The sequence below is a fragment of the Papilio xuthus genome, unplaced genomic scaffold (genome assembly GCF_000836235.2).
Source record: "Papilio xuthus unplaced genomic scaffold, Pxut_1.1 DF827679.1, whole genome shotgun sequence".
NCBI lineage: Eukaryota > Metazoa > Arthropoda > Insecta > Lepidoptera > Papilionidae > Papilio > Papilio xuthus.
Window position 1 is genome coordinate 4,422,371 of NW_013530970.1, and position 144,179 is coordinate 4,566,549.

A 144,179-nucleotide genomic window follows, 5' to 3' on the forward strand; every position below is an offset into this window, starting at 1 on the left:
AAAATGAATTCGTGCCCTTTTCATTTGCTGCTTTTGCAGGCTCGTGTTTCACTCACGGTCTCTTTGTGCTAATTCAAACGTATGTATATGTTGTAGGACCTTTATAACTCTATATAAATCTTAATGCAGCATATGTTAACATCAATTTGATGTTATGACAAATCACGATTCGGTGTGCAGTCATCCGTCATGACGTATCGTGTTTTTGACGATCCGAAAATGACGGATGTCGTGTGAATGTGCACTATGTAGCTGGGTTTATTTTTAAATTGTTTTTTTGAATTTCGAAAAGGTTAAGACAATTGATTATTTAGCGTCTTCATTAAAATGGACGTTAATTACACTAAACATGTACATTTAAAAATAATATGTTTACTAATAAAGGTTATTTTTATTTAGAAATGATTCGACTAAGGTGGATATAGAAAGTCAAAAAGGCTAATTTACAACAATAAAAGACGATTCGTTGAAATGACTAAAAAGCGGTGGTTACTCACGACATTCCGACTTTTATTATAAAACCCACCCTCATTGTAATTTTGCAAATCGCATGTCTATGATAGAGCCAGGGTACGCATGCGCGCGTTACACGCAGATTTTTTTACGCCAGTCAGCTGTCAAACGCGCAGGGTGGTCCTGTGTCTTTTATAATAAAAAAATCACGGTTTTTTAGTTACCAGTGATTTTAAATGTTATTAAAACTCTTTTTAATATTTAGTTGTTAATTTAGCGTAGGATAGTTAAGGATTCACGAAGTGTTTGTTATCCAATTTGTGGTTATAATTATATTAAGACATTGTTATCGAAAATGTGTATGTGTTGGTGATAGCAGATTGTTGATTCTTACTATTAAGGTGAGTTTTTTATATCTTTTTTTCGTAAATACTTGAGCCTGCATTTTTGGAATATTCCACGAGATATGATGTTTGAAATTCTCGCCTTTGTAAAGTTCTAGACAGTGTTATCACATTAACGTTTTTAAATATAGAGATAATTCAACTGTATTTTTTAATTCTAGTTTAACCATAAATGATCAAGTATTAAGCAACAATACTCTATTCTTTAATACAGGATTTATTGAGACATGAAGCCAAATAAATATGTGTTTGTTATAATAAAAATTAGCAAGGATTAAAAGCACCCTCTTTCTTTGTGGTTATAGTCATATAAAAAGACGGTCTTAGTGATTTTTATCGAAGTGTGTATGGATTTTTGATACATCTTACTAATATTATAAATGCGAATGTTTAGATGGATGTTTGTTTCAAGATATCTCCAGAACGGCAAAACTTTTCTTGATGAAATTTGGCATACATTTAGAGTATAGTCTGGAAGAACATATAGGTAGCTAATTATGTTTTTTAATACCGCGCGGACGGAGACTCGGGCGGCCGCTAGTGTGATATAAGTTGAACTGTTGTTTTTTCACCAGTCAGGTAGTTTTTATCCACACAGGGATCGTATTCATAATGAAAGGTGTTTTCAACGCGTCCTGTCTATTTTAAGACATTTTGTGGCCACAGCGGCACGCTTCTGAATGCGAAAAAACATTTATTTTCTTTAAAAGGGATTCCGTATAATTTTTAATATTATAATTATTTCGTATGAGTTAGTAATAATAGTAAAAAAATATTGTCAGGTTTAGATAATTTTAGTTATGTGTGATGATTAGAATGGCATAGAAAGACATTGTAATAGTACTTAATTGAGGACTCCGAGTTGGAATTTAGGAGTTTACAACGAAAAGTTTGCATTTTGTCTATGGTAAAAATACTTCAAGTTTGGAATGGTGTAGAGCAGAGATGAACCAATGGCAGGTTACAATATTTTAGTCAAATTACTGGTGACAAAATTGATTATTGCTGCACAAAAAAATTGCGAAGTAGGTACATATATGAAGAGTGAACGCGAGTGATACCTACGCTACGGAATGTACCAATAATCAAAATTATTTTTAATGGCACGTCTAAAACCTGATCAAACCTTTGTTTTAGAAACTGACACGTTCACTATCCCAATAGTAAAGGATAAAATTAGATTTTTAGTTCGCAAAGAACCCTAGTTCTTAAAAACATTATACATATTAAAAAGTTAAGCAGGTAGCTGCAGCAAGGGTCCCGCTGTGATCTCTTGACCTTCATAATACCATTATTAAAGGAACAATAGGACCCCGCGGCTTGTTTTGGCTGCGTTTCTGGCGCCTTCGATGAGTTTTATAAGATTTACTGCTACATTAAAATGGTTATGGTAGTACAAAACGGTTAAATAAGACTCGCATGAATCTAATTCCCGTCAAAATAGGGCTAGTAATTTCGGAGATTATCCGGAACAAACGCGGATTTGCGGACAGACGTATAGATTTTAAAACTGGTTTTTCATTATAATCAATGTTAATATATGTTGTTCGCGAAATATGGTTTTTCAATATTATATTGACGCTGCAATTTTAATGATATGCATAGAAAGTCAATGAGTAAATCAAGTTTCGTAAGACCAAGCTTATTAAGAACAGATAAGATAAGCTTAATGCTAAAATAGGGGTGACTACTATGGTTTAAACATATTTTAAGGCTTAAACGTTGTTCGAGCCTTACTAAGCAAACCCTCAAATTTCTCTCCTTATCATACTTCATACTGACATTATAAATGTAAAGATGGATGGATGGACGAATGTTTATTTGATAAGATACCTTATCTCCAGAACGGCTGAGCGGATCGGTCTGAACTTTGGCGTAGATGTAGAGCATATTAAAACTCGATTGTTATACAAATACGAATTTATCGCTATAATGTGTATACCGTATTACAAAAGCTTATAGCTAACAAAGCCCTGTACTGTTTGAATATTTTACTGAGGATTTCCGCAGCTGTGCATTGTTACCGCACGTGATGGCTTTGTTCACTAAAGTAGCAAGTTTGTCACAGGAATATAAAATATGTCATCTTCATCATCAGCTCACTATACGTCCCCACAGAGGGGCTCGGAGCCTACCCTAAGTAATTTGCTAGTAAATAATTATATCAGATAAAAAGATTATGGGTAGTCGTTAATCTTACTAATATCTTATTAATATTGTAAATGCGAAAGTTTAGATGGATGGATGGATATGTGTTTGTATTTATCTCCGGAACGGCTCAACAGATCTTGATAAAAATGGACACAGATGTAGAACATAGTCTGGAAGAACACATAGGATACTTAAGTTATTCTTAATTACGCGCGGACGGAGTTGCAGGCGACAGCTAGTTTATATATAATACAAAGTCATAGTACTGTATACACTGCCATCTAGTGGCCGTATGCAGTAATAATAAAAAGATTAGTGAACATATGTTTTTGATAATAGTACGAGTTTATAATTTTGATAGGATTTTAATATTAGACAAAAAATATATTTTATTTAAATTGTGATTTGAAAAAAAAAGACAAATTGCGCGACCCTGCCAGGATTCGAACCTGGAATCTTCTGATCCGTAGTCAGACGCGTTATCCGTTGCGCCACAGGGCCATTGAGTGGCTTGTCTAATTTATGAGATAGAATGCTACAAATTTATTTTAAGTTATTTCAAGTGTCGAACATAAAAAAATATTTTTTGTTGTGTAATAAAACAAATAGAGCTAATATATGTTTGTATTTAATGTTAATTTTCAGTAAGTTGAGAATTTTCTCTCATATAATAATAGATGGCGCTAGTAGTCTAATACAACATTTTAGCCAGTCTACATCCGTCATCGATTTTTTTCAATTAAAATAAGTAATAACGTGACTTGATTTCATTCAGAGGTCAAATATACCAAGTTTCTTTTATTACTGTAGTATAAAGTCATTTAAAATTTATATGGGGGTTGGGAAAATACGTAATTGAAATGAATTTCCATTCCAAGCGTTAGTCATGGTTATACCTAAATATTGTAATGGGGTAGACGGCTAGACGGGGCGTGTCAACATGCATCGCTATAGAAAATATTTCTTTGTACAACTTAATTAAAATATTTTAATTGCATACGATATTAATTGACGTCTGTGTTACAGAATGTAAGTATTTACGCTTGCCTGAAAACGTTTTTACATTTTCTTCTTCAATATTAATTTCTTAATTTAAAATGTAAGTTATTGAAAAATAAATAAATATTTATATAGTCTTTATAACCTTATATGGTTTCTAATTGGATTTAGGTCACATCCAATTATTTTATTTTGGCAATCGAATAGCGTTGTATAATCCAATGGGTTTCTCAGACGTCCGGACACGTATGTTAGGGACGTCCTGAATGTCCTTGAAGATGAAATGTTTGTTCAAGGTTAAATTAAATTCAAGTTTATTTTACTTTATAAGCAATAGCTTTTTATTAGTATCAGTTAAAAGTGAATTTGTTTGTTCAACATCGAAGTGTAATTATTTAAGTGTCGATTTATCATACAAGACCAAATGGGCACAAAATAACACAGCTTACAGCCTGTCCATTTATAGAGGTTAGTGACAATAATTGTTTCCTTAAGGGACTTTTAAACGTATCTCAGTAAGTGTTGTATAGGCATACTACGGACTAAATACAAAATAAAATGATATAAAAATCAAACACTATTTTTACAGTTTCATCTCGCAAAATCTAGATCTGACCCATTGATTGCTGATGGCTGGCTTTATTTAAATATGTATAAATTTTCCGTCTGTAGGTGGCCTAAGGTTCGTAAATCTACGTATCCAACGTAAACGTTAGTCACCCTCCCATGGCGTTACCGATCAATATCATCGGAACGTCGATTTTACGCAGACGCACAGAACAGATTTTGAGAAGTATATAATTTGATAAGTTACTCGTAAGTTACGCTAAGTTAGTACTACGCCTTTTTATATTTACAACCTTTTATAGGGTTCTGTACCTCATAGGAAAAAAATGGAACCCTTCTGGATCACTTTGTTGTCCGTCCGTCTGTCTGTCGAGATCTTTTTTGTTTATAGCCTTTATAGTGGCACAAACTTAACTGGTAACAGGGACGAGAAGCTATAGTCCAATAGGGATCTACTGGCAATTTTTTGTTAGGTTTTTTTTATATCATAAGGCGGCAAACGAGCGAGCGGCCACCTGAAATCGCGAAGTGACCGTTGAAGGTGTTGTAATTTAGTATTTATGCTCAGGTCAAATAATTTTGTCGGACATGATATGGGGCGTCTGCGGACAGGTCGAAGCGACGTGGTTACGCCTCAAGATGGACTGATGACTTGGTCAATGTTGCGGGATTACCCTGGATGCGGGCGGCACAGGACTAGAATGGGGTAGGCCTACGTTCAGCAGTGAACGAATTCAGGCTGACAATAATGATGGTGGATTTATGATATGTATATAAGTCTGATAAGTTGTATGCAAAATTTTACTGGATGCTTCGTCTTAAATTAAATCTAATAAGGCCCCCATCCGTCCAGTCTTCGTTAAGCTGCATGATGCATTCATAAACGCATTTCCGCCACGCCCTGATTAGTGATGTGCACTCGTTATCGATATATCGATAAACTTTATTGTCGTGTCGATAAACTCTCAAATTATTTAAGGTGACCTTGGCACTGACTTTTGTGTTATGACGCAACTATTGTACTTTAATTCGATTACAATAATCCGAAATTTGTTTCTAAAAGATAAATTGTTTTGTGAATGACTTATGAATTAATGATAAATTCATTTTTAATTGTATTAAGTTTTTGTGTAGTAATTTACTAAGTTGGGTAATAATTTTATTTAACTTTATCGTTTACGTTAAATTATGAAATGTGTTGTTATTTCAGTATTAACATTATTTACGTCTACAATATGTTTTAATTTCCTTCTTCAACACTAATCCCTAAGTCCATGGGTGTCGTTGATCACCTCGATATTCCCGTCGCTCGTTTGCCCGTTTCTCTTATAAAAACTTAGTGATGAACCATTCCCATAAATGTTAGGGATAAAAAGTTGTCTATCGATAGATATCTGTACCATCCCTATCGGAAATAAAAGATTGACTGTAAGGGTCCCGGGGTCGATGCAGTACTTACTTTGTCGCTATGCAGTATACGGGCGAGAGGGGAAATCGACAATTTATTTGTAGCTTTATTGTCTTCAATGAAGTACTCCGTTGACCGCTTCAACGGGGGACTTCAAGTGGATTCGTTTAAAGCGTTCAAATTTAATTTGATGTCTTTGTTAAGTGAACCTATTTAAATATAAGAGTAAAATATTTGTATTATTAATATTATTTGATATAATGGGTACTTTGTATTGTAAAGAATTGTAAGGATATCAAAAATCAGAATTGGCTTTATTATAGAAGAATGCTTATTGTTTTTATGTATTTTGTATGATTGATAAGAAATCAAAGGGTCTATCACGCATTGCGATATTCGTTTTTCGTGACGTCATTGACAAAATCTGTCAAAAATAGTTAGAGATTTGTCGTAATTTACGCACGATAGACACACTGTATAAATTCAATTTATCGATGACGTTATCAGAGGGCCTAGCGTGAATATTCGTGAGTACGTTTTCATAACGTCAACGACCAAATTTGTAAAAGTTTGTGCAGCGCCCCTACCGGTAAGTACACTAACAAATCTTATATAAATTTTGATATATTTTGTCGATTAAGTTACAAAGGCGTATTACACAAATATTCGTAATAGGCTCTCAGTACTTTCTCGCACATTTTCTTGCTAGGTCCTCAGATATAGGTATATGTCGTTAGTAGTAGAACATACTATGCCTCAGGATAAAGAGCAGAGAGATGACAATGAATAATTAATTACGAAGAATAAATGTCTCCTCATATTCGCTGATAATTCGTACCAATCAATGTGTCACGTGTAACCACACCTGCGTCCGAGTTACTTCCTCGTACCTTATCAAGATAACGTCATCAATTAGTACTATTGGATACAATTTGATTATTGCTTATCTGTTGACTACGTGCATCGAGTCACATACGTTAACCGCAGTCGTGGAGTTAGAGGTTTTATTAACAGCCGCGGAATTTCTGCGGAATTGAAAACTGTCGAACTGTTTTACTTACCTGTGATTTGTGTTTACTAAAACTCTTATTTTACTTCTATTGAATTGAATCTACGTATGTTATGTGTTATTAAATTATCCAAACTTTCGTGAGACATTATAATAAACTTATATAAAACGGTTAAACACTCACGTATATTCGTCTGGAGGCGGCACCGACTGGTCCTGATTAAGGGCCCTCGATGGGCTCGAAACTAGTCGGTGCCACCACCGGACGAATATAAGTGAGTGTTTAGCCGTTTTTATATAAGTTTATGTTATGTGTTATTTATTGAAGAGATGATTTTGTAAGAATGATTTCTTTTAGATATTTAAATGGTGATAAATAAAGTAATTTAATTAATCCTAGATATATGACTGCTATTAATATTTAAAGGTTTACAGTTTTCTTAGGTTCAGTATTTTTATAAGTAGTTGTCGCACCCGACTCCGTCTGCGCGGAATAAAAAAAGTAGCCTATGTGTTCTTCCAGATAATGCACTACATGTATGCCAAATTACATCGAGAGTCATTGAGCTGTTCTGGAGATACCTTCAAACAAACATCCATCTATCCATCTAAACATTCGCATTTATAATATTAGTAAGATTATAGTAGTACTTATTTCAGACTGTGTTCATTAAATTTTTCACAAAAATCAGTATCGAGTAAAGCAAGAGAATGTTATTCTTCGGGATTCTTTTGTTTCGAACGTCCTTCGTTTTAATTCCTTTTTGTTGTCGTCCCTATAGAAAGCTATGGGCATAACGCCAACCGGCCAGACCATGAAAATATTAATTGCACCTCTTTCCTATTGTTTTCGATTGCATTTGAATTTATAGTTGTATTATACATAATTCTCTTTATCTCAACAAATATGCGAAGATAAAACATTTTTTATTATACGATGAATCGTTCATCTTGAATTTTGTATAATCTTGTATAGAAAATTCTCGTGTCACAATTTTCGTTCCCATACTCCTCCGAAACGGCTTGACCGATTCTCATGAAATTTTGTGAGCATATTGAGTAGGTCTGAGAATCGGCCAACATCTATTTTAAATCCCGCGCGGACGGAGTCGCGGGCGACAGCTAGATATTTTATAAATGTTATAATACTAATGTACGTATACTCACGCCAGTATCCCAGAGGGGTAGGCAGAGTCTACGGAGCATTTAGCGTGGTTCTGACTCACCTCTCTCGCTTTTTCTACATTCAAACATCTACGCAAACATAACAGTTCGGTCTCTGGTGCTCTATGTGTGTGGTGACTTATTCGCTAAAATAGCGAACACTCATAGACATCATTTACCTATACTATTTGCCATCTTTCTTCTATTATCAATTAACACGATTTTAATGATTTTACAATCATTAGCTGTTGCCAGCGACTCCGTCTGCGCGGAACCAAAAAAAAATACTTAATTAGTAATAGCCTATGTAACATACGCTTTTATGCCAAATTTCGACGAGAACCGTTGAGCAGTACTGGAGATACGTTCAAACAAACATCTATCCATTCATCTAGACATTCGCATTTATAATATTAGTAAGATTTGTAACAAAACTAGTAGCTCGTATTAAGAATTTAACGCGGGCGTGGGCCCAGTTTGGTACAATGTTATTTCCTAATCCGGAGCGGCATACTTATGCTAAATACACCGAACTCTGTCTGTATGTCTGTCGTGTAACCGGCTGAACTAATTAATTCAATATTAATAGATAATGAGAAATATTCTAGTTCTGTGCATTGTGAAATGTTCGCGGCAAATTCCTGTATAGAACCTGAAAAGTATATACCTTTTTGGAGATTTGTAAATAGACTGCAAGTATAGATCTTACTTAATATAATATTATAAATGCGAATTTTAGATGGATAGATGGATGTTTGTTTGAAGGTATCTCCGTAACGGCTCAAACAATTAGTCGGTGAATGGACTGATAGCGAAGAGCTTCGACCATCATCCCAAAAACTTCTCGCTTAACAGTTGGATTAAGGGCCCGATACAAAAGGCAGTTATCTTAGAAACCGCGTGCATCGTGAGAAGGTTCCTGTCTCTGCAGTCCTGACCACTGGTTGTTTGAGTCATGGGATTCCGCAGCCGGTAGTTCTCTATTTTTATTATAATATCATCATCAGCTCACTATACGTCCCCACCGAGGGAGGAAGTGCTCGGAGCCTACCCTAAATTAAGGGTTATTATAATATATTTTGTATATTTTTTTAATTTTATACATGAAATGTACTTACTATATTAAGTAATCTATCATTTTTAACACATACGCATTGAATATATAATTTATCATAGAATTTATTAGGAATTGCGTGTAGTGCGTGCGGGCGTGTTGGCGCGTGCGGTCTATTTCGGTACCGGCAAGTTCATTAACGTCGCCCCTATAACTAGTGATGTTCTCATACTATCGATATATCGATAAATGAAACAATATATCGAAATTTTTAATTATTGTTGGCTGTAATTAAGTAAAAAAAAAACACAAAATTAAAAAGAAATTACTGCATATGTTTATTGTGATTTGGGGCGTGAATTAGCTGACCGCTTTTAAAATGTTAGGTTCCACTCCTTTTTATACATTCTTCTCTCTAGTAATATAGTACAGTTGGTCGACTTACTTGATTTTAATCGAGTCGCGGGCGACAGCTTGTTTTATTATAATAATAGCTGACGCCCGCGACTCCGTCTTCGCAATTAAAAAAAAACTTATTACTAGTCTATGTCTTCTACCAGACTGAATTAAAAAAAAACTTATTAGTAGCCTATCTGTTCTTCCAGACTATATTCTACATCTATGCCAAATTTCAGCATAATCTATGCAGCTGTTCTGGAGATACCTTCAAACATCCATCCATCTAAACATTCGCATTTATAATATTGGTAACAGTCTACGGCGACAGCTGGTAATTCTACAGTTATTCATGAAAGTTTAAATAAATTAATGATTAGCTATATTTATAGTTTAAGTATACTAATAGGGGGTTATTCTTAATTGATTGCATCCACTTTAATACAAGTATAAACGTATTTTGTACGCATTCGTAACTACTAACCATTATGGTTATTTCAAGATCAAAGAAATCGTAATCGGTTATCAAATATCTTAACGAACGTTCTTTAAACATTTGTAAGTAGTAGATTAATTAAAAACATAATATAATTTTAATTGATGTGGTTTTAGAATTAAATTACCGTAGCTAAAAGTAAAATATACTAAGTAGAGCGGTAGCTCAGGGGTTAAGCACTTGACTTGCCATCTGCAGATCTTGAGTTCGAATGTGTCTTTCGATTTACATATGTATATTTATCCGACGTTTCTTTTTGTAAAGGAAAACATCGTGATGTAATTTGCACATATCTGATAAGAAATTCAAAGATATGTGTGAAGTCAACCCGTACTGGGCCAGCGTTGTTGATTGTGGCCTAGTCACCTCTAACGTAGGGTAAGCTCAAAGCACCTCAGTGGGGTCATATAGTGTGCTGATGATGATGATAAGTAAACTAGTGTAATTTTATTGTACAAATTTGAGTTTCCATTGATGAAACACGTCTACAAAAACATAGAGAGAGCGATATGTTTTGTAATATCATGTGACCGACTTCTTCAAAAACCCATATGAATCACATGTTCCTTACAAAAGAGTCTTTGTAAAAATTAACAAAACATTTCAGTGATTTAAGACTTTAAAGCAATAGGATAAAGTTCAAAATCGAATGTACCAGGGTAGGTACTAAAAGGGGGACTTTTATGACGCTAAAGCACGACAAAGGAAACGGGGTAAACGCTTTGAGGTCCCTGTCATTAAATCTTTAAGCACATTAGTTTACTGCCCAGCTGTGTCCTATATGGTTGACATGAATGAACGTGGTTTTTAGGAAATGCTCATTAACTTTGTCCAATCCGGTAACAATAACGAAGTAACAGCCCGAGCCGAGGCGCCTGAGGGAGCCTTCGAGTCATGTTACTCTTAAACGAGGTTCAGGTTAATCGCCATCTGCGCACGGCCACCTCAAGCCCGGTGAAGCTGTAAATGCCTCTTCAAGGAAAACAGTGACTAATCAGTCACAAAAAAAAATCATTAACTTTGGTCACATTTTTACTATCTCGTAAAGTGGCAGTTAAAGCCAAAGACATAGGATTGTTTTTGTTAAATTGGAAGTTCTAAGTCAAATTTTTAAAAGCAACAGGTGTAAATAAATTATATCTTTTTTGGGTTTTGATAAGATTGGGCATAAGAGCGTCGGTAACACCGAGGTCGTCATGATTTCTATGACAACCGCAATATTGGAAGAACTGCAGATGCATCGGTCTTTGGTCACTCACTAATATCTTTGTCTCCAATATAAATAATTGCATCAATTAGTTGGAAGTATTCTTAATAAAATAATATTATTATTATTCGAGAGCGTCGAGAGCGTTGGTGGCTCAGGGGTTAAGCACATGACTTGCAATCTGCAGGTCCTCAGTTCGAATCCCGACATATACCAATGTGTTTTTCGATTTTCGATTTACATATGTACCTACATTTATCCGACGATCTTACGGTGAAGGAAAACATCGTGATGCAATATTCACATATATAAGAAGAAATTCAAAGATATGTGTGAAGGCAACCAACCCGCACTGGGCCAGCGTGGTTGAATATGGCCTAATCACCCTTAACTTACGATAGACTCCGAGCCCCTCAGTGGGGATTTATAGTTAGCTGTTGATGATCAGTATTATTATTACAGGATTATTATTATTATAGTAATTCTCAAGAGACAGTACGTAGTGCGGACAGTAAGCTCAGCCGACATGCTTTACATTTGCCCTCTATTTGCAGCTGCAATCAACCAAGTAGGGTGACCATGTTTAAAAAAAAATTACCATTTAATTATAGCTATTTAATTAATCGTAGCTTTCCAAGAACAAAATCTACGGTTAAGATATATTGTTATCTCTGTTTTGTTAAAGAACAAGGATGAAAATATATTTTATACAGAGATTATGGTCTTGGAATCCCACGGTAAGGAAGTTTTAAAACATTTTTATACCTACAAAGTAAGCGAACATGGTTTTATAATTCTGAAGTCCTTAGATTAGTGTTAGTGCCGAGCGGTGTAATAAGCCGTAGTAATCTTCTTAAAGAAGACCTAAGCCAGTCACTACTTACTAATAAGTAAATACTTCGTCCCGGAGCCTATTTATCTTAATTCTTCACGGCACTATTTCATTAAAATAAAAAATAAATTTAAAACAAACTTTTAATAAATTTTTTTTGAACCTTTTCATGGTTCATTCTAAAATACACTAAATTCAAATTTAATGTATTCTTTAAACAGTTTTTTTTGTTTAAATATAAATTAAATTTGTTCCTGTCTCGTAAAATTAATCAGCTTGGTAACCCTGTTGGGAGCAATATAGTACAGCTCAGTGATACGATAAATAAAGTCGACGCGCCTCGACGCGACGCGATGCCCGCATCCTCAAGTAAACATAGATTAGAAGATGCATACTGTTCATAGTGATGTATCATGTTTATATCGATTAATTCATTATACGTACGAGCATACATGGAGAAAGACGGTAGTAACATCTTTACACAGGGTAGACACAGTATGTAATCATTATCATCGACTAATACGTCCCCACTGAGCTCGTAGCCAACCTTAAGTCAGGGGTGACTAGACCACAGTCCATACTGGCCCATAAGGTTCACTTGACACTTATCCCTAAATATGTGCAGGTTACATAACGATGTTTTCTTTCACCGTAAGAATCTCGGATAAATGTGTGTGAAACGAAAATCGTAAAACACCTGCCTGGATCTGCACATTACAAGTCAAGTGCTTAACCTATCACCGACGCTCTATATCTCTATAGCATAAAATACTCTTCCATAAATCTTTATCAGCCATATCTGAATATTCCTTAGTCTTCTTTCACAATGTTATATATATAAAAGAACCTTGAAAGCGTTATTTCGTGTATTGATAGTTCACAATCGAACGTGTTCGAGCCTCGAGCGATCGCACGCGTTGCAAAAGCAATTATTCGAATACGAGATTCAAATTAATTCAGCACTCGTTTGATCGATTGCTTGCTCTTATCTGTGGTGACGAAACTCATCTTGTAATAGTTGAGTTCTAATCATCACATCAGAAACACGTCGCTCCAAGGCGTTCATTGCTTCATTACTGCTAATTGGAATACCGTTTTCCTTTCCTTAACTAGGATAATATGATATGGTTTAAATTATTCACGTCTTGTCTTTAAATTGTGTTTGTGTACTTTTAAGCATACCATTGCAGCTATAGTCAGCTTTTCATAATTAATTTACTATGCAAAGTGCCTCTAATTTATATCATCATCAGTTCATTATAAGTCTCCAGTGAGGTGCTCGGAGCTTACTTCAAGTAAGTGACTAGGCCATAGTTAACGCTGCGCACATATTTTTGAATATATACATGTTGCATCGTATTGTTTTCCTAACTAGAATTTATCAAATTTATCGTAATACCGATGTTATAAAGAGTGAGAAAGAACCATTTGAGTTTGATTGAGGCAGTATAGACATTTGTAACTAATATATCAGATTTCGTAACATCTGTATGTCTGTAGGTATGGTCAGCATACTTGACCGGACATCCCACACGGCTTTAAATTCATATGATACATGCCACACCCTGTATGTGGTTATGAAATTGTATTTGCATCTTTAAAATCATCCTATATATTATGTGGTGTAGGATTGGATGTTAGCTACTAGTTATAGGACGATAATTTAAAGTAACAAATATCGTATAAAGCTAAACTTAGCTAGATATAAAGCTAAGCGTAGATTAGATTAGATTTGAACCCCGCCATTTAGCAACGTGTTTTTCGATTTTCGAATTTGATATGCACATTTATCCGATGGTCTTATCATTGTGATGTAACCTGCATGTGCAGATATGTATCTGCGATGAAATTCAAAGATTTATGTAAAGTCTAACCGAACTGGGCTAGCGTGATTGAGGCATAGTCCCATCTAACTTGATTAGGCTCCAAGCTACTCGGGGCTCATATGGTATGGCGACAATCATTGTATCCTTTACTTCCTTTAATATTTCAAGAAATAAAAGTAATATATTGCATATGAAAATAATAAACATTAAATATTAAATGCCCTCCAAGCACTTGAAGGTAGCTTCCTTAAAAATGACTACAATTTTTTTGAATTATTTAACGACACTGGCGCCACTTTAATATCCGTCATCGTACAAATTATTTATAGCCTTGTTTAAAATGCAATTTGTAAAGATTTTATGAGTCGGATTCACAACACGAATGAATCTGTATAAAACATTTGCGCCAGCGATCTTAGTAAAATGTCATAGTCGTAAAATTAACTGGTCTGAAGCGAGTAGTGGTTTAAACTTAATATCTAAATATTTAAGCGCCAATTTGTAAACTAAAAAAAAAAACTACACGACAGACCGCCAGGTTCCATCCACACCACCTGGATGGCTGGTGTTCCACAACAGTGCGATTCTCCGCAATTTCTTGCCTCGCACAGTCGCGTTGTGGAACGGCCTGTCCTCGGCGGTATTTCCAAACCAATACGACTTAGGGACCTTCAAGAAGCGAGCATACCATTTCCTTAAAGGCCGGCAACGTATCTACAGTTCCTCTGGTGTTGCAGGTGTCCATGGGTGTCGTTGATCACCTCGGTGTTCCCGCCGCTCGTTTGCACCCTTCTCTTATAAAAAAAAACTTAAAAAAAATAACATGGCCGTTTGTATTACTTAGTTAGTAATCTTTAAAAAAATAACTTGATAATGTAGGTAGATCATCAACTCCTTGTCCTGATCCCATTTACGTTAGGTTGGCGCACCAGGTTTCCGTGTTAGGAAATTCGACACTGTGCCGGTGTATCGGCGCAATACTAGCCTTATTAAAATATCAACGTTTATGTCCCCTTATTAATCGATGTGACACTTGAATTGGTAACGAAAGCGCGCCATTCGCGCCACACGATTCAAACTAATAATGTCTAAAATTATCACTATTTCAGTCGTCATCCCCTTTCTCAGTCATGACAGCTTTCACGCAATCCATCTCTTGCTAGTCCTACCTCTACAGTAGGAAATTCTGGTATAGCGAGAGCTATTCAACCTGCTAAATGCTTGCGAAATATGAAGCATAAATATTACTCTAGTATTAAATGAGATCGGGTTATAGACAACAATTGCTTACGATTTACTATTATATGAATTGCAGAAGACAAAAGAAGGTCGTATAATTTAGGTGCAAATTTTCTTTTGTTTTTGTAACAGAAAAAACGTCCTTCTAAACAACTCTGTATAGCAAGGGCAAGGTTAAACGGACAATACGAGATATTTTATGACATCTAATTGGTGCCGGAGACTCGTCGGTGTCAATGACACGGACAGAGAAAGGGCGGTCTCTGCTAATGTTTAGTTTTAACAAGGGAATTTGTCTTTGATTGTCTTTTATGTGATGGGCGGTACTCGAAGCTTTTTTTGGAAGATGACAATATGAATTTATGTTGCTAGAGACCTTGACTGTAGATTAATATATATAAGAGTATATCTGATAACAACAATATTCGTATAATGTTGAAAAGATACAATATTATGAGTACTTAAAACGGAATGAAGTAGTATAAATATTCATGGTCGTTAATTAAAAAGTCGTTTAGTATAGATTTCTCATACTTAATCGACACTAAGGTGCTCCATTAGCGGCCATTTGTTTCTGAATGCAGTAGAATGTGCAAATCATGACAAACTATTAGTGAATCAAAAAGACATAATAATAACCTTGAAACGCCAATAGCCTAATAGTTGAGGGTACGTATTTCCGATTAAAAGATCGGGGTTTGTATCTCGCAATTCGACTATTGTCGTAAACCATATCCTAGCACAAGCATAGAGCTTAGTTGGAATGGTACAAGAAATATTAGTAAATTTACAAAAAGTATATTACTATTAAAAAAACACCGTGTGAAACCGGCTGTGATCCTAGTATTATAATATTGATTTCTTTATGTTTACGAAATGATAGAAACATAAAAGTCATTGCGTTAAGGTCAATATGGTCAACTTTACTAACAAGACTGGTTGCAACCATTTCATTTGATTGACGGATAAACGCGTGGGTGTACATGACTCTACTGGCACCTGCAAATTATAGACATTTGTAATAACTTAAGTGTTTCTCAGTCACATTTGATGTATAGTGGTTAAAGTAAAGACTTAAATCAGTCAAGTTACGCTTTTATAAGGAATGATTGTCTGCCACGATTCATTCCACGCGGAATTAAAAGAACTTAATAAGTAGCCAATGTGTTCTTTCAGACTATCTTCTATATATATGACAAGTTTCAACGAGATCCGTTCCTCCGTTCCATAGGTACCTTTAAACAAACATTCGCATTCGTAGTAGAGTAAAGATTAATATTCAAAGCAATTGAAATTGGCCCCGGTGCTATATTAAAATACGTTTTTCTATATAATAGAGAGAAAGAGAAAGAAAGAGAGGGAAAGAGAGAGAGAGAGAGAGTGTTTCGGTTGTCTAAACTGGCTGTAACTGTAGAAATCTGCTTTATTTTAATTTGCTGGAATGCATTTGGAACACTAATAACTTCAATTTTAATCGTGGCTGAATGTCGTGATGCCTTTGTCTTTTATACGAATGATAACAAAATCGTTCGTTTAAAGATTAAAAATAAATGTAAGCCTTAAACGTTCCTGTCATGGGTTTTATTGATCTACGACTCAGTTCCATGGGGTGAGTTTAGTATAGAGTTAGCGCGGCTTGAAACTGTCTCGAGTGCCTGAAGAGCTTTACCTTCTTACGCTCTTAACATGTAAAAAAAAGGTTTGGTGCATCCAAAGTTGAACATTATGTTGAATTGCCGCACCATAAATTGCGAAGCAAAAATTACGTCAGATATTATTTTTAAAACAAAGATTTTTAACAAAAGACAGTGCACAAGTCTACAGTCTCCAACAGACTTGGGATTGATTTTAATATTCTTACGACCCAAGAAAATATTTATAACTAATTTCTAAACGAAAAACAATGGGGGTTCATAAAATTTGAGATATTTTTGCGTATTTCTGTGTTCTAAGAATGTCGTATCAAAATTTTACCAAATATTGTGGCTTACGAATAGATATAAAAGCATAATTTTTTATTATAATTTTTATAAATCTAGATAATTACTCGTTGGTATTAAAAATTCAACAGACTTGAAGATTTTAGAAATTTTTTCTTGCTTTTTTTTTGTTTTCCTATCTGTTTATAGTATACGCGGAGGGTGAACTGACCCCGGGAGTGTCTAATGCAACCCCGAAATATACCACCGACATCTGCAGCTATAAGTTTCGTAAGACGATACGGTTCACATCAGGGTTGTCACAAATTATTTTATTAAACTTCATTTTAAAACAACAAAGTTCCAATGAGATTTCTTCATTCTATAAAAATATGTAATTTAAAATATCAGTTGCCAGACTTCGTTTACGCCGAATCAAAAATAAATCGAGTAATAAATATAGCCTATGTTACCCGGGGATAGTGTATCTTCCAATCAGTGAAATTTTCAAATCGGTTCAGTAATTTCGGAGATACGAGTAATTCAATGCAAAGAAACAATCAAATGTTCCCTGTTTATATAAGCATAAATGTTATAATTATTGATTAAAGTTAATCTAGGGGTCGCCCGCGACTCGGAATTAAAAAAAAACTTAACTAGTAGCCTATGTATTATTTCTTACATCTATGCCAAATTTCAGCAAGATCTATTCGGTCGTTCAGTAGATGCTTTCTAACAAATCTATACATTCAAACATTAGCATTTATAATATTAATAAGATTTAATACCAACTTTTTTTTTTATATCATAAGGTGGCAAACGAGCGAGCGATACCTGAAATTGCTGAAATAACGAAGTGACCGTTGCCCATAGACATACGCAATTGCATATGCGTTGCCTACCTTTAATCGACGGAGGAGTGGATGCACAGAAAGAAAATATTTTTCTTTTCCATATATGCTCTCATCCGGAAAGTCCGCTTCCACTTCCCATCCTTTCCTTTTATGAAAAAGGGTGGGAAGGGAAAGAGGAATAAATTCGGTCTCAGGGACGCACACTCATCAGACGAAACGCGGAATTGCTTCCACTTCACGCCTGTTTTCTGTGTGGTCGTGGTATTTCATCGGGCGAGCCGGGCCAATTCGTGCGCAGATGTTAAAGCGGGCTCTACCACTGTTAAAAACTTCCACTTTCTATTTCCTATATGTCTTGTTGAAATATTCAATCGTTCGTTACTAAAGTCCTATACATCTTGTTGAGTAATTTATTCCATAACAATGTGATACTTGATTAGGAATATGGTGATATATGTTCACCATATATGTCAATATGTTAACTGAAAGATATATCGTTGGTATGCACTGCTTACATCATAGTAATTCCGGTACTAAGAGGAATGTCCATTCATTAGAGTCCGGTTGATGTGTGCAATGTTCCTTTGTCAAGGTGTTAATGTGATAGATTTATTTTTATTGTAACTACTAGCGATCGCCTGCGATTTCGTCGAGTCTCGTCATCTATAATTAGTAGCCTATGCGTTCTTTCAGACTATGTTTTATAGTCATATTTTGTCAAAATCTGTTACGCTGTTCTGGAGATATCTTTTAACAAACATCCATCCATCTATACATAAAATGGCATTTCTAATATTAGTATAACACACATAAAAAAGAACATATAGACGAATTGATAACCTACTTTTTGAAGTCGGTTAGAAATCGCATTTTAACTCTATCTCTGAACTGCTAGACTAAACACAAATTACAATTTTATCGATCTGAGATACCTCCAAACATCCATCTCAACATTCGCATTTATAATATAAGTAAGATAGATTTATGTATGGTCAACAATAAATTAATGTAACTTAGTACTTAAAAAGGGGCAAGCATTAAAAATATAAATAAATAAAAAACCCTATATCCAATTGAAGCGTCAATAGCCTAATGGTTAAGGGTACGGATTTCCGACCATGAGGTCGAGGGTTCGAATCCCGCCATTCGACTATTGTAAACCATATCCTAGCACAAGCCTAGAGCTTAGTTGGAATGGTTAAAGAAATATTAGTAAATTTACAAAAAAATCTGCTAATATTTTAAATTAAAAAAAAAAAATTAGGTTGGTCTATTGACGTAGATTCTTACTAATTTATTAAGTGAGTTCTGACAATGTATTACTTATATGGTTTTAATTGACACTTGTGTTATAATAAGGTATGTAATTAATTATTATAAAACACTAGCTGTTGCCCGCGACTCTGTCCGCGCGGTATTAAAAAATAGATGTTGGCCGATTCTCAGACCTACTCGGTCAAGCCGTATCGGAGGAGTATGGGAACGAAAATTGTGACACGAGAATTTTATATATAAGATAATATAAGTAAGATAATTCTCAGCATTTTTATATATACACATTATATACTAGCTGTCACCGCGACTCCGTTTGCGCTGTAAAAACTTGATTTAGTAACCTATGTGTTCTTACAAACGATGTTCAATTCAATGCTAAATTTCAGCGAGATTCATGCCTACGTTCTGGAGGTATCTTCTAATAAACATCCATCCATCCATACATCCAAATATTTTAATTTATAATATTAGTAAAGAATTTTGACAACCATAATACAACTTTTGCCAGACGACGACCCCATAAGCGGCAAAGATTCAGCTTGTATGCTGCAACGCGGTAAAATGCATACGATTTTAAATCCTATACCATTGATATAAAGCTCATTATCCTTATAAGGGTTAATCGTCATTAACGGACATACGAAAAGAAACGGGCATATGCATTTTATATTGGGATTTTATGATCGACGTCCTGTTTACTGTTTTATAAGATTTGTCAAACTTACGCCATCTTTGTTAATGAAAATAAAATGTACTGGGCCTTATTATAATTTAAAAAAACGATGTTTAAAATACATTTTAGTTTAAACATACGTCAACGTTGTTATACCGTGACTATTATAGCCCGGCGCGGTTTTTTGACTATTTTCTAACAGTATAATCTTACTATCTTACTAATGTTATAAATACGAATGTTTGGATGGATGGATGTTTGTTTGAAGGTATCATCAGAATGCATAGATCTCGCTGAAATTTGGCATACATATAAAACATAATCTGGAAGAAAACAGGCTACTAATTATGTTTTTTTTCCGCGCGGACGGAGTCGCGGTCTACTAGTACTCTATGAATCTGAATTACGTGTACCTGAATTCATAGAAAGTTAAAGAAATGATAACTACACTTTACATATTTAATTTATGTTGATATTCGCGATTAAAATACTGATTAAATCGTGTTATATAATTTTTTTTTTAAAGATGTATGTTCATAAGTTTCTCTTCCATACCTAAACATTATTGTAACGTAAAAATGTTTCCTGTTACCTACATACTTCGGCATCTTTGCAGCTGCAATCTTCAAAGAAAATTAATATTTAAAACTGCAAAACACGATCCTTCCATCCGGTTGCAAATAAGATGGAATAGAATAAACAACTGTTATGTAATTTTAACTTAAATGTAAATCTAAACATTTATGTAAAATTATTTACGTCATATAGATACGAGAGGCTTCTATTAAAAATACTGTTATAAGCTTTAACAACTGTAAAACAAACCAAATAATAATCTTACTAATATTATAAATGAATGTTTAGATGAATGGATGTGATGATGCGGAATTAAAAAAAAACATAATAAGTAGCCTATGTGTGCTTCCAGATTATGTTCTACATTTATGCCAAACTTCAGCGAGCTTTCCCTTGCCGCCCTTTTTCACGTTACGAAAGGATGGGAAGTGGAAGTGGACTTTCCGGATGAGAGGATGCATTGAAAGGGAAAATATTTTCTTTCTGTGCATCCTCTCCTCCGTCAATTAAAGGTAGGCAAGGCGTATGCAATTGCGATGTCTGTGGGCATCGGTCACTTCGCTATTTCAGTGATTTCAAGTGGCCGCTCGCTCGTTTGCCAACTTATGATATAAAAAAACGTTCTGAAGATCCCTTCTAACAAATATTCATCCATCTAAACATTCTTATTAACAATATTAGTAAGATAGTAAGTTTGTGCTACACCGATTTAAAAGCTTAATCCGATATTCTTTTGTTTTAACGTCATATAACTGTACAAGGAAGAATATTCGCAATGAACGGGAACATTCTGCAAACTAATTGCAAGTTTAATTGCTAATTAGAAGCGATTGCGTCATGATAGTTGTATGTAAAGTAGCATAGTAACCTGAGAGGAATACTAAATGTTTGTTATCAGTGGATAATTGCGCAGCCGGGTTGTATGCGGTTGGAGAATTGAGCTATAATGTAGGCGCCGTCTAACCTTGCTATGACTTGCGGTTGCTCTTAATTCTTAGTTATTAGATTTCTATGAGTTGAAATATATATCTTACTAATATTATTATATAAATGCGAATCCTTCAATGTATGTGTGTTTGTTCGAATCTCCAGAACAGCTGCCCATGCAGAGATACATATCTCGCTGAAATTTGCCATAGTTGTAAAATATAGTCTATAAGAAGTTTCTTTCTAAGAGGGAGTCGCGGGCAGTCAGTTAGTTTACCTAAATAAATACCATAAACTCCGCTCCCTTGCTTTGAGAAAATGTGCAAATTGAAACATGTAGAAAGTAAGTTATAGCAGTATTTTTTAATTTGTTAGTAAGTACAAATATTTTCAAATCATAGTCTAACTAGTCTTCACTACAACAAGCTTTTGGGAAATAGAATAAATATAGGGTGTATTTTCTTTTAAACTCATTGTCGTAGTTTATATTATATTAATAACACGCTCTATAGCAAATACTCGAGCATTTATAAGTATTTTAGTTATGGAACTCTTGTTAAAATACCTTTTAAAAATAATCCGTAGGGTAATTACTCCATGTATTGGCGTGTGTAACATACATCTGCACATTCCGCATTTAAAAATGGAATGTTATCCTTGACATTCGGTGACTAGTTATTCATGCTATTTTGTAGCAAGGACCTTATCTATGGCTTTCGCCTGGTATTTACTCATATTGTCGTCTCTTACATTCTCTTAGAAAAAACAGAGACAACAATGTTTTAATTTAAGTGTCACGTCAGTGGAATTAAACCTTATAATACCAGAGTATAAATTTAAGGGCAGGTGGTTTTGCGGAATTTATAACATGCGGTAACTATTTTTTAAAATTCTCCTGTTTAAAAATGTTACAATAAATATTTTTACATATTTCTTTCTGTGTTTTAATTTATTAAACTTTTTGCATTGTATGGAATTAAAAAACTTAATTAATAGCCTATGTGTTCTTCCAGGCTATGCTCTACATTTGTGCCAAAGTTCATCAAGATCTATTCAGCCGTTCCCGAAATACCTTGCAACAAACATCCATCCATCCAAACTTTTTTATTAGTAAAGTAATATCCATTAATGTAAGAGGAATTTAAATGAAAAAAAACGATATCGCAAGATACAGTATGATGTTTTATTTTTATTAAGATAACGAGATAAAATTCTTGAAATACATTCACAACTGTAAAGTCGATCATTCATCGTTCTTTTGCCGTATCGTTGACATTGCATTCATCGTTCATCGTTCTCCGGTAATGAATGATATCAGTAGACATTAACACCGAGGGTACAGGTCAAGTCACCGCAATTGAGATGTATGCGCATACTTGATATTATCAATTATAAGATTTATTAGTATTATGTAACTACATGATTGCATGATACATGAGAAACGCATAGTGAAGATTTTACATAAATCGATGTAATTTTGATGGTCATCACATAAAAAGTAATGATATTGAATGTGAATGACTCTACCTAGAGTTCTCACTACATTTGTAGCCCAAAGAAAGTATGGATGGATTGTGTGAGGATATGTGTAAGAAGGAGGTGAATTCAGATATGACGGCTGATAGAGATGTATGGAAGAAGGCAGGTTAGTATAGTTAAGGCTATGATGTTTAAGTTTTCAAGCAAATTATTATTTTGAAACCACATTAAAGACAATTATCAACTCCCTATGCTTAACATAAGAAGGGTAAGTGCTCCAGTTTTCGTCGTCCAGATTTTTATATCTGTCAACTTAGTTATAATTGCTTCTTGATTATATCACCTTTCACAATAAAACATATCGGCATCCCTTTCATTGCCTTTGGCACAACAGAGATAACAATAAAAGGAGATTCTCGGAAGCTCACGGCCTAAGACAAAGTATCCAGAACATTCGGAATGTTCCTTGTAAAAACATTGTACAATATAATGGTCCGTTAGATAAATATCCAATAAACGTCATGTGATGGAAACATCGGCTATTAGAGCGTGGATTGATTGCTTTCAGCAATTAAGGGCAATATAAGTTCCCACGTGGAACATCGTCACATCGTATTGCGTTTCCATCAATTGAGTGCATGACTGCACAAATTAGGATATATGGCGCCGCACCATGCCTCAAGCGATATCTTAAGTGTTAATGATAATTTAAAATTATGTGCACTGTTTCAAGAATAAATTATATTTATAACAGACTTACGTAAGGGTTACTAATGGAATAAAAATTCAAATATAAATTGAATTCAAGTATATTTATGTATATTTTTGGGCATGTATTTGGAGTACCGAGTAACAGTGGTAGAGTCCGCTTTAACATCTTCGCACAAATTGTCCCGGCTCGCCCGGTGAAATACCACGACCACACAGAAGACAGGCGTGAAGTGGAAGCAATTCCGCGTTTCGTCTGATGAGTGTGCGTCCCGGAGGCCTAATTTAGTCCTCTTTCCCTTCCCACCTTTTTTCTTATAAGGAAAGGATGGGAAATGGAAGTGGACTTTCCGGATGAGAGGATGCATGGAAAGAGAATATATATTTCTTTCTGTGCAACCTCTCCTCCGTCGGTTAAAAGTAGGCAACGCATATGCAATTGCGTATGTCTATGGGCAACGTTCACTTCGCTGTTTCAGCGATTTCAGGTGGCCGCTCGCTCGTTTGCCACCTTATGATATAAAAAAAAAGTAACAAACCGCACTTGGCCAGCGTGGTTGACTATGGCCTAATCACCCTTAACTAGGCTCCGAGCCCCTCGGTGGGGACGTATAGTGAGCTGATGATGATGATGATGATTTGGAGTACATTCCAATCTCATGTACTTACATACGAAAGTGTTTAGGTACGTGGAGTGAGATATCATTTGATTTAGTTTGGGCAAATTGTCTATCTTACATCTTACATCATACGAATGTTTAGATGGATGGATGTTTGTTAGGAGGTATCGCTGGAACGGCTCTACGGATCATGATGAAAGGAAAGTAGAACATAGTCTGGTAGAACACATATGCTACCATCTTTTTTTATTGCAACGCAAATGTAGAGGCGACAGCTAGTATTATAATAATTAACCTATCTATTATATATTCTATTTATATAGATATCAAAAAGTAGAAATCTGTATTTGTTTATAGGTTTTATAAGAATTAAATATGTTGTTACTGGTACGTTTATTAGTGTAACCATTAATTACATCGTAAACGATTTTATACGCCACCATTTTGATCTAAAACCAAATAAAGAGAACGGCCCACATCAATGTTTTTACACCGACCTCCCACACGGAGCTTAGAGTTTTTGTAACAGACAGACGGACAGAGATTTATGTTAACATTTTGATGTATATCATTAATTCCTTTGGAGTGCAATATCGATACAATTGCGGTTTTTATTTGAAGTGTAATTATTAAATGATGTGTAGGTTTTATGGTTTGATATATTTTTTGTTTAAAGAGTTTTTTTTAAAATAAGTATTCCTTTTTGCATATGTGGGAGTGGATATTCAAGGCACTATGGGCAAGGCGAAGGAAATTGGGATTTGATTAGTAAAGAATGATGTAAATGCGTAGTTACAGTGGAAAGCATAAAAGGAGCGTTTACGCGTGGAATACAAGCGGATGCCCCGTCGATACCGCGGCGATGTAATGTCAAAAAACTCATATTTCGTTACACATAAGCTGATAACAAAAAAACAATTATTAAAATATTTGTCTGTCCGTAAGGCCGCGATTGTTTCGGGTAAGCTATAGAACAGTTGGACCGATTCTGACGAGGCTTGGTATCTGGTGAAGGTAACTGGTGTCCACGGGCATATTATGGGATAAAATTAATAATCAGTGCTGACGAGGTCGCGGACGACCTCTACTGTACTATAATAAACAAAATGTCAAAAGGCGTTGAAGACAGAGTTTGAAATATTTTGACATAAATAGTTATTAGGCTGGTGACACATTGAATTGAACATTGATCAAAATCTGAGAACTGTTTTAGTACAACACATGAATGTGTTAACACCTTTACAAGTACAAAGCTCGTATGTGCATTTATAATAAAATTTTATTAGAAAAACAAGAAAATAAATATTTATAAACATTAAAGCGCGTAGTCGGCTAAATGATTTATACAATAACAAATCTGTTATGTAGATAAAGCGCTTAGTATGCGGGACGCGATATCGGAGCAATGTGTTCTTGTCTTGTTCCTTTCAATTTAATTTACACGTTTTTATAAAATACTAGCTGTGTGAAAATTAATTAAAGGATTAATTAATTAAAGGATGAAAAAAATTAATTAGTAGCCTATATGTTTTTTTTTTCATTTTTTTGAAATTTCATCAAGATTCGTTGGGCCGTTCCGGAGATAACATCAAATAAACATCCATCCAACTGTATCTGTATTTATAATATTAGTAAGATAATAAGATAATCTTTAGGTCCTGGGTTCGAATCCCTCCATGTACCGATGTGTTTTTCGATTTACATATGTACATTTATCTGACGTTCTTAAGGTGAAGGATAACATCGTGATGCACTGCACATATCTGTAAAAAAAATTCAAAGATATTTGTGAAGTCAACCAACCCGCAATGAGCTAGTGTGGTTAACTATAGCCTAGTCATCCCTAGCTCAGAGCAGGCTCCGAGCCCCTTTGTGGGGAAGGATAGTGAGCTGATGATGATGTTTCGAAATGACTGATTTGCTAAATCTCCTTTTTAATCTATCTGTAAGATGTATATGTTGAGAATTTAAAAAGTAAAATGATTAAATTTCTTTTCTATTAATAGACGAATTACGAAAGTAAAGGTTTGTGCAGAATAATTCTTATTGCGTTTAGGTCATGGTTAGTTTCCATTTTTTAACCTGTAAACGTCATATTCTTCTCTCTCACTCTCTCTTTTCTCAGACATGAGAGGGATGACACATACTTTTGTATACATGTTTCACCAGTGGAAACCTAGACTTTGGACCTCCAGATGTAAACAAGTGTCATCTAAATCAGACTTGAAGAAACTGCGTGTGTTATTTCGCAACACACTTATGTATACGGCGTCCTTTATTGTACAGCGTAGGCGTTTGTTTATCCAACAATACGTGGGATATAACATATAGAGAATTGCAATCGAAATGATATTGAAATCTTATTGCGAATTTTTCCATACGATTACAAGGATTTTTTAACCTCTTATTCGATACTAGCGGCCGCGCGCGACTTCGTCAGCACGGACTTATAAGGTCTATGTTACTCCTGAACACGTAAGCTACTTTCCTGTAAAGGTCCTGTAAAAAATCAGTACAGCCGTTCTGGAGATTAAAATCACGGATCACAAACACGGATTTGTTGTCGAATTTAGCCAGATAAATATTTTGAAAATTTGACTTTTCCTTATAAGCAACGCAAAAAGACTTAATTAGTGGCTTATTTTCTGGCTATATTCTGCTTGTACCCCAAATGCATTAGTTCTGGAGATACGTTCAAACAAACATCCATACATCCAAAAATTCGCATTTATAATATTTGTAAGATTAACAAATTTTCAGAAACTTGTATACGCTTTCGATTTCTAAATACGTACGCAAGTAGTCAAGCGTCAATAGCCTAATGGTTAAGGGTACGGATTTCCGATCACGAGGGTTCAAATCCCGCCATTCGACTATTGTAAACCATATTCTAGCACAAGCCTAGAGCTTAGTTAGAATGGTAAAAGAAATATTAGTAAATTTACAAAAAAAAACTGCTAATATTTAATATATAAATCCAGAGTCAGCAAATAAACATTCCTAACCGCTTGAATGCTGTCTTGGATTTGCGATAACAGCTTTAAATACAAGTTAACGTAGTAGCCTTGTTAAGAAATTGGCAAATACTGTGCTAAACACACAAGTAGGAGTGGTTATTTGCGTAGCCTAAAGAAACATACGTAAATTGGTTAGTTTTGACGAAATCTACATACTGGAATGGAAATTAATTTCTCTTTTGTTCTACACATTTGTAGTACTGTATTTAATTGTGCTATGCCATTTTTGAATGTTTCTTAACTAGGTTAAACATGCGTAGTTATCCTTAGATGGTGTAGTATAGAAATCTCTGTGTTTAGTTTGTAGTTTTTTTTTATATTATAAGGCGGCAAACAAAGTGACCGTTGCCCAAAGATATACGCAGTTGCATATGCGTTGCCTACCTTTAATCGATGGAGAAGAGGACGCACTGAAAGAAACTATCTTCCCTATCCATGCATCCTCTCATCCGGAAAGTCCACTTCACTTCCCATCCTTTCCTTATAAGAAAGAGGACTTTCCCTTCCCTAACTTTATCTGTTATAAAAATTATAAAACTAACAAAATCATTTTACATTCAACAATTTATTGCTTAGAGTTCTCATAAACAAGCGCTTTTTGCACCGTTTTGGGTAATTGCGAAATGAGGGCGGTGATAAGCAGATCGTACGTCATTTGCTTTGATAAGATTCGATTCCTAGAATCAACTGTAAATATACTATGATTCATCTAGCTCGTTTGAATGTAGAATTCTTATGTTTTTCATATTAAAAGAAAAAGAATTTCTTCTGACAAATCTGTTTTAATTATGTTTATAAAACTACTTGTAGACAGAACATAGATTAGAAATATTATTGCTTCTCTTTCCCTTCTCACCCTTTACTTATAAGGAAAGAATGGGAAGTGCATGTGGATTTTCTGGAACAGAGATGGGAAAGGAAATATTCTCTTTTTGTGCATCCTATCCTCCGTCGATTAAAGGTAGGCAACGTATATGCAATTGAGTATGTTTAAGGGCAACGGTCGCTTAGCTATTTTAAGCGAATTCAGGTGGCCGCTCGCACTAGCCTGGGAGCAAAATCTCGCACTGGGATTGGCTCCCGCGTTTTCTCGCGACGCAGACAGGGCGCGAACACAATTTGTCAAATATAAAAATACTGACGAGATTGAATTAATTGTAATACTGTGTCCTTTTTATTTAATATATTTCGTGCATAGTAAGATTTTGTTTTATTATCGTTGCTGATATCAACGCAGTCAACTTAGTGACATTACGTTCATGGTTATCCGTTTACCGAACTAAGAAAACCCATAGCCTTATTAACTATTAATTTTGTAAAGTAAAATAAATATAGTTGTCAGAAAGACTTTGTAAATGTCATACAGAACAATTCAGATTATCTTAATTTGATCAAAGGAATTAGGCGCCTTGTTTTTTGCGTAGCTTTTTGTTATGTTCGCAAATCGAGACATGGGCGGCACAAGATCCTTATATGTAACTAGAATGTCGTTAACCTAATATGATTGACTAGTTAGTACACCAGGATCCAATTGTGTTTGTAAAAATATATTTCGTTATAGCTATTGTTAACTAATAATATTTACTATTACGATATTATTTTAAAGTATGAGAAAGATGATAAAGATGGCAATTGTTTTTTTTATTTAGTATTGTTCTGAAAATCCAAGAGTAAGAGGTAACACCACAATTGCCTTCAAGGTTGGTCACCGAGGGGGGTCAAACCCCACAAAGACAGGCACTTCCCTTTAAAAGGCAGGGTATCTTATCGTTTTCCACCGCTATCAAAAAAGTATTCCATCCGAGCTCTAAGATTCTCATTATTAAATTAGTATAGAAATAATCCTAGACCTAATGGTCTAATTGTGGGTTTCTAAAACCAAAATCTCTATATAAAATTTATCATCCCTGTCATTATCATTGATAAAACAAGTATGATAATATGTTTAAAACGGATATTTTGGTCTCAGAAACTTACGGTTAGTCAGTGATGTTATTTTTTTTAATAATAGAGTATTAATAACAAACTGGCTGTTTATTTGACCTTTAAACAAACGGTATATCCTTATCGTATGTGGTAAGAATTTGTTTCCTCCGTCTGCAGACCATAATAGGAGATATATACGAGACTTGATTCAGGAAAGGACCTCAAAGGACGATAGTATGTTTTTATGATATGACATATTTTTATACATTGTCATTTCCTTAGTTTAGTTATCTGTTTAACTGTTGGTTTCTGAAACCAAAACCTTACTGATATAAATGCAAAATTTTAAACGGTTTATCTCGATGAACCAATGCATGGTAGAGTATAGTCTGGAAGAACACACAGACTACTATTTAAGTTTTTTTTTTGTAATAAGTCGCGGCAGAGTCGGGTGCGATAGCTGACATCAACCTGCCCTTATCCCTATTGAGGGTCGGCACAGTATGTACTACTCCTCCATACATCGCTATCAGCCGTCATATCCGAATCTACCCCTATCCTCTTTCACACAGTCATTCCATACTTTTGTCGGGTGCGACAGCTCTCTCTGTGTAAAACGTATCGTCATTCTTGTCTACCTTTCACAAAACAGGCTTAACAATATGTTTTAAACGGGGGTTTTGGTCATAAAACCCACGGTACTTGTTGCTTAATGTGTCGATTTACAGTCAAAAAGCAAGGGAATGGTAGAAGGTAAGGGGTAGTAAAATCCAAGGGGTTGGTAAGGTTAGGGAGTATCAAAATTGGAGGATTAATAAAATATAAATAGTAGGAACAGCCGGTGGTCTGGTAAAAATGGATAAGTGGTTAAAGGTTATAAATAAAAAGAATATTGAGTTTATGGGTTATTTAACCCTTATTAGGGCAAGATTTTTTTTTTGAAGAAAAGCAAAAAACAAAGTTTAAAAAAACTAAGTTAAAAATTATTTTACAGTGATCGTATATTTTTATAAAGTTGTATGTACGGTATACTGTACAAAATGAAATGGGTTAATTCGTTCTCTACCTAGACCAAGTCGCGGACGTCAGCTAGTCAAACACAATGACATGTGCGTTGTACAGATGTCGACGTTTCTCATATATCAATTAAATGTGATAAATGTGAACGCTAATGTATTTAAAAATAGTTAAGCGTTCACAGGAACACTTGTAAGAAGATTTCTCACTGACTGATTCACATAAAAACTTATAGTTTTATTAACTTACTAGTCGCCCGCGACTCCGCCCGCAAGGAATTCGAAATTACAATTAGTAGCTTATGTGTTCTTCCAGAAAAAGTTCTACATCTGTGCCAAATTTTACGGAGATCTGTTAGATAACTTCTAAGAAATGTCCATCCATCAAAACTTTCGTATTTATAATATTAGTAGCAGTCGCCCGTGACTCCGTCTGCGCGGAATTAAAAGACTTAGTAATAGCCTATGTGTTCTTCCTGACTATGTTCTATATTTGTCCCAAATTTTAACGAGATTAGTTAGTCCTTCCGGAAAATAACTTCTAAAATCCACCCATCCATCCAAACATTCGCATTTATAATATTAGTAAATTTAACTTATTTCTCAATTTAAAAAAAGCTGTGATGTGATTTATTAGATATTTAAAAACCTTTTTGAAGTCGGGCTAAAAAATACCGTTTAAAATGTGACGATTTAATTCGTTATCTTTTACCAGCATAAAAACTTTTTCCACTGTTTCTTGCCATCTCTTTCATTCCCTTTGAAAAAGTTGAGATACCAACATGTTGTATTGATGTTACGTCAATGGAAACTCACATTAACTTGTACATTTCCTAGGAATCTGTTTCACAATCATGATATCTATTAGGCGGTATTTCATTTAATCCAGTTATGTTCTTGGTAATCGTTATAATTAACTAGTTTTATTAGATGTTTTGATAAGAATATACATAGACATTATTTAACTAGCTGTCGCCTGCGATACGGCCCGTACGGATTTAAAAAATAACTTAATAAATAGCCTATGTGTTCTTCCAGACTATGTTCTACGTCTTAGTTAAATTTCATCAATTACTTTGAGCCGTTCCGTAGATACCTCGTAACAAACATCCATCCATTCATCTACACATTTTCATTAACAATAATTCTCATAAACAAAGATTTATTTGGTTACTAATTGTCGCCCTCGACTCCGTCCGCGCGGAATAAAAAAAACATAATTAGTAGTCTATGTGCTCTTCCAGATCTTCTATACTTCTTCAATCTATACGTATGGCAAATTTCATCAATATCCGTTGAGCCGTTCTGGAGATACCTTCAAACAAACATGCATCCATCCATTAAACCATTAACTATTTCCACCTATGAAATGAGGTATATTTCTTATGACATTAAGAGATGTAAATCATCAGACGGGATAATTTTTTTCGAAAAAAATATTTATATGATAAAAGTAGCTGTCGCCCGCGACTCCGTCCGCACGGAATTAAAAACTATTGGTCACATCTTAATGTTATATAGCCTGAAGCCTTCCTCCATAAATGGACTATCCAAATAAACAAAGAATTTGTCCAGACCAGTAGTTCCTGAGATTAGCGCGTTTAAACAAAAAAAAAAAATCTTCCGCTTTATAATAATAGTATAGATAATATTTAACAAAGAAGGGGATGGAATGGATGAGGAACAGCTTTCTTTGTCTATCTCTTCTGCCGTCTGCATCTGCAACTTTAGTATGCTACTCTTGTCTTCTGACGCAAAAAGTGACATCTGCTAAGAATGACTTTTTTCGTCATATGTCTCTTTTCCTCGGATCTTTATGTATAGAGGTTACTCACTAGTTCGGTTGCCATCTTTTATTAAATAATGACATTGAATTTTGCGGACGATAGGTCATGTACGAGGCCCATGGCATTGGAAAAAAACCGTTTCCATCAACGGCGCCAGTTTACGTAGGAGTGGACCAATACGTGCGCACCTAAAAGAGTTATCACTGATCTAAAACGCACTGTTTTAGTACAGGAAGACAATCAAGTTGCCATTAAATAGAATTGATTTTTATTATGAACCTTAAACTTGTACAATAAGGTATAAAATTCCTTGACATTTTATAGTTAATGGAATCTTTGTTGTGTGTACCTCTGAATAGGTACGCCAAGTTCATAATAATGAATGGAATAGCGGAGTTTGTTAAATTTTTATAATGGACCACGTCTGGTACTTAACCTATTAATGAGCTCTGTTTCTTTTAGTACTTTTGTAGTGATAACCGTCTAATTTCTAGGGTTCCGTATTAAATATTTACTGAATATGAATACATATTTCATAAAAATCTTTCTAGCCGTTTCGGAGGAGTATATACTCGTATATATATATATATATATATATATATATAGCTAAGTAACATTGTGACATGAGAATTTTATATTGTATCTTATTTCTTATTAATATTATAAATGCGAATGTTTGGATGGATGGATGTTTATGTAAAGGTATCTCCAGAACGGCTGATCAGATCAATAAAATTTGATATACATATAGAACATAGTCTTTTAGAATAAATAGGTTAAATATAAAGTTTTTTTTAATTCCGCGCGGACGGAGTCGCAGGCGACAGCTAGTATAAGGTAAATTAAACAAACATCTCTACATCTTATGATAAGAGTTAATTCTTAAATAACCTATTCATGTGAACAAGACCAGCTTGTATCAGAATAAGTTGATCTGTCATTTCGTAGTCAGAATTCCTGTGAGACGCGTCATCAGGTCAAGGCATAGCCTTGTTTGTACGTCATTCGGTATTCCCAATACCCAGGCTTTACTCGGTAATTACCTAAATGCTTCATATTTAGTCCTTTTTAGGAATTCTTTTGTGTTACTATGTATTGCTGTTTACTTTGTCGAGTACACTGATACAGCTTTAGCGATATGAAATTTCTTTTTAACTGCTGTTTCGTTTTATGTAAATTTTTTACGGATCAAAACTATTTAATCCATTGAAATTATTCATTTAAGATAATTATTAGTAAAATTATAATTATACGTACACTTATGTTACAAACCATTTTTTTTAAATTATGTGGTGGCAAGCGAACAAGCGACCGCCTGAATTCGCCGAAATAGCGAACCGAACGCAGCTCTTAGATCAAAGACAGACATCCGCAAAAGCAGATGCCTATCTTTAATCGATGGAGGACCGGACAGAGAAAGATAATATTTCCCCTTCCTAAGCGTGCTTCATACACCAAATTACCATCCACTTTCCATCTTTTTCTCATAAGAAAAGGAAATGATTAAATTGGAATAATTTTGCACTAAAAATAACGAAAGTTTTTTTCATTATATATTTTTGTTGTACCACAATGTTAATTCTAATACCGTTGTTTTCTGATGCCATATCCTTGTTATTAGCACAAAACTGAGATGACAATATATTTTAAAAGGAGATTTTGTTTTCAGAAACCCACGGTTACACATTCATTTACTTTATTCTCGGTATCAACAAAGGACATTCTATAAATAGTACTTGGTTCCCAATTCTCTGGAATTACGAGTCGCGATATTTTACCTTATTAAGTTACATATGAAGTTTAAAAACAAATGATGTGTTTATTATTCATTCATGTGGTGTTATGAAAAGTGATGTTAATTGTTAATAAATTCTAGCTTGATACCTTTACGATTTTTGAGAAAAAGCTTCTTGACAGACAGATGGACGGACAACAATGTGATCCTATAGGCAGTCTTTCCCAAAGTGGACGATAACGCCCCCTTGTGGGTGCTGCAGGTTTCAAGTTGCGGGTTAAAGTAAAAGTTTCGCTAGGAAATTAATTTAATTTGAAGTTATAGTGGTTTTTTAAATATGTGAAAATATGGGAGCGCTAAAAAACATTTATTCTCAAAGTGGGCAGTAGACAAAATAAGTTTGAGAACCACTGCTATAAGGGTTCCGTTTTTTCCTATGAGGTACAGAACCCTAAAAATCTCGATAATTTCCATTTCATAGCAATGTGTTTTATGCATCCTTGTATAGTCAATATTAAAATGAACGATCAAAAGGTACAATTAAACAGGCAATTATTTAAAAAATGCAGCTTACAAGAATGTCAAAAAGACTTGATTTAAGCCAGGAAATAAAGTTATCTTTAAACAACAAATAGTACGACGAACTTATCTGTCCTTTGGTCGCCCGTTACTTTGTTAATTTTGGCAAAAATATATAAAAGCTTGTTAGGAACAGAAAAATCCGAAAGACAAGACTTTTGTCTAGTCCAAACTACAGTCCTGGTAAGTTGTTTTTTTATTTTTTTTTATATCATAAAGTGGCTAACGAGCGAGCGGCCACCTGAAATCGCTGAAATAGCGAAGTGACCGTTGCCCATAGACATACGCAATTGCATATGCGTTGCCTACCTTTAATTGAGGAGGAGAGGATGCACAGAAAGAAAATTTCATGCATCCTCTCATCCGGAAAGTGCACTTCCACTTCCCATCCTTTCCTTTTAAGAAAAAGGGTAGGAAGGGAAATAGGACTAAATAAGGCCTCCGGGACGCACACTAATAAACGAAACGCGGAATTGCTTCCACTTCACGCCTGTCTTCTGTGTGGTCGTGGTATTTCACCGGTCGAGCTGGGCCAATTCGTGCGAAGATGTTAAAGCGGGCTCTACCACTGTTAAAACAGTTAGTTAATAACAGGGGTCGTTAAAAAGCCATAATTAAGTTACACATATGCCCACCGGGTCAAATAAGTTTGTCGCACAAAGAGTTGATGTGAGACATTGAACCGACGGCCGACCTAATATATTTTATTATAACAAGATATGATTTGCATGACAAATCAAATGTGTTGCCATATCAATTGGGGACAATTGAAGAGTTGGCAGCCAGTAAATGCAGCCGTGATGTAACTGGCTACACTCCATTGTGTAGCTGTGCCCGCGACTTTGTCCGCGAGGAATACCGTCTTTCGTTAGCATTTTAATTATTTAGGATACTTATTTTATTAACACTTATTCCATGCATTTTCTAAAACTAAATGACCATACTTCTGTACAAATTTCCAACCCCCTTTTCAACCCCTTATAAATCCTTCCTCGCGGTAAATTTTTATATACAACATAGTGTGGAAGCACACATAGGTTACTAATTAGGTTTTATAAATTCCGTACGAATGGAGTCGCGCGCAGCTTGTTTTATATAACCATAACTTACAATGATTCCTTTCTTATCAAGTGTGGGTTTCCACTGCCAAAACAATAATAATAATAATATCGCTTCTGGTCTTTGTTATCTAACATTACCACAGCTGTATTCAACCCACCATATATCCATCTATACACAAACATATATACGCTTTAACGCGACCACCCAAACGCAATAGAAACTACTCCCATACGCCGCGCTTTAGACTTTTAAAGGGCAGGATCTGTTAAGCGCGCTCTCCCCCTTTTCAAATAGAAACAAACAATAGGTTCTGTGTCAGTAAGTTATTGAGTAAGTATGAATTTATAAAGACTAGTGTAAGTATAAGTTCTTCTGCGATTGTCTTGTTTATTTTACTATAATACTATCGAAAAGTGACAGAATTTAATTTATAACCGCACCTCCGTATAGTCCATTTCTTTATAGTCAACGTGAAGCCGTCGAGTGTTAAGCCCGAGAATAAAATTGGCGACATGCTTAGGGGAGATCTTTCAAACATGTGTGCTCTATCACTTCTCTACTTAATACAATCGAATTTATAACTTAAGTACTAAGAAATAAAAATCAAAATGCAATAACAGAATCTTTTATGACCAATTAAGTATACAAATAGTTCGTATTGTATACATTTATATTAGTTTTTATTCGTTTCTGTAACACTATTGAAATTGCTTCATTAATACTTCGACATTGAACTTTAAGAGTAGTGTATTAAAAAAGGAAATTGATTGTTATTTAAACGAGATCATGGCCATATGGATGAGATATGAAGGGTTGAGCGGACTTGTAATGTACGTAATGTAAACGAAATCACAATTTAACGGTGACAATATTAAAAAGTCACACTTTACAGTGAAGTTGGAATCACTTTTGAAATTTACTGAGACAAAACAAAATTGTTCAGACATTTTTTTTTTGTTTTTCAATCTCTAATAAACGATATATTCCTCAAACTAGCTATTGCCCTCGACTAAGTCCGCGCTGGACTAAAAAAACTTAAGTATCCTATGTGTTCTTCCAGATGTTCTACATCTATTCCAAATTTCAGCAGCATGCAGCCATTCTGGCGATACCTTCTAACATCCATCGATCCATACATTTAAACATTCGCATATAAAGTATTACTAGTTGTCGCCCGCGACTCCGTCCGCGCAAAATTAAAAATCATACTTAGTAACCTATGTGTTCTTCCAAACGTTCAGCCGTTCTGGAGATACGTTCAAATAAACATCTATCCATCTAAATATTCGCGTTTATAATATTACTAAAACTAGATTAAGATTAATAGTGAAGCTTATTTCCAAACATGAAATTACAAATGATATAAGGTCCTAGCTTAGTAATACTTCTGTTATAAGCGTTTACAAAAATGACTTGCCTGAAACATCGCATTGTTAGGAGTCGTCGAAATACATATTACTTTCAAATTCAAGTGAATCGGTTCCCGTTCCCTTATAAATCTCATGTGTATGTGCCATTGACCCCGACGATTAGATAAACGGACACATGCTCCCTCTGTGACCCACTTCGACACCAATTGTCGGATTGTATACCGGATGTACGTCGGTTAGTAATGGAATACTGTACAAAACTATTTGGGTCGTTGGATCGAATAGCCTAATCACTGAGTCCTTGTTAGGTGAATAAAAATTTCTTTGTTCAGTTATTTTCTCGACGGGGATAAATATAAAGGTTTTATTGTACACATTGATATATATACTTTTTGCCGAATTAAAAAAAAATATTAAGTTTCCTATGTGTCCTTCCACACTATATTCTACATCTATGCCAAATTTCATCGAGATCTGTTGAACCATTTTGGAGATACCTTCTAATATCCATCCATCTAAACATTCGCATTTATAATGTAAGTAATGTTAGGAAGAAAATCCGACATTGTGTCTGTGTATCGGCGCAACACTAGCCTTACTAAAATGTCGACGTTTATGTCCCCTCACTAATCATTCTGACACTTGACTTAGTAACAAAAGCACGCCATTCGCGACAAAGGATTCTAACTAATAATGTCTAAAAGTAAGAAGATATACAATTGATTAATACAATGTTTATAAGAATTCATTCAGAAAGCTTACGTAATGTTATTTTTGACTGTGAACATTTAAAGGTCATGATGAGCCGATGACATCATTGAACTCTAAGCGACAGAGGTGTTATTGATAAATGTGTCAATTAATAACTGTGACATATGATAACAGACATAATAATCGGCGAGCTATGTTTAGATCACTCTTATAGACAGACAAATTTATCTGACCCGGTAGGTGTTTGCCGCCGGGCCGATTGGGACACCGATCGTTTTTCATTGAGCCGATTGAATTGATGTGAAGAGCGATTGGCTCAACAGGAAACACCAGTGTCGTGGTCGTAAGTGTAATCAAATCATCATCATCAGCTCACTATACGTCCCCACCGAGGGGCTCGGAGCCTACCCTAAGTTAAGGGTGATTAGGCCATAGTCAACCACACTGGCCAAGTGCGGGTTGGTTGACTTCACACATATCTTTGAATTTCTTCTCAGATATGTGCAGGTTGCATCACGATGTTTTCCTTCACCGTAAGAACGTCGGATAAATGTGCATATGTAAATCGAAAAACACATTGGTACATGGCGGGATTCGAACCCAGGACCTGCAGATTGCAAGTCAAGTGCTTGACCACTGAGCCACCGACGCTCAGTGTAATCAAATAATGATATTATAGTTTATTAGCTCTTGGTGATATTAAAAAAGTTAAGTCTTGTATTGTTTTTTAGTTTCTATGACTAAATACGTTTTACATATTTACTGAAAGAACTGACCGCGTCTCCCTCACCGGGTCAAATAAGTGTATCGTGTTATACCAGTGAATTAAAGTAATAGGCGTTTTCGAGCGCATAAATGTTTTTTTTCGTAGTCATAATTATTTCCGGGATTTTTTGACAGTATTTTTTTATATTACTGTAATTACCATATAAGAAATTTCCTTCCGCATTACAAAATATTTCAATTATAACAAGTTTATTGAAGTTCGGACGCAAAAAAGCAACAGTTTTATGCTTGTGTTTGATAAGGTTTTTTTTTCTGTTATGTATTTTAATCATTCCACATTATATACTGTAATATTAAAAAAAATACTTTTATATTCATGTGACTTATTTTTACCTTCTAGCTTCTATCATGCATAGGCAGTGACTAAATTAGCAATTACCATCTTTGAACCACGTTACAATACCCTAGGTGTGATTTTTTTTTAATTTTTAAATATATTTTTCTTCAATTTGTAAACTGTCGCCCTCGTCTCTGTCCGCGCGGAATTAAAGAAACTTAATAGCCCGTGTGTTACTCCAGACTATGTTCTTTATCTGCGCCAAAGTTCAGTGAGATCCATGTAGTCGTTCTAACATTTTAACAAACAGCCATCCATCCAAACATTCGCATTTTTTTTTCTATAGTACGAAAATTGATTTATTTTTCAGGTCAAAGTTCAAAGTACTTGTGAGCACACATATCTATGTTTGTATAATCTAGATAAAGGCCGCGTTCTTTATGTCCAGACGTGCAAAAAACGCGCGAAAGATAAATGATATCTCGTAACTTGAAACTTAGTTCAAGTGAGGCTTTATCATTTATCTGTGTTATGTTTGTGATAACATATACGGAAATCGGACACCGGTTGTCTGTTTGTTTGTTTTGAGAACGTGATTGATTTATTTTTGATATTGTGGATCAGGACTTCCTCTGTCGTTTAACCCAAGTTGGTGCAAAAAAGTAATGTCGATATGGTACTATAGCAACTTAAATCTTTGTTTCAGTTAAGTACTTAATGACTTACAGTGTGCTTCCAAGACAAAATCTCCGTTTCAAACTTATTGTTATCGCTGTTTGGTAAAATATGAAAGACAGGAATGACGACATATTTTTTTTCTGAGATTTTAGTTTCGGAAATCCACGGTAAGAATTAGATTTTGTGCATCTTAAATCTTTAATGAGTTGCATAAGATTATGAATATTATTTTGTTAGTTCCTGGCCGTTTAAAACATATTAAACTCTTTTGTCAAAGATGAAAGACAAGGATGACGATTTGCTTTATACTGAGTTTTTGGCATGAGAAACCCACCTTAAGTAATCAATTATGTAACGTAATGTTCCTTATAGCAATAAAATTAGTTCGAAAGTCCTTTGTCCTAGACCTACTTGGATAAGTTGTAAAAGACATAACAGTATAAGACGTGGGTTTTGATGACCTATTTAGCACAAATATTGTAAAAAAAATGTACTATAACTACTACACTTAAATTGCTTAATTAGTCACTAAGAGAGTAAACATAACGTCTATGAGTGCGATAGAAAGACATATATGTTAACCCAATATTTTACTCGTAGAGTTCGCCTTGCAATTTTTTACTCGAATTTTCTGTTCTCCAAACTTCCCTCAACCCCTCGTTCACCGATGACTGAAGTAGACTCTGAGCCCTTCTGTGGGGACGTATAGTGAGCTCATGATGATGATTTCACTGTTTCGTGATAATAAATATAATTGGAGTCGTCGGTGGCTCAGCGGTCAAGCACTTGACTTGCAATCTGCAGGTCCTGGGTTCGAATCCCGCCATGTTCCAATGTGTTTTTCGATTTCCGATTTACATATGTACATTTATCCGACGTTCTTACGGTGAAGGAAAACATCGTGATGCAGCCTGCACAATATCTTAGAAGAAATTCAAAGATATGTGTGAAGTCAACCAACCCGCACTTGGCCAGCGTGGTTGACTATGGCCTAGTCACCCGTAACTTAGGGTAGGCTCCGAGCCCCTCGGTGCGGACGTATAGTGAGCTGATAATGATAATAAATACCAAACATAGAAATGGAATATTCAGTATCAGTTATATAACTTAGAAAATCGTTTGTTACTTAAACATTACTTAGGTGTGACATAGTGCATGCTAACGGGTTTGCTTATTGTCACGTTCGTAAGTAAATATCATAGTGTGTAGTGTGGGGTGTCAGCGGAGTCATTTGTGAAGGAGCGTCGATTGCTTTGTGAGTTTTGACTTTCACTCAACACTTTACGTTAATATTGTTGGAACCTTTCGTGATATCGTTTTCGAAGAAATCTATATATGTTATTCCAGATTACTACTAGGAATTTAAATAATATCCTAAATAAAAAAAATTAAAAACTAAAGACGCTAAGACCCGAAGTGATCTTTGGCCTCTGCAAACAATAGACAAACAAGATCTTTTTTCTAACTTATATTATAAATGCGAATGTTTAGATGGATGGTTGTTTGTTTGATGGTATCTCCAGAACGGCTGATCGCATCTCGATGAAATTTGGCATACATATAGAACATAGTCTGGAAGAACACGTAGGTTGCCAATTATGTTTTTTAATTCCGCGCGGACGGAGTCGCGGGCGACAGTTAATAGACAAATAAGATTAGAAATAAACTATAGAACTTTGCTATTTAGTCAACACACTAAATGCTATGAGGATTTTACCGTACTAAAGTCAACTAGAATTGCGAGTCAGTGGCACTGAAAGTGTTATTCGTATTAGCATTATAAAGACATAACAGCTTTGTTCACCAAAGAAATGGCTACATTAGCCACACGACTCGACTCACGCAAGTTCCCATGAAGCGAGGCTGATTTCAAAGTCGTAAGTTAATACTCGTTAGCTTTCCCGTTGTTCTAGGAACGATAATGCACAAAGACAATAGACATTATAGTTGTTCGATTCGGGTCGGTTTCTATTGCACATGACCGTGTGCCGATTGGAACACGATGATCGGTTGAACGAGCAGAATATTAGAGATTTTTTTTAAACTTGACCACTGAATGTCCGATTTGTTTGCATTTGTTATTGCTAAACTAGAAGTCGCTCGCGACTTCGTCAGCACAGAAAGTAGCCTATAATATGCCCGCAACAATCAGCTACTTTCCTGCCTAAAACCCGTCAAAATCGGTCTAACCGTTCCGGAGATTACCGCATTTGTTATGCGGCCTTGCAGACAAACATACAGCATAACAATATTTCAAAAATTAGTTTTCCGTTATCGGTAGCGAAAATTCATCCTGTGTACGAAATATGATTTTTTTCTCTATCTCACATACAGACACTCCAATTTTACTAATACGTATAGATAATCAGGTAAACAGTTATGTCGAGGTTATCGTATACTTCAGTCTTCACAACACTACGAAATGTGAAATTTTGATCGCTTGATGTATTCCAATCCACCCATTTACTAATAAAGAAATTACTTAAAATACATTCTTCCAGCATCAGTATGCACCGCATTGTGCGCACGTGGTCTTGAACTAGCGGTCTATTCGTGGAGTTATGCCAAAGCAGGACTATTCTCGGCCCTAAACCCCGCACACAGGGGTCAAGACCCTCGGTACAGAAACATAGTAAATATGACAGGCTATGAACTGAGGTATTTTGTACCTATTTGATTGTCACCATTTTCGCGCTGAGGGTTGGAAGCGGTGATGAGGAAACGAATTAATAATATAGATAAAATTAACTTCCCGGAACCTCAACAGGCGCGCTCAAGCAATAACATATCCAGTTATAGAGACCAGTGTCCGTACCCCTTAGTAGTAGATTTAACATTAATTTGTTATTTGCAAAGGTATTTTAACCGTCTAAATAAATATTGCCGTCTCCAATTTTTCTAAGCGAATGACAGGGATGAGTATATTTTTCTATAAAATTATTTCGTCAGTGGGAACACAATTACATGGCTAATGATGTAGAATTAGTCCGTAGTAATTATTACTGTGTCGACATGCAGGGGGCAATGCGGTACGGTGACTTTTGGAGTTGCGCCAAAATCGATACTCACCGCATACTAGTGAATGAACTCGGATTTACCTATACTTATGTAATATAATGGTGCACGAATTTTTAGGTATTCCTAAAATAATATAATAGGGTCTAGTATGTATCTGACAACAAAATACGGTTTTGTTTGACCTTTGTATATTATTAAAAATAATTATGTCTTATAATTAATGTTATAATCGCAATTAATCTAACTAATATTATAAATAAAAGTTTGGATGGATGGATGTTTGAAGGTATCTCCGGAACGGTTGAACAGATCTCGATCAAACTTGGCATACATATAGAACATAGTCTGGAAGAAGATAGGTTACTTAAGTTTTTTTAATTCCGCGCGGACGGAGTCGTGTGCGACAGCTAGTTATTGTAATAAATTACTATTAATTATATGCAATTAATCTTGGGCAATAATGGAAAAATAATTTCCTCGAGGAAAAATAAATTATCTGTTTGTTAACACTTTTTTTTACTTCTTTCATATACTTAAAATTATTAATAATATGAACATATACATTATTTTAATATATCAATACATACTTGGTTTAAATTTACCAGGCGCCGCACAGAATTTCTTGACATAATATCATTAGCTGTCTGCGATTCATCTCGCGACACATTTACTAAGAGTCAGTCCATTGCCGAAGCATGCGTGCAAAACATATTTTTATCCTTTTCATTCTCTTTGAAGAAAGTGAAATAACAATATTTTTTTGTACGGATTATTACGAGTAAAAACTCGTGGAATGCTTCGGTTATTGTCTTTAATAAAAGGATATTTATCCATCTTCAATTGGACTTATTAATTGGCAAAGAATTTAAATAGGTTGCTTTCTTTATAAGCTTTGGAATACTAGGAAACTAATTTAGTTAAAGATTGAGTTTCGTATCTTTAAATAGAGTGTAATCAATGTCTTCAACATTATCATATCATGCATAACAGTCACACATTATAATATGGTTTGCGATAAATTTGTCTCTTTTCCTCAACCCGCTTTGTATATGTTTCATCTCACTCTTGTAACGAAATGTGTTTCAAGGTGACGCTTCCGTTTATTGTGATTAATAAATATTTCAACTAATGAACTATAAAAAAGACTTTGTCATTGACACTGTGTATTAGGAATACGCTTTTGCAATAAACTGATATAAAAACGGTTAAACACTACGTAATTCGTCCGGTGGCGGCAACGACTAGTTTCGAGCCCATCGGGGGCCCTTCATCAGGATGAGTGGTACTGGTATTATTTAGCGGACGCGGCCCGTCGCTCACTCTGGTGTACAGTGTATGTATTGAGTATTGTTTAATCCGATTTTTAAAATCATAAAACACAAATGTTACGTTAAGAATCGACTCATGAATCGTAGTATAAAAACCAGGTACTTTCCTCACTAGCATGTTGTTATTTAATTTACAATTATCAAAAAATGGTACAAGGATTGGTGAATAAGTTTTTAATTTTCAGTAATATTCATACTCGGCGACGACCTCCATACATCACCTGACCCTTCGTTTTAAAATATAAAACATTCCTTAACAAGTCAATAAAATGTTTCCTCGATCTGACACCTGGTAACATGTAATTAACCGCTACTATTTGTTCTCGTAATCAGCACACGAATATATTTTTTTATAACAACGGTGTGTAACGGAGGCTAATTGTTAAATGAAATAAGGAAATAAATTCGAAGAATTATTTTAATTTAAAAATACATGCGATGCGTTTGAACTTTACCTGGCTTACTTTGCTCTCTTGTTGCGCAACTTTCCTGAAACGTCTTTGAAAATAAACCTGAGTAAAGCTTTCAGTGAAGGCGACACGTCACCACTCGTCTCTACGCCCACTACTATTTACAACTAGGAGTAGGTGAGCTTAGTCATATTATTACCGTGGGTTTTCATCGAAAATCATATTAAAACTAATTTCTGTTTTTTTCAAAGGGAATAAGAGATACGACAGCATATTTTCGTATACGAATTGTAATTCACTATATAATTTAAAATATTTACTTTACCAGTTTAATGTCGTTAGTTGAATCTTAAAGGTTTAAAATAATAATATAACTGTCGCACACGACTCGACCCGGTGGTATTAAAAAACATAATTAGTAAGCCTATGTGGTCTTCCACAATATGTTCTATGTGTATACCAAATTTCATCTAGATCCGTTTCGTCGTTCGGGAGTTACCTTCAAACAAACATCCATCCATCTAATCTTTCGCATTTATAATATTAGTAGGGTATTGTATGCTTTTAAAAACTACCGACAAGTGTCACATAATTGTTTTGCGAAACATTTTGCGATAGTTTTTAAATTAATAAAATCGTTGTAACAAATAAAATGTCAATCAAATGCAACAAAATAATTACAGCACCGATCGAATATAATTATATTTGTATTATACAAAGCGAAACTTTGTTCCGCAATTCTTTTTATTCAAATTTGTCTTGAACAAACAATTCATTTATTGATTCGATTTAAATCAATTACTTTTGTTTCACGAGTCGATTTTTATAAAGAAACAATGTTTACTTGTTATCCAAATTAAATACATAAGAAATGTATTCAAGGTCATCGGTATACTAAGTTAAATCAATTTTTTTAAAGAATATTGTGTAAAAGATTTTTTTATCTCTAAAAAAAACAAGTAATTAAATTAGTAATATACTAGCATACTAGCTGCTAAGTATACTAGCTGTGCCCGCTTCTTTGTCCGCGTGAAATACTGTCTTTTAACTGCGCGCGGTACTTTGCGGTTTTTTTTCTAAAATGAACGTAGCCTAAGTTACTCCTTATTACATTAGCTACCTGTCAATAAAAGTACCGTCGAAATCGGTCCAGCCATTTCAGAGATTAGCCGGAACAAACAGACAGACAATAATAGTAAAAAATGTTATTTTGTTGTATGTATCGTGTTATATGTTCATTTGCATGTAGTAAAAAACGGTTACTTCAATATTACAAACAGACACTCTAATTGTATTTATATATTTTTAAAATTTAATTTACATTATAGTTGCTATTTTTATTTTTTTCAGATTTTTCGAATTTCGAGTTTTTTTCTGGTGAGTTCCGTTCGAGTAAATTGTCCAGTAGTAGGTGCTCAGTTGGGCCTGTGATTGAGACGGCGCCTGGTCGCTTCCGCAAAGCTTACTCACATCGTCTGGACACTTGCTCTTAATGATATTCTGGCTTTTATGAACACTTGAAATAACTATGCTTATGTCTTTTTATGGACTTGCAAACGGAATGGTTCTGTTTGCGGTTAAACGCGATTTGCGTTGCGGAAGTCGTCCAGATGTTTTATGTTTTTGCGTAATTTTGTACATTTGTTAAGTTACGTGTGAACTAGGGAATCAGTTTGTGTTTAAACTGACGAATCGTAAGAACAAAAATGTGATTTTAAAGTTAAATAGATAGCAAAAATGCTTATACGCTTTTTTCAATTGTTGGCTTTTTTAATTTATATTGTATAATATTTAACATATGTTATTTACCGTGGGTTTCTGAGACAAAAATATCCGTCTAAAATTGTTATCTTTGTTTTCTCAAAGATAATGACAGGGATGACGATATATTTTATCCATAGACTTTGGTCTCAGAAACCAATGGTCAGATGTCTCAAACATTCATCGGTCTATAATTAAAATGATCGATTTATAATAGCCGTTTTACTTTTAGTATAAATATAATTTATCATATAATTATCAGAGGTAAATTTAATTGAAATATTCGATAGAAAATCCTTTCAGCGTAGTTTTATAAATAGCTCCACGCTATGATATCGTGTCGCTATCAAGTGTTACATATCCCTTATCTTAGATATCATATCGAAAGTGCATCACAACATAAAGTGACAAAATCTTTAATGCAATAGTACTGAAGGCAAGTTACGGAAATATTAGATATATAACAAGCAGTAGACTTATTAGAGAGAGCCATTTAGCTGACAGCACAAAACGAATCTACTGTTGAGAGAACTCTGCATTGCATTCACTTTGTTTTCTTTATTTTTAAATTATTTTTTTCTTTACCAAAAATTTGATTACAAGCCGTATTTCACTACGAACTATTACGTTCAAGTTTATAATACAATATTAAAGCAACGGTAAACTAAGCCTGAAGTTTACAGACTGACTTCAAAGACACGCCATGAATATGTAAAGTTTGACACTTTTTGTTTTTAAATTCTCAGCCGTGGGTAGCGTTCTTTTTAGTAGGTTCGCTAGCGCAATGTAGGTTACTATGCACTTTTTTAAATAAGAATGGAAAAAATGGCTTTGTACCAAGAAAACAAGGGTCCTTTTAAACGCGAAATTAGTTATTATGTTAATAACTGCTTTACGTGAAAATGTTAAAGGGGAGAATTAAAAATGATTTTTTAGTACTTTGGTTTAGAAATTTTATTTAACTATTTAATTGAGTTAAATTCTGCTTAAGATTATAAGCGTAGATTCCCACTGACGCAAACACAGCATGTCCTTTACATTGTTTCTTCGAAGAGCAAATATCTTATTATAAATGCGAATGTTTAGATGGATGGATATGTATGTGAAAGTGTCTCCGCAACGGCTCCATGTATCTAGCTGAAATTTGCCATAGATGTAGAACATAGTGTAGAAGAACACATAGGCTACTTATTAAGTTTGTTTTTAATTCCGTGCGGAAGAGTTGCGGGCGATAGCTAGTAGTTAATAAATATACAAACGTTGGTGAGAATATTCTGAAAAGTTTTAAAAAGTAATAAAAAAATGAGCATCAAACTTCGATATTCAGATGTTTATCATAATTAACAAAACAGGTAAAGACGATCAAGAAACGAAAGCCGCGTAATATTTGAACAAAAAAGCATAACAATGTATACCTAGTATAGAAGTTTCCATGCCTTTCCCATGTTAATCAAGTTTTCTAATCGACAATGGGTAAGAGCGGTGACTCTGCGACATAACTAAAGTAATTGTACTCTTATTTCACACGAATTGTTTTAGTGATGTGACATCTTTTTCATATTTTATCGACTAAATCTATCAAATTAATAAATTTTTATTGTCTGTATGAAATATCGTTTCATTCAATTTCTTGACCGTCATGTCATACTTTACCTATAACGAAAAATTGTTGTCTGTCTATCTGTCCGGAAACCGCGTTTGTTTTGTTTAATCTCCCCAACGATTTGACCGATTTTGATAAGACTTTGACCGGAAGATAGCTGATGTGTACGGTTTCCACTGGTATTGCTGATGTCCATGGGCGTCGTTGAACACCTCGGTGTTCCCGCTGCTCGTTTATAAAAAAAACTAACCTTAATGTAATTCCCATTTTCCACGTGGGAGGTTACAGATCTACATTTTTTTTTTAAATAAAAAGGTAATTCTAGAAAACATATAATCTCTATAAGTATATTAGTAGAACAGGAAGCATTAAATGTTATAATTGCGTAGTTAACTACACAAAAGTCTTTTTATACGTCTAATTATATTATTATAATATAATGTGGGCATATCACGTACTTTATTGTTGATCTCTCGTTCACCATTTATAGTGCGTCGTAGGAAGTTGGATTGTGTTTTTCATTTGTTATTGCGTCGTTTCCATTGCTGAAACATGTACTAAAACACTAGTAATTTAGGCCAGGGGGGACCAACCAACAAATATAATACGTAAAACATATCGTAACGGTTACTCAGACGCAATATTCAAACTAATATAAATAGGTATTACTTAAGCATAATTATTTTATGATTTTCCTTTTAACAAAATATAATCATTTATTATGTAGTATATCATTTAAGATTTCAATAATTTTGTAATTGGTAGATCGCACAGAATATCGTCAGCAAGCAGTAAATATCTCTTCTTATCAAGTTGGACACCCCTGGATTAGGATATAGAAACACAACGTACGTATGTTCTTTCCATTGTGACATGAACTAAACAGCTTTATTGGTTTTAAATGTCATGTTATTAGTTTTTTTTTTATTGTACCTGATTTAAATTAATTGTTAAAGGTGTGTTTATAATTAGTCCAACACTAGTCAAATACAATGATGGGAAAATTATATTAAATAAGTTATGGTTCTTCTTAGCTTCGTTACGATTGAATCATCAGTGGTGAGAATTTTTATCATTAACTAAAGATTTTATATAACCAATATTTTGTTAGCTACTTATAAGTAACTTTCGTATGCCTATAAGACCCGTATTACGTCTTATATACTTCACCAAAAAATTTAAGAAACACGTAAAAAATCATAAAAAATTAAAAACAATCTAATTACCGGAAGTGACTGTCACTAGAAAATATAAGGCTTATTTCAAAAGTAGATTACAAAAATTAATTAAAATTCATTTAAATAACTAACTCTGGGTATCTGAGAATCCCAATTCCCCGTTTAAAATATATTGCTGTTTTTTGGCAAGATAACGATATGTTTCATATAGAGATTTTGGTCTCAGAAACCAACGGTAAGTTACTCAATTTAAACTTATTCTTAAAACCTTACAATAAAAATAAAATTCATATTTATTTTATTACATTTGTAACCAATTAATAAGACGAGACCTCAAAGTCCTGTGGCCCTTGGCATTAAAGGTCTTTGTAAACCGACGCCTTACCAAGTTGAGTGCGACAGCGCAAAAAGACACAATTAAGATAAATCTCGAAATTGCATTCCGTCAAGGCCACCTGCTTCTGTTGACGGTACTAGTTGCGCCCGCGCATCGCACGCGCCGCAAACTTCAGTCGATCGCTGACGCTCATTCGGTATACACGTCTGCTCGATCGTAGTGGTGTAGCTATCGCGATTTTTATCGATAAAAGTTGTGTTGTGTTTATTTTTTCAACGAAAAAAAAAACAGATTTCTTAGTGCTGTGATTTTGGGCTGGCCAGTTTCTTTTTCTGTAAAGGTAAATTTATTTATTAATTAGTTTTTTTAATTTAATGATTAATTAATTTGTGCATAATATAGGTTATTTTTTAACACAGTCGTCTTTGAATAATTCGTACAATGAGTTACAATCAATAGTGTTATCAAAAAGTGAAGTGTTTGCGTCAATGTTTAATCTAAATAATCCTTGGCCGAAGTACCAATCGCTAACAATTGAATAATCTACATGTTCGTTTAATTTGTTTATAGCAATATGATTTATGTCTTTGGTTTTATCTTTTTTTTACTTACTTTTATGGCGTTGATAGCTGTTTCGTTGTAATTCCATTTTATACAAAATGATTTTGAATTCACGTTGAATAAAAAAAAACAATTCCTTGTAACTTACATACATAGAAAAATAGATGGGAGACTGCGATAGTTATAAAATTTTTGCAATGATTTTTTACAAATTAAAAATACACAAACCTGTTAAAATAATGACATTTCGAAATATATCATTTGATTTTGTATTATTATTCATACGTTATAAAGCTATAATAGCCATATTATGTTAAGTGTTTCAAAGGAATTGTTAAAATATTCGGTCTCTATTCCATGGAACTGTGCGCCATTTCAACCGTCTGGGGGATATTTATTTTTAGACGTTTCGTTACCATCTTTGGGCGAAAGCATTCATTTAGTTTGCTTTTATTCTTATTGTCGCATTAGTGATATATTTACAATCATTCGAAATCGGAATTTGCAAATAAATAATTTCGAAACATTTTCAATTATCTTTGGATGCATATTTTTGTTTAAAATCCATATGACCATGATTACATAGGAATTTAGGTTTTATAAATATATAGACAAAAGTGTCTTATTAAGTAAGGTATTTTAAAAAATTGTACGAACCTACAACACTAAAAATTTCGCTTTGACAACCCAAACTGCTGTTTTAGATAAAAGGAAATGGGAAGCCGTCGTCAAATTAATCTGTCTACGTTAAAGGGAACTTCCTCTTTTCAGTTGCATTTTTAGCCTTTTTCTTTTAAAGTTATTTCTTTTGACTTTCAGTTAAACTTATAGATGACTAATCAATCTTATTCATACCATTTGAAGTTTATGATTGCATTATTTTAGTAGTAATCTAATTTTCTGCTTGAGTCTTGTTTTTTTCTATATACGAATTTAAAAAGAAATGCAGTTAAATTGTAATAATATCTGTTATTTGATAGTATATATAGGTAGAGATAAAAAAAAAATTGGAACAGTCCTGGCTTTTGTCTTCCAAGTAACATAGGTGTGATAAATATGTGGGTGTTAATCTTATTGGTCAACATATTAATTAAAATGACACATCTACGTAGGATGCTTCGTACACCTTATTCATATCGTGGTTCGATTGTACACAAAAAATATGATTGCTTATCGCATTTTAAAAATGAATATGACAGGATTAATCTACGATAAATATTTTATAAATGTTAACTAGCAACAAAGAAAGTGTAATTTTACTAATATAAATGCGATTGTTTAGATGGATGTTTATTTGAAGGTATCTCCGGAACGGTTCAACGGATCTCGATGAAATTTGGCATACATATAAAACATGGTCTGGAAGAAAACATAGGCTACTAATTATGTTTTTTTTTATTTCGCGCGGAGTCTCGGGCGACAGCTAGCTCTATATATATTTAAACACTCATTTCGCCTGTGAAAGGATATAAAAATGGATATACTAGACTTGAACAGATTATGACCTTAAACTCAGTTTAACCTTTGGATTATTGTGCCTAGGTAAAACCGTAAGAAAATTCCTTTTGGAGATTTCGGCTTTATCGTGTTCGCACAAGGGTAATCAATGTGGTCTTTGTCCAGCGGCATTTCCAAATTGATAGCATAAATTCCTTGCAGATATAAACGTATTTTTTCAACAGCGGGGAAACAATTTGAAATTTCTTGGATATGACTGTTACGCTTAATATTAAATTAGCGACTTCAATTTTACACTGATGGAATTTAAAAATATTTATCAAAAATCGGGATAAAACCCTGATCGAAGTGTTTTATGCAAAAAGCCTGTTTCTAACATACATAAAAATACAAAACTTAAATATTGCTTTATGTTTATTTACGCAAGGACAGCGGCAAAATAGAGACGTTCGTAAGTTTATCGATAACGTATGTTATCTTACCAAGATGGCGGATTGCAAGCGTTGTTTATCGACCGATATGTTATTGTTTTATTTCCTTTCATGCGATTCTCATATCGTATTGCATGTCAGGAATTTAATTTATTGCATCAATAAATTGTTTGTACACAAATGCAAATAAACTTCAAATTACCAATGACTTTAGTATAATTTGGTTGATATTTAAAATATGCATAGTCTGGTTGTTCTTCAAACTGTATTTACCTTTTTACTTTAGTTTGCATACTACTTAAGTGTGAAGAAAAAGAAATCCGTCCGTGCAACTTTTTTTAAAATTCAATATACAACAAACAGAATCTCTCCAATCAATATATACATAATGTATGTATGTACTTTCTAATTGGAAGTGCGAAATGTAGTTGTCGTATCGTATTTGCGAAATAATGAATACCGTTTAAATAATGAGTATGTGCTAGAAATTTAATGTGGCTTTACGATAACATTGTAATTACTTCGCATTGGGTTTTGAGAAAATGTATCACATTTCTGTTATGGGGTATTAAGGGTTCAATTTAAGCAAATGATCCATCTTAACCTATCCAAAGGTTCTTTTTTCACGCGTATAAGTAAGTACAATTAAGTGCTCAATTGAAAGTTATACAATGTAACTTTGAATCAGGTGATAAATTGAGCAAATCATTAGATATTCCGTTTACGTTTCAGAACGCATTTTCGCAAACTTTAATAAAATGTTCACACAATCGATATATGGTTTATTATGTAATGTTTTTATTCTTTTATTAAGTATTCGTCTTGTAGCTATATGTAAATATATTTATTTATGTGAATTATTTTGTAGAATTACTTCAATTGTTTTTTTATCTTTTACCGAATCTATCGATATTTTTTATAATATGTCAGTGACCTCGTTACATCACTGTTTGCTACTAAAAGGTCGTATTTGGCTTGAAGTTACATTTGTTCGTATTTCACGCTCATCTGCCAATAGACGCAAATTCGATATGATGACAAACACGACCGTGTTCGATGAGAAAACTATTGCCTATTGTATGTAAATATTAGTAACTACAGTGGACACTTCAGTTTTGTTTTGTCAGCAATTGAACGCGTAAAAGACAAGGCAAAGACCAAGAGTGTATAGATATAATTTTAAAGAGGTATAATCTATGTTTATATTAATTTATTCTAAAAGGATGTAATTTAGAAAAGGACAGTCTTCCAACATAGACTCTTACTTTCAAGAGGGTTTGTCGTCACTAGTTTATTCAATAAAAAAATTATTTGCTGTGCTTACTTCTCACAACCATAAAAACTATCGAATCATCTTTGTAAGGAATTTTCTTTACTTCAAGTAATTCTTAGATAATTTATGATTCATAGCAGCGAGGAATAACACCAAAAGTTGTCACTGGCAATGATTCTCAAAGTTCATTGTGATATTTAGATAATAAAAAAAAAACATTTTATCAGATTTTATCAAATTTTTTTATCTAAATTAAAGGGGCATATGTTATTGGATAACGATTAAAATTTTTGCATTACTATATGAATTTACAAAATAGAACCTCTGAGTCATATTTAAATTTTGTACGAAATTAAAACGTAACATCGATTACTATCTTCGTACCCATCACTAGCGAAACACGCATAGAATAAAATAAGCGCAAGAACGGGCTACGCGCTGTAAACAGATTAGCCTAGTAACTGGTACCGTCAGCATATTTAAAAACAAAATGAGAACGTTTGAGTTGTTATTTTGTTACTAGATTTCGACTGCCACTCCGTCCGCGTAAAAAAAATCTTAATTAGTAGCCTATGTGTTCTTCCAGGCTAAATCTGGAGATACTTTCTAACATACATCCATCCATGCATTCACATTTATAATAATTAGTGAGATTTTCTATATAAACAACAAGTAAAAAGTTCAATTATCTTATTTTCTTTTTAATTAGTGACATCGAATTTTTAAACTAACAAACCATAGATGGATTGCATGAGAATTAAAAATATTTACTTAACAAATGAATATGTCAAATGAAATAATAATTAATTATAACAGTTTCAAATCAAACATAACTAGCTGAAAATTAATTTGTTTTTGTTCTACAATCTTCTTTTGCTTACTCTACACGCGAGGCGACAACGGAAGTTAGCGGAGCGCGTCGTTACGCAACCGGATCCCGGAGCCATTGTTTCTGCCGACCCTACCGGCAACGTGTTACGACCCAACCTGCCTTACTCGCGGAGTTTCCGAACCCGTGTTGAGGTCATTCTGCTTTGTTCTAATTAATATCCACACTACTTGAATTATTTGATCTGATAAGGTTTAGTTAGTAATATTTGTAAAATCGGTATAGTATTTATATCTCAATCGCTTCGCTGAGCAAACAGCGTCAAATGGGCAGGATAAACCAAGGGAGCTGGGAATCCTTTAACAGCTCCACCATGGCTGCTAGTCCCGGAGTAATACTAACCCTTCTCTTCCTTCACATCTCCAAAGGCGAGGAGGAATGAAGGCAGGCTCTATATCCCACTGATCTTAGATAGCTTTACCACGAAAATATTTAATACTTCAATTTACGATTATGTGAATATTTTTCAATATTTAATCGTGATAATTTTACTATGTGATGAATTAAGTTTATCCTTAACGAATACCTTTACTTTAGGATTAAATTAATTCCATTTGATTTTGTTATGTGTTCAGAATTATTTATAAACATATGAAACGCATCGTAACCACTAATTTCAACGTTAGACCGCGTCATTGTTACATAGAAAATATCTTTAGGGACATATCTCACGTCACATACAGCAAAACAATCTGTTTATTCATATAATAATTTCTTATACGTAGTCAAGGAAAAATTGGGTTTAACTTAAATAAGTAAATTGCGTAAAACCTCAGCGCAAATCCAATAAATTGTGACGCATAATGGAATTTTAGTCATGCGTTTTAATTAACTAAATAACATTGACAAATTCACAATAATGTCATATAAAAAGAAAACAAAAGGAGTTTCTTTACAAAAAAGTTTTATACCTGGAGTAGTCTACTTACAAATAGAATTATGTTTATAAACGACAAGCTGTCACCCGTGATTTCGTCCGCGTGGAATTAATAATAAACTTAATAAGTAGCCTGTGTTTTCTTCTAGACTATGTTCTACATCTATTCCAAAATTTTAGCAAGATCCATGCAGCCGTTCCGGAGATAGCTATAAACAAACATCCATCCATATAAACATTCGCATTTTTAATATTAGTATATAATATAAACGTTATTAATAAAAAATGATTGCTAAAACATAAACAATATAACCGTGACTTTCCATTGCCGAACACATATATAAAACATATTCTTTATTTTTTTTTTTTATATCATAAGGTGGCAAACGAGCGAGCGGCCACCTGAAATCGCTGATATAGCGAAATGACCGTTGCCCAAAGACATACGCAGTTGCATATGCGTTGCCTACCTTTAATCGACGGAGGAGAGGATGCACAGACAGAAAATATATTCCCTTTCCATGCATCCTCTCATCCGGAAAGTCCACTTCCACCTCCCATCCTTTCCTTATAAGAAAAAGGTGGGAAGGGAAAGAGGACTAAATTAGGCCTCCGGGACGCACACTCATCAGACGAAACGCGGAATTGCTTCCACTTCACGCCTGTCTTCTGTGTGGTCGTGGTATTTCACCGGGCGAGCTGGGCCAATTCGTGCGAAGATGTTTAAGCGGGCTCTACCACTGTTATATATTCTTATTACTCTCATTTTATTTGAAATAAATTCTAGCTTGATACCTTCACGCGTTTTTGAGAAAAAGGGTCTTGACAGACGGACGGACTACAAAGTGATCCTATAAGGGTTCCGTTGTTTTCCTATGAGGTACGGAACCCTAAAAACAAAGATAACAATATGTTTTTTGTATATTTCGGCAATGAAAACTCACGGTTAAATGCGTAGAACATTCCAATCATGAAATCACTAAAGGAAGTAAAGTAAACAAAGATTAGACCCGGCACAATTATGTCCAATTCCTTGATAAACTCGTCAGTAACTGGTCGTGAGGTTGTTGACCTTAAGCGGTTTTTATTTGAACTAAAATTGCACGCATTATAAGATTAACCAAAACATTAGAATGTATTTATAGTTACATTGGAATAACACTGAGTCATATTATGCTTCATAATAATTTTGTCTTCTTCTTTTAGTGGCAAGTTTAAATAATTAATAAGTACAATAAATTCACAGATTCAATTTATAATATTATGATTCATCATTCTGTCTCTATGTAGGGTTGGCACAATAAGTTTTATCTTCCTAATAACTCTATGAATAGAAAAAAAATTGTTCGTTAAAAACATTACTATTAAATTAATTGGATTCGAAGTTGGTACATCCTTATTGTCTACCATTCAACAGAAACAATGATCAATAATAGAAAATTAATGCATCATAGAGAACATATATAACCCATTAATATTGACAAACTTTGAAAGTAATAAATTTTATAAGGTCACCGATAGATGGAGTAAACTTTTACTTAACTTTAAATATTTTATTTAATTTTACTCATCACCATCTCACTATACCCAACGAGGGGCACGTAGCCTACCCTAAGTCGGTGACCTTGGCCCAATGCGGGTTGGTTGACTTCACATATATTTTTAAATTTCTTCGCAGATATGTGCAGATTACAACACGAGGTTTCCCTTTACCGTAAGAACGTCGGATAAATGTACATATGAAAAACACATTTGTACATGGGGGGATTCGAACTCGGGAGTTGCGGATTACAAGTCAAGTGCATTAACTCCTGAGCCTACCGGCCACCTACCGTGAAATAGAATAACTTTAAATTCTTTGGATAGCGACCATAATACTATTTTTAAGTTCTTTGTGAAAACTGCTATGTAACTTGAAGTGATATTATATAATAGGCTATCCATGTTTAATAGTAATTGCGGAAAATTCTTTTACTTTAGGAATTTCTTTATTAATATTAATTCACGCATATGTTACGCTTCGTGTGGTAGGATAGCGTGACGTTGACCACTATCTATGAGAGAGTAAAATTATTCTATTCTCGAGTTACACTGTTTGATAGGTAAATCAAACTCTTTCCTCTTAGTTACTACTTGTTTAAAAAAATGTCACAAGACGAAAATGTCCTCTTGAATATAATATAGATCTCTTGAAGCTGGTATAGATTTGGCAGCCTAGTCTAGTCTGAATTTAAACTGCTTCTTGGTAAAAATATACTAGTATTTTGGGAGAATTTTTAATAGAAAGTTCTTGATATAGTAGAAATTGATTTTTTTTTAAATCCCTTCCGAATTTATTTAAAAAAAAACTACTGGCATGCAAAGTTGTTATTCTTTTGTTTCTTTTATGCAGAGGATATAATAAAATGGAGGCTATGAAGTGGCATGCGTTGAAACGACGGAAGTATCCTATGTCCGTTTTTGCGTTTCAAAGATAAGATCGAAGGAAGCGTTGTGTACACAAAGAGTATTGAACCAAAGTGAAAGACCATGAGCCACTTAAATATCAGTTGACGGTACATCAATTAATGTGAATTGTAATTTTAAGGTTGAAGTGTTTGAGGAAACAACGATCTTGACACTATCGTAAGTGAACAAAACAATTTGGAATCGATTTTCATTTCACTTAACTGAAGCAGCACTTATACTTTTAGGAGTTATTAGTTAGAATCCCTTGGCGTGAATGGCGTGCATTCGTTACCAAGTCCAGTGTGAGAATGATTTTTGAGGGGACACAAACGTTGACATTTTAATAAGGCTATAGTGTTGCGCCGATACACCGGCACAGTGTCGGATTTTCTTTCTAACAATGCATATATTAAATGTCAAATTAACAATATCTAGTAGCTTAGTATACAGTTCTGAACCTGTGGGCAAAATTATTGTGAAATTTCTGAGTGGCATTGTTGCGGGATTTGGTCGTCTCTACCAATAAAGTACCAGGATCCCATAAAAGAAATGGAGGTTTCCGCTAATTTATAACACTCTGTATATACATATTTTTTTAAATAGTCATGACATAGTTTTAAAACGCGTAAATTTGGATGCGCCGGACCAACCCGTTTCGTAATAACGGAATTATGTAATCATTTCGATTATTCAAACGATTTATAATCAATCATTCATGAAATTGAAAATTATACAGATGATAAACGCATAACCACAACTTCCTTTCAAAGCTGTGACTTAAAGGATGCTAAAATTCATTTTAAAATAAAAGATGCGCAATTAAAACAGACAATAGAAAACCTGATAACAATCAAAAGTATACTTAAATCGGTTAAAATAGGGCTCAAATTGTAATCTAAATAAATATCGTGACAAATTTATCGGTTATTAGATCAAGGACTTATTGATGACAATGCTATGTTAATTAAGTTGTCTGTATCTACGATTACAATTAATGTAAATCTGCTAGAAGAGGCAAAGAATCAAAAAATTATATGTACCAAACACATTTAGGATATTTTGAAGGTCCCAATGTTCCCCGAAATGTTAAGACCACACAAATCGCCATGACAAAGTTAAGTTTAAAAACTTTTAGAGATGTATAGGCAATTGACCGATTACCTACACTAAATGCTCAATCACAGTTCCTCGTTGGGTTTTTTATTCAGTCTAGACATTACGAAATCTTGCCAATTTTAATTGATCAAACACGAAATAATGAATGATGAGTTCAACTGAATGATATGAAATTCCATTCAATTTGTGTGTTAAAAATTATGACATTTTATTCCTGCCAAGGTTGCTCTACTAATGTTCTAGGAATACGATTTGCTTTAATTACTTGACTTTAACCTGTTCTGGTTTTTTAGTGCCTAGGCACTTGGCATTTTATTATGAAACATTACTTTATTTAACCACTGAGTACATTGATTGTTATTCATAAAAAGATATGTATCCAACTTTTCTCCATTTTTAGTGTCAGTTATCTGTCGTAACAAAGAGTTTTATTAATTCACTAGCTGTCGCTCGCAACTCCTTCAGTGAGGAATTAAATAAAACTTAATAAGTAGTCCATGTATTCTTCCAGACTATGTTCTACATACATGCCAAACATCGTGATCTGTTTAGCCATTCTGGATATACCTTCAAACAAACATCCATCCATAAACATTCTCATTTATAATATTAGTAATAACACAATCTGTAGCTTAACGTTATCCCTCTTTTGTTTCAGAACCCGTTATGTCCAATTGAAGACCTATTAAAGAGTCACAACGATGGCGGCCGCAGGCGCTTTGCTTCTGGAGACGAGGCCTTTTAGGCCGTTCAAGTCCTCCGAGGAGTACTTGTATGCTATGAAAGAGGATCTTGCAGAATGGTTGACATTGTTGTACCCAGAACTGAGGATTACTGCTGAGAATTTCCTCGACAGACTTGACACAGGTGTCGCGCTATGTCGGGTAAGTGTTTGCCTTATACTTCTAATTTTCTTAAGAACATAATATTGGGGTTGTGAACTCATGTTTCCTTGTTTCCGCCCCTATATTTTGATGTGATTAGATCTTAGTAAAACATGACGTTGTTGGATTTACTGTTTTAAAGGTAAAAGAAGAGTTTCTGAGCAAAAGAAGTGTCTACAGATAAGCTACTGATAATTTTAAAGCCCCTTAAATTCTTAATGCAATAGAAGATTTCCAATGACAATATAACAACTTCTTATACCAAGCTGACTATTTAAATGATCGTCATTTGTTTTATAGTCGTTTGTATTTTGTTTACGTCTTCATACAATATAATTTATTGATAAAAATCCAATCCTCGATTAGCAATGTTGAAGAAAATTATTTAGAAATGAGGAATGTTAGATAATTTCTCGCTATTCTAGTATATGTACTAGTATAGTTATCGATTTGTACTTTTATGCGGCACCTTTTATCATAGATAATATTTTCTTGGCCTCTTTTCGTACGATTATATACATGTTATTCACATTAAGAATCGAGTCTAGTACTTCAATATCAACGATGCTTCATACAATCGATTGAACAAAAAGTATTTTATTAATCATAACGTCGTGGTAAAATCACTAAAGATACGTTCGAATTTCATTATAAATAAGTCATTTCAAGGTGATTGATTCTAAGCCTTTGAGCAAATTAAATATAAAAGACGAAAAAAAAATGTGAATGTACAATGTCTACATAATACAGTGCTAATATTTGCAAATATACTATTAAATGTGGCAACTATTTAATACTGATTCATCATATTTTGTGGACAACGTCGTCCTTGTCTGTGAAGCAACTACCAATTTTCTTTTCATACTGCTATTGTTTTGTCCTCCCTCTTTTTTTGATACCGTACGACCTGTACTTTCTCTTTTAACGGTCTTCACCTATGTTTCCACCTTACCTTTCCTTCTTTCAATCTTATTAATATTATAAATGCGAATATTTTGATGTATGTTAACATGGATAGATGTTGGTTAGAATGTATCTCCTGAATGAATGTGTGGATCTCCTTGAAATATGGCATAGATGTAAAACATAGTCTGGAAGAACTCATGAGCTACAATTTTTTATTCCGCGCTGACGGTGTTGCGGGCGACATGTAAATTTCTTATAAGACTTTTTTCTGTTATGAATAGTTACGTCTGGAAAAGAAAATGCATGTAACATTGTGATGCAACTGCAACAACGATATGAAACATAGCTTAGCTTTTTGCTGCTATTTCTTATACACGAATCAATATTACAATTAAGGAAATCGTGTGCAAGTCGGGTATGTTTTATTATCCAGTATCGTTTTAGTCTCGCTTCATAAGTAATGGTTATATTCTGATGTTTAGTTTTTGTTGTTACGATATTGTACTATGTAAGTTTTTACGTCAAGTATTGTGGTAGATTTTAATCTATAATTATAAGGCCATTCTTCTTCTTCTTCTTGAGGTGCCTCTCCGACTAGCGAAGGTTGGCGATCAGTTCTCCATATTAGAATAGCTAGCTTAGAATATTAAACCCCAAAAACTAAATAAATATCTTTTTAATATTATAATGCGAATGTTTAAACCAGTCTTTCCCAAAGTGGGCGATAACGCCCCCTTGTCGCTGCAGGTCTCAAGTTGCGGTTTATAGTAAAAGTTTCGTTTAGAATTCTCCGTTAACATACATATATAGGTCACAATAATTTTATTTGAAGTTATAGTGGTTATTAAATATGTGAAAATATGGGGGGCGCTAGAAAATATTTATTCTCAAAGTGGGCAGTAGACAAAATAAGTTTGGGAACCACTGGTTTAAACGCCTGCATAGATCTTGTTCAAATTTGGCATAGATGTAGGCTACTTCTACATAATTAAGATTTTTAAATTTCGCGCAGTCGGAGTATCGGGCTTTAGCTAGTCTATTTATATATTTTAGTACAGTTTTCTTTCACAAACATGGATTTAATAATGTATGTATTTACTTGTTATTACGAATATTATTTCTTTGTCTTCTTTTTTTATAATAGTTTCTTTTTACTCCTACGAGTTCAAGAAATGAATACTTTTAAAGCTTTTTGATGGGTTTAAATTTACATTAACTTACTAAAATATTTAAGCAATGGTGTCTCTCAAGGCGCGTCATTAAGACCGGTGCTTCTTTATGTTCTGTTACGACATTTTTAATTACTACAAGCCGATGAAGTATTTAAAGATGATTATAATTTATGCGAATGAATTTTTAACTTTCGATAAAAAGTAATACGTCGGAAAATTTAAAGATACGCAATTGGATATCATGAAATTTCATTAAACATTAAGATGTTTACTTTTAAAGTATTCGGGATATTTTCAGTTAAGAAATCGATATCGATACATCTTACGAAAAGGGTTACATCTCTTAAAAGGTCGTGTAGAAGTAAATCTTTTCGTTAAGATGTTTTTAGTTATAAAAATACGTTTAACTTGTTTACGTTCGATTATTTACAACTGAAGAAAGTATATATTAAACGATGTATTGATCATCGGTTCTCTGATTATATTTTGTCTATTATTTAAAATTGATTACATAAGCAGTTTGTTGATTGTTTATTGTAGTGTTAGTTTTTAATTTACATAAATAAACGTTACACGAAAACGACCAGACAAGCTGTCGAGGATAGAACAAAGTGGAAGAGACTGATTAGGCCGACCCACCATCTTGTGGGACAAGAGCTAGGCAGAGAGTGAGACAGCAAGAGGGAGAGAGAGATAGATAGACAAAACACAAACGTTAGTTTCGACTGTCGTCGCACTTTACCCTTTTCATTCTTTTTTTAAAGAATATATTTTTGATCTTTGTTAGTGAAAGCTTACGCTTATGTTACAAAACATAACTTTGTTACATTATCGTATGTTGTTTTTTTTCAGTCATACCCATCGGCAACGGACCTAAGCCTTGGGCTGTGTAAAATACGTTTAGTATATCGCAATGTATGTACAAAAATGTAACTACATTTCTAATGCCACGTTTTACAAAACAACTGTCAGATTATAGTTACTAGTAGCACGTGCTAATTACGAAAGAGTTTGGTTTTCTTTATCGAAGTTACTAAAGAATTACTTTTTTCAACCTTTATGAATACGTTAATGTGATTTCTTCTTGTTGCTCAATCGATGGAGGTTGAATGTAGATATGTTTCGATTTAAATATTAAAATTGAATTTATTAATTTCTTAAATTTTAAGATGTTTTATAAAGATTTCATGGCCAACTATACGTACCGATTGAGAAGCGGAGCTTACCCTAAGTTAAAGATAATTAGGCCATAGTCAACTTTGCTGGCTCAGTGCAGGTTGACTTCACACATATATTTGAATTTCTTCGCAGATTGAAGGTTGCATCACGATGTTCTTTTCACCGTAAGAACGTCGGATAAATGTACATATGTATATCTAACTCGAAAAACTAAATGGTACATGGCGGGATTTGAATCGAGGACTTGTAGACAAGTGCTCAAACCCTGAACCACCGACGTTCTAGTAAGATTACTTAAAATGAATTAATATTGCCAATGCTGTATCCAAATGTTAAAATTCTGTCTTCATTTATTAACGTTGACTGAAATAATCATTATAGTGGAAACAATTGTGTTTACGAAATACGTTTGAATTGCGACAAAACACTCGCTAATTCATTACAACATACCGAGGTCGTTGAAAGACATGTAGATACTTCAAACGCACATTATTTTACACTTCTCTATAATTTATCACGATATACCTATTGGCCCTTAATAATAGAGAATTATATAAGTAAACTATACACCGCTTAATACTTTGGTTATGGTCTTATACAGGGCCCGATAGCATTTTTGTCGCTCTGTGCGAGATTTTTAAGGCTCTCCCTTTTTTGATATCGAGGGAAATCTTCCAAGGATAGGGCGCCTGATTTTGGTGCCCTGGGCGGTCGCCCCACCTCGCCCTACCCTAACGCCACTACTGGCTTTATAGGCAAACATTATAATTAATATGACTGAATATTGCCGGTCCCTTCTCTTTACCAGTATAACAAATATCCTAGCGGCTCAGAACTTCGCACTAGTCTGGTAGAACATAATTTTAGATGTGTAGTAAAAGAATGCAGATGGGCATTGTAATGCAAATGTCCTTGAGCCGCCAAGATATTTGAATAGATGTATACCTAGTATGTAACATGTGTTCAAATTTTTGACTAATGCCGTACATTGTTAATTCACGGAATAGAAAATGAGTGTGTAAAGTTGCGGGGAATAAATAGTATGGTACCATATTACTAAAGAATTTAGTATGTCACTTATCAGCACTGTAGTATAAACAATAGTTGTAAGTTAAACGTATTAACGCAAATAAATTTTATCATACTTTTGTAACGCTGATTCATATATTCAGAGAAATTCCTGATTCATCAGACAGTCGTGCTATCTGGTCGGGAAGTATAACATTTGTTTTTGCGATCCACTTTCGTTGTGATACTGACTCAGTGTTTAATTGTAGAAGCAATACTGAAACAAGAGACTGCTCTGTGACAGATTTAAACAAATATTCCTGTCCACTAAGAAAAGTATTATTTGAAATAAAATAAAATAAAATTGTTTTTTTTTTAATATCAGATTTTTATAATTTTACTAATATTTCTTGTATCATTCCGACTAAGCTCTAGGCTTGTGCTAGAATATGTTTTACGATAATAGTCGAATGGCGGGATTCGAACCTCCGATATCCGTACGCTTAACCATTATGCTATTAGCGCTTTAAGAAAAAAAATGCTATTTGTTTTTTGTCTAGCAGTTAAGAATCTATGTCCAAAATAACAATCTTACTCATATTGCAAATGGAAGGATAAAGTATGTTTGTTAGAAGACATCTCCATGTGCACATCAGATTTTGATGAAATTTGGCAAAGATGTAGAACATAGTCTGGAAGAACACATAGGCTACTAAGTTTTTTTTAATATGCGTTCGAGACGCCGTTGACATTTAGTTTCATAATATTAATAAATGTTCATATATACGTGATAACATTATTAAATGTATATCTAAGTACGCCCTGGGCGATGTAGTTAAAATGCGTGAAATATGTCGATACTTTCAAACAATATTTTATATGATAATCATACGGTTACATTCCGCCTAAGGTCAGTCGTGACAGACTGAGGACACGTGGACGTCTGGACCCTATAATTAGTGTTGCTAGTCTTGCCTCGGTGGCGATTCGTGCGTGAAATTCACCCGATTGAAAACATCGTATATGTTTGAAAATAATTTGAAGCGTCAATAGCCTAATGGTTAAGGGTACGGATTACCGATTAAGAAGTCGGGGCTTCGAATCATGTTATTCAACTATTGTCGTAAACCATATCCTAGCACAAGCCTAGTTAGTAACAAAAATCTGCTAATGTTTTAGAAAAAAGAACACAATTATTTCCTTTGTAATGCACTAAGATAATTTATTTATTCATAGTCTAATGTATGGATTAAAAAATGTAGGTGTTAGTTTTAGAAATTATTGTAAAATAAACAGAATAGATTGAATAATGGTACGTATTGTGAACCTATATCTTAGCTTAGTCCAATCATTTTATCTTTTACAAAATGGTTGTAAAAAATCCTAAAATAGGTTCGTTAGTCAGCGTCATCGCAAAATGTTTAATAAAGTCAATATTTACGTAACCAATAATCAGTATTGATTAATGTTTAGTTACAATCCATTAGTAAATTGATATCGTTTAAAATTAATACTTAATAAAGAGAATTATTTCATTACTCAATTCTCTTATGTTGGCGCCACTGTGAGTACGTAGGGTTGCCACATCCGACATGACAACTATTTATTTAGTCGAAAATAAAATAGTATCTGTGATTTTGCAGAAATGTATCCTAACATATCCTAACTTTCCATCTATTTCTTTTTAATTTATACTTTTAATGCAGTAAAAATTGATACTTTTAGTATGAAAAATCAAGATGTTTGTTATAAGATATCACCGAAATGGCTCAACGGATCTCGCTGAAATTTGGCATAGATGTAGAACATAGTCTGGAAGAACGTAGATTACTAATAGATTTTTTATTGGGGGGAGTAGCGGGTGTTACGTAGTTTGTACTTATGTATTATAAAAACTTTTGTCAACCCTATTGCAAATGCGCCTCCGCCCTCGCGCCTCCAATGCGTCCATAATTGCCGTCTAACGATTGATAACGATCAGTACGGCAACACAAGGCCACGATTCGGCCTTACATCGATTGATTCTTTCACTCCTCTGTTACCGATACTGCTAATTAGATGTCAAATGACGTGGTAATATCGGATTATTGAAAAACTAGCTGCCGCCTGTGACTCCAACCGCGCGGAATAAAAACTTAATTAGTAGCCTATGTCTCCTTCCAAGCTATGTTCTACATCAGTGGTTCCCAAACTTATTTTGTCTACTGCCCACTTAGAGAATAAATATTTTTTTAGCGCCCCCACATTTTCACATATTTAAAACCACTATAACTTCAAATTAAATTAATTAATTATTGTGACCTATATATGTATGTTAACGGAGAATTCTAAACGAAACTTTTACTATAATCCGCAACTTGTGACCTGCAGCGCCTACAAGGGGGCGTTATCGCCCACTTTGGGAAAGACTGTTCTATATCTTTTTTTCACAGGAAATTCTTTATGCATGCTCGATTCCCGGGGGGGGGGGTCAGGGTAGTTTTGTGGGATTCTCTTCCAGATGGGAAGCATAGTGGGTACTCAACCGCTCTGTACATCCTACGCATGATGGCGAGGTCACGGGTACGAATGTTCTACATCTATGTTAATTTTCAGCCAGATACGTTCTGCCATTCTGGAGAAAAATTTTAACAAACATCCATCCATCTAAAATTTATATTAGTAACCTATGCGATTAATCGTTGGTTTCCGAGACCAAAAATTCCTGTTTCAAATATATTGTTTTATCTATAATATTATTTAAAGACAATGACGATATTTTTTATGCAGGTATTGTGGTATCAGAAACCTACGATAAAGAACATTATATAATAATACATAAACAATATAATAAATAGCATTTAATATTGCCATTTATGATTTTAGTTAACAATTTAAGTCAATTATAATATAATAAAAAGGCATTAAGAGTACGTCCTCTTACGAACTTCTGTATATTTAAGCTTCTTACTTTACACGTATCCGAGGTGAATGAAAACTTGTGAAATAGTAAGTTTTCAATAATACGATGTAACAAGTATGTTTAACTTACGTTCAATGAAATTAAATCGCTATGATTCACACATAGAAAATGACATACCAAAATCAACATTCGCTTTGCAAATCCAATGGGTATCTTATTCTCACGCCTCCCGCAGTGCGACATCGAATACGGAATGTTGACCGTTAGTGATTGTTTACTTTGATATAGAGGATGGATCACGATATTACAATTTTGATATATAGGTATTGTTTTTGACTACAGGATGTTTTTATTTTACGATGTTTATATTTATGAATTATGAGATGTTACGCATTTTATAAGACTCATACTCTACCATGTTTATTACACTAATATTCAAAGAGAATCACAATAAGGGGTGTGCTAATATTTGATTTTGGAATTCGAATTTAATATTCAAAGTTTAGAATTATTCCTAATTCTACGAATAATTCGAAAAAATAGAATAGTTTGGGAATTCCTAAAGCCTATACCAAAACGTTGTGATAAAAGACTTCGAATGCTACTAGGGGTGTGCGAATATCGATGGAATATTCATATTCGGTCCGAAACGATATAAATTAGAATTATTCGACACCCCTAATGACCAACATTTTTGTACAACAGTACAAACCTATGTTACCATAATCGTTATATTAAAACTAGTTCTATTTACAAATCACGTTTTCAATTGTTTTTTTTATTGTATTGGCAGATCATTTTATGCCTGTAACATTTTTGCACATATTGTTGTCTCAGTTATGTCAAAGCGAATAAAAGGGATGACAATATGCAATAATAAAAGTGTAGACAGTGATGTTCTACGGTTATTTTGTTATGCAGCTCATGATCGAAGTGAATTTATGTTTGTTATGTTGGTATTTTATTGCGGACGATAAGCGTTTGTTAGTTATTGTTTATTTCTCATATTGATTTGATACACTCAATTCCTAACCTCTAGTCTTTATCGGTCTCTATAAATACATTTCTGTAAATAGGTTGTTTTGACAAGTCATTTTCGTATTTTGCATTTTACATTATCGGAGCATATTTTTCAAACACGATTATTTTTTAATGTGTCGATAAAATGTGACAGCTATATTGTAAACATATTTGAAATTTAAGAAATAGTATATAAAATCAATGGTAAAGACACTATGAGTCTTGACAAAAAATAGGGTAAACGTACCAGTAGTCGACCTATCCACAAAGATTAAAAACAATTGAATATCGTCCAATTCGACTAACGTAAGACCAATCTTATGTTACTAATATTAAAAATGCTTGGATCTATGGATAGGAGGAGGGATGGATGGGATGTTTGTTTGAAGATATCTCCAGAAAGGCTGCATAGATCTCGCTCATATTTGGCATAGATGTAGAACATAGTCTGGAACAACACATAGGCTACTAATAAAGTCTTTTTTCAATCCGCGCGGATGGTATCGCTGGTTACATCTTATCATTTTATAAAATATTTAACACGTTTATAACACTTATTCCCCGAAAGTAACCATGGATCACGCCATTTAAGGTATCTGCTAAAATTGCCTACAAAAAGATTCAAGAACAAGAGAATAAAAGGTTAAGGCAAGATTCAGTGAAATTATTGTTAATTAATATTTTATTCGAATAACGTAATTTTCTGAGTATAGACCAATTTTTAACACGATAACTGACATTTCGTTGGTCATTTTCAAACCGGAAATGTTTGTTAAAAATGTCAAGTATTACCATACTACTGAATTATATATTATTCCGTGATTCATATTACTAATCTTACTAATATTATAAATACGAATGTTTAGATGGATATTTGTTGGAAGGTATCTCCAGAACGGCTGTATGGATCTCGCTTAAATTTGGCATAGATGTAGAACGTAGTCTGGAAGAACACATAGGCTACTTATTAGTTTTTTTTAATACCACGCGGACGGACTCGCGGGCGACAACTAGTTATATGAATGATTCGTATATTCTTTAAATGTCACTCCATCAATCAAGCAATTCAGGAAATAATTAGGCCTACACGTTTCATTTTATGGTAATTCTTTTTTGGCAAGCGACAACTTTTTGCTACATTTTTGACATCTGTCAACTGTCAAAGTTCTTCGAACATCTCGTTGAATTGTCTGACAATATGATTAATAATGCTGCTCCAGGTGGAAGGGTGTTGTTCAGAATGACAGTGCTTTTGATATTGTTTTTTTTATTACTTATAAAACCTTGAGGCTATTATAAAATAGATTGTCGAAAATTGTAGCTAGGTGTCTTGCATCGAATTACTAACTTCATCAGTGACTTGTAATCTGCTGGTCCAGGGTTCGAATCCCAACATGTATCAATGTGTTTTTTAATTTACATATGTACATTTATGCGATGTTCTTACAGTGAAGGACAGCATCATTATGCAACCTGTAAATATCTGCGAAGAAATTCAAAGATATGTGTGAAGTCAAGCCACATTGGGCCAGCGTGGTTAATGACCTAGTCACCCATGACGTAGATTAGGGCTCCGAGCCCCTCAGAGAGGACGTGGCAAAATGAGCTGATGATGTTGATTCACTAACTTATAGTCTTGTCTGAGTGTCAGTTAGTCAGGTTTTTTATATACAATTTTTTATCGTAGTTATACTCTAAGTTGTAATAAGATTTTACGAAAAACAGTGGCATCGTTGTAAATCGTAATGCCCTTAACCAACTTAAACTCAACGTGCGAATGCGCTATTTTTGACATCATGACACTCGTAATGGCTGCACCGGTGCAGTTTTTCGCGCCTTTAATGGTTATTATTAAGCGTGCTCGGGACAGCATCTGTCATTGTCAAAACTCATTGTCATCGTGAGCCGTCCATAGAGATGAGTCCGCATTGAATTGAGTGAAGGCCCTGTATTTATGAATGTTAAGGGATGTCTGCTTGTCTATTTTTAGAACACTATTCATTGGTTTCTGATACAAAAATCTCTGTATAAATATATCGTCATCCCTGTCATTATCTTCGAAAGAAACAGAGATAACGATATTATTTGGAACAGAGATTTTGGTCTCAGAAACTCACGTTATGAGAGTTACATTTTTAAGTTAGAGTTTGAACAATGCTGAAATAAGTTATAACTTAACTTAAGCCAGTAACTTTTGAAGCGGAATTTTAATAAACTTAATTTCATTGGAATTATTAAACAATATTTCATGCAGTTATCCTTACAAATAATTACGTACATGAGCACTAATTAAAAAGAGCTTAAATCACTTTAATTGTTATTGAAAATTTTGATCGGTTCATTTCCTGCAAATTCTTAATCGCCTTTGACCTCTACTGGTTGTCCTTTAATTGACTTTTTCGAGCTAAATGGAAACCTTTGAGGCGTTTCCGTGGCAATAAGACATGTTTATTACCGTTGAAAATTATATATATGATATAAAAGGCATGAACGGAACGTAGATGATTGATAGTTGAGGATTATGGCCGTGAAGTGCGATTTATCGACGTTTATATAATTTATAAGATTAATCTCATGTCCGCGTGTTTAAGCACGTTTTAAAGTTCTTTACTATTTAAGGCTTAAATACAAAACCGATTTTAGTGTTAAATTTTATTACGTTTCAGTAATAAAACTTGATTGCTTTTTCGTAGAGAAGTAGTAAGTAGAATAAGGGATTTGAAATAAGATTAAAAAATGAAATATTTAGGTGGATATTTAAGCAAATTTTATTTATGAGGATGATGTTATTCTTATACAAGATGTAGCCCGCGAATCCGTTCGCACGAAATTTAAAAAAAAATACTTACAGACTATGTTCTACATCTATGCCAAATTTCAGTGGGATCAGTTCAGCCGTTTCGGAGACACCTTCAAACAAACATTTATCCATCTAAATTCGCATTTATATTAGTAAGATATGCACAGGGAGATACTACTTTCCCTTCCCATGCATCCCTTTATCCGGAAAATCCCCTTCCACTTCTTATTAGAAAAGGGTGGGTAGGGAAAGAGGACTAAAAGTAGACGACTGTTCGAATTGCTTCCACTTGACGCCTGTCTCTGGTTGTGGTATTGCACCGGGCGAATCGAATCCAATTCGTGCGAATATGTTAAAGCGTGCTCTACCACTGTTTAAAATATATATTATCTCATTAAGATATATTATCTCATTAAGATATATTCTCTCATTATTTTTATGACCAATTATAATCAGATAGAGTTCATATGTATTTGTCTGTATGCTTAAATCAAGAGAAAACCGATGTCAACTGAGACCTTACTATCTTTGACACACAATTAGCGCTATAATTAAATGCGTCATATAATGTAATTTTATTAAAGCCAAAACAATCCTCTCGTTAAGATGAATATAAAAATGCTATAAATCAAAAGGGAGCTTCGTACAATTCGGGTTCAAGAATATGGAACTCCAAAATACGTAACTACGCCTTATAAATGTAAAATTGACAATTTCTCTGAAATAACGACCTTATAGTGTAGTTTTTAGGGTTGATAATTGTAATTAAGGTCGATGGAGGCGAGAGAGACTTTTACGTAGTTGCAAGGTCTTTGCTACATATCACGATAAATTATTATTCGTCATTAAATTCTTTTTACAGTTTATATAACGACGGTGTCATATTTTATGTCTCTTTAATAAAAATATGAGTGTTTTTTTATCGATTATTAAGTGGGTGAATCGATTAATTATATTTATCGAGTCAATGTATCGATGAAGATCCTATTTATTGGCAGAGGTTGTCCAAGACCTATATTGTTTCCGATGATTAATTTAATCGGATAACAATTATTTAATATTTATTTGTTTACTGTTTTATTTATGGCCAGTATTTATCTTAGTATTGATATTTTAATGATACTCTGTTTAATATTATTTTAATTTCTTAATCTTTAATTCTACTAACAGTCAAACAAATATCTTACTAATGTTATAAATATGAATGTTTATATCTGCAGAATGGCTGTATAGGTCTCGATGAAATTTGCCATAGATGTAGAACTTAGTCTAGAAGAACCCATAGACTATTAATTTTTTTTTAAACGCCCGAGCGGTGTCTAGGGTGACAGCCAGTTTAAATGAAGTTATCAAAACTTTTGTTAGAAATAGTTGACGATTGTTTGTACTCAATTAAACCTTCTTGAACGTATTAAATATTGCTGAAATTAATCCCTAGTATTGATGTAATAATCAATTTCCAGTTTTAACTTATTGCAATAAAGTTCAAATTAGTATATCAAGCTAATGCAGTGACAAACGGTTCCCTTCTAAACTGTGTCTGGTATAAAATGACCTGTTACTACTTTGACAACTTCAGCAAATAATTGACGGACGGGAGTCTAGGTTAACTGGACACTAAACATCAGCATACGCAAACAGGATGTGCCGGCGACGTGAGCGCGGTCATAGATCAAGATATATAAATAAACAGACATGTCATTAATTTTTGAAAGGAACCATACATCAGTAAATATTGACATGACTGTTGACCATTTTTAATATTTTATGACAACAATTTTTTTATTAAAAGTTATCGTAAAATGTCGCTTTTTACGGATGTTCACTTCAATAGTTCTTCTACAACTATTTGCTATACAGGTTGTTCTCAAAATAAAATAATTTTACTTACCAACTTTTTTTACAAACTTGCCTTGCAATCTTTTAAAATGTGCGAAAGCGTAACTGTAAAGTCCGGAAACTCTACATATTATGTTTAATCTCTATGAACCATCTTAAAACTTTTATTAAACCAAAGAGTAGTTTTCAAGACTTCTACTATAAAATTGCGAATAATATGACGCGTATCACCTACGCGCGGACGCAACATAAGTCAACGCATCCCGTATCTACGCCGGATGACTGATGCAAGATTAGAGGAAGACCTCATTAGTCAGAGACAATATCTAGAAGTGTATTGACTTCGGCTTTGTTTATTATTATTCAATTTAATAAAAGCGAGCATATAATTTCCTTAAAGGCCGGCAACGTATCTGCAGTTACTCTGGTTTTGCAGATGCAGGTGTTGTTGATCATCTCGCTGTTCCCGCCACGCGTTTGCCCCTTCAGAGTTCTTTGAACAGGACTTTGATAATTCTGAGGATTGACAGTGCATTTGTTTTTCTTAAAATTTTCTTAGGGCTCAAAAGTAAACTGGCAATACGCTATGCGAGACAATATTACTAAGAAAATTCAACAAATACTGAAGTTCAATTTACGTGCTTAAGAAATAGCAAATTTGAATAATTATCAACATTTTATAACAGACTAGCTAACGACTCCATCGGCGCGGTATTAAAAAAATGTAACAACTAGCCTACGTGTTCTTCCACGCTATGTTCTACATCTATGCCAAAATTCAGCGAGATCCATGCAGCTGTTCTGGAGATATCTTCAAAAAAATCCATCCTTCCAATCATTCGAATTTATAATATTAGTAAGATTATATTAAGCTATGTAATTAATTGCGCGCGTCATAACGCCGTTTATGTTGTGTCAAGTATGGGCAGTGTTTGACGCTTGTATGTTTTGGCGAAGTAAAGTTTTGCAGTGATCAGAATTTATAATGAGATGCTATTAAAATTATGATGCAATGTTTTATTGATGTATATGTGATATATATTGTAATGACTAGCTGTCACCCGCGGCTCTGTCCGATTAAAAAAATAATTAGTAGCCTATAAGAACTTATGTTCTTCCAGACTATGTTCTATGTGTATGCCAAATTTCATCGAGATCCGTTTAGTCGTTCTGGAGATATCTTCAAACAAATATCCATCCAAACATTCGCATTTATAATATTAGTAACATTATTTTGCTCCAGGATGTTTAGGGGTCATATCAAAGATATGAGAGGAATAATACGTAGTACGATGGATTATAACTATCCATATGTGCAGAATTTTTTTAATCGTTCGTAAGTTGTATAAGGTTTTGTTTAACTACCGTATCTTTGTTGTAACTTCCACCAAGGGGGTCGGAGCCTACCCTAAGGGGTGACTAGGCCATGGTCAACCACGCTGGACTACTGCGGGTTGGTTAACTTCACACATACCTTTGAATTTCTTTTCAGATGTGTGTAGGTTGCATCACGATGTTTTCCTTCACCGTAAGAACGTCAGTTAAATGTACATATGTAAATCGTAAATCGAAAAACACATTGGTGGCAAGTCAAGTGCTTAACTCCTGAGCCATCGACGATCTCTCCACTATTTTAATATTATACCCAACATAGTATAGATTTGTTTACTTAATTGTGATTAATAACACAAATAAATAAATCTATGTTCATAACAATAGGAAAAATATAAATAGATATCAAGTGCACGAATTTTTTTTAAATGTCTGTATAACTCGTTTCACGTTTTAGCTTATGTGTTGTTAAAATCTAGTCTTTAATATAACTATAATGTACAGCAGTGAATCATGTTTGTGGAAACGTATTACTTTAGTCCAATGTCCAATCTGTTCTAGTCAATTATTACCTCTTTACTATTATATTTGTCACGATTTTATAATTAAAAAAATATTAATTAATATTCATCTATACTTTATTCATTCGAGAATTATAGTTTTATAGAATAGCTGTCACCCGCGACTCCATCCGTGCGGACTTAGAAAACAACTCAATTAGTAGCCTATATGTTCCTCCATTTTATGTTCTGCATTTATGCTAAATTTCAGCGAGATCCATGCACGTGTTCTGGAGGTACTTTGTAACAAACATACATCTAAATATTCGCTTTTATAATATTAGAAAGAAGTAAGATTATGTAAGTTTCGAAAAACGCAATAACAAATTAAATTTATCTATAATCAGAGAACAATCAATTCGATAAAGGCGAAAGAATAGTTCGAGCAAAAAGTATTGAATATCGAGAATTGCAGAAATTTACCTCCAAATCTGGCGAAGAAAGCACGAACTGACCATTGTGAGCAAACAATACCCGATAACCTGTACAAGGGTATAGAAATGTTCTACGCCCCCGGCATATCCGTATGAAGTTTTATAAAAGTATTATAAGATTCATACTTCATAACGGCTCGGGGTTAGCGCCGAGCGTGCCAAGCCAACCTGTACAAAATTCATAAGGCACCAATACCTTTTGAATGTAGTACAGATTAAGAAAACCTTGCCGAAGGTTGAGCCTTGTCTCTACATGCCTTTACTGTGTATTTCAACTGTAATAACACTTGCATTGACATATTGGCTGTTGTCCTTTCTATATTATATTTCTATAATATTTTATATACAAAATGTATCAATATAATTTTTAATACAATCGAAACCACAGTTATGTCCGATACCGAAAATTATATTATGCATTTCATGCAGCTTTTCGAATGAATTGGCGAGCGGCAATAAAGTTTGAATAGCGTTATACTGTAAACACTTTCTTTATATTGCTCTACAATTCGAAAGTAAGCTTAATTGTCGCAACCCGTTTTTGGCTTGTCATGCGCATCAAACTAATGCGATCGATATAAAAAACCTTGTCCAAACACTTGTCTAATAAAAGTAACCATTGAAGACGTCTGACGGCTCGCATGATTGAAACGTTCGATTAAACATGTTTGTTATTTTTTTTTTAAACGAATATGGTTTTCACTTGATACTAAATGGTCTTTGAAGATAGCCTATTAGAAGTACTAAAGACCTATGATGTGTTATTAAAAATGAGTCTACGATTAGTCTAGGAATTCTAAAAGGGAATGTCTACTCCCTCGTCTCATTTATAAATCAGATTGAACCTAATTGTTCTTATCAAAACTATAGCAAAATCACTTAAGCTGTAGAAAATAATCTCTTAATTCTTATACTATTTTGGAAAGTATAATTTAAATGATATTTCAAAGAAATTACTTAATTGTCTGTAACAAATTCTCAAGGAAGTATAAAATGCCTAACGAAGTTAATCCTTCAAAAGATCAAATCAAATAATTGTTACTAATAATACAGTAAAACTGACAACATAATTGTATTGTAACACTAATTTATTGACATTGTTACACGAATTCCCACAATTTTTGTTGACTTTATTTCACAACTAGCTGTCGCCAGCGACTCCGTCTGCGCGAGATTAAAAAATAAATAGTATCCGATTCTCAATATATATATATATATATATAAGACTAGCTATCGACCGCGACTCCGTCTTTTAAAATTTATTAGTAGCCTATGTGTTCTTCCAGATTGTTCTATATGTATGACAAATTTCATCGAGATCCATTTAGCCGTTCTGGTGATAGTTTCAAACAAACATCCATTCATACATTCGCACTTATCATATTAGTAGAATCGCTTGAAAAAAAGAAATAAGGCTAACGCAATCAATAGAGAGTTTAATTGGCACAGAGTGTAAAAAGCGTAAAAAAATTTGTTGATAACGTATGCTTATACCTCTAATAGGATCTACTTTTTATTTACTTTCATCAATTATAAAACGATTACAAATAATTTACTAATTATATACATGTGAACCCTGATGAAGCGCCCCCTATAGGCTCGAAATTAGTCGGTGCCGACACGAGATTAAACATACGTGAGTGTTTTAGCCGTTTTTAGTGGCAAGGATAACGTTGAGGAAGAGTGTAGAGGTAAACCGTAAAGGTATGCCTAGGTTGGATTGTGTGAAAGGTGACATGATTAGGAAGGGAGTGACGATGGAGATGACGGTAGATAGATTGATTTGAAGTACGGAAAAGTAAGTGAGGCAAGGACACATGGATTATATTTCTTCAGTTTCAACAGTGGTAGAGACCGCTTTAACATCTTCGCACGAATTGGCCCGGCTCGCCCATTGAAATACCACAACCACACAGAAGACAGGCGTGAAGTGGAAGTAATTCCGCGTTTCGTCTGATGAGTGTGCGTCCCGGAGGCCTAATTTAGTCCTCTTTCCCTTCCCACCTTTTCCTTATAAGGAAAGGATGGGAAGTGGAAGTGGACTTTCCGGATGAGAGGATGCATGGAAAGGGAATATATTTTCTTTCTGTGCATCTTCTCCTCCGTCGAAGGTAGGCAACGCATATGCAACTGCGTATGTCTATGGGCAACGGTCACTTCGCTATATCAGCGATTTCAGGTGGCCGCTCGCTCGTTTGCCACCTTATGATATAAAAAAAAAGTTCTTTCAGTATAAATGATATTAAACAATGTACGGGAAGTAAAGTCGTCAGTAAATTTAATTCATGTCCCGTATACATTTCTATTGCATTCTGTGACACAAATTGTCCAGCGATGTGTTAACGCGACAGGAATTGTCAATTACTCCTACGGGTTTATGAGTAACGCTGTTGTTTTACAAATCCTCATAACGGTTTTATCAGTTCAATGGTCAAGACTACCTTTTGTTTACTAAACTAACTACAGAGTTGTTGCGCAGTTTCGCAATAATCGTAAGATTCGAAATCGATTTTAGTTCATTCCTGTCCTTATCTTTAAAAAAAACGGAGATGACAATATATTTTAAACAGGAATATTGATATCAGAAACTCACGGTAAGTAGTGTAGTTTTCCACTAAATAGACAGTAAGGGGACACGTAATGTCTCTTACAGTGGGTTTCTGACACCAAAATCTCTGTATAAAACATATGTGTTATTATCTTTGTCAACACAGTAATAATATGTTTCAAACGGAGATTTTCGACTCAAAAACTCATGGTAAGTGAGTTTGTCTGAGTCAATCATCACTTAGTGTACTTTAAAATTTATTCCCTCAGTTGAGTTTCTTAACTAGTATCATTGATAATAATTTGTTTCCCAACAATTAATCCACTAATTGCCTTATAAAGGGCCGCTACAGGATGTTCAAAATTCCCTTTGTTTTTATTCGAACTTTAATGTACAGTCATTTGTCTAAATGTCCGAAAGCAATTATGTACTAAGGCTAAAACGTTTTGACATCATTTCTTAATAATAAAATTGCGTTGTTTCAAACTCGTTTGAATTCTTTAGCGTAATTTTTATTGTTATGCTTTAAATACAAGGTATGTATTAGTTTTTGTGATTTATTTTTATATTTACGAAAATGTAGGATTCATTTTATTAAACGGTTTATGAAGACATGCTGTAGTTTTGATTTCTATCTCACTTTTCAACTTCTGAGAAATTTTATTACTTTTCTGCATTTTCGATTTTTTTGATTCTAAGTTTCGCTTTAATTCTTTTATGTCAATTTTTAACAAATTCTTTTTCTTACTGTAGATCAGTGGTTCCCAAACTTATTTTGTCTACTGCCCACTTTGAGAATAAATATTTTTTTAGAGCCCCCATATTTTCACATATTTAAAAATCACTATAACTTCAAATTAAATGAATTATTATTGTGACCTATATAAGTATATTAACGGAGAATTCTAAACGAAACTTTTACTATAACCCGCAACTTGAGACCTGTAACGCCCACAAAGGGAAACTTTGCTCGCCCACATTGGGAAAGACTGCTGTTGATATTGACAAAAAATACAGCTCTTCTGTGACTTAAAGGTCGTACTATTAAAAACTTTTTCCCTTTATAAAAACTTGAATAAAAAGTTAATTTAAAATCTTCATCAAAACATTATTGATGGCTACAAGGAACTGTCACGTCATCGGACACAAATATAATATTAGCACCGAGGCATCAATCAAAAACATCGGTAGTAAGCAAGCTGTAGGCATGAGCTGTCGACACGAGCCCATCAATCTTACGAAATCAATCGAAGCTAAAGGGTCTGATAGACGTCTGACCTTGACCGCAGTTCAACACGCACTGATGTAACACCTTACATCACTCAGTTTGAACCACAGTTAATTCAAGGTTACCAACATTGAATAATTTCCTGAAATATTTATTACCTCAAAAAAAAGTAATATCTGAAGTGAATAAAGAGTGTCTGTGGCTCAAAGGTGCACTTGACTTGTAATCTGCAGGTCCTGGGTTTGAATCCCGCCATATACCAATGTGTTTTTTGACATATGTACATTTATCCGACGTTCTTACGATGAAGGAAAAACAAGAGATTCAAAAATATGTGTGAAGTCTACCCGCACTGGGCCATCGTGGTTGACTATGGCCTAGTCACCCTTACTTTAGGGTAGACTTCGAGCCCCTCAGTGGAGACGTATACTGATGATGACCTAAGGTGAAAGGAATAAACCTAAGTTACAGTTTTCGCTGGTAATAAACAAATGATAAAATGCTAGTAAAATGTTATCTCAAATCTAATATCCAAACCCAAGATTCGGAGATTACGTGAATATAAAATCAAACTGAAAAGTTACCAGTCTTTGGGTAGATTAAATTTCACATGACGTCTTTATATTTCACTGGAGAGCCATTCAATTTAGTTCTCACCACCGCCTAACATTATAAATATTAAAAATCTTTGTTGCGAAATCACACTAGCGATTCGCACTGACTTCGCATAGATGACTACTCAATTTTTTTTCCGATTAAATTTTCTCACTAACCTTGTATCTATTCTGAATAATATTATTAAGAAATTGAGATGTTAATGCATCGGATTGCGCAATAATAAATCGGTAAAGATATTGATATTAGATCCAGCGACCACAGACGGACACTTCGATTCCATTCATCTGTAATAAATAATAATACGTTAACGACCACACTTTCTTACGTCGCCAGAGGCGGACGCTTTCATGGGCACGATAACATCGTTATGATTATCGATTTTTACATTCTGAATCGATTCGATTCATTAGTATCGAATAATCGGCGATGTATCGTCATTTAGCGAATCGATTTAATATCGAAATGTGTCGTCACTTTCATTCTGGCTCTATTTCAAACATGTCATAGCCCAACTTATTTTATGAGTCAACTTTTCTGTTAGAAAGTCATGGGAAAATTTTACTTAATTTAGCTTCGGGGCAATCTCTCTTTAATAATACACCTAAAGATTTTAGTTACTTATATAAGCTATTTATATAACTTGCTAAAATGTTGGGTCCTAGCGCTACAAGGCTTTAAGGAAATAGTAAAAAAGTCGACATCACGGGAGACCGAAGGGCTGGTAGCAACCTCGAACCAAGAATTAGCTTAGCTATTGAAAGGGGAACGCTGCTAGCATATTCGGAACCTTTTGCTAGCTGTCGCCCGCGACTCCGTCCGCGCGGTATTAAAAATAAGTAGCCTATGTGTTCTTCCAGACTGTGTTCTCTTTCTATGCCAAATTTCAGCGAGAGCCGTGCAGCCGTTCCGGAGATACCTTCAAACAAACATTCGCATTTATAATATTAGTAAGATGTAATCTAAACAAAATAAATACAATGTAGATACATGATACGAATTATCACAAAATCTGAGCATGGAATGTCAAACCACAATCTTTTAATTTCAATCTAGACATATTAGATTCGGATTCTATAGTTTCAAATACAATGTTATTTAGTACTAGCTATGCCCACGACTTAACCGCGTGAAATACTGTATTTGAGCTGCACTTGGAACTGGACAGTACTTAGACATTACAACATTAGTTTAATTTCCTTAAATAAAAGAGTTTTTCTAAAATAAACGTTGCCTAAGTTACTCTTTATAACATTAGCTACCTGCCAATAGAAGTCCCGTCAAACTCGGTCCAGCCATTTCAGAGATTAGCCAGCACAAACAGACAGACAGATTGTAAAAAATGTAAATATGGTGTATGTATCGTATATGCATATACATGTAGTAAAAACGGTTATTTCAATATTACAAACAGACACTCCAATTTCATTTATATGTATAGATAGCCTTATTCTAGATCTTAAGATATCTCCTTTATCTTTTTTTTTTTACTTTCATAATTTCATGCAAAAGGATTGTTACATGTTTGTTATAAATGGAATAAGATTATTGTATTTGGCAGTTTTATCAATTTTACATACTAAGAAAGGGATTAAAAAAATTGACTTTCTCTACTAATAAGCTTGTGTTTTAATATACGTCATTAAATAAAATTTAAGCTTTAATAGTTGTGTTTACGAAACATATTTGTAAAACAAATGGATTTTTTGTTGTCTCTTTTTAATTAACCCTTAATACCTTTATAAAAATATACGATCACTATAAAATAATTTTTAACTTAGTTTTTTAATTAACTTTGTTTTTTGCTTTTCTTCAAAAAAGAAATCTTTCCACAATAAGGGTTAATTATAGATCAACAACGAAAATTAACTTATGAAAGATTTACAAATATATTAATTTGTTCCTTTTTTTGTTACAGGTACGTACACCAACACTTTTATTATAAATAGTATTCGTAAGTAATGTGGTTAAATTTGATATACAAATATATTATAGAATCACAACAGTATCACGCAAAATGAGCGTCCCTAATCATTACCGTAATAATTACTTAAGCAATCCTACTATTGTATTTCCTCAGTTCCTCAGAGCGTCGGTGGCTCAGGGGTCAAGCACTTGACTTGCAAACTGCAGGTCCTGGGTTCGAATCCCGCCATGTACCAATGTGTATTTCGTTTTCCGATTTACATATGTACATTTATCAGACGCTCTTACGGTGAAGGAAAACATCGTGATGCAACCTGCACATATCTGAGAAGAAATTCAAAAATATGTGTGAAGTCAACCAACCCGCACTAGGCCAGCGTGGTTGACTATGGCCTAATCACCCTTAACTTAGGGTAGGCTCCGAGCCCCTCGATGGGGACGTATGGTGAGCTGATGATGATGATTTCCTCAGTAAATCTAAATTAAGAGACTCCCTTAGTGGCCAATAAACGATTATGAGTTAGGCATTTTTAATTAAAAAACACTATATTTCTTTTTATCAGAAATCTAAGTATCAATATAAGTTTCATATTTTATCTGTACACAAAGAATAGTACAAAAATATCACACGATATATAAAGAACAATGCCTTGTAGTTAAGCCTTATTTAGGGCGGGCTCGTAATAGAAACAAAGGCTTGTAAGGGTTTTTCCGTTATGATTGGCATATGTCGTGACAACCAGTCATTAGACTGTATACATAGTAACAGGGGAGGTTAATATCGATTTTAGAATTACGTAAATACCGTAGCTAAGTTGGAAATAGATTTATAGACGATTCCCGTAAATAATAAATGTTTCCAAAGGTTTTACTGCTGCTGCACCTGTATTGCGTAATGCCATCCATTTTTTTGAACAAAAGTCTTTTTCCTGCTGATGCACTTGTATTACATACTGCAATCCCCGTGTTTTAAAAGAGAAGTCTACTTATTGCTGGTGCATCCGTACTGCATAATACCATCCAATTTCTAAGAGAAGTCATTTTAATAGTGATGCATCTATGTTGCATATTGTCATCCCTGTATTTTCAAAAGCAATGAAGGAAGTTTTTTTTCAAATGATAAACCTTTGTTTTGCTTTTAACTTAGCTCATTAAACTCTTTAGTTAATAACCTACAAATTATAGTCTCAGAACGTAGCAATTTAAACATTAACGTAAGTCGTTACCGAATTCGGATTCGCGTAATCTAGTACTTCCGTACTCTTGTGTGAATAATCGTTATGAGTCAGTTTGTCCTCTGTATAGTGTAAACACGTTGTATTTGGTAATAATTAATCGGTCGATTGTCTTGATCTGACCTTAACAGTCCGCTGTGTTCAAAGGCCCATTATGTTTAATTGCAGATATTTTCGTTGCTTACATAGAGTTGGTTGAGTTACTGGCTAGTTTTTTGTATTAATTAAAAAAAAAAATTCATCTAATTGTAACCAGTCTGTTATGTCACCTTCAAAATCAATCTTGACGTAGGCTAGAAGCTGTAATTAGAAATATTCTTGTAAGAAACACGTCTCTGAGTAAAAAACGAACTAATCATAATAATCGATTAAACTTGTCGAATATGCACTTTTACAATTAATAAAACTGGCAAATAATATTTAAAAAGTAAAAAACAAAAGCAATATCAAAGAATTTTATTTAAAAAATAATGTTCGTCGTCGATTATTCGCCAAATCGTAAATCGAATAAAAAAATTATCCATTCTCGTCTCGTAGTGTTGCACCTGTCGACTCAGGAGTTTCCTGCCTGTGTGAGCAGGTGTTTTGATGTGAAATGTGATATTAAAACTTTCGCAGTTAGTAAAATAAACACAACTTTACTTTATCAGGCGTTTTTTTTAAGAACATGATTATGCCACAACCTATTTTTAAAATAAGAGCACGCTATCAAATTACGCGCTAACCGTAAATATGTGAAAGCCTTACTAAATAATCTTACCATGGGTTTCTAAGACCAAAAAATATGTATGCAACATATCGTCCCTGTTATCTTTGACAAAACAGAGATAGCAAAAGGTTTAAACATGGATTTTGTTATTAGAAACTCACGGTTAGATATTTCTTATCTTAGCAGATAAATACTATCCCGCTACAAACAATAGTAATGATAATATAACTATCAATTCAGTTGTCAGTTTTTACCAAAAAAATAAGTTTACACATAACGGTTATCGCTTTAAAATAGCTTCTTTATTTAACTTCTTCTATATTAAATCAAAAAAACTAGATTTACAAAAAAGGTTCTATTAACAGACGCCTAAAATGAAGATATCTCACACAACTGGCTTCCTAACTTGACTTAATATGAGACCAATCGTATATAGTGTCACAAATTTGACTGGCTGTTGAGAGTGACGCTGTTGTAGCGATAAGTTCAATCAGAATATTGTGAAAATACAATTATTAAGCATAGAAAATAAAAAGTACAATATAAGACACGCTGGTTATATCCAATAACAGCCTGATTAAAAACTGTTAACACTTTTTTTGATAAAGATAGGTGGCCGATATTAGCTGCGGTAGTTTAGTTTAATTTGTTCGTACCGGGCCAGACAAATTTGTCTCACTATAGATAGGTAGCTTTCAAGTTAACTGTCACCTCCCACACAGCCCTTTAAACAAAATCTATAGCATTTTAGAGTTGTGTGAAATTCTTTCTTGAACTTCATAACGGTATAGTATCAAATGTTTTTGATTCCATTGATTGTTTTCGGGCAAAGGAAACCAAAATTTTTGTACTTTTTATTTTTAGTTAATGGGCTTTGGCACAATGCGACCTGACAAAATTTCTTAACCCTCACGCCTTGACCACTCGATACGCAGAGTTACTAGCTAGGCTGGAACAAAACAATTTTGCAATGTTGCAGTTTTGTTCCGCTGTCGACTTCACAGTAACAGTCACGATATTGTATACCATCTCTTATTTAACGTATCTTTTTATGGTTACAATCCTTACCCAATACGAAAGCTATACGAATAATTTCACACCGGCTCCGACGGTGACATTTGACAAATTATTATTAAACGCATTGCACATTTCTCAATAGATGTAAATTACTTGCCTAATAGTAGTATACATTACACGGCATTTAATCGAGTCATAATTAAACAAAGTTGCTGTCAAATCGTGAACTCCGTTCGTTTGTAGTTTGTCTAGATTAAAAATTGAAAATTGCATATCGAATAAATTCATTCACAAAAATACCTTACATTTCATTAATTTGTAACCATAACAAATTTTTATTAATTAAAAAAAATCCAATGAAGTCACTTTTACAGGTAATTTTGTAAATACATTCGAAATGTTGATTTCATTTGCTTAGACAAATAAAAAATTAATGGCATTCAAAAGTTGCCGGTGACAGTCCTAAATGTAGTTCACTTCTGGGCGTGGGCCAGGCAAATGTTTCGCAAATACTCGTGTAGCCGTGGGCAGGACAAGTGTCGCCGGGACCTGTCGCCAAATTACCCGACCCATTCATAAAATTGTACCCGATATTGGAAAACTAGTTGCAAACTAAGCACGATCATAAGTCCGCAACCAGTAGTTAGTTATAATCCATTTATGAAAGCACCAGTTTTTATTGTACGTAAAAATATTATGAACTAAATCCGTAAACATAATAGTTGTAGTGCCTAGCACGAATATTTGTAACAATTGCCTGTATATCTTCATCAATTATGTCAAAATTCATATGCGAATTTTAGTGTCCTTTAAGTCCGATAGGGGTGCTAAACAATTTTTTTCTGTGATGACACGTATTCGCTTGTCACCTTATTCGTATTAGGCGTAAGGTTTAGAATAACAAATTCATATTATTTTACTACGGTGGCAGCCCTATTACCCATCCTATTGCTAAATGCCTTCATTTGCATTATTAATGTTGTGAGCTCATTGAGTTATTGTGGCATGCTTGCATCCAGACAGGTACAAATACTGATAACCCTATTATTATGAAAGATATGCTAATATGGCTTCAATGAAACTAATAAAAATAAAAAATAAATAGTTTTTTCTCTTTTTTTCAAGAGAAAAGGTAACCTATTGAGTTTTAATGTCCCTTACATGTCCCCGATATTATAATATCAAAAATCCTTACACTTGGAAAAGCAAAAAAACGATTTAGTGGGGGCTCCACTTCCCAAAATCTTATTTTACGCATTTCGAAACGCACGGTTACGTAGTTCCTTAACACCAAATGTTTCTATACATCCTGTATACGCGAAAAGAACAAATAAAATGACATTTGATTATAAGCTATCATTTCGTAAGCTTACAAAGCAATATCCTGGACACAGGGTGTTTCAAAACGAAGCGATTATAAACATTCTTAACGACACAATAAATCCGTTTGTTGGTCGAGACAGGATATTTGTCACTTCTATTATAAACTAATACTAAATTAACACCTACCTAATTTTATTGCAAAATCTCTAATGATGGAGTAAATAGTAGATAGAAATTGTATTTGGTTTCGAATAATCTATATAACGGCAAAAGCCACCCTGTACTTTCAGAGTATCTTTTAAAATATTATATTATTCATGTAAGCTGATTTATATTAACTATTTATATCGTTTGATGTTACCCCATTTATATATTATATTTAGCTAAACCCTGACTAACATCTAACCTACGACCTACAAAATCCAAAACAAAGGCGATCTCCGGTCAACCATGTCTTAGAAAGTACGTTCACGAACCAAATAGAGCGATGTCATGTCGGCATTATGACAAAAAGATTAGACCGCGTTTAAGCTAACAGGCATTATAGTTTTCAAATAAAGGCCAGACAAAGGCTATGTGGCCAAATGTAATTATGGCCATTAAGACCTATGTGGCCCTCTATAGAGGTTGTTTGGTCACGTTGCCTGTGTGGCCATGTGGCCAGTGTGGTCGTCGTGGGAATAGGCGCGGCCAATTACAGCAGGTCATGGGTTATCATCGTGCATGCGACACACCGGGCCATAGAGACCGCCAATCGCGGGGTCACAATGCAATTTGATACAGTGTCTCGCTTAGAATAGATAAGCGGAATATATTAAAAGACTAGCTGTCGCCCGCGACTCCTTTCGCGCGAAATTATGCATGCAGCCGTTCTGGAGATACCTTCAAATATCCACCCATTCATCCAAACATTCGCATTTATAATATTAGTATGATAAAAGACGAAACCTAAAGTTTAGAAATTTGTATGAAATTCGGTCATGTGTTGTAATTTTTATACAATACTTTGTCTTATTGACGTTTGACATTCCTGATGTACTAAAATATTTTTGCAAAACAGTTAAATACCTCGAGACATGTTAAAACAAAGTTTGTATATAAAATAAAACGCATCTTGTACACTCATCTCACGTATGTCCAGTTTAGTTGAGCTGCAACAAAAAACGGCGGTCCACAAAGTAAGAGACGTATGGGCATCGCAATCCGCGCAATCCGCACGATCACGACCCACCGGCAGCGGCGGGCGATCAAAGCAATACTGACTCCCCGCGCGACCACACGAACTAAAGCTAGGGTTGTCACTTTTTAGAAAAAAATAATACTGAATTTTTGTCATATATGTCATGTGGTTTTCTGATTTTAATTTTAATGGTAAGCAAAATAAAAAGGCATGGAATATCTCGAATATTTTTCTGGTATCTATAATTAAGCACATCTTTTGTAATGATAAATACGATTTCAGAACTATCGTATAACGCGATGTTTCATAAAAAGTAGCCCTCGAAAAAAATATTTAAACTAAAATTCATTATTCATTTTATTCATGTATTGTATTTTAATAATTTATCACATAAATATATTTTGTATAATCAATGTAAGAGTTTATTTCCATGATTTTATTACAATGCCATATTCGGTCATTGACATTTTCAAACTGTGAAGGTTCATTTCGCTTTCCTAGCAAGTTGCGATGGTGGTGTAATGGTCAGCATAGTTGCCTTCCAAGCAGTTGATCCGGGTTCGATTCCCGGCCATCGCACATTTTGTTCTTTTTTTACTTTATTTTATTTTCACATAAAATTATACACTTTATTTAATTTTTTCAAATAAATTCTGATGCAATTTTAAAATTAAAAAAAGAATCGTAAAAGAACACTAAAAACAATTTCATTCTTTTTATCGGTTATGGAATAAACAAAATATGCTAATCACTGGCAAAATAAATTTACATATAATCTAAAATACATTTTCTAAGCGTATGCTAACTGCTTTGACATTGTATAAAATATCGATTACCAACAGGTTGATTGACGATAGCATAATCGATGTTTTAATCGGATACTTGTTATATCGATAAGTAAAAGTGTTCATAGCAGTTAATCGTTTTCTGATAACTTCATAACATCAGTCATCGATCAAGTTCCGAGTTATAATTATAATCGAAGCGATTTTCTCTCGCATTATAATGATATGCTTCCTTTTATATAGTCATTAGCTGTCGCCCGCGACTCCGTTCGCATGAATTAAAAAAAACTTCATTAGTAGCTTACGTGTTCTTCCAGGCTATATTCCACGTCTATACCTTTCATCGACTTTTCTTGATCCGTTTTGGATATACCAAACAAACATCCATCCATCCATGTAATTATTGACATTTATAATATTAGTAAGATAAATAAATATGATAGATAGATAAAGCCTTTATTATAAATGAAATAAATAAGTAACTATCTTTTAATTTATCTTTCTACTACACGAAGACCCTAAGTCGGCATTTCCAAACCGCTACGACTTGGGGTCCTACAAGAAGCGAGCGTATCACCATCTCAAAGGCCGACAATGCATCTGCAGTTCCTCTGGTATTGCTGATGTCTATGGTCGTCGTTGAACACCTCGGTTCCCGCTGCTGGTTTGCCCCCTTCTGTTATAAAAACAAAACACGAAAACGATGTAGTGCTAAGCATTTTTAGAGCAGACATATGATAAATTGATTCTTTTAGTGTGGTAGTAATATTACGATTTAGTTTTTATTATTTTTATTTATATATTTATGTTCCTCAAACCGGAACAAATTTCCCACATAAATACATTTCAAAAAAGGACTTGTTGCCACTATTTACTTCCTTGTAGCCTATTATAGTATAAAAATAGTGAACTTGTTTAGTGTAACATTGTCAACGAGGTCATCACAAGCACGTAAATTGTTTCCTACGTGCCGGTAATGAATGCGAAAAATTTAGATGCAATTAAACTCAGTATAAAGCCCTCATCTTGTAAGCAACTGTTATTACTATATAAGGCTCGTTTGGCGCCACCCCGGATCATTCGAGGCCAGTCGGCCGCCACGCAAGGTCGTATGACTTCCTTGTCCAGGGGTAACTGACTCATAAAAAATCTCACCAATCTGATTTACGACTTTGATATTCCTCTTCTGGATAACGGAAGGAATCGTTTTAATGCAATTTATTCTGATTAATGGAATGAATAAACCTGTCTCTTTCGTATTCCGATACTTTGACTACTGGATTCTTGAACGATTTATGATCGGATATATGCGTTCGAACATTTATTGATTTAAGTGTAATTATTTTCGATTTTCTTTTGTTTGAACAAAGGAAACAGATGAAAGTGCCTCTTACTTACTTCTCCCCTTCTTCTTCTTACTAATATTGGAAATGCGAATGTTTAGAAGATATCTGCAGAACAACTGCAGTTATCTCGCTGAAAAGCATAGATGAAGAACATACTCTAGAAGAACATAGCCCACTAATTAAGCCTTTTTAAATTATGCGTGTTTGGAGACGTGGTCGACCGCTAGTATGATAGTAAAGGACTTCGTTTCGTTTGTAGCAGTTTTGATGATAGCCATAAAAAAGAGAAGTATTTAAATTATCTTATTCAGTACATTTCCGTTACAATTTAGGTATCAATACATCAAACAGAGAAATCTTACATTGATCTCTTCCATCACTCGATAACTTCGACATTCGCCTTGAAATCGATTATTATGATCATTAATCGATATCTCCGCCCATATAAGGCGTTCCGATTCCAACTCGCAACTCTATTTGTGGATATACAATTGATATAATTGGTAGCTGCAACTTCCTAGTGCAATTATATTATTCAGACGAACGTTATTGAGCAAGATATGTCATTGGTTGATAATTTGTTGCATTTTGAAACGAAGCAACTAATAATATAGAGATTTTTTTAGCTACAAATCTATATTAGAGAATAGGTTGAATTTATTTCTTCTATTTCCTAGGGTGAAGGAAAACATCGTGATGCAACCTGCACATACATAATAAGAAATTCAAAGATATGTGTGAAATCTACCAACCTGCACTTGGCCAGCGTCGTTTAATCACCCGTAACTTAGGGTAGGCTGATGATGATGAGAATTTATGTGGCACTAGCTGTAGCCCTCGACTCCGTCCGCGCGGTATTAAAGAAACTTAATTAGTAGTCTAAGTGTTCTTTCAGACCATCTTCTACAAACATGACAAATTTAATCTAAATCCATAGAGTCGTTCTGGAGATACCTTCAAACATCCATCAATTCATCTAAACATTCGCGTTTATAATATAAGTAAGATTTGCTTACTATGTATAGAACCAAAAAACTGTTGGCTTCGACAACATTTTAACAAAGTTTGTGACCAATACGATGTCCTTCTAATTTGCAAAAATAACGAGCATTTATTGCAAGTATTGTTCTTGAACTTTGGAACTAGAATTTGTGGTCAATTTATCATCATTGACAAGTTATATACTCCCAATAAATCAGTATAAAGTATACCATAAATAACTAAATACCGATATGATCTTATGGCTTAAAACAATCCCAAGTTAATTCATCAAAATGAAAAACGAACAAAGGACAATAGGAGTCAAAGCTTGCACTCAAGCGCCCTCTATCTTAAAACAAGATGATTTATAACCTATCGTGCCTGTCACCTGTCACTATTGCTAATAAATGGACGAGATAACGAACTACGGAGGCAAGCGTTTGATTATCGGTAATAATTTAGAATACTCTTCGAGACAGTGATTCCATAACATTGGTTCGAGTTTTTGTGGTAGAAGACATTCTTAGTGTCGGACTAACATTTGGCAGTTGGGAGTCTAGTGTATTGTCATGTTAAATTTATATAAGGGACCAAATAACGACCATGAGTAGGACAGTTAATGTAAGAAAACAGAAGAAAGCTTATCAAATAATTTGACAAAACAAATGACAACGGAATTTGGATTGACAGTAACTGACATAGATGCTATTTTTGATTGCATTGGTTTGGTTAATTCACAAGTAAATAAGTGTGCTATAACTTAATTACATTAATAGCATTATTGCTGTTAATATTAAAAGCAACAGAAACCGGCATGCATGCATGTGAAGATATATACATGTAGAAGCAAGATAGGTGTGTCAGGACCGTGCCAAATGGATGTCCGTGATCGCTGCCTACCTCTCTAGTTCACGGGCGTGAGTTATGTTATAGTTGGTGTCACGAACTGATCAAAGAATAAAAATCTTTAAGTGCAGCATTAAAAAAAATCTGTTATGTCATTCGTAACAGTTGGTCGTTGAAAGTGAAATCTTGAATATGGAACGAGACTCGACCTTGAACCACCCGCTACTGGTTTTACCTGTCGGTTGTCGAACTTACAGAGTCAAGTGCACGAGGATACGTTTTGATTCCGAATAAATACATTAACAAGCTGTCACCAGCAACGTCAGGGCGGTATAGAAAAAACTTAATTAGTAGCCTATGCGTTCTTCCAGACTATGTTCTACATCTAAGCCAAATTTCATCGAGATTCATAAAGTCGTTTTGGAGAAACTTCAAACAATCAATCTAAATAATCACCTTTATAATTTAAGTAAGACAGTGTGAAATGCTGACGACTTGAAAGGTGACAGTCTTGGTTAGTTGATGACAAAGAGATTCATCTTATAGAGGGGACATAGGAACTATCGGGAGAGTTTAGTTCAAGATATCCTTTTATTACAACCTTAAATGTATTTGGACAAGGGTAACTATTACCTAACAGTGATCAGTAATTATCCATTATTAAAGTTCTTAAAATTATCTCACACCACGACTTGTATAAGAGAAGTGGTAAGACATCTTCAAGGAGTTCATGTATTGGTTCTTATTAGTCGTATTTCAATTAGAATTTTTGTAACAACACCGTTTTTATCTCTGATACCTTTAATTTAATTGAACACGGTTATCAAGTAACAATCGGTTATGTGGTAAATAACAATAAATAAGGAAATGTAGAATGAAAAGAGATAACGAAGAGAACATTAGGCGGCGTATTAGGTCTCTTCTTTGGTACAGACTGTAAATTAGAAACGGACAAATAAATTTCTCTGTTATATTATATACTTCCTCTCACCATAAGTACGGTAAATAATGATATAAATCTTTCTTATATAATATTTTTAAGAATATAATAAATTCCAATATCATTCTCTACGCTTTGGAGTTTTTATAAATATAATTTAGTATCGAGCCGGTCCGTTGCGAATCAATTACCGTTTAGTTTCGCCGGTCGATAACAATCGCGTTATGCTTTACGGTAAACAAAGTCTGGCTTTTTCGCGCACGAATACTTGTTCTTATAATATTTAAATCAAGTAAGTTATTTTGCTTAATAACTTGAAAGTTGGAACTTAATTAGAACAAACGTTAAAATTATTTTTCTTGTTATACTCTTAACTCCTATTTGAATAAATAATTCTTTGATTTTATTACCTATTATTTTATTTTGTAACCTGTAACTTATGGTAGGCTTCGAGCCCATCAGTGGGGACGTTTAGTGAGCTAATGATGATGATTTTATTAAGAGATTAGACTTAGAAAATTTAAATCATATATTTTATATGAAAACGTAACAAAAATAATCTTAATACAATTTTCATTGAACAAAAGTTTTTAAACCAAAATAAAAAAATATCAGGTCAACAACCGAATAAAGTAAGTTTTCAATTTATTTTAATTATCTCAGTGTGTCACGATTAGATGAAATTGTATCTTAATTTACACTTTAATCGATTATTCGGTGGGCGGACACCATCCTTGATCTAATTAATTCAATTCGGAACTAATGATCGCTCGTTCAACAATCGTATTCATAATCGTTTTATTAAATCGATTCAGGCGCCGGGTATTGCAGTGCTTATAATATTAAGCCATTCTGCCCTTTATAGGTATTGATATAAAGGTTAGTTTAGTACTGACAAGAAATATGAATATTCAGAAATAACTTAAACTTTATTCACTTTATTAAATTATATGTTTAAAATGCATTACAAGCTATTAAAGGTTATGTAATTATAGCGTAGTTTCTTGTTTCCTTAATTGATAATAACTTTTTAGGGTTCCGTACCTCATAGGAATAAAACGGAACCCTTATACGGATATAACAGATCACTTTCTTGTCCTTCCGTCCGTCTGTCAAGACCCTTTTTCTCAAAATCGCATGAAGGTATCAAGCTGGAATTTATTTAAATATGTGTTACATTAAACGCCAGAGTAAAATTAGAAAAATCACTAAAAAAACTTTTTGCTGGAAATAGATGCGTAATGTTGAATCTTCAAAATATGTTATAAAATAGTTTAGGGTTCAATCAGATGCTGGGTTTCGCAGATATTATAGAAAAACTTCATGAGGTCACAGGTGTCTTACGAGGCTCTTAAATGTAAGCAGGCATCTGGTCACCGGTTACGGGAGTGGCATTTAACGTGTTAAATTAAATTAAGTTATTAAAACCTGATTATAATAACTATATAAAACAAGATAGATTGATTGAATCACATATTTAAACTATTTCCCTATCCTTCTATTTTTAATAAAATTTCCTGAAATTATTTCTAAAAAACTTTGCTCCGTCCTTTCCGTAAATATTTTGCTGATTTTGTTTTTATAACAAAATATACAAACAAAACTATGTAATGATTAAAATTATCACTGAGGTCAATAAACGATTAAATGTCATAGGGGTGAACGTAAAACTTGTGTTTTGTTGTAAAACGAAATTAGTTCAAATTTATTAATTACCCGCATTGTTGTAGAATGGTGTAATACTTAAAATTTAATTTATACTCTGAGTTTTCTTTTCTATTCAAATAAAAAAAAATACGTTTTTTTTTAGAAAGGTGTTGAGAATAGCTATTTTAACATCTTAGTTACTTAATTAAGTCCTAAAAAGTTATTTAACTTACTTATAACTCCACGTCCAGTTTCAGTCATTTCATAACCAGAATACAAAAACAAATGACGAATACCTGTGTGAAAAGACTTTGTTATTTACATTTGTATTCATAGCTCGTTACAAATTCAGAGCGAGTCCGTCGTACATGTTACAATGGTGAGGAAAACAGTCTGCGAATAAAAGACTTCAACGCGTTCCTTGTAAATTGTCGCTGCTCTGCGTATTGTATAACATACCATTTCATCTTTGAATATGCAGAAAAGGACTTGGCAAATAGTCGCAGCTACAATTAAATGGTTATAATGGTACTGTTATTACTTGTAGTGAAACAGACTTATATTATAGGAATGGATTCTTTTATCAGTTCCTTTGATGATTAAAAGCTGATATTTCCTAATAGTTTCTAATATCAAAATAGTTATATCTAACAATCTTTCTAATAGCTTTAATGGATTTATTGATGTGTATCGGTTTCTGATCAAATTGTAATTTTATGTTACGAATATATTTATTTATAGTCAAATAGAAATAAATTATCTAAAGATATATCTTACATCATAGATAAGAAAATAAAACAAGGTGACAATTTTAAAAATTTAATATCATTATTTTTTTTCATATCTTCTTTTGTAAGAAACAGTTCATAATTTACATAATTGAAGTTTACTGTAGCAGAAAAAAGAAAAATGAAATATAATATCTAAAAATATATCTTATAGATGATAAGAAAATAACGAAAAAAAATTAAAAACAAGTAATAGTTTTATAAGAATTAGTTCCATTTTATATTCGAATATTGACTTACTTGATTTAAAGTCCTATGTCCCAGTAGTGGGACTGAGGGCCTCCATAGTGTGCCGCCAGTTCGCTATATCTTGGGCTCTGCGTTTGGTCTCGGACCATGTCAGCCCGATTGCCGAATATTGTATGAATGAAATATGAATTTAATTGAAGTTTGTAGCAGAAAAGAGTTACAACATAATGCAATTTTATTGATGTTTACATCTTTCGCAACAAAACAGTATAACAACATAAAGTACAACATCGCGCTATGTGAGTTTTTATAACAATTCAAAACAATAAATCTTCGTATCAATAACTATCGACACGTTAATACATCAAGAAGCAACTTTTTATTTTACCCGCGTTTGTGACGGCACTCGCGAATGTCTACAGTGTAGTAGATTCTAAGAAAAGCTTACTTTAAAAATAGGGCTGCCACAAAGTATATGATTAGTTATTATACCAGTACACGATTGCTGCCCTATTTGATTCAGGAGTTGAAATGGTGAGGAGGAGATTTTAGGAAGAAAATATTCAATGCAATCTTTGAACTCATATATGTCTATGGACAGTGGTTGCTATACGCTATTTTAGCTAAACTTCTGCAAAATAGTGACTGCTATTTAGGAATCGCAACCAAAAAATCACCCTTTCACCCTTAATTTGATGGTGTCCAGTGTGACGAACAACTAATTAAAAAAAATCTTAAGTTTAGAGAAAATTACGTAAGTTTGACTTTACTATAAAAACAGTATTTTTGCTACAAAAAATTCGTCGAATTAAGGGTTATGTAAATTACTGACCAACCGCGAATCCAGTGGACTGATATTGACCTAAACACAAACTTCACATTTATGTTTAGCGGAATTTTTATTGAGTAAAATATCTCTCGTAATTTTTATGTTTTTGGCAACCCTATTGTAAACTACCATATTAGCGTTAGGATATCAGTTGGCACACAGCGTTAGTATGCGCGCAGTCATGAATATTAACGAATAGTTTTTAGTATACAAGTTGTACGGCGCTAAAATTATTTCACTCCATCAGTAGACGGTTTCGAATTGAATTAGAAAACCGGCATCGGCGCACATTCCCTTACAAATAAAAATTTCTTTTATTTCACACGACTCTTTCTTGAAACTTGTTTAAATTGTTTATCTGGATTAAAGCTTTCTTTTAAATGACACAAATTTCCATCTTCCCCTATAAGTATAATCTTTAGGTTGCTTTTGTAGAAAATTTTAGGTTTAAAAGCTCAAAAAGCTTTACCGAACAAAAATCTACGTCATAGAGTATTAAACTTTGTCTACCTTCAATGACTAGAGTATCTTATATTTGAAATATTTGGTAGTATTACTTTAGTGATCTTTTAATCGCGACATAAGACGCAGACTCAAGGCCACCATAGCTAATAATTTGACCTTAGGTCAGTTAAATCATATTGCAAGTCCTCGGCCACTCCTTTTACTATCAAGAATTTGGGAGCGGCTGCTTACATCACACATGTCATCATTGAAGTAATAGTAGAATGCAAGCCTGTTTTATTTCTTTATTATTTCGCAAATTTGCGAAATGGTACTTCTATCAATTCATCGAAGTATTTTACGAAAATCATTCGAATACAATTATTGAATAGTCAATTATCTTTGTTACAGCACGCAAATGCAGTGAGGGATTCAGCCCGTTTGATACTGGAATCACCGGCTCCGGAAACCGAGGAAGCCGTGGTCCTTGCAAAAGCCCTGCGTTCCCGTCCCCCAGTCAACATGCTCCCAGCAGCCAAAGCGGGTACATTCTTCGCACGAGACAACGTCTCCAATTTCATTGAATGGTGCCGCCGGGCTCTTGGTATACTCGAGTGTCTACTCTTCGAAACCGACGATCTATGCCTTCGAAAGAACGAAAAACACGTAGTACTCTGCCTTCTAGAAGTAGCCAGGAAAGGAGCTGTACTTGGAATGCCTGCTCCTCTGCTGGTGCAAATGGAGAAACAGATCGAAAGAGAATTGGCGGGAGAAGAATTGAAACCAGATGACTCTGCTTTGGGCTTGAGACCGCTCGGTCCACAGCCGCAATTGGTGACTAATGATTTGAGAAGCTTGGACGAGCGCGTGAGAGATTTAGTCGAGAGATGCTCTTGTCCAACCCAATTTCCAATGGTTAGAGTGTCCGAAGGAAAATACAGAATTGGTGACACCAGGATTCTGATCTTCGTTAGGGTGAGTGTCTATTTATTTATTTATAGTAAAAACTTAAAGGTGATTCTTGCAACAATTATATATTCATACTGACCATCCATCTTTGGTCTAATCTATTTTATAGAGAGTAAACACCATCCCTCTTTCGATCTATTTATAGCAAGCATTCTGGCCGTAATCGGCAGTGCGATAGCTTCCCTTTGACAGACGATATATCAACCTGATCAGATTACATCCTGTGTTCAAAGTCAAAGGCTATATGCTCAATTATTTGGTATTCCATACTCTACACGACCAATGAAATATTTTAACATTGCTAGACTACAAAAAAACTATTTGTCTTAGCCTAAATAACCTAAATTTTTGACAATAATTTATCGCATTTAAATTATGTGGTACCACATATTAATGATTATATAATTAATTTAATATCAAGACTTCCTATTAAAAATAAAAATGGTATTGTAATTATCTATCAGGATTCATTAGTTAATTGCTTTTAGCTTTATAACCTGTTTGAATATCGCCATATTTGTCAACCCGAGCTATACCACTCTATGAGCATTAAATGGCGGTTATTTAGGTCAATCGATCATAAACGTTACTCGTTTGTTTTGTTTCCTGATCACCTCAGTGCGGCAAAGTGTCGCCGTTGCATGTCGCGTTGAATACATTAATGTAGGAACACCATGAATAATAAAGGATTTTTTTTTAAATCCTAAAAAATATATAATGAAGTATAATAGCGCTGAACAAGAATGAAATAGAAAATAGTAATTGACGTAAACTGTAATAATTCTAATTGAAATATGATTAAGCGTGGGTTTCTAAGACCAAACCCCGTTTTAAATATATTGTTATATCTGTTGTCAAAGATCGACAGTATATTGGCAGGGATCGATATAATTTTGATCTTAGAAATTAACGGTAAATCTTAAAAAATATTAAGTTTAGGGTCGTTCCTATATTATGTGGGGAATCATTGCTCATAAAAACTACTACTATGTATAATAATTTTAAACATTATTAATTAGAATCCTTTGGCGCGAATAACGTGTTTTCGTTACAAAGTCAAGTGTCAGAATTAATAGTAAGGGGACATAAACGTCGACATTTTAGTAAGGCTTGTGTTGGGTCAATACACTGACCAATTTTACGGATTTTCTTCCTAACAGTAACAAGATTACGACAACTTTTTTTAAGCTTTGTAGGGAATTTATCCGCGGTTAAACTTCAATATGGTAACACTATTAGCGCGTGTATAATTTAAATAATTTACCATACTTAGTAAATGTACAGTAAACATATAGTATTTATTATAATAATTAGTAGGTGAGAAAATTGATCGACGATTTAGTTGTGTAATTGGTCGTTAATTTCTGCATAATTAGTATCGATAAAGTGACAACTTGATAAAGTTGATATTTTTTTGTTATTAAACTAATTGTCATCCGCGACTCCGTTTGCGCGTGGAAAAATAGATAGCATATTCTCAGATCTATTGAATATGCATATAAATATTTCATAAAAATCGGTCAAGCCATTTTGAAGAAGTATGGTCACTAATATTATGACACGAGAATTTTATATGTAACTAGCTGTCACCCGCGACTCCGTCCGCGTGGTTATATAAAAAAATAATAATAAATAGTATCCTATGTCCGTCTCCTGGCTCTAAGCTACCTCCTCACCAATTTTAAGCCATATCAGTAAAGCCGTTCTTGAGTTATAAATAGTGTAACTAACACAACTTTCTTTTATAAATATAGATTAATAATATTTGAATATTCCCGTTTTGTAGTATTTCGAAGTTAATCAAATGATAATATCCACTAGTTTTAAATTATTCAAACTTTCGTGAGACATTATACTAAACTGAGTGAGCGACGGGCCGCGTCCGCGAAATAATACCAGTACCACTCATCCTGATGAAGGGCCCCCGATGGGCTCGAAACTAGTCGGGTGCCGCCACCGGACGTATATACGTGAGTATCCACTAGTTTTGTACTGAGCACTTTTCTTTTTACGAAATAATATATAATAAATAATTTTTATAAGAGATTGAATCTTAAAAGCTGTAGTTAACTATTGGACTGTTAGAAGGGTAACCGTTGGTTTCTGAGTCTATAATCTCTGTACAAAACATATAGTCATCTCATTATTTTTGACAAAACATTGATAATATTTTAAACGGAGATTTTTGTCTCTGAAACCTACGATCAGTACTTAGGATTCTTGTTTACGAAATATTTGAAGCTTCGTTTTGTAAAGGCTCAAATCTATGACGATTTATTAATAATTATTAACTAATCTTTTCTAGTTACAATCATGTCTAAGACTATTTTTGCATAGAAATCTAATCGAGATTAAGATAAGATAGAAACTCATAAAAGACTTGACTTGCTGAACTTTATTAAACGGAGTTCAATTTAAGCTGGCAATGAGATAAAGAGACAATAGGCTTATCATGTTCACATTAGGCATTGATTTTGCAACTGAGGCGTGTCTGCGTGTGTGCAGGATTCGCGATTCATTTAGCCACCGCGTGGGAAAGCTAGGACCAACCTTGATTGGTCCATTCAATACAAATGGTCTCGAACTGGCCTCGTGCGTTTAGGACCTCGCCTTGTGACCCTTAATATGGAGCGTTCGATAAACTATATTGAACCACCAGTATTACCTGATCTATAGCGCTATTCAAATTCTTAATCCAGAAGATCATTGATAAATGGTTACGATAAACATCTACCAGTTTAAGAGGACCTGCCTCTAAGAACTTTTTGTTTAGATTTAAAATGTCAATTGAATACTGGTCGCTAATAAGGTCGAGCTGCTAACGTTTTCTTTACAATATCGTGCAGGCTTTGATTTGACCAAAGATGGAATCGCACGATAGATATGAATCATCGATCTCCGAGGCTTTAATGGATACGATCGTTTGTATGGTTTTATAAATAAATTTGTATATATCGACTAAAATAGACATGGCCGACTCTAACTCACGTTTGTTAGTTCGCTACGCCTGTTATGGATGTGATATGCGATTGGCAAAGATATAAAAATAAATTTACCTTCCTATATACGTCCTTAGTGCATAAAGTTATACATAACTTGAAGAATATTACATATGTATAGATATATAGACTTTTAAAATAACAAATGAAGCAAGAATAATGTCATAAATTATCCAAACTATATCCGTAATTTTGAGACATGAAAAAAGCGAAATCTATATATATAAAAATCAATTGCTGTTCGTTAGTCTCGCTAATACTCGAGAACGGTGGAACGGATTTATCTTATCATGGTCTTGAAATGTTCGTGGAGGTCTAGGGAAGGTTTAAAAGGTGAAAAAAAAATCGAATAATTGCCGGGAACTTATTTTTTTTTTCATTCCATGCAGACGGAGTCGCGGGCGACAGCTAGTAAACATATATAATTCAATATTTTCTTCTCGACATATACGAAAGAATCTGAACTTTACTATGCCTTTGGCAACTTTAGCTCTTTACGGCAGTCCTGCGTGAAATTGCTACCACACCTTACTTAATGTTGGGTTCTTCTTAGTATCCCTTGAGGCTCTTACTCTTTAAACTCAGGTCACCTTTCAATCTAATGAAGCGTTAAAGGTCTCATGTTAGCCAACTAATCGCTGAGTGATATTTTAAAAACGAAAAATAACCCAATTTTTTTTTCTTTGCAGATCCTTCGTTCCCACGTGATGGTACGTGTTGGTGGAGGTTGGGACACACTGGCCCACTACTTGGACAAGCATGACCCGTGCCGCTGTCGCACCCAGCACCGCACCTCGCTCTCAGCCCGCCTGGCGCGACCCAAACATGACCTCGCAGGCGCCACCGTCACATACGAACGACCAGACGCCGGCCCAACCTCTCTCCCATACACCAAGACGGAAAAATACGAACCAATGTCTCTACAATATTCCCCAAAAGTGTACAACGAGGAACCGAGAGCTCATTACCAATCGACTCACAAGCTAGACGCTCCTTCCAGTCTACCATACATGGGTGAGATGGATAGAGCATGTTCTCCTGGCAGAAAGTATCTCACACCACGAGCAAACAGTCCCGGAAGATGTTCCGCTTCCCCAGACAGAAGGACCAAAATTGTATCCACGAATCACTTGGTTCCATCACCCCATGCTATAAGGAATAAGAGTCCAAGACCAGTGTCACCAGCACCAGCTACAGAGAGCGCCTCAGACAATGGTTCCGAAGTATCCGATGAGGGATACAGGAGTTTGGGTGTGGTCGCCGGGTCGACACAAGGATCGCCGTCTACAAAAACAACCAATCGATACTCGATACATAGTCAGAATTCCATGGATGACGCAGATTACAATGGTAAGTTGAAATTTTTATTACTTTAACTGAACTAGCTGTCGCCCGCAATTCCATCCGCGTGGTATTAAAAACATAATTACCAACCTATGTGTTCTTCCAAACTATGTCCTACGTCTATGTTAAATTTCAGCCGGATCTGTTCAGCCTTTCTGGAGATACCTTCAAACTAACATCCCTCCATCCATCTAAACATTCGTATTTATAATAATTTTATTAAGATTTTAATTTAAAGCTTAGTCTAGACTAGTTTATTTCTGTCAGATGCTTGAAAAACTGTAATTGCACAAGTCCTGGGGTCCTGGTAACCTTTAAAGAATACAAGCATAAAATTTCCATATTTTTGTGACAATTTTGATAATAATTCGTCAGTCTTGAAGACTATGTGACTGCTATTTCTCAACATCCTGTTATTGTGTATCGTTATAAATAAAACATGATAAATCATTTTAACTCGTGCACTAATTATCATTTCCATTGTCTTCCCGCCTTCACTGAATAAATGAGACAAGCAACAAGTACGCTAATAATGTTTCAATAACCCTCAACAGGAGAAACAAAGTACCAAATGAAAATGCGGTACGAGATCTTCCTGCTGATTGTTTGGATATTACGGTTTAAATGACACGAGTTAGCGTATTCATTTATTAGCTGCCGCCCGCGACTCCGTGCGCGCGGAATTAAAAAAAAATAGTAATAGTGTTCTCCCAGACTATGTTCTATGTCTATGCCAAATTTAAACGAGATCCATGAAACCGTTCCGAAGATATCTTCTAACAAACATCCCTCCAAATATTCACATTTATAAAAATAATAAAAAGAAGTAAAATTAATAAAAATATTGATTTTCTGTAAACTTTAAATATTGATAACTCTATGAAATTGATAATAACAAGACATACATACATTCTTGAGTTTGCAATGTCGCAAAAATCGCTTCAGCTTATAACTTATCGATCAGCGGTCAATTCCACTACAATAGTGTTGTCCCCTCTTGCATTAAATTGCCGTGCGTTATGCCTCAATGCATTAATTCGAAATGCGTTCTGACTATACTATAAACTTACCCATACATTCCATTTGAAATTGGTTCAAATAGCTACGCCCCATTAGTCATTGGAATAAAAAATATTTTATGAGTAATTCGTACAACTGTGTTTATCAAATTTAGAATTTGTAGACATTTTTAATGACCTGTTTACTAGCGTAACTAATGTAGCATTTACTGCAATTGCTTTCTTACAGTGGGTTTCCGAGACCAAAATTCCCATTTAAAAATATTGTTATGTCTGTTTTGTCACAGATAATAAGGGAATATACCCATACTACGTGACCTATTTTTCTTAGTTTATTCGAACCCCTCGGTGACCACTCGTAGTACATGCCAAGACCGCCCTTTAGTTTTTACGTAGTAATTCATAATTATGATTTTTAATCATTTCACAGGCAAAAATAATTTGGCTCATACTCTTCTTTATAGCATAAGTCTGCATGGATACATAAATTACTAGTAAATTATGTATTATGAAAAAAAACAACTAACGACTACGTGACTAAAATCTGAGCCTACCCCTCCGCTCCTGTGAGTGACCGGAGTATATTAAAGACTCCTCCCCCCCCCCCCTACACGGGTCACGTAGTATGGGTACGTTCCCTAACATAGATAACGATATGTTTAATACAGAGATTTTGAACTCAGAAATCAACTCAGAAACAATAACTCGTACTTTTATGTCCGTAATATCTTGTACTCATATTTTAATTGTCACATAAATGTAACTTTTTATAAATGGAAGAATAAAAAAATGAGAGAGGTAGAACTCCAGGTGTGTTTGTGAGGATAAAATATAAAAGATAGGAAACATTGGAACAGCTGACTGATATTCTTACGTACGTCCATTGTGTTTCGACTGTCAGCTGTTTTAGTAACACAATAAGATTTCCTAACAGGGATATTGTACTCATGCAAATAATTTTGCCGAGTCATTCATGCTTAACAATATGTATCCCTTTCTAACTTCGTAGGAATATCTCTTTGTACCTTTCTCATTGGACGTAAATCAATAGGGATTGAATGTTTTATAGTTTTGAAATTTAATTTATAAATTCATCATGCAATTCTTTTCAAGGTCGTAAGTTTGACTTACATAATACCGATGAATCATCTAATATTATTATTAAATTATTTGAGCCGCCATATTTTATTTTAATACTAAAAGACTGGCTGAAAAGAAACAATTGTTTTTGCTTTTAATTTCCATATTACTCCATATTACTTGTGTTCTATTGATACCAAAATGGCGGTTGGTTTTGCGTCAGGTTTGGTGGAGCTATTGTACGACCGTGTTGACGTCTTTTCGTATTAAATTTTAGTTAATATTAAATTTATTATAATATTTAATTTATTGCATCTTGCGTAGTGAAATATTAGTGATCCAATTGTTTACGACAATTGTATTTGTATTAAGATTTACATTTATACATTGACCGTAGCTATCATATCTTTGAATTTCTTCTCAGATATGTGCCGGTTGCATAACGATGTTTTCCCTTACCGTAAGAACGTCGGAATAAATGTACATATGTTAACCGGAAATCGAAAAACACATTGGTACATGGCGGGAATCGAACCCAAGACCTGCAGCTTGCAAGTCAAGTGCTTAACCCACTGAGCACCGACATTTCTCTTTCATCAATAAATTGAAAAGTAAAAAAATAGAACATAACAAATTGCTTCTTAGAAGGAGTATATTTTTGCGAGCCTTGAGTAGTAACATTTTCGTAGTGCCTATATTTGGCTGTTCGTATTGTTCACACTGACTCAGTTGGTATGCGTCTGTTTTGAAATATTCTCACGTGGTAGCCATTGTAGTAAGCTTTGTATATCGTTTTGCAAATTTAGCCTTTATCATCGAGGGAATAAGGAGATTAGTCCTGTACCTGAGGTCTAAAAGTGAAGTTTCGAAAGGGGATACGTCATAAAACAGCGTATTTCATTCCTCCTGTATTCATTATTGGAACCGATTGAGGTTCGATATTTTAAACTAGCTGTCGTCCGCGACTCCGTCCACGTGGAAATAAAAAAGTAGCCTATGTGTTCAGCGGTATTCATACTGCCTTTCTCGAGATATCTTCAAACAAACATCCATGCATCCAAACATTCGCATTTATAAAATATTACATATAAAATATTATAAATGCGGTTGTTTGGATGGATGGATTACTAATAAGTAAGATTACATGCACTATTTAGATTATATTTTTACCTTTTTAAAAGCTTAAAGATTAGACTATCGATACCATATAATAACATGCAATTTTAACGTTATGTTTATCATAAAATCTTAGTAATATAATAAATACGAATGTTTTGATCGATGCATTGATGGATGTTTGTTTGAAAGTATCTCTGAAATGGTTACAAGAACTGTCTGGAAGAACAGATTGATTAATAATGAAGTTTTTTTTATTTCCTCGCGAACAGAGTCGCGGGCGAAAGCTAGCGTAGACATGAACGTATAAACACAAACCTACTAATGGCCGATCAGTGGCTCTAGTCATAACATTGTAAACTTTCCATGTTTTTCGCACGTGTTCATGGATAGTCCGCAAACAATCTGGTCGTACCTTTTAAGTGAAGAATGCGGTCCGGTCTTACAGACTAAAAATGGATCAGGCTAGTGATACGGAGTTCATTAGGAAGCTAAAAATAGATTCTGTCAGCTTAACTTAGATGTAAGACCATTCATTAAACAACTCTAGATGAATTAAAAACACAACTATCGCAATTAAAATCATAAAGTAGCTGTAATTTCTTAGTATGATTAAGGTTCTGCCGTAGTTATACGTATACGAAAGTTTATATGGATGGATGGATGTATGTTTGAAGGTATCTCCAGAACAGCTTAAAGGATCTTGATGATATTTGACACAGATGTAGAAAATAGTATTGAAGGACATATGCTATTTATTAAGTTTTTTTTAACACCATACAGGTAGAGTCGCAGGCGACAACTAGTTTACATATTAAAATACGCAGACCTTTCTTCTCTACATGTAGTCATACATAAACTTCCATAACATTGTAATACTGGTCGGTTATAGCCTCTAAATAATTCTTTATAAGGCGATATATGACAAGCGCGCACTTTATGGTCCAACAGGAAGCACTTTACACATAATTCCGCCATTACCACGCGGTAAGGATGTGATAGTGTTGTGATCTTACAATTTCACAAAATATGTACATATTTATGCTGCTTTTTAGCATCAAATTACTACTTGAAATACTTTTCTACATTAATGGAGTACTTTCTTCTTACGGAATTTCGAAGAAGACTACTTATTTATCTTCATAGGTTCCCATAGTAGGACAGAAGGCGTCCACAGTACGCCGCCTTCTGGGGTTTGCGCTTGGTTTAGGGATAAAGCGAAGCCGAAGCGTTCATTACTCCTTTATTATAGCAACTTGATTTTGTTTGTAATGCTTTCAATATAATTCAAGTGTTTTCGTTCTTATTCCAGAGCGTCTCGAGCACGACGACGGCTGCCACATGGAGAAAAACGTGGACGATTACGTCAGCCTGACCACCGGATTGCGCAAGACAGACTTCTCTGACACGTTCTACGGCGGAGCGAGCAGGAAGACCAGCTCAGTCGACGACAAGTCCAACCGCGCCAGCCCCGAATGCATCATCAGCACAGAGAGCAACGACTCACCCAGCAAGAGCCTTAGACCTAACAGAGAAGTCTCCGAGTCACCGACAAAGACCATACGTAGCCGACAAGCGAGCAGAATCCCACACTCCCCAGTGAGAACCAAAACTCCCAGTCGTGGAAACACTCCAAGTCCAAAACACACAGCCAGCCCAGTTCAGACATCACCCAAACTGAAACCCAAGCTCCCACCCACAGCCAGAAACACTTGGAGCGGCAGGACCGCACCCACACAGACAAAAACCAAGACCAGACCCACAATTGGTGCCGACACATTCGATAACCCAAACAAATCCCCGAAAGCTAAGCCCAAAGTTGGACAAACGGAAGCTTTCAAGCGGAATTCCCCTTTAAGGGCAAGCAGTGCAACTTTACGTTCCCCACCACATCAAAAACAATTAAGCCCTTTATTGGAGCAGATCTTAAGGTCAGCAGAGACGGCAAAAGATGATGCCACCGTATTAGAAAAAATGAAAGAAATCATCAGAACATATTCTAAAGGCGAAGACTCTCTATCAAGGACGAGCTCAAAAGACTCCGATTATGCTGACTTCACATCCGCTTGGGTGATGTCTGATGGTAAATTGGAGAGGTCTACCAGCACAAGGCAGTTGGCTGCACCGAGGAAGGATCCCAGGACTGGAGCTTCAAGGATACCAGCTCCGGTGTCCATTGGCTGCAGAAGGTCTACTTCAACGTCGCAATTCCAATGACAGCTCTCGCTGGAGACCACGTCGAGTGACTCAAAGACTGAGCAAGTGTAAGTGTTTGTGAATGTGGACATTGGACCAAACATTGGCGCAAACATTTGGTATATTCGTAAAATCCAGATAAATTGGATTGTACGATTCCAAAGTTTTCTGTCAAATGAAGGCATTTTATATGTATTTATTATTAACAAATATCATATCTTTTACAGATAAATATTTAATATGTAAATTGTAGTGCTAACGTAGCATTAAATATAGAAGCGATAAGATTTTCGCGATTTGATTCGAATATCAAATTCCCATCTAGTGTTAGTACTAACATAAAATTAGTACTAATTATTCTATTTAGAATAGACAATTCGTACTAACCATTGGAAAATAGTACATCAATGACAGTTATTATATTATTTTTAATATTATCTTTGCAAGGATGAGAAAGAGACGATCTAGGAATGACATGACATGATGTGACATGACATGACATGACGTGCGTGACATGACATTTTGTAAAGGAAGATGGTGCTAAAAGAAATGATCAAGTTAAGTAGTCTAGTTATATTTAATTATTATTTTAGACATTTATCCCAATTTGATTTTTTTTATTTAATTTAACTTAACATTAAGTTCAATTACAAATGCGTCGAATACAAAAAAAAACAAAATTAAAACATTTTTTTTTAAATTGTAATTTTTTTGAATTAGTTGAGTTCATATGAGATTTTTTTTTAATTTGACAAATGAAAATGAAAAACATGTATTAATTTAGATTAAGTTTTGTAGCGAAATATTTTAAGTTACTTTAAAGTTATTTTTTAAGTTACTATTGCTACATCCCCGGACTTTTTCTAACATTTTCAACTAATACATTTCAGTTAGCTTTTTTGTTTTGTTAAATGCAATAAAATGCTATCACTTGAGCCGGGAATTTTGGCAATTTTTTCTACTTTTTTTTTATATTCAGAAATCTCATTGGTATTTAGGTTGTGAAGGGCATAGAGCTTATGAATGTGAAAAAGATTGGCTAAAATCAAATATCAGTTTGGATTTAATTTTTAATAGGATTTACTATTAAAAGTAAAAAAACAACATAATATTAATCTTGTCAGTTATAACGTTAAAGTAAATATAAGATAAATTTACCGATTTATCACATAAGTGTAAAAAATAAATTAAAAAATATTTTTTCACCAAAAAAATTCTTATTACCGTCCAGCTTAAAGGAAATCTAAAGGGCTGCTTCATTTGTTTTTATATATAATTTAACTAAACCGTTAAATTAACAGAAGAAGCGACTCTATTCCTTTATATGGTATCGATTTTGTATTCCGCTAATCTACAATTATTTCACGCAATATTGATCTTTATATCTATTTACGATATGTGTGTTAATTCACTGTAATAAATTAAGCTACATTATTAAGCTCAGAGGGGTTAGGCGAAATGCATTCGCTCCGAAGCAACTCCCATAAGGAACTTCAAAAATGTACAGAACTGACTACAACTTTTGATAAGTCATATGATTGTCAGTTCTATACACTTTTGAAGTTCGTTATGGAATCGCTTTGTAGCGAATGCATTTTGCCTAACACCGCTGTTCAATGTGTTTTTCTAACGTATTATTGTCTCTATTATTTCAAAGAGAATGAAAGAGATGTAACATTCGAAACCCACTTATACTAAGCATAATATTTTCTTTATAATTAATTGTAAAGCCAAATTGCATCTTATAACGCTCTACCCTGAGCTATCTATTTATTTATTATTAATAATTTATATTACACATAATAAATAAATAGAAAGTTTGATTTAATAAATGTTGATATTTTGAATATTATCTATAAAGATAATGTTTAAAAATTCAACAATCTAATTAAATTATTCAAACTTTCGTGAGACATTATATTATACTGATATATAAACACGGCTAAACACTCACGTATATACGTCCGGTCGCGGCACTGACAAGGGCCGCCTATGGGCTCGAAACTAGTCGGTGCCGTCACCGGACGAATATACGTGAGTGTTTAGCCGTGTTTATATATCAGTTTAATTTAATTCACTATTTATTATCGACAAATATTACACTAATAAAGATAAAAAAGAACAAACTAAGGCTAATAATAAAAACATAAAACACGGGATTCTTACTATAATTGAGCTGTTTGAGTTCCCTATATTTCGGCACACTTGCATGCCATGATCACGGTTAAGAATCCTGTTTCTTACAAATGTTATTATAATAAAAACTTAAAGTTCTATAAAGCTATTAATGATTGATTACCGTACTTAGAGACGTTAGTCCCTAATTAAAACCCTAAATGTGAAATAAATATGAGAAATCTACACTATGGGATCTCTTTAAACTCTGTATTCGGCAGTCTTAAGTTTTTTTTTGTTATAAGTGTTATATTTGTCGATTTAAGTTAGAGGCTAAGTGTAACTTAGTTAAGTGACAATTTCTTCATTGAAATAACGTTACCAGTGACTATGCCATAGAAATTGTTATGATTCACTCAATAAACTATTATGACAGATTCTTTTTTTATTTATGACTTTTTATTTTATTACTTACCAGTTGTTGTCCGCGACTTTGTACGCAAAGAATTTAAAAAAAATACTAGTCTATCTGTTCTTCTAGACTATGTTCCACATGTGTGCTTTTAACAAACATCCATCTCAAATTTATCATATATAAGTAAAATTTATTGTGTATAAGAGATAAAGTTCAGGATAAGTATTAGAGGAAGTTTGAAAGCGCCAGTGATGGAGAAAGGCAGAAGTTTGTATGGACATATTATGCGGAAAGATGAGATTGAATGAATCCTCATTCAATCTCAACATCATCAGCCATCCAGCTACAATGGTAAAGGAAGACTAAAGAAAGTATGGATGGCTTGTGTGAAAGAGAATACGCGTGGGAAGGGGCCTGATAGAAATTTATGGAAGAATAGGATATAATTTACTGACACTCCGTAGGGATAAGGCAAGCTTTTTCACTTAATTACATATGCTGAAAAAAATTGTTTAATATTCAATTTGAAGTATAATCTTTTACGTTGTGGCATAATTGTAATTACTTCTTGCAACTTAACAATAAAAAGTTTAAATTGAAATCTGTCAAATAAGTCAAAATATATAAATAAAAAATAATAATTTGTTGAAAAATTTTAAGATGTATATCTATTTAGAAGAATAATTTACAGGAAAAATAGTGTGTAAGTTAATTAATATAAAATTATTAGTAAAAAAAACTGAAAAAGTAATTCTTTTTTTATTTCAGGTTGGGAATGGATTTTGAATCGATTGCACTGGGATTGTTCTTTTATATAATATTCGTTGCATTGTGTTAGTATTAGATTTAAATATTAAGTATGATTTCGTATTATTTTGTAATATTTGATGGTGACCATAATTTTGAATTTTTTAGTAATTCTCTTTAACGAGATTTTTTGCAAAAGGGCTTGTATGAATAAAGCTAGGCGAGTTGCTAATGGAGAATATAACGAAAGTCTAACAAAAATACCTCCAAGAATAATGAAGTACACTTGCAAACCAATAACAAAACCACCAAAATGCAATCCAGGAAATAGAGAAGTCAGTTACACGATGGTTACATAGTTGTAGCAATTCGTCAATAGATGGCGTTGTTCATTTTGTTAGTCTTATTTTTTAATTTAAATGTAACTTTATAAATAAAAATGAAACGCAATTTTCCTTATTAATTATTTACTTAAAATTAATTAAGTCAAGTTTTATTAAAGCGTTTTTATAAATACAGTACTGTAATTTTATAATCAGACATTTTGTTGGTAACTTTTGTAAACGTTTATCTTACTTAACTAAACTTATTTTTAAATCACTTTCATCTTTGCACAAATTGTAAAAGAAATCATGCAACTCAAATACACCTAAATATTAATTTTTGATCACAGCTATTATTCCTCTGGGAAGATTTTATTCATTGGAACTTTGTCGAATATTTTATTTGTGACATCCTGAAATACTGAACTAAGACTCTTCTCATATGACTCCTTCAATTCGTTGAAAACTAGGTCGGAGTTTTGATTGAGGAATCTGAAATTTCAAAATAGATTTATGAAAGCGCCATCTAGCGGCTAATAGCAGTTAAGTTAAGTTTTAATTTTATAGTTCTTCTTAAAGCACCTAGATGGCGTGCTTAAAATTTGCTTACTTGTTCATGTTGTCTCCTAAGGCCTTGTCGCCGTTAAATAAATTGGAGAAATGAAGAATAACTCTCTCAGGAATGAATTTGACCTTGTAGTCTTTTATGTGCATGTACGTTTCACCGTCCTTTATTACAGGTTCACCGATCAAATCATGTTTTACAACCAAATTAACTAAAAAATAAAGAAAAACATGAAAACGGTTACTAAGATACTTATTATATTATATAATTTTATATACTGCATGAAAAAGAAAATGAACAATGCAACTCGCAAAGCGCCTGCAATATACACATGACACTACTTAGCAATAGATGGCGCTGATACCAATATTTACATTTAAAACGTATTATTGTAGGATTAAATTAGTTACGGGTTGGGCTAAGATGAAGTGTTGCTGATTCGCTTTACGTACCCATGGTAATGTTTGCAACTCCTTTACCCTGGATAGGCAGGACTAATATTCTTCCTTTCATCACATAATCCGCGATAAAATCCATCTTAGGTGTTATTGAATCTGTTCTCAGTCTGTAATGCTTGAGGTCTGCTCTGAAAAAGCAATTTCAAAACATATCAGTGCTATAAATCTACCTTTAAAATAGAAATATTCAAAGAACAATCATAAACCTTTGCTATAAAATTTCTTGCAGGCGCAACTCAAAATCATATAATTTCTTTTTATAGCTAAAGGCTGGTTATGAAAATGTATTCATGCCTTAAAATTTTACACCTAAATAGTTCTGCATCAAAACTTAATTAAATAATTTACTTGTAAGACGTAAGACGGGAGTCCGTAAGTCCGTGCAACTGTATGTTTCGGTAGACCTGGCTGATAACGACTGGTCCCGCGCCAGTCTCAATGTTCATGCCGGACACCAAAAGTGGTTCCAGCGGCGGCACTGATAGTGCTGGAATACCTGTAAACATAATTTGGACAACTTGCGGAAACAATTATTTGCTATGCAATACCATAAGGTATTTTTGTACTGTACGTATTTAGACCCAGATAATGGAAACCGAGATGTTAAACTTTTTACAATCACAAGAATATCTAACAATAATCCAGTATATCACAACTCTTATAGGTATTTTAGACCAACTGATAAACTGTATATATGCAAATACTCAAAAGGATTTTTAATATATAAACCGTGGGTTTCTGAGAATAATATCTCTGTTTTGTTAAAGATATGAATTGACGATATATCTAACACAGAGATTTTGATCTCAGGAAACCAAGTTTAATCTATTTTAAAGGTATTAACGATTCATTTGTTTAAAAAGTGTCTTAGGAACACAGTTAATCGCGTTTATTGGCATTTTAAATTAAATTTGGCTCGTGTACCTCTTTCTTTGGTACTACTTAAGTGTATGGTTACATATCGTACATACCTTTAGTCATTCTCCGGAGCGCATCTGGCACAGCTCCCTTGAGGCAGTCATTTAGCTTGGCGTCCTTCTGGCGACATCTGGTGAAATCTTCCGCTGCAACACATGACATGTTACTACGCAACAGAACTGAGGCAACTGAGTCATGTTGCAACGTCACATTATGACGATATAATAGCCCGACTTTCGTTGCGACATTGTTTTGGTGTTTATGGAAGACTTTAAGCTAAGCTTTCATAATGCCTACGAAATAGAGCTTATTTGTGTAATGCATAAATATTATTATGATAGCAAATTGATGGTTCCTGTATAAGAAAATCGTCGCAGGGAAGACTCAATGTTTTCATACTAGCTGTCGGCCATGACTTCGTCCACTAGGATTTAAGAAAATGATTTAATTAGCATATGTTCTTTCAGACTATGTTAGAACATATCTGAAAGAACACAGTTCTTTTTAGATATAGAAATTTATATCAAGTTTAAGCGTGACCCATGAAGCGGTCCTGGAGACAACTTCCAACAAACATCCATCAATCCATACATCCATCTAAACTTACGTATTTATAATATTAGTAAGTTGTATGTAGTAATTACTAATTCGTAAAATAAATGTAACATTTTTTTTTTCACAAGACAGAATACTAATATGTAGTCTTTGTTGTTAGCCGACATCATTTTTGAACAATTTGCTTTGTGACATTGCCTTACAGGTATACAATGCGTTTACCAAATCATCTAAAATTGGCATGACAGTTGGACAATGATCTAAAGAGGTCAGATATGAAGTTTCTATTGTGCCGTTTTTGTAACACATCGTGTAACACATATTAAAGTTGTATGAGTCATGTTTGTTTTGGTTAACACGTGGTTGAAAGTATTAGATGTCAACATGAGCGCCCCGGAGAGGGTTCGGCTGTCTATCTGTTTGTTATTAAATATTAAAACCCTATCTCTTGGGAATCTCTGACTTATAATATACAAGATTTTGCACGCGACTTCTCCGTGTAGAATTAAAATTAAACTTAATAAGTAGCCTATGTGTTCTTCCAGGCTATGTTCTATATTCATGCCAAATTTCAGCGTTAAGTTATATTCTAGCAAACATATAAACTTTAACATTTATAATATTAGTAAGATATAATTCTGATTTATTAATAGTCACCTTTTGCAAATATGTAAAAGTGATTACACTGAATTGCATCCGTATTGATATTACAAAATATATTTCTCTCTGTCCACTCATTACTCTGTGGCCGACCTTGTAACGGATTGTGTTGTCGACTGTACGTACAGTCAGCTACAAAATCTCGTAACACTTGTAATCGTTACATTACAATTACGAAAGTTACAGTAAAAAAGAACCGGTGATAGTAATCGCCATATACATTAGAATAGCTTATATTTATCATAATTTTTTTTATCGTAAATGAACATCTAACATAATGTGTCAAATGTAGGAGCTGATGTTTGAATTTGCAATCTGCAATTGCAAATGCGATACCTACCTTTAATCGACGGAAGAGGGGACTCAATAAGGTCACGCATCTCCTCCTCTCATCCCTTCCTTATAAGAAAAGGGTGGAAATGGAAATGGGAATAAAATGAGCCTTCCGGGACGGACGCTAATCAGACGAACGTCTGTCTTCTGTATGGTCGTTTCTGACACTTAGTAACGGTATTTCACGGTTGAATTTACCAATTGAAAATCTTGTAATTCGATGCTTTTTATTTAAGTTTCTTTGATACGTAAAAATAGGTAACATAATGATTCTCATGTATATTATTAGCAAAATAATCGCTTACGCTACGCTTGTACTTCGCCTTGTGCATTTATGTACTCATACCTTAAGATTGAATCGTACGTAATACAAGATCAATGACCATATCTTGATTTTGTATTAGAGTAGATTTGTAACTAAAGTTCAGTGTTTTTCAAAGTTTCTTTACGGAAGCTAAGAATCAACTTTCTAATGTAACTAGATATTTAAAGAGTTGTTACGTCGACGTATTTAGTTACAACTAGCAGTTATCCGTGACTTCATCCGGAAAATATATGGTAATAAATATAGCCCATGTCATCCGGGGATAGTCTAGCTTTCCAATAGTGAAAGTAATCATCAAATCGGTTCCATAGTCCCGGAGCCTATTCAATGAAAACAATCAATTATTTAAAATATAGTATGTTTTTATTGGATTGTAATTAAATTCTACTATGACGGCAGAGAAAATTAAAAAAAAAAGTAAACTTTATGACCTTAGTATATCTTATCTTACTTCTTAATAATAAATTGGAGGGATGGATGTTTGTTTGAAATTCGCCATAGATGTAGAACATAGTTTGAAAGAACACAAAGGTTCCTAATTAAATTTTTGTTTAATGTCGCGCAAACGGAGTCGCGACAGCTAGTTATATATATAAGAAAGTCGTGTTAGTTACACTATTTATAACTCAAGAACGGCTTTACCGATAAGGCTGAAAATTGGCGAGGAGGTAACTGAGAGCCAGAAGACGGACATAGGATACTATTTATTATTTTTTTTTATTTTTTATTCGAACTTAGGCCTTGAAGAGCTGCTTTTTATTTAACTTACTAATATTATAAATGCTAATGATTATAATAATAATGGATGTGATGTGGATGGAAGGATGGGTGGGCTACACTAATTAAGTTTTTCATATATCCACGCGTACGGAGTCGCAGGCGACAGCTAGTATTTAAAAAATGAATATCTTAAAATGTAACAATAAAAATAATTGTCATTGACCTATCCCAACACGATATAACTTGAGAGAGTTTGTTAACGTAATATTGAAAGTGAATTACGTAACTGAAGTGAAATTATACGCTACAAGTGTTAGATGTTAGTTTTAACCAGGAAATTAAATGATTCACTGTAAGAGTACACTTACATTGGCTAGAGTCGAATTAAAATACTTTCTACTACTTATAGGGTTCCGTACCTCATAGGAAAAAACGGAACCCTTATAGGATCACTTTGTTGTCCGTCCGTCTGTCTGCCAAGGCCCTTTTTCTCAAAACGCGTGAAGGTATCAAGCTAGAATTTATTTATCTACACATGTCTATCAACAGATGACCTCGTTACTATGGTAATTTGTGTAGGATGCTTTTATATTTTAAGGTTCCGTACGTCGAAAGGAATCTTATAGGATCACTTTGTTGTCCGTCCGTAGGTCTGTTTGTGATTTTTTTTATAACTTAACGTTTTTGTATTATTTGAAGACAAAAGACGAGAGTGGAAGAAACTGAACGAATTGTGACAAATTTTACAGAATGCATTTTGCTGTTCATGTGAATATAATTAGAAATAAATCATACATTGTTACGTTCAAAACTAATTTGATAAACATATTTTAAAATATTTACCACGAATTTACAGCATTTATATATATAAGAATGATTAAAAAGCATCGATAAAGAATGCTTTAGTACCGAAATAAGATGAAGTGATGCAACCGTCCCGTAATCCGAATGGGCCGGCGTTGCCACACGTGCGAAATAGCAAGGTCAGCTTGCATAAACATTGCAGCGCGGTCACGTGGCCGCAGCGCAACGCTGCTAGTGTGGACACGTCTTTATTAGGGACTAGTGTTCGCCCATTGGCCGAAATTTGACTTGAATTTTTTTATTAATATAGCATGCATTTCTTATTAACATGACCAGTGTCACATTAGCGGTCGCGTATTCCTTAAAAAGATGTACAAAGTTTTTGATTTATGTATAATATATAAAGATTTTTGAAGAAGAAAATTAAGTCATGAAAGTTAAGTTTAAGTTCAATTAACCATCAAACGACTTAATTTTAAGTAATAGCGAACAGTTCCTTTACATGAAATAAACATAATTAATTTGCGATGTCATAAGCTCATCGTATTTAACTTGATATTTGGAAAAATAATCAATCTGTAACACTGACCTCTATTAATATTGATGAGGTGGCTTTGGAATGACAGCTTATTTTATAACCAACTTAAAATCGCCTGTTAATGTTACTAAGAGTTACTACCTCTACTATTACTTCGAACCACCACCGCTACCGTCAACGTCACAATGGCGAAAATCAAGTAGGCACAAAAAACCCCAGCTATAGCCTATCCATGTAAAGAGGTCAATGTTCTAAAGATTTAAAAATAGATTTCAATAGAGCTCACAAATGTGTGAAACAAATGAAACTCGCCAAGACAAGTTCAGATAAATGTTTTCGTAAACCGTTTCCTAACTGCCAGTGTGGAGAAAGAGTTGAAAGTATCATCCATATCGCAATATGTTTATAAAATTGCTTACGAACGATTGTGTGAAATATTTCAGCATACTCTGATATATGCTATGAGCAATTTGCTGCTGTATTTTTGACTAACAAGAGGCAATGTTTACAAACGGTTTGATGATTAGGGTTGTCACCTACTATAAAAACAGCTTTTAAAGAGAGATGCGTCATTGGAGTTTTATCTTATATCTTTAAATTAGCAATTCTTGTATATATATAATTAGAATCTCGGAATCGGCTCCAACGATTTTCATAAAATTTAGTATATAGGTTTCGGGGCGATAAATCGATCTAGCTAGAAATCATTTTGGGAAATGTTTATTCGTGTTTTATCGATAATCAACTTAAACATAAACTTAACTTTTTCTATCGGTAAGATCGAAAAATGTTATTCATATAATCATCATTTTATCAGTAATTCGTACTTAAATATAATTTCCAAAAAACACAATTAAAAAAAAATACCAAGCATAGCTCGGTCATCCAGATTTCGCCGTTAAATTGATAAAAACCTTGTAATAATAAAATTACAGCTTTAAGAATACATTACAATGTAAAGGAATACAATAACGAATGATTAAGAAAAAATACAATATTTAGGTTTACTAGGGACAAACAATTAATACATAGATGTATATACAGTCCAACCTGATAAGCGAGAAACCTTTATAATCAAGAAAAATGTCTCTGCTCCTTGGACTGTCTTATCATCCAGGTTGGTCTGTATTTATGAATGGGTTAGAAGACAATTTTTGGGTCTAATAAACAAGCTATCAGCTCTTAGGTAGAAGTAAGATAAGAAATTTATCGCATTAAATTATTTGTAAAATCTTTATATATACGAGTATAATTCTTCTGTGAGTGTGTATGTCACCGAACTTCTCTCAAACGACTGGACCGATTATGATGAATTTTTGTGTGTGTTCAAGGGGATTTGGGAATGGTTTAGATTCACAATTTTCATGAAATATTAACTTCATATTAATTTATTCAAATTAAAGACGTGTAGACAGGACAACGTCTGTCGGGTCCGCTAGTATTCCTTTATATTTCAAATTACCACACGATTCTATAATGCAATGCTATTTAAACATTTGTAACACCACTGTGTATAATAAACTACGAGCGACTTTATGTTTTGTTGCAAGGCCATTCTGTAGCAACGAGCATTCTAAAGGAGTCCATTCATAAGCTTAAAATATTAAGAAATTTAACCGGTTTTGTTATTGCCGTTTGTAAATGTTGAAAAGACGCTGTGACAGTATTGTGTGCAAGCTTCTTAATTTACATATATGTCATAAAAGTTTATTAAGAGCAAATTCTTTAAAAAATATTAGTATATGTTTCATTACAGGGGTGGTCAAACAATCGTAATCGACTGGATTACACAATGCAATAAAAAGTAAAATGTAACTTAGCAGATGTTCAGACGCAATGCTCACACTAAAATACGTAAATAAGTATTAACTCTAATTGTTTAATATAATAAGTATATTTTAGTACTGAGCTATACTGGTTTTTTTTTGTATCATAAAGTGGCAAACGAGCGGGCGGCCACTTGAAATCGCTGAAATAGCGAAGTGACCGTTGCCCATAGATATACGCAATTGCATATTGATACACCTTGAATCGACGGGGGAGAGGATGCACAGAAAGAAAATATTTTCCCCTTCCATGCATCCCCTCTTCCGGAAAGTTCACTTCCACTTCCCATCCTTTCCCTATAAGGAAAAGGGTGGGAAGGACGCACACACAGACGAAACGCGGAATTTCTTCCACTTCACGCCTGTCTTCTATGTGGTCGTGGTATTTCACCGGGCAAGTCGTGCGAAAATGTTAAAGCGGGCTCTACCACTGTTTTATTTAAAATTACGAGACGATTCTGGTCCTAGTGTAATCAAGTTGACCACCCCTTTATACCAACTATGTAGATTTTTAATTTCAATTTTGATGCAAAAAAAAAGAACGAAATCAGGACCAGAAACCACTAAAAGGTGGTCTTTAGTGGTAAAGATAAAAACAATGGTTTCATAAAACGCTTCAATATTTTCCTGAATATGAACAGACGGATATATAATATGTATGATAAAGTAGCTGTAGACCGCAATAAACCGTAAGCGTAAACCGTAAAAAAAATATAATTAGTAGCCTATGTGTTCTTCCAGATTATGTTCTACACCTATGCCAAATTTCAGCGAGATCTATACAGCTGTTCCGGAGATACCTTTAAGCGAAGATCCATCTAAACATTCGCAATTATAATATTAGTAAGATAGAAGAGTAATGACCATTGTTTATTTCAATTAAGTGACGAATCAACTGTAGTATTACTTACTGATTCAAGGTCATATCTTGAAGCTATTGACACACAATGTAACCATTTATATTCTACACATGATATCTCCGTCTACAGAAAGATGAAACTTCATTACAATAAAACACAAAGAGAATGACTTGCAAATTACATATAAATATATAATTAATTGTCAACTACAATATTGGAAAACGTTAAAGAAAAACCTCTAGAGCTTCCGTTTACAAAGCGTGATAAGAATAAAAAAGTAATAACTTGACAGACTATACAGAGTGTTCGGAAAAGACGTGTACAACAATAACGACAGTTTCTTGGCCTAATTATAAAATGTGATCTTCTGTTTTGACAATGGTAAAAAGCAGCGTACTGTGAAAGGCATTAGGAAAGGCCTAGGTCCAGTAGTGGACAGATAAAGCGTGTTGATGATGATGAAACGCAACAACATCTCTTGCAAGAATTGGCTGACTCACCCTGTGCAATACCACACAGAAGACAAGCATCAAGTCGAAGCAATTCGGAGTTTTTCCTCATGAGTTACCGGCGAAAATTGGTTACTTATCTGAAGTTGATTTCAAAGGAGTAAAAATCTAGTTACGTAGTTCGGAAGTTATTGAACCAAAAATACTATTGCACGGTTAATAGGACTTCAGAAATTTGGCATTAGTTATAGATTCTACTCCTATATATGTTAATAAGAACGTCATGAAAAAATTACGTGATTTAGCAAAATTAAATTTCGCATTAAAATAATTAAAAACATAACAATTACGCTTTCTGCACACAGTTTTTATTAACTTTCACTTTCATTTTGTATACCATACCATTTTAGACTGCTATCGTTATAACTTCATAGTATGACTCTTATAACAAAATTATTTCGTAAGATATACGAGTAAATACGTTTCAAAACAAGGAAAAATGTTCAAAGTCGTTGAAGTCTTTACTATGCGAACGTTTGTTAAACCCACATTGTCGAAAAAAAATCTCGTTAACAAAAAAGCCAAACATGTTTTTTTTAAATCGATTTATTTAGAAGGAAAATTCTTTTCATTATTTGTCAATTATGTTATGTACTTATTTGTTTATTAACATGTCCTTACGAAATCATACATAATCATTTTAACCGTATATTTTTTATTCTACTTTTGTTTTCTAAAATAACTTTTACACTCAAATATCGAAATTTAAATATGGAATTATATCAAAAACAATTCCAAATCTATTGTCAACAAGGAATTAGCGACATTAAAAAAAACAGACAACTTTAAGAGATTTTAGAATCCCAAACTTGACCGTAATATCTACTATAGAAAAGAAACATTTGTATACTTGTTTACAAGAAAAACGGACGACATTAAATTGATCACATATTCGTTGTATTCGTAGCCCATCTGCTGAAGGTCAGCCGTTAGTTGTATGAACATTGAATTTTAAAGACAATGCACCGATTTACATTCCATAATGCGTCCACTTCGAGGACGTAGCTCTCTTCAATCGATTTAATGTTTATAATGCGACCTTTCGACTTCGCGGGTGGTATAACGAGATGTTTGTCCATGGTACAAGTTCAAATACTACCATTAAACTAATGGCCTAGTGTTTCGATCACCAATGGATTTATTATAGCGTATTATCTCCGAGTAGATATCAAACTGTATTCGGTTTGAATTTCCTCTTATTAATTATTAACTTACCGAAAAACAAAAACAGATACTATTTTACAACCGATAAATAAAATAAAGAAAACAATTTCACTCGCTAACAATTAAACGTGTTAAAAAATTAACCATTTTATAATCACGATTCACTTTCTTTGGTGTTCGAGAGAAATAATTTCAAATTACAAAAAAAGAAAAAATAATACTTTTCTAACCAGCCAGTAACTTATGTTCAACTGGCCAGTTGTATTAACATACAAAGAGTTTATATATCTTTATTGTCATAAAATAGTCCTATAACAGACTTTATGGTTCTAAGTACTTTGTTTAAAAGTTTTTTTTTATTCCAAACTCGCGCAATCCTACTGAATAATTCCCAACTTACACTCAGTACGGTAACATTACGATCACTTGTTACGTCTTCAGTCATGTAATAGTATTGCCTAGATGTTTTAAATTCTAATTGCGTAATAAAAATAGGATTAAAAATATTGCCGTGAAAGGCTAAGCTATTGGTCGGCTGAACATGATTTTTAGGTTAGAAAATACAATAATTAACAATCTAAAAATATTTTGTCCGTCGTTGTGCCGGTAAAAATAATTTTGGAATGAAAATTAAAAAGGATTAATTTAAAAAAGGAACAGATCTGGTTTCAAATACCGTTTAAAAATACATTGAAATAATCATTCTTCTTTATAAGAAAGAACTAGTGAAATTAAATACTTTACTAAGGTAAATCAAAACAAATATTGAATTTTTTACATATTAATTTCCGAGGGAATTGGATAGGTATTGGTAACGTAAAAAAAATATTTTGATAAGAAACTTTACAAGGATAGGGTAGAATGTGGACGCGTAAATAAAAAAAAATTAAAGGGAAACGTTAAGGTAATTATAAAAAATCTAAAGAGTTTGTAAAGAAAATTAACATAGTTTTTTTTCTGTACGAATCTAAAAATAAAAAAAAGTACTATAATAAACACACCTTGCAAATACTTAAGTAATAATATTTACGTTTATATCTACATACAGTAATAAAAAACTTACGTAATAAATTTTCTCCTATCGCCAATGTTGTTAGCGAAGCGAAAATAATAATTGTGTTCTTCATTTTTTTTATTTGTTTCACAGATAACTAACACACCGAAAACGTTCGGAAATAAAAGCGAAAGTGACAGTTAAGGCGTAATGGCGGCGTACAACTGAATTCGCGCGCGTTTTTCCCTCCTATTTATTTACTCTGCATTGATTGCAGAATCATAATATACGCAAACAAGCCCGTTCTTGTGACAGATGTGTTGATGACACTGTATTATTTTTATATAGGAAAGTTTATTTAAATTTTGACGAAGGTATTTTAAATTTTTTTATGAACTGATTTTATAAAGGGACAATTAATATGTTTAGCGATTACCTTCCATTTTAAAATCGTATTGGAATGAAGAATGATAATCATATAGTTTATACTTTTTATTTCATACTAGATTTCGGCCGCGACTCCGTCCGCGCGGCATTAAAAAAGAACTTAATAAGAAGCCTACGTGTTCTTACAAACTATGTAAAATTTCAAGAAGATCCATCCATCTCCATCCATCCATCCATCGAAACATTCGCATTTATAATATTAATAAGAATTAAGATAAAATATAATTGCATAAAATCAAGGATAGTAAACAATTTAAAATCTGAATAGTAGACAATTAAACACGGAACTAATATTTTCTAAGCCAAATATTTAAATAACATAGCATCACTAATGACTTGTGATTCGCCTTGTTTTTTATTAATCTAAAACTATTGACATTACGAATAAATTATCTTTTCCTTGACCTATGATACATAATTCACTTTATTGTAAACGACAAATATTAACAAAAAAAAAACATTTTACAAAGATACTCTTCCTATAAACACAAAAATTACACGTATTATTACGCCATTTATTATTTTTATAAGATGTTTCCTTTTTGAACAAAAAATATTTCATGCCAGTGTCAAAAGTTTAATTCTTGGAAACAGATATTTTTTTTAAATTCATGGTAAATGGTAATATTATGAGCTAGTTATATTGACAGTGAATACAAATGGTGCATAACGAGATTTTGAATTGCGTAAACTACGTCAATGGCTTACATACTACATAGAAAAAAAATAACCTCAGATTTGTACTGCCAACATGGTCATACAAACATTCTTGTTAAAATCTTTTAGTAGTACAAAAAAAAGTAATATACGCGCACACACACACACACATACTGCATAAATAAGAACCTATTTAAGACCTAGCTTAAGAGAACTATCTCCTGTAACACATCCACCTACCACCGGAGTCAGAATCCTAAGAAACTGTAATATTATGTGGATTACCAACAATTAATTAACTTGTTTATAATAAGAATAAGAGGGCTAAAGTCTTTTACTCTTAACAACTCAAGGATGGTTTTTTATAAAGGGATAGGATAGGAATGGAGGCAAAAATACTCCTTTCATGGGTCAAAACTAAGTATTTTGTCAAATTCACTGTAAATAAATTGTAGACAATTTGTATATTAGGTCATAAAAACAGGATTAAAATCATGCTTACTTTGTTTCTATGAAACTATATCAATCAAAGAAATACTAAAACAAAATGAAAAAGTTATTAAAAATAACTGAATTTATTGCCATAAAATCTTGAGCACATATTTAAAAAGACTATAAAAAAATTAAAAATAAGTATTTTTTTATTCATTGACCTACCTATTTTTTTAACTATTTAAATAACTATAACATCATCACTATCTATACAATCATATTTATAACTTTGAATATTTTCAAATTCTTTATAACCTTTTTGGTATCTTAACGCAAAAGAATTACTCGGTTGTGTACTATTGAACTTTGAATCTCCATCTGAACTTAATTTTATAAGTCCAAAATATAATATATCCGATTTTGAACTTTGAACTTCCATCCTTCTCTCTTTAATTATAAGAGGTTCTTTTACAGGAAGCATTAAAATCATATCTTGTAATTTATTATTTAATTTCACTTTAGCTTGTATTGTACCGTTACAAGATTGTGATACTTGATTCTCATCTAAAGGTAGTTTACATTCAACGCATCTAATATTATTTTGATAATCTGTGTTCAACGGTACTGGAAATAATCTTTCGTTCAAATAGAATCTATAGTAACATTTATGTTCCCCTAAAGTTGTTGTACTAGCTTTTGTTTTAATTCTAGATTTAGCTGAATGGCATTCAAAATAATTTCTTCTACGGAATTCATTTATTTCTTTGATATTATTTTGTTTTTCTAAATCGTAATATCCCATTTCTTCTGGTATGGTTTCTTGCTGTATTTTGTATAGAATATCCTTTGATGACTTTGGTTTAGACAATGTAACCTCAGATGTCTCTTTTATAGTACTTAATGATGGTTTTATTATGTTTTTAATTGGAGATGCATGAACTGATTCAGTTGATAGTGCAAAATTTTCATTTTTATAGTACTGTTCAACAGTTTTATAGCTTATTTTTGGTATGTTTCTGGATATTTCTATGTTTTGTGCGGATATGTGTGAACTATGAGGGCTTGTTGTGATAATATTTCCGTTTCTATGATATTTATACTCCGGTTTATCAATCACTTCATCTCCACATTTCTTACAAATGTCTGGTCTTGATTGAATTTTAGTTATATTCTTGTTGAATGTTTGATCAGATTTTGTTGTTTTTTTTGGCTTCGATAACTGCTTGTCTGGTTTGGTTAATATACCAGTAGAACAACTTTTCTTGTCGTTTTTGTGTTCATGATGAATAATGGCTTGTGATGGCACAAGTTTTCTTAATGTTTTCGGTCTATACACAAAAGGTTTACGTCTTACAGACTTAAACATATTGTATTGATCATCAAAATGTTCATTTAAATATGTTCTATTGTTCATTTTTACAAAATAAACGAATGTCACTTCACTCCACTGACTATCTGTCAAAGTTGTTATGTAAACGTTACCATGACAACAAAATGTACAATATTTAATCATAAGCTTCACATTTTTTTTGATTCATTGTAATTATTTTTTATTATTTAATAAGCTTTGTTGATTAATAAATAAATTTTATTAATTTAAATTTCCACAAAAGTTAAATTTGAAATTAATTTTGGTGCCATCTAATAAGAAAAAGTAAACGTCTGTGTTTAATTTCAGTATCAAGTATAGATGGCGTGGTAATAAAACTCAAATAAAATAAAATTAAGCTAATTTTTATACTAAACATTTTTCACAAAATTCTTTGCGATTTTATTAAAAAAAAATAAGGACAACTACTTAATACTTATAAGTTAAAAATCGTCAAAAATGATAAAATCAACAAAAACTTCATACTAAATTATTGTGTCGTGAGTAAGAAAGCGGTACTTCCACTTTCTTTCAGTGAAATTTAATAAGGTGGTTATGCCTTACTTATAAATTAATAATATATTGTTATCTTTTTAAAGGACACGAGGTTCCCTTTCAAGCGATGACCTGAACACGACCTCGTGTACACCTTAACCGTGCGGTTAAATCGCGGAAAATAGCTTATCCAGTTTAACACATTGTAACTGTAAAAATCTCAGCAAAAATGTTAACATCTGTCATTTTTTGAGTTCACAATGTTTTCTTTTGGACGTATAAGCAATCGATACCCACATTAGACTGTAGGTGTGAATGCTCTAACCTAAAATAATCATTGATATGTTGACCCATTGACCATGGATAGCCATGACCATGGATACACATTTTGACATATTAATACATTGACCATGAATAGCCATGACTATGGATACGTGTTGACATTTTGAACGTGGTATCAATGAAGGGTCTTTTGTGGGTTACAAAAGCGATATAGCGTACATTTCTAAGTAAAGTAAGGCGTATGTAAGAACATAATATTACGCGAAACAGCAATTTTCTAGCTTAGTAAGTATTATACTGGCAAGGATTAAGGCATTAGTATAACTTACAAGCTTACTTACAATTTGGCAACATTTGTAGTTGCTGGAAAACTTTTTTCATTTACGAACAAAGCGACCTCTATCTTTAAGTTTCCTCCGAGACTTAGAGCTTTGTATTAATACTATTTGCGGTGTAATAACGGCATTCAGAAAGGTCTGTGAGAATTACGCTTTGGCAAACAAAACTTTTGTAAGCATTGCCTACTAATTTTTTGAAACTTATGACAATAATAAATAGAATTATATTTATTAATAGCTGAAATAATTCAAATAAGCAGAGGAAACTCCTTATAGGATTTAAAGTAAACTACACAGATGACTACTTCTGGCTGGATCGTGAAGCGCCGATATTTAGAAAAAAAATGCAGCCACTATGATTTCTTATTTAGACCGTTAGTTGACGATCTACGCCTATATGGGCGAAATTGTAATAAAACCTTTTTGAAATTACGTTATTAATTATAGTATCAATGAATTGGCGCTATGACTGCATTTAATTGATAAACCGATCACGAAGGGATGCGCACGCGTTGAGGTCGCTTTTGTAGGGTGACCAGACATTATTAATTTGTTCGTATAATCCCTAAATATTAATTTTAAATATGTTAGAATAATATTCATTTATTACTTTTTATGTCAAATAAAATAATGTATCCCTTAATGCGGAGTATTAAGCTAGGTTAAGACAATTTAACGTCTATCTCTAAACAGAGATGCTACTATTTCTATGGCCGTTAAAAAAACAGTTTTTATAAGCCGCTATGACTTTCACTGTTTATTCAAACCAGTATATTAGTGTTATTAGTTTAATCAGCCACCCTATCGGTACCTCATTATTACATACGCTAATTCAACTACTAAAATATTGGCCGTTAAGAAATTATATTCTATTTTCAATCAGACTTTACTATATGATTTAAAAAAAAAACATCAAAAAGGTTGTACCTTTTGAGGTTGGGAGGAGGTAGTTGTATTAACTAATATCTTAGTTATAAGCACATTTAAAATCACTGCGAACTAAATATAGAAACGCAGCACAGAAAGAAGGAAAGAACATTCTAGAAATCTCTAGAAATGTCTAGAATCTCACGTATCTCTCAATCCTGCGTCCTGATATGTCTAATAATATACATATTAAAGAACATCCTTTAAAAATAGAAGAGTAATTAAATAAATATGATAAAGCATATAAAATAGCATTGTTAATTCAACTCTAAAATGTTCTATAGAAAGTTGAAATCTAAAACCAGTTGGCCTGCGATTAGTAATAGAAAGTAAAGAAATTGATATGGTTATAAGTTTTTATTTATTTAAACAATGTTAAGTAAGTAGTTAAACAAAAAATATGAGACAATCTCGCAAACAATGATTAAAAAGAAGACTCATAGATATTAAACAAGAAACAAAGATTAATTAAAATTATCAAAACCCGGAACCAATTTTGGTCAGAAAAGTGTAGCTTTTGAGGGAGCACAGTTATATAATAATTTGCTTAAAAACATCCGTGATATAAACACCATGTCATCATTTAAAAATAAATTAAAGAAATTTGTTAGTAAAATGTAATGTCAGACTACTGGTAAAATTTCAAATTATATGTTCTTGTAAAATTATTTCTCGTAAGTGAATTTCGTAAATTCTTGTAGGAATAAAGATCTTAAACCACAAGTAATGCTTTGTCGTTTGTTTTAATCTATAATATAAAAATGAATCGCAAAATGTGTTGGTAAGCGCACAACTCAACAACGACTGTACCAATTTGGCCAATACTTTTTTAAATGTTCGTTGAAGTTCAAAGATGGTTTTTACGGCGAGAAAAATTAAAATAATTGCCGGGAAGTTTTTTTTTTTCATTTTACGGGGACGGAATCGCGGGCGACAGCTGGCTATCACAACTGTGTGATATCAAAAGCTATTAAGTTAGAAATATTTGGAAACAATCTTGACTATTTCTTTGTTTTTCAACCTTATAATTAGCATAAAAGATAAAGATAAAAGAAAAAAGATGAAGATTTTGAGAATAATATTTTTAAAATTATTTTTATTTAAGAACTGTTTTATCTGTGGTATTTTTTATTAAATTTTTAGGATAGACGAGTAAATGGCCATTTGATTTTTTTATACAGTTAGCTAGCAGACCAAAAATATTAAAATAAGGATTTTAAAAACAGATTTATTTATTTCTTTGTAATTATATTCATACTAAGAAAATCTTTATCCGATGTCCTTGTTCGTAAGGGCCACCCTACACCTACGATCGGTAGGATGCGCGTGCGCACACCACTTGTCATCAGATGTGCGTGCGTATCACTCGCCTGTACCGACTTTGGCGATTCAAGAGGAATAAAAAGCGATTCGGCATAATTAAAAGTTTATTTCGAAAATGAGATTCATCGCTATCATCGCTTTCAGCTTACTGGTAAGAGAACTTTATTATTTAATTTTTATACTCATCACTGGCTCCAACTTTAGTTTATATCATTAACTAGCTGTCGCACACAACTCCGTGCGTGCGGAAATAAAAAAAACTTAATTAGTAGCCTATGTGTTCTTCCAGGATATGTTCTACATCTGTGCCAAAGTTCATAAAGATCCGTTGGACCGTTTCGAAGATACGTTGGAACAAATATCCATCTAAACTTTTGCATTTATATTAATATTATAATAAGATAAGATAGCGTAAGAGATGTAAGTTAAATCTTATAATTATCTTTTATCTTTTGTGTAACATACATTATTGTATTTATGTTATGTTGGTATATCTTAATATACTTACTTCCGGTTACAAATGTTATTAACATAACATCTTAGCGATAAGAAAGTCTTTGAAATGCTTATGAAAGGTCGATAAAATTTATTTCCTACATTTAGATCATACCATGGATATAAATCACTTTAGAATATTTTAGTAGTAAACAGTAGTCATTATCATCATCAGTTCACTATACGACTAGGCTTTAGTCAACCATGCTGGGTCTTTGAATTTCTTTGCAGATATGTACAGTTTGCACTACGATGTTTTCCTTCGCTGTATGAATGTCGGATAAATGTATAATACATATGTAAAAAAAACGAAAAACACATTGATACATAAGTGTATTCGAACCTAGGACTTACAGATTACAAGTACCTTTAATTACCGTGGATTAAACACTAAAAGACCCGTTTAAAATGTCGTCATTTCTGTTTTTTTTTCAATGATGAAAGATCGGGATGAAGATATATTTTATAAAGAGATTTAGTTTCTGAAACCCACGGTTAGTTATTTAGTGGGTGCCACCATCAGATTGTGCAGTTTATCATTTCATAATCTTACAAGCATTGCTGATTGAACATTGTAAATACATCGTAACTGTTCTTACAATCTGACATTAACATCAAGATTTGTATGGAAATTTATTTCATACTCTTTTTTTTTAAACAATTGTGAAACTTGCATTGTTGTCTTGCTTCGTTTTATTATAAACTTGCTGTCGCCCGCGACTCCGTCCGCGTGGATATATAAAAAAAACTTAATATATAGATAAGTTAAATAAAAAGCTGCTCTTCAAGGCATAAATACGAAAATAAATAATTATATCCTATGTCCGTCTCCTGGCTCTAAGGTACCTCCTCACCAATTTTCAACCATATCGTTCTTGAGTTATAAATAGTGTAACTAACACGACTTTCTTTTATATATATAGAAATATAGATTAAAAACATTTTCCGCTTTAGTAAAATAAAAAGGGCATATGATGGAGTTTAAAGGTTATTTTATGCGTAAAAACTTTCTCGTACGTGCCGCTAAGACAAATGTTTCTAGTTTCCTACAGTTAGTTTCACAGTTCTAGTTTAATTTGACTGGTTAGTTTAACTGATATTTGACAAGATGTTTAACAAGTAATTAGATTTAGAATAATATTGTCTATACTTAAACATCTTACTAATATTATAAATCCGTTTGGATGGAATGAAGTATGGACATTTATCAGAAGGTATCTCGGGAACGGCTCAACAGATCTTGATGAAATTTGCCACCAAACATAGTCTGGAAGAACACATAAGCTACTTATTAAGTTTTTCTACGTGGATGGGGTCGCGGACTACAGCTAGTAATGAAATAAGAACTTTCTTAAAATTGGTTCCCAAATGTAAACGAAGCAATCTTTTACAAAACCTAAACTTTAAATTCAACATCGATATTCGATCAAATTATTGTTTACTAGCTGTCGCCCGCGACTCCGTCCGCGTGGTTATATAAAAAAACTTAATTAATGTAGCCCACCCATCCATCCATCCATATCACATTCATCTAAACATTCTCATTTATAATATTAGTAAGTTAAAAAAAAGCAACTCGTCAAGGCATAAATTCGAAAAAAAAAAATTAAAAATTGTATCCTATGTCTCCTAGCTATAAGCTACCTCCTCACCAATTTTCAGATATATCTGTAAAGCGGTTCTTGAGTTATAAATAGTGTAACTAACACGACTTTCTTTTATATATATAGAAGATTTAAAGAACTGTTTTTTGTCGAAATAAATAAACAATTTTAAAACTTATGATGTAATTCAACACTTATAGTGAAATAATAATCAAAACATAACAGTTTCAATGGAATTAAGCATAGACAAAACTTTTGTTTCATCCAATTGTATTTGAAATATTAAATCATAGACAATAAACAAACAATAATAATGGCTCAATAAAAAAAGATGTTCCATTGACGATGGTTGCTTACTTGTAGCTTATATAGGTCGGGGTACGTGATTCGAATCTATAGATGTGGCATTGCCGCCAAGGACCTAGGTCGGTTAGGTTTGTTTATTTGGGTTACGATACAAATTTGTTTTTATGTAAGTTAAGTAATTTATCGTTATAAGATGATATATTTCATTGTTTTTTAAACGTAGTTAGACGACAAGACTCATATACATGCTTCCTTAAACAAGAAATAAATAAATAATATTTATAATAGGTTGCCATTGGCATAAAACTAGTACGAATGTGTTATCTGTACATTTTTCAACAAGAATGAAAGGTTGCTGATAAGTTTTTGTCGTAAAATTACTTTACTATCAACGTATAAACGCAGTTGAAATGTCGCGGCATAAGAATGTCTTGGAGTGGATCCCTATTGTCCAGCGTTGAGCAAATTTTCCCCTTGTCATAGAATAGAGAGTGATTCGCTTACGGTCAACCTCTAGTAATGAAGAGACCTTGTAAAGAAGATTTTTAATTTAAAAGCCTAACCTGTTATATAGAGGACGATCATTTATTTAATCTTTTTTTCTATATATCATAAGGTGGCAACCGTTGTCCATAGACATACGCAATTGCATACGAGTTGCCTCCTTTAATCGACGGAGGAGAGGATGCACAAAAAAAAAATATTTTCCCTTTCCATGCATCCTTTAATCCAGAAAGTCCACTTCCACTTCCCATCGTTTCCTTATAAGAAAAAGGGTAGGAAGGGAAAGAGGACTAAATTAGGCCTCCGGGACGAACACTCATCAGACGAAACGCGTAATTGCTTCCACTTCACGCCTGTCTTTTGTGTGGTCGTGGTATTTCACCGGGCGAGCCAGGCCAATTCGTGGGAAGATGTTAAAGCGGGCTCTACCACTGTTACCTATTACCTGTTGTACCTGTGTACCTGCAAATTGCAAGTCAAGTGCTTGACCCCTGAGCCACCGACGCTCCAAGAATTAATAGCCACAGTTAAATCTGGCATCTTTTAATACTTTCTTTGAATCATGGATCGAATAGTCTTAGTCCTTGGCGTCAATGTTAGACATACTGTATCCACATCACGTATCTCTCAGTAGTCGCATTCGATGTAAACAACCTATTGAATAACTTATAACATAGCGTGTGTACAGAATTTCTTATGTCATAATCATCTCCAGATATACAAGATGCTTTCCTTGATACAGGAAAGTGTAGTTAAATTGTTGAATAAATAGATGGATGTTTGTAAGTATGTCCAAAACGACGTAACGAATCTCAATGACATTTGGCATACATATAGAACATTGTCTGGAAGAACACAATAAAGTTTTTTTTTAATATCGCCAATCATTAATTGCATAACATCACATTTATTGTTTTAATTCGTGTACCTTAAAATAAAATATAATTTATCAAACTATTGTTTTTGAAATATTGCTCGTGATTTTTTCCAGGCGTTACAACAATGCAGCAGCAGATCACTGCCAGACGACGATTCAGTGGTGAGCGTGTACGCAAAAGATTCTTCAAGAGATAGCAGCAGGTCTTCAGTAGCGTATCTCATAGCTAGTGGTCTCGCGAGCAGAATCGCTTCTCCGTTTTCTAAGTAAGTGTAGCTAACGAATCATAAATTTTTCCAGTTTCTCTGACTGGTCTGACTGAAGGTTGGGTTGAGAGACCAGAGTATATGTATAAAACATATCGTCGTCCCTATCAATATCTTTGACACTACAAAGATAACAATATGTTTTAAACGGGGATTTTGGCCTCAGAAAGCCACGGTACAGAAGAAATTTACACTTTTGGGCAACGGCTTAATTTAAAAGAGTGATGTGTCATGCTATTATTTAACTCCAATTTATCATTAACAGTTTATTGAACTTCGGCAAGAATGTAACAACAACGACGAAGCGACCGTTTCATAGAATAGAACTCTTGGGCGATATGGAGGAAGCATCCAAATCTGACGTCATACCATTGAAGAATGAAATATCAAAAGACAGGGACATAGAAGAACTCTCAGAGGATAGTATCTTTAAGAAAAGTGGTAAAAAACCAGAGAAAATTTTAATGTTCTCTAACTTTCTACCGATGAAAGAGAAATTGGAATTAAACGGTACTATAAACGAAGTTGATGTTGATAATGAATTTAATTTAGAATTGGGTGATGATGATTATGTCATAGATGATATGGTTGTTAAATCAAAGGATGGTGGAATTGTTTATGTATTAGAAGTAATTGGTAGTATAATACAATTGCTTTGGGGCGGCTTTTTGGCGTTGTTCCAACCTTCATCGTCCTAGTTTATGGAATGAATTATTTATTTTATATATTAACAATCAAACCAAATAATTAATCTCGATTCATTTTCTGCTTGTCTAAGATATTTTTGATTTATATATTTAAAAGACGAGTGATGTAAGATTCGCAATTGTTGAACGACATTTTTCTGCTTTCCACGTGAAACACTGAAATATTTTCGTATACAGCTTATTGAGTTTGTTTACCAAAACATTTGTGCTGTATTTGTTTTAGAATAAATACGAAAGAACCTTCATGCAATCGTTTCCAATACTCTCGGGAGTTCAATTTGATCAGACAAAGTGAATAAGCTATTCTTTTTCAGAACAGATGTGGTGATAAATTTGTCCCGTGTCTGGATAACATGTTTTTTACATTAATTGGAACCTTTCTACGACCTTTCAGTTCAATTGTTTGTATTGAAAAAGGGAATTGAGATATCTTTAACCCTTGTAGCACAAGAACTTTGTTGCTCCGTGGTATTTGTGTAGATAATAAACCAATATAATGTTCTTTTTTCGAACAGTGTTACAAATTTATAATTATTTCTTTGTAAATAAATCTAGTATTTTAAGTAAGTCTTTAGTTTTATTTCCTTTTGATTTCTATATCTCATAAGTATACATGCACAAATCCAAATGGAAATAGTTTAAAATAAACAGACGCCTTCCGTTTGTTTAAAGCAATGTAGCTCTGTGAAAATTTGTTACTAAAACAACAGGCGCTTGTGTAATTCAAGCTATTAAGGAACAATACAATTGTTTTACAGTTTATATTGTACATCTTATTTACTAGTGAAATGTGTTTGTAAAAAATATTTTAGTTTACAGGCAATGCCTTTCTAAATAGAGCCAATTATGTCTTCAAAAGTAAAATATAGGGCTAAAAGAATGAATGTTCAAGTTTAATGTAAGAACTGCGAAGTAGTTCTGGTGGCACCACAGTAATGGGGTCACGCATATCATAACAATGGCGTAAAAACTTTGCTTACGACACTCCAGCTAAAAGCTAGGAACATTTAGGCGTTCCACGGAGTAAGATTTATAACCTAGACGTCTAGTCTACTTAGAATCTGATATAATTTCAGTGTTGTGTGTCGCGTTCCTTATTTGTTAAGGGCACAGTTTTTTTTTAAATAATTATTAAGATCTATTTTTAAAATTACATATGTTACACTATTATGTGTAATTATAAAATCTAGACTTTATTTATTGATAATGAGGTTGATATTTTCTTTTCTTATGACATGTCAAACGATATCGTTACCGTACGAATTCAGTGACATAAAATTTCAATATGTATGTCATTGTTAAAGCAGTTGTGAGAATACAGAATAATATAAACCATTCCCGCGGCTCCGGCACTCTCAGGCAAGAGGGCATGGCGTCGAGATTCCGTATCATTTGTTATAACGGCTAGCTATTACACCGTAGAGAATATTAAATAAATGTATTTTAATGGGAGCGTCGGTGGCTCAGTGGTCAAGCACTTGACTTGCAATCTGCAGGTCCTGGGTTCGAATCCCGCCATGTACCAATGTGTTTTTCGATTTCCGATTTACATATGTACATTTATCCGACGTTCTTACGGTGAAGGAAAACATCGTGATGCAACCTGCACATATCTGAGAAGAAATTCAAAGATATGTGTGAAGTCAACCAACCCGCATTTGGCCAGCGTGGTTGACTATGGCCTAATCATCCTAAGTTAGGATAGGCTCCGAGCCCCTCGGTGGGGACGTATAGTGAGCTGATGATGATGATGATTTTAATAGGACTAATAATATAAAAAAAAACTTATATTTCGATACAGGACCGCCTTAATACGGGAGATGTATAAAGGGTGTGAGACGCCCGAACGCCAAGCCGTTTTTTACGGCGAATGATTTCGCACCCGGGAACCTACATATATGGTTAAGATAGCCCTATCTCCATGATTACCTTTAAAGTTAAACTTTGGCCGAGACTGTTAATAGCCTTAAATTATAATGTAATTGTTTCCTTGTCTAGACACATTTTTAATAGAAAGTTTTATTATTATTGATTCCGAAAAAGAAATTAAAAAACGGTTAACAGCAGCAAACTTCACTTGGTTACTAAGAAAACTGTTATTCGAATTTAAATTCGTAACGGTGTAAGCGCCGGCCAAAGACGGATGCCATTCCTACAAAGGTTGATAAATAACATAGCTCACGAACACATTACGACTCTGAATGCTGACGTCTCATTTGTTACGTACTAACTACGCAATCTGGTTTCTGGTAACGAATTTCTTACTATAACCGCGAAATTATACTGCCTTGGCTGTTGTCTCTGTCTTTCCAAATAGAGTAACAAAGATAGCAATGTTCTTAATACAAATGTTACATTAGTGTTAACACACTGTAACATAAAGTACCATATACATTATACACCTCGTTAAGACTGAGAATAAGATGCGTATAATCTTTATGAACAGTTAAATCAAATGTTAAGGTGTGAACACATTCGTTGACTTGATATAATTAGCGTATTCGTTTTAATTTTCAAAAATAACATGCTGATGTATCGACAAGCTTATTTTTAATTATTATATTTCAACACACTAGCTATCGCCCGCGACTCCTTCTGCGCGTGATTAAAAATAGATGTTGGCCGATTCTCAGACCAACTCAATCGGTCAAGCCGTTTCGGAGGAGTATGGGAAATTTGTGACACGAGAATTTTATATAGTAGATATAATGGAGATGTGTTAGATATTGTTTTGTTCAGAGCGCCTAGCACGAATATTTGTGACACGCGTCAAATGTTTGTGAATTGTTGGTTTACTTAACGCCCATTAGGGACGCTGCACACATTAAAATACTAATGTCGATGAGGTTACGTAAACGTCCTCACAAATATTCTTGCTAGACCCCTCAGTGGTAGGCACTCGCCTGGAGAGTTCACTTTAAAATGGTAACATGAAATGTCTTAACAATTTAAAATAAATGAAGCCATTTTATAAAACTTTGTATATATTTAGTAACTTACATATTCTTAGCTTATAAATGCAGATACGAAATAAATGCTGAAATCACTAGTACTTATAAACTAAAGGTTGCAGATATCTGATCTCTGTTGACAATTTCGACTCGTCTTTCGCGAGCTCAGCTACCATTTCTTTAGCGCGGTTATTCGCATATTCATGTTCGCAATCGTGACGATCGACCATTTTAGATAGAGCCATCCTCAATTGTTCTCTAGCACCTCCACTAGATGACTCTACTAATGTCTTCATTACGTCAGGTGAGAAGCCCTGAAAGGAGATGACAATAAATAATAGTAAAAAGGTAGTATGTGTTTTGTGTGTATATGTTAGGAAGAAAATTTGACACTGTGCCGGAGTACTGTCGCAACACTAGCCTTACTAAAATGTCATTTGTGTCCCCTCACTAATCATTATGACACTTGACTTTGTAATGAAAGCGCGCCAGTCGCGCAAAAGGATTCTAACTAATATTGTCTAAAATATGTTACTACCTGTCCCCACGGCTCCGTCCGCGCGAAGTTAAAAAACTTAATTAATAGCCTATGTGCTCTTCCAGATTATGTTCTACATATATGCTAAATTTCTGCGAGATCAATGCAACCGTTTTGGAGATACCGCCTAACAAACAACCATTCATTTAAACTTTCGCATTTATAATATTAGTAAGATAACCTGCATCAAAATAAACGCTGCGGCTTCTTCTCTATTGAAATAGTTCTCATAACTTTAGTAATACTTCAAGCAAATGCTCTTATTACAAATACGGCGAGGGATTCCGTCAAATTACTTGTACAAAATATTTTTTTTAAAAGTTGTTTCTACGCAAAATGCAAACAAGCTTAAAATGATTATTTTAAATCAACTCTAACAGCAAACAGTCACATCATGGAAAAATTAATGATGAACCAAAATAGTCGTTGACTTTAACCATATTCAATTGACAGAAATAGGGTAATTGAGGAGGTCAATAATATTTCATGCTAGAAAAAAACCTCAATGTAATGTGTCAAAGGACGAAGTACTTATCTGCTGGATTTGTCAATGAAATAAAATATATGTAATAGAATCTTTTAGTACTTACACTGTAATCTGAAAGTCTCTGTCTCTTCGCTTCTCTACTCAAAAGATCATACAACAGTAACAGCCGTAGATTCGAAGACGACAGCTTTCCTTTAGGACTAGGTTCCGCTGGATTCGCTCTTAGACCTTCCCAGACATCAACCAAACGGTCATCGTGTGGATCGTATGCCATTCGAATCATTTCTCTTACATTCTTCGACAAAAACTGTAGATTATCCTCCGATATTTCGTCCAAATCAAATCCTTTAGAACGACTTGAAATCTTATCGAAGTCGGATTCAAAATGTGGAGGTAATAAGTGAGGAGCATCAGGCGTTGGTTCTAATAAAGGCTTAACTTCATCATGATGCGCAGACAATAATGGTTCTTCACTTCTTACGTTTTGGGGCTGGATTGGATTGTATTGTGGAAAGTCGAAAGTCATGACGCCGTATTGTTGGTTTTGTTGGGGATATTGCTGATTTTGGTTCAATGGATTATATTGTTGCGTGTAGAAGTTGCTTTGCTGTTTCTGTGTAACGTTGAACGGTTGATTTTGGAATGGAGAATTGTATTGTTGTTGAACTTGAGGTGGAAAATTGTACTGTTGAGGAATTTCATATTGTTGATTTTGCGTTGGAATATTATATTGTTGGTATTGCGATTGGGTATAAGGTTGCTGTTGGTCTTGTATCGGGTTAGTATATTGCTGGCTTCCTGGTTGATTATTGTATTGTTGTTGATTTTGCGTTGGAATATTATATTGTTGGTATTGCGATTGGGTATAAGGTTGCTGTTGGTCTTGTAATGGGGTAATATATTGTTGGCTTCCTGGTTGGTTATTGTATTGTTGTTGGACCTGTGGTGGAATATTGTATTGTTGATTCTGGGGTGGACTGTTATATTGTTGTTGGTTCTGTGGAGGAATATTGTTCTGTTGTTGACCTTGTAATGGTAAATTATACTGTTGCTGCTTCTGTGCTTTTATCCTCTCTGAGGGTTTGGGTGGTGCTGATGGAGCGTAGTATCCGGGCCGATGGAAGGGTGTAGTTATATCTCTGGAATATTTAATATAAATATTTAAATATGTACAAATAATAAAGCATTTTTTACAATCATTTACTTTAGTCTGATATATAAAGGATGTTTTGATGAAGATATGATATGAATATACATAATACTATAGCTATTTAGACGCTATACCGAATTATGTATAAAACAGAAAGATATTTTCGTTTGCAAGACGAAAATTTTAAGACAAGGTCAAAATTATTCAAACAGAATTTGTACGATGAAAATAAAATGGAATATAAAAAATCGTCTGTATTTTTTTTTTAGAAGACGTTGATTTTCCTTATTTTGTTTCACAGTTCGAATTTTATTTCGTACGGAAAAACACATCGATATTACTCCAGTCAATTGAATAATAATCTGTTGAAATCGTAAAGCCTTTTGAAGATCTTCGATTCTAAATATAGCTGACATTTTCTGAGCAATCTATAATCCTTTGAATCGAAGTGAAGCAGCGTCTCTATCGCAATAAATGTTTGAATAGAAGAGAAGTTTAAAGCTATTTTCCATTGTCAAAATACATGTCTTTGTTTCTCTGAAAGAAAGTGAGAGAGATGGGAATAAGGACTGTAAATTACTTAATATTTCTTATGCTTGTAATTTAACATATGTGCTGGTTGTCTTGATACCTAAACAAGAGAATAATAGTAATAATATGGATAGTGGCCGTAATTTACCTGTTCATAAAAACAAAAGAAAACAAGGTAAATTATTATACAAATAAAAATCATTAGCCAATCGAGTGTTAATAAAATAAAAATGTAAGCCGGCTCACCTTTTATAACCTAAAACAAAACAAAAAGCAATGGACCTGTTTGTGAAGAACAAAAAATCCCCGGAGTAGACTTTGAAATGTCACAATATGGTTTTTAATGTATTGTAGATTCGCTATTGTGTTAAATAAATGACCAACTAAATAATATCATCGCTTAATTAACGATTATATTGTTTATTGTGCCATCAAGTCATAACCATTTATATCATTCGAATATTGGTTAAAAATATGGATAGAATATAGGTTGGTTGGAAAATATGGGATCTAGTTCTCTAACACCAATAACCTTGTTAATAGAACAACAAAGTCCGTAGAGAGGACCTTCACCTCTTTTTGTCAGACATCCACCACCTTTCAAATCGAGGTTTCAATGAGTCAAAGTAATCAGATGTGACGTACAAAGGTTTGGGCGTGGTCGGCTTCGTTGTCGGCTTAGGCTTAGGCGGCTTCGTCGTTGTCTCATCTTTAACTTCAAATGCCATCTGGTCAGTGAGATGAGCTATCACCTGCATCGCTACTGGTAAATAAGAATCCGATAGTTGGACATTCTGTTTCGCTGCCTCCAACTGGAAAAGATTTTTTTTATTTTAATTTTATTTCCTATCCTTGACTGTTCTTTATTAAACTCTCGTTACAATTTTCGCAATTTATCCGGTGTCGGCCCCGACTAGAATTGAGTCCATCGGGGAATATTCTACAGGGTGTGTGGAGCTGGTATTATTTCGCGTTCGTGGCCCGTATCTGAATATTGAGTCCCTCGTAACTAGTCGGTGCCGACATCAGATAATTTGCGTGAATATTATTTGTTCGTTATTCACACTATAGGAATTATAACTTAACACATATCACAAGTTTTCATGGTATTGTGTAATGAAATTTCACAGAAATGGATAGGAAATAACCTCGACAGTTCGTTATCTCGAATGATTTCTTAATACCCGCTTAGTGTATGTAAAACAGAACATGACATGGTGATAGCGATTTGTTATTCATTTTGGGGGAAACTCAATGGTTGTTATACTCGTAAAGTGAAAGCACGAGGCTGTATGAATATTCATTAGTAGACAGGAATTGATTTTGCACGGACCGACAGGTCTAATGAAAATTCTGTACACATGTTATTAAGTCGAGTTTTCGGTTAATTATTTTCGTATACGACAATGAAAAGGTCTTTGTGTATTAAATGAGTCTATAAATATTTAATTTTTTTTAAAAAAAGAATGATACTTATTGACTCAAGTCCAAAAAATTTTTTTTTATGTCTTCTGAATTATAATTCTGGCAGTAAACAGGTTAATTATATTTTTAATTAGTTGTAGTTTGTTATTAAAAAAGATAATTATGTTAGTTATAAATTACAGACTATATTTTAGTTTATAAATAGAATAATATATTTAGAAAACAATTTGTAACTTACACTTCCAAAATAAAATGTCTGTAAGCACAAAGTTGCGATGACTAATCGCCCAATCATTGTTGTGATCTGAAATGTTAATAAAAAGACAAATATTATCATACTAATGAAATAAATACGACGATTAATGCGATTTTTTTATCACAAGGTGGCAAACGAGCGAGTGGCCACATGAAATCGCTGAAATAGCGAAGTGACCGTTGCCCATAGACATACACAATTTTATATGCGTTGCCTATATATGCCTCCGGAGGAGAGGATGCTCAGAAAGAAAATATTTTCCCTTTCCATGCATCCTCTCATCCGGAAAGTCCACTTCCACTTCCCATCCTTTCCTCATAAGAAAAAGGGTGGGAAGGGAAAGAGGACTAATTTTGGCCTACTAATGTTTGGATAGGATACATGGATGTTTGTTTGAAAGTATCTGTAGAACGTCTGCATAGTTCTTGTTAAAATTTGCCATAGATGTAGAACATAGTCCAGAACACATAGGCTACTAATTGATTTATTTTAATTAGCTATTAAGTAATATAATGAACGTAGTTATTTTTCTTGATTATGTGTAGTTGTGGCAGCCACATATATAATTTATTTAATTTAACTTTTCGTTATCTTAAGTAATATAAAAAATAACATTTTTTACATTTACTTAAGTTATATTAAAGTACAATTTTTTTAAAAACCTCTTGGGTTTGAATGTAATTTAAGAGGTGAAATTTTTCTTCTTGAAATATATAGTAAGACTAGCGGACCCGACAGACGTTGTCCTGTCTACACGTCTTTAATTTGAATAAATTAATATGAAGTTAATATTTGATGAAAATTGTGAATCTAAATCATTCCCAGATCCCCTTGAACACACACAAAAAATTTCATCAAAATCGGTCCAGTCGTTTGAGAGAAGTTCAGTGACATACACACGCACAGAAGAATTATATATATAAAGATGAGTAAGTGAAAAACTATTAAGTAGAAATATACTACATTTTTAATTCAATAATGAAGTATTTAGAAAAAGCTTTGGCATTTTCTCGCGGGAAAAACCTGTTTTAAAATGTATATATTATTTTATAAGAAATTTTTATAACTTTACTAGCTGTAGCCCGCGACTCCGTCAGCGCGGAATTAAAAACAAACTTAATAAGTAGTCTATGTATTCTTCAAGACTATGTTCTACATTTATGACAAATTTTAGCGAGATTCATGCAGCCGTTCCGGAGATCCAACAAACAATCGAATTTAATATTAGTAAGAAGTAAGATTTTGTTGTAGATATAATTATATAACGCATAAAACATATAGAAATATGTATAAACAATTTAGTATGACACAGTCTGAGTTATGGAGATAATTGTTTAATTGGCAAGATTGCATAAGATTTGATTTTTAATGGTTTCGCTTTTTAAAGGCTTGATGAAACACCGAAACTAAAGAAAAGTATGTTTCGTTACTTCCTGTATCTTTAATATAATCGAAAAGAACATTTACACATAAACATTTTTTTTATAATTTATTTAAAAATGCTTTTTTCGAGTTTATAAGTTGAATTATATTTTTTTCATTTTTTTTCTAGCCTTTTGCGTTGGTAGATGACAAAATAAGATTTATTCTGGCCAGTAAAAAACATGCCCTATATTAAATGAGGAAAAAAGTAAAAACTTTCATATAGACGATACGATTACAAAGGGTGTTAATTTTACAAAAATGCTAAAAGAATGACTTGTCTCACTAATGATTGTTTTTCTCTTTCTAAAGTAATATTAACTGATGAATAAATGAATATTATTTGCACATGTTTTTGCGATGTTCTTGACACCGCGTCATCGTGGGTAACGGTAATAAATTCTCCACGCGGAAATAAATTCAATAGCTTTAAGTAGCGAGAATTATAAAAACATTTTTCAACGTACTCGAAATGATAAGAATGCCATTTACTTATTTAAAAAAAAGCGATAGAATTTTATCCGATGTATTTTGTTTTTTTAACAACTAACGTTTAATCAAGATCTAGGTCAAACATCTCAAGTATTAAGACAAGCGTCAAAACTGCATACTGTCATCATGACCAAAGATTATTTATCAGGTACTATAAACAAACCATAAAGAAATATCATAACCTATTCCAGAGTAAAAAAAATAACACTGGTATTGTATAAAAAACAATGGAATTACAATTAAGAAATCTATGTCGTTTTCAAACAGTAACACGGGTCTATAAATCTAAATGGAATGCAATTTTAGGTTCAGATATCAACTATCGTGGCTCGTTAATTCTAACCACGTTCCGGGAGTAGGGCGAACACGACCCTATCTCGACATGGTCTATAAATTGGCCTAGCTGTTGCTAACGGTGCTTTGGAGGAATAGTCTTATCTATTCTAGACTTGTTTAAGTATTTGTACTTCGGAATACCGTTAGATCTCCCACTAATAACACTGTGATATTTGTTTTAATAGGACATCCCTATTTGAAATGTTTTTTCGTAATTTAATATAAAATATTGAAGAAAGTGCATATATTCTGTTCCTAAATAGATGCATGGTAATCTTTTTCCTTTTTTTTCTAAAAAAAGTTACGTCAAGTTGCTTTTTAACACGTAACTTAAAAGTAAGTTCGAAACTTTTGCCTTGATAGAGTCCGAACACTCTTAAACTATTATTATTTTATTTTTAATGTCACATTTATGTGTTTTTAATGTGCTTGTAAATTTATTTTATTTTTTACGTACTTATTGCAAGTATTATGGTCACCTTACAAATTAAGGTTCACAAGTTTTGCGATGTTGATCAACCACTTTATAGACCTGTTTGATTCTTGTTAGTCTATTGCGGTCATGTCCTATTGGATTACAGTCATCCTTGTTATATTCTTGTAATTAACTTCGATACACCCTGTGTAATGTTTGAATAAGTATCCAAATTAAAAAAAAAACTTTTTTACGAAGATTTTGTCCGATTTTACTGCCAGATTTATGCAGTTAAATTAACTTTAACACCGGCAACATCGTAGAAATTTTGAATGTACTGGTTAATCTTATCCATAGGAAAGTTAATAAGTTCAAAATATATCCACTTTTCTGTGCAACCTCAGTTATCTTACTATAATAAAAGCGAATGTTTAGATGGATGGATGTTTGAAGATATCTCCAGAACGGCTGAACGGATTTCGATGAAGTTTGGCATACATATAGGACATAGTCTGGAAAAACACATAGGTTGCTAATTATGTTTTTTTTTCATTCTGCGCGGACGGAGTCGCGGGTGATCGCTAATTCTTTAAAAGCTTAACATGTCCGTTGGTATGAATAATAAGCTGATTAAGAAATTTGTTGTATATAACATGTATTTTACCCAAAAATCCAGTTTCAGGTAAAAGAAATCATCGACAAGGGTCTCAACTTTATTTATTAATACATTAACCCAACCCAAATATAAAGATAAAACATAATTTACATCGATAATATTTAAGATTTTATAGTCCATTTGTTACCATGGAAATTCTAATGTCTTTATTTTTAACTTTTATCTCTTCATGTTTTAAGACCTAATCCTCGTCATTGAGGTAAACTAAAAATAACACATCGAATTTTCTTACAGTGTTTGTCAAATGATGAAGAATATTTCCTATAAAAGATTAATATAATTCATAATTAATTTATCTCTGGCCACACGGAATTAAAAAAAAACTTAGTAGCCTATGTCTTCTTCCGGACTATGTTCTACATGTATACCAAATTTCAGTGAGATCTATGCAATCGTTCTGGAGATACCTTGTAACGTACATCCATCCATCCTTCCACCCAAACATTTGCATTTATAATATTAGTAAGATTAGTAGGAAGTAATATAGGTAACATAGTGTTGGATTACTGTGTACTGTGTGAACTGTGATTAGATGGTGCTATAGAAAACTATAGGAAGTCGCTGAAATTCATCACATATACAGAACATAGCTTGGAGGAACACATAGGCTACTATTTTTTTTAATTCTCTAAATATAAATGCAAAGGCATCTAAATTAATTTTTTATGTTGCTGAATTTACGTGGCCAAACCTCAAATTGAATCTAATATTCCAAAATCTACTTTTTATTATAAAAATCCTGATTCTAAATCATAAACGGTTGCTCTTAAATCAAGCAAATTGACATCTTAATCATTTACGTATGAGACTTTTGGGTCAACAAACTTTGTGATAAATGTTTTTAAAACGCTACCAAAACAACGGAATCCTGCAAATTTTGTCACATCTAATTATAGAGGTGATCTGAGGACAGTGTGGCCTTTGTTTTTTTATATTGATACTGGCCATTTAATCGTCGAATTAAAAAAAGAAAAAAATTCTAATTTATGTAACAAAAGCAAATGGTTAAACAATGATTGCTGCTCATTTTCCAACGAGCATTTGCAAATGTTTATAAAATGTTTTTCTTTGGCGTTTCTTTTTTGTTTTATGTCAATTAACATTTTATACTCGATGCTAAGTTAGAAAAATGTTTTTTCATTATACCCTTTTGAAATACAGACGTTGCTTTTATCCAAAAAGTATTTATATATTTACTAGCTGTCGACCGCAACGATCCGCGCGAATAAAAACTTAATAAGTAGTCTATGTGTTCTTCCAAACTATACTCAACATCTATGCCAAATTTCAGAGAGATCCACGTAAGCTTTAACCCATGCATACATACATTCAAACATTCGTATTTATATTATTAGTTAAATTAATTTTAATAAGCATAGCATTTTATATTTTTATAATATTTAATTTATGCAATGTAGCTACCAAACCTAATAATCGATCTTATTTAGTCGAAAGATGTGGTTTTTCGATTGCTATTGCGGACCTCAGATAAGTTAGAGTTGAATTAAATGGATTAAAAGTGTTATTATTCCTTGAATAATAATAAATTGTGCGAGATACATTATAGAGTTCGGCCATTATTGCGAAATACTGATTAGATTGGATCATTATTGTTAATATGGGAATACATTTTTGTTGTTATTGTTTTAACTCTATTGTTTGTTTAAACGATTGTAATTCTAAAAGTAATAATTACTTCATCAAAAAATATGATTTTAGAACAAACAAAAAGTGATTTGAATATTAAATACAGCAATTAATTTACGTATTAATAACGGTAAAATGAAAAAGGAGTTTGATATAGCATAGTTTTATTAATATGAAAACGGTATCAAAAAAACTGGATGTCATACAGAAACTGATAAGTGTATGATAATTTTAAATAGCCTTTAATAATTAAAAAAATATCTGTTTAATTGTGAAATTTTGTCTATGATTTACTAGCTGTCGCACACGACGCCATCCGCGCGGAATTAATAAATATTTGTGGCCAATGTGTTTTACATCTATGCCAAATTTCAGTGAGATCTATGCAGCCGTTTTAGATATACCTTTTAATAAACATCCATACATCCATTCAAATATTGACATTTATAATATTAGTAAGAAGTTGTTGTTCATGTATTACAAATAAAGTATATATTAGAGTTGTTTTTTCTACAATAAAGAATGTGTTCTTGTATTCACTTTTTAATTACTACAAATTTTTGTTGAAATATTCAATTATAAAGGTGAAAAATATTTTTATTATATAGTTAAGTTTCTATTTACATTCATGATTTTACACTAAATTAAATAAATAAGTAAATTATATATGAACACACAAAAAAAACTTGAATATCGGCAAATATCGATCTATTTTATCGATATCAAATTTAACTACATTTCGCGAATAGAACATCCCTAATGCTATAGATAAAATACCACTCATCGTATTAT

The 144,179-nt window shown here is 33.6% G+C and overlaps 4 protein-coding genes, 1 long non-coding RNA gene and 2 other non-coding genes across 8 annotated transcripts in view; 4 read left to right on the forward strand and 3 right to left on the reverse strand.

Moving 5' to 3' along the window:
* Window positions 1-3,436: 3,436 nt before the first annotated feature.
* TRNAR-ACG (transfer RNA arginine (anticodon ACG)) lies at window positions 3,437-3,509 on the reverse strand. Its single transcript has one exon. It is a non-coding gene; the product is annotated as a tRNA-Arg (tRNA).
* Window positions 3,510-49,003: 45,494 nt separating this feature from the next.
* Window positions 49,004-105,926, forward strand: pigs (GAS2-like protein pickled eggs). Its single transcript, XM_013312431.1, has 5 exons — window positions 49,004-49,155; window positions 58,527-58,752; window positions 94,892-95,455; window positions 99,138-99,798; window positions 104,320-105,926. Exons 2-5 carry the CDS (start codon window positions 58,570-58,572, stop codon window positions 105,222-105,224), a joined length of 2,313 nt encoding a protein of 770 aa, XP_013167885.1. The 5' UTR covers window positions 49,004-49,155; window positions 58,527-58,569; the 3' UTR covers window positions 105,225-105,926.
* TRNAG-UCC (transfer RNA glycine (anticodon UCC)) lies at window positions 86,193-86,264 on the forward strand. The gene has a single exon. It is a non-coding gene; the product is annotated as a tRNA-Gly (tRNA).
* A 2,396-nt stretch (window positions 105,927-108,322) lies between the features above and the next one.
* On the forward strand, window positions 108,323-108,914 carry LOC106118037 (uncharacterized). Its single transcript, XR_001227903.1, has 3 exons — window positions 108,323-108,436; window positions 108,502-108,566; window positions 108,649-108,914. It is a non-coding gene; the product is annotated as an uncharacterized LOC106118037 (long non-coding RNA).
* A 21-nt stretch (window positions 108,915-108,935) lies between these two features.
* Window positions 108,936-120,226, reverse strand: LOC106118038 (protein takeout-like). Its single transcript, NM_001312393.1, is given in 6 exon segments — window positions 108,936-109,295; window positions 109,414-109,579; window positions 109,821-109,954; window positions 110,175-110,322; window positions 110,798-110,890; window positions 120,102-120,226. Coding segments are annotated over 6 exon segments (744 nt in total). The 5' UTR covers window positions 120,166-120,226; the 3' UTR covers window positions 108,936-109,156.
* Window positions 120,227-126,331: 6,105 nt separating this feature from the next.
* Window positions 126,332-131,568, forward strand: LOC106117709 (uncharacterized). Its single transcript, XM_013312115.1, has 3 exons — window positions 126,332-126,453; window positions 130,203-130,354; window positions 130,620-131,568. The coding sequence occupies exons 1-3, from the start codon at window positions 126,418-126,420 to the stop codon at window positions 131,050-131,052; spliced, it is 621 nt and encodes a 206-aa protein (XP_013167569.1). The 5' UTR covers window positions 126,332-126,417; the 3' UTR covers window positions 131,053-131,568.
* Window positions 131,569-134,023: 2,455 nt separating this feature from the next.
* ImpE3 (Ecdysone-inducible gene E3) overlaps window positions 134,024-144,179 on the reverse strand; it is a 10,304-nt gene continuing 148 nt past the window's right edge. The window contains exons 2-6 of one of the 2 annotated variants that reach the window (XM_013312507.1): window positions 138,382-138,447; window positions 137,364-137,530; window positions 135,863-136,176; window positions 135,141-135,748; window positions 134,024-134,326 (exon numbers count right to left, since the gene is read on the reverse strand). In XM_013312507.1, coding sequence (XP_013167961.1) covers window positions 134,108-134,326; window positions 135,141-135,748; window positions 135,863-136,176; window positions 137,364-137,530; window positions 138,382-138,447 — 1,374 coding nt within the window. In that variant the 3' untranslated portion in view covers window positions 134,024-134,107. Of the gene's footprint in view, window positions 134,327-135,140; window positions 136,177-137,363; window positions 137,531-138,381; window positions 138,448-144,179 lie in introns of both variants that reach the window. The other variant, XM_013312506.1, reaches the window with a different exon arrangement.

What these genes read in the sequence shown, in the direction of transcription:
- pigs (XM_013312431.1), top strand. Translation starts at nt 58,570, where the DNA reads ATGGCGGCCGCAGGCGCTTTGCTTCTGGAGACGAGGCCTTTTAGGCCG. An exon ending in CAGGTGTCGCGCTATGTCGG is followed by an intron (nt 58,753 to 94,891) that starts GTAAGTGTTTGC and finishes TCTTTGTTACAG; the next exon opens with CACGCAAATGCAGTGAGGGA. An exon ending in GGATTCTGATCTTCGTTAGG is followed by an intron (nt 95,456 to 99,137) that starts GTGAGTGTCTAT and finishes TTTTCTTTGCAG; the next exon opens with ATCCTTCGTTCCCACGTGAT.
- LOC106117709 (XM_013312115.1), top strand. Translation starts at nt 126,418, where the DNA reads ATGAGATTCATCGCTATCATCGCTTTCAGCTTACTG. An exon ending in TCATCGCTTTCAGCTTACTG is followed by an intron (nt 126,454 to 130,202) that starts GTAAGAGAACTT and finishes GATTTTTTCCAG; the next exon opens with GCGTTACAACAATGCAGCAG. An exon ending in ATCGCTTCTCCGTTTTCTAA is followed by an intron (nt 130,355 to 130,619) that starts GTAAGTGTAGCT and finishes TATCATTAACAG; the next exon opens with TTTATTGAACTTCGGCAAGA.